The following is a 138,368-nucleotide window of genomic DNA, read 5'->3' on the forward strand; positions in this document are numbered from 1 at the left end:
AGGGGACTCGGGGAAGACCTGCATGAACACTCGGCGAGGCCAGCTGTGGCCTGTCTCCCCTCAGCAGCTCTGCCAGGGGGTCTCCTGTGGCCATTCTCAGATGAGGAAAGTGAGGCTCGGATAACAGACCTGACCTACACTACGCATCCCCGCCTGCCCACACCCCAGGAAGGAAGGACCTCTGGTCTCGCTGGCCGGGGAAGGGAAGGGCAGTGTAGCAGAGTGGTGGAGTTGGGACCAGCTGGGGGCACTTGGGCAAGTCCCTCCACCTCTGCAGCCTCGGTTTACCCATCTGTAAAATGTAGCAGAGCCTTGCACAGAGGCAGCTCTGTATCAGTGCTCGTTAAAGACATCGGGACTTGCAGAATAAAGCCATGGTGGTAGACCAGTTCCTACCACTGGAATGGCAAGGACCAAAGAGGGGCGGTGAGTGCCAGGTGTGCCAGGTGTGGGTGGGGAGGTGGGGCAGCCGGAACCTGCCCCAAGACCGCTGGAAGTTCCCAGAGCTTGGGAGCCCTGTTCTGCAGCGGCCACTAAAGCTAAACACACGGCTAGCCTGGGACCCTGCCGGCACATGGGTCTAAACATGCACAAGGTCTCATCACAGCCCCCCGCAGCGTGCAGGCAAATGGGGGACCAGGGGCGCGATGTGGTGGAAACCTCTAGAAGTCAGGGGAACAGACTGCCTACCAGCAGCAGAACAGTGCTCCAGGCGGGGAAGCAGACGTGCTGCCATCCCATTTCTATCATGTCCCAAACGAAGCCGCGCAAAACAACATGGCCTTCTGGGAGACAGAGGTCAAAGGGTCTGCCCACAGCAGGACCGAGGTGTGAGCTGTGGCTGCCTCCGGGGAGAAAGGCGAGGGAACACCTCGGCCCTGCCCAAGGCCCTCGTCCCCCTCCCTTTCTTAACCCGATGACCTGGTCCACACACAGCAAATCCCGCACCCTCCAGCCTGCGGGTGGAGGTGCTGTCCCCACTCAGTGCCCCACTGTGTCACTGCAAGGTTTTCTGGTCCTCTCTGTTCCCTTTGTTAGGATCCCAGTGGCCTCACCTCACCTTGGCCCAGATGCCTTCCAGCAGGACGCCAGGCCCTCTGTGCCCCTGCTGTCACAGGGTGATGGGTATCTGCCCCACCCCCAACCGGGCTTGAGTGCTGAGTGCAGGGACAGCACCGGTCCCACTATGTCTGACCCCTGCCACCCCAGCCCCAGGCTCCGCACGCTTCCTGGCTTCGGTGCCTAGGGCCCCAGGCCACATTCTCCAGACAGCAGCGATTCCAGATTCCTGTGCTGCCACACCCCTGTCGCAGGACCCTGGGCCAGGGACTTTCCTCCGCCAGCACCGCCCAGCTTGGGGCCCGAAGGAGGTCCTGCGGCCCGGCCCGCAGAGGGCGCCCGCTGCTCATCCGTGCACGTGCCCGTCCCACCTCAGGAATGGGACACCTGCGGGGATAGAGGCACCCGGGCCAGGGCGATTGTCTCTTCGGGACAGATTTAGGGTTGCAGGGGATGGAGGCGGTGCTCCTAGACCGGACGCACAGAAGCCGAGGCCAGCTCCCTTGGAGTGCGGCCTCAGGTCAGCCTGCGCTGGAGCGGGGAGGGGTGGGGGGCACCGGGAGGCCTCACCATGCCCCCTTTGCTGAGCAAGGATTTAAGGCGGGCGGCACCATCGCCCTTTGAAGGCTTGCGGTGGGACCCGGTGTGTGCGCAGCGCGGGGCAGAGCGCCCCCTGGAGGCCGCTGCCGGCCCCGCCCCCTGCCCCGCCCCCGCCCGCCCCGCCTCCGGCCCCCAGCGGCGCATGCGCGCGGCGCAGCGCTCCGCGGGCGGCGAGAGCGAGGCCGGTCCGCAGCCGCGCGGCGCTCGGCGCCCCATTCATGCTGGGCAGCGGCAGCGCGGCCACGCAGCGGAGCCCGGGCGCGGCGGCGGCCTCGGCCTGGGCGGCCTGCGCGGCTTCGGCGGCCCCGCGGCGGGGCGGGCGGCGGCGGCGGCGCGGGCGGCGGAGCTCGGCGATGGCCGGCGGCGGGGCGCGCCCCGGGGCAGCCGGTGAGTAGGGGCGCAACTTTCCCCGCGGCGCTGCGCGGGGCGGTGGGCGGGGAGCCGGGCCAGGGCTAGCGGGGGTCACGGGGCCGGTCCGAGGTCCCTGGCCCGGGGGGCGCCCCGGCGGTGGGCGCTCGGCGCCGGTCGGGGGGTGGTCTCCGCGAGGGCGCCTCGGTGCGGCCGGGCTGGCAGGGGGTGTGCGCGGGGGACTGCGGCGCGCGTGTCCGCGCTCCGCGTGTCCCTGCGTCTCTGGCCCGGGCGCCCGCCTGTGTCCGGGCGCGGCCGCGGCCGCGGCCGCGGCGCCGGCGCTGAGCTGCCGCGTCCCCGCCCGGCCGGGATCGGACCGCGGCCCCAGGCCCAGAGCCGCCGGTCTCTCCTGGCCGGGCCCGGCCCGGCCCGGCCCGCAGGGCTCCGTGGGACATCTCCCCGGGGCGGCGCGGCGGGGGCGGGTGCTGCCCCCTCCTCAAAAGCAGAGAGAAAGTTTGCGGCGGCCCCGCCGGCAGGGCCCTGCGGGTGCCCAGGCCGAACCCGGCCGCCGGACCCCAGGCTCGGACCTCCGGCGGCCGGCTAGGACCGAGCTGGGCAGGCCCGGGCAGGGCTCGGCGGCCGCCTGGGCAGGGCCGCGGGAACCGGGAGGAGGTCTTGGGGGGGGTCTGTGCCCTGGGCTGGCCCCCGGGAGCTGGTGGGGGGGACTTGGAGCCGCCTCCCGGGGACCGCTGCCCGCCCCCGCCCCCTCTGGCCCGGGGCGCCCGGAGCTGGGCTCCGGGTCCAGCCCAGGGCCGCAGGGCCGCCGCCGGGCTGGGAGGGGGCGGTGCGGGTGCCGCCCGCAGGCCGCCCCGCTTGGGCCTCCTCGGCCTCCCCCTCGCAGGGCCTCCTCTCGGGGGTCAGACCTCTTCCCTCGGAGGCTTCCGATCGCTTCCTGGACAGTCCCGGGCCTGGCGAGCAACGTAGCCGGCTGCGGCGTTGGGCTGATCCCGGGCTGCTTGGGGAAGGGGCAGGGGAGACTCCAGGGAGGCCCCTCTGCCTGCTGGGCGACCCTAGGTGCAGCCTGGGAAGAGAGGGAGAGGGGTTCCGAGGGACTGCCTCCACCTGGGAGCAGCCCCAGGCTGGTCTGTGGGGTGCTGGGGCCACGCCCCTTGAAAGAAAGGGGTGTGCGTGGGGGGGAGGGGACTTGGTCGAGCCTCTGCCCCCTCAACCGCTGCTCCTGCGGCTTGGGCACCTCCTGGCCGGCTGCTCCCCCTGCTCCCGCGGGTGCAGGGGTGGGATCAGCCCTTGTTGCCTTGGTCCCTGGGCAGCACACCCCAGGTTCCTGGGGCTCTGCACCGGTTTGAGGTGTGCAGGAGAGGTGGGAATATGTATTGGGCTCCCCAGGAGTCTGCCCAGCCCTCGAGGAGCAAACCTGCAAAGCAGCGATGGCGCTTGCTTGCGGTCAGCCCAAGGGGGGCTCTGCCGGGCCCCGGAACGGTGTTTGTTGGGCAGCAGGGTCCGGACGTCTGGGTTTGTGCAGCAGGCTGGGGGCCCCGGAGGCCCCGTGTGTGCCTGAGGTGTGAGCTCTGAGAGCGGGGCATGAACAGGTTCCCGAGGACAAAGCAGACGGCTCTTTGCCGGACTCCTGGGCCCCCAGGTGGTCGTCCGCATGTTTTGTGTCCCTAGGACCATCCCTGCTGGAGCAGCTGTCCTGGCAGAGCCAAGCTGGCGCCCTGAGGCAGGCCCCGGGTGGTGCACACACTTTTGAGGAGCCAGTCTCCGTGGCCTCAGGCCTTGGTCCCAAAGGACCGGTGGACAGCGGTGCTTCGGCCACCTCCCGGCCTCCCGCTGGGGAAAGGTGGGAGTGTCTGGGGGCAGCCCTCTTCCCTGGTTGCTGGTGGAAACCACAGGGCAAGGGGGCAGGACCCCAACTCATGAGGACCCCTGGGGAAAATCCTGGGCCTGGGAGGTGGGCAGGTGGTCCTGCTGTGAAGAGGGCTGGGGGGGGGCCTTTGTGGCCAAGAGCGAGAAGGACCCCCTGTGTTGTCCAGGGCTGGGAGAGGGACGGGGCCGCTGCTCCGGGTCAGGTCCATCACACAGGGATGCCCTGCTGTCCCCCTCACCTGCCTGCAGCCTGCCTCTCCCCGTTTAGCATACTCAGCGCCAGCCCAGCTCCCCTTCCCCCCTGGGCTCAGCCCGGGCAGCCCAGCCCGCTGTCAGTGCCGGGAGCTGCGGCCGTCCTTGCTGCTCTTTGTGCGTCCAGCAGTCTCCCCCAGGCCCTTGCTCCTGCTGTTCTGCCACCCAGCGCGCTCCCCCACCCGTGCCCAGTGCGCCTGGTTCTTCCAGAACAGGTGGAAAGGCGCCTGGGGAGGCTCTGCAGGTCTCAGCGGACAGCGCTGCGCCCTTTACCCTGGAACTCAGCATCTGTCGGGGCACCCGGCCCGGGCCCCTGGCAGCCAGGCACAGCTTCCGGGTGAATGCATTTTTCTCCTGGACGGACGAGGCCCAGAGGAGCTGAGCCTGAACAGGTTGGCTGCTCCCTGTGGAAGCCTGGCAAGGGGTCCCTGCCCTGTTGGGACTAGCGGGGTGACCTTGGGTCTGTCTCAGCCCTGAGTCCTCCGTCACTAAGGTAGAGAGAGTGATCCAAGCATCGTCATTGGCTTTTGCTAGATGCTGGGCAGGAGGGACCCAGCTCAGAGCTCAGCACCTCCGCTTTCCTGGCCTTGGGCCCCTAGCCTGTCCCAGGGCCAGTCCCATCCTGGCAGCCTCCGTTGGGGGCAGGGGCGTGGGCTGAAGGCCAGGCCGGAGTTCGGATGGTGGCTTCTTCAGCCGGGTCCCTCCCGTTTAATATAAAAAGTGGGGCCCGTAATAGCATTAAGCTGGGTGTAATTATCCCAGAGGAGGGGCCGCCCAGCCCCTGGTAATTACAGGCCTGCTTTGGGCTGATAACCGGTGAGTGATTCATGTTTTCTTTGGAGTTCACATGTGCTCTGCCTTCAGCCCAGGCCCCGCTGCCACCTCTAGGAGCCTGTGCTCGGGCTCCGGGGTGGGGGGCAGGGGCGGAGCTTGGGGGATTCCTCTCCTGACCGTGTTTGGAGGCAGCTGACAGCCTGTAGGAGAGGGTCCCCCAAGGCCATGTGACCTCCTGCCTAAAGCTCCTCCCTTCTCATCTCCGACTCTTCCCTGGGCTGTGGCTGGGCAGGTTTGTGGGGAGGGAGGAGTGAGGGTCAGGTGCAGCTCTGCCCAGGAGTGGCCGGCCACTCCACGTGCCCATTTGTTCGTTCGTGTTTATGGAGTCCCAGGCTTAGCCTAGAAGACAGAGAGGCCAGCTGCGCAGAGCCAGCAGTGCCCACTGTCTCGCAGCCACCGTCCTGGTGGAGGAGATCTGGACGCAGTAGCAACAGAGACCATTAGCACATCCGGTAAAAAGGGAGAGCAGACACCTGATCAGAGGCTGGGGGTGGGGCCGGGCGCAGCAGCCTGCTGGCTGGGGTAGATCCGCAAGCAGAGGCCTACGGCACCATGGCCAGCAGCCAGTTCCTGCCTGGACCTGGCAGAAGGCTCTCTCTTCAGGCCTCAGCTTCTCCACCTGTGAAATGGGGGCTGCGTGGCCACAGGAGAGGCGTGGTCTGGAAGTACAGGGGAGAGTGTGGGCAGCCCCAGCTGGCTCCTGCCTGGCCTGGGATCAGCACTGCTCTGTCCGTCTCCAGGGCAGCATGTCGTGGGCACGCCGCGGCCTTCCTCTTGTCATCCGCGAGAGGAGCTGCCATCATCATCCTTGCAGACAGGGAAACCCAGACTAGGAAAAGAATCTGGCGTTAACCCTTCCCTTGGCCAACTGCAGCCAGTGGGGGGAGGGGGAGGTGACACTTTCCGCGGGCAGGTTTGGGGGCAGGTGACCTCGTGTGCAGGTCAGTGAAGTGGCCCACAGTGCTGTTGGAGACCTGACTGTGGGTTGCGGGGCCGGGGGGGTTGGAGTGTGGCCATGCCATGGCTTCCAGGGCAGGGGCTGGGGGAGCAGTTTAGGGTAGGAAGCTGTTTTGGGGGCATGGCTTTCCTGGGAGATGCCTGCCGCTGAGGTGTGGCCAGTGCTGGGGTGCGGGGGCCTCTGGGCCAAGGAGGCACACGGGTCTGGTCGGGCCTGAGGTCCCCATAGGGTGGAGATGCCAAGCCGGGAAAAGAGGGTAGCTGCTGAGGGCTGGGCTGGGGGCAGCTTTCACCCTCCACCCCGGGAGGGTTGTCTCCTAGGAGCTGGGGGTCGGGCCTGTGGCAGGAGGGGTGAGGTTGGGGGGGAGGCGGGGGGCTGGAGCTTGCGTGTCACCTGGGGGGTACTGTTAACTAGGGTGGTGTCGTGGGTAGGAGGTGCAAACTGTGGCTTTTGGACCATTGCTTGGGTCTGGAATCCCAGAGTGACTCAGACTGAGCCCAGCCTCGCAGAGAGCCGCCCCGCCCATCTGTGGCCTTGTTGGGACCCTCACCGAGGGAGTGTGGAGCCTGTCCTGGGGCTGTCCGGGGTGCACGGGGAGTGCTTGGGTGTGAGTAGGAGCTGGTGCTAGTGACAGAGGAGGGCCGAGCTCCCATGTGTACCCACGACTGTGTATGCCCACGTGCAGGCTAGCCTCCCGCCCAGGCTAGCCCCAGCCTTGAGTGGCAGGAGTGTGGGGGCAGTGGTGAGTGCTCAGTGCGTGGGGTGAGGGAGGTGGGTGTGCCCCCAGCAGCCCCGGGCATGAGGGGCTTGGAGGGTCTTGCTCCTAGGGCATGGATGATGCTCTCGAGGTCGAGATTTGCCCGGGGTCCCGGTCAAAACATCAGGCCGTTTCTACCCGTCTCCCTGATCTCAGAGCAGTCTGTCTGCAGTAGCCACGGCTTGGTCTTGGCAACACGCGGTGCTCCCTCGCCGATTGCAGGGCCAAGGAGTTGCCCTCTCTTCGCCTCTGGCTCCTCCCCTGGGTGAGGTCCCACCTCTGGAGGTGGAGCAGGGGTGGCTAACACAGGTGAGGCAGATGGTGGGTGTGTGCACCTGCATGGGCGTGGGGGCCGTGCCCGCACTCACTCACCCTGTCTGCCCCTTTCCTTCCCCAGGGCTCAGGCTCCCGGCCCCATGATGCCCGCCCCTGCAGGACTGGAGCGCCGAGGCCCGAGGCCCCTGCCCGCCATGCCGCTGCCACCTCTGAGCCCGTGCGTGCTCCCGGTGCTGCTGCTGCTGCCGCCGCTGCTCCTGGGGGCCGTGCAGGTGGCAGCGGGCACGCCCAGGCCGGGCGGGGGTCCACAGCCCGCCTTCCGCACCTTCGCGGCCAGTGATTGGGGCCTCACCCACCTGGTGGTCCACGAGCAGACGGGCGAGGTGTACGTGGGCGCGGTGAACCGCATCTACAAGCTGTCGGGGAACCTGACGCTGCTGCGGGCGCACGTGACGGGCCCCGTGGAGGACAACGAGAAGTGCTACCCGCCCCCCAGCGTGCAGTCGTGCCCGCACGGCCTGGGCAGCACCGACAACGTCAACAAGCTGCTGCTCTTGGATTACGCCGCCAACCGCCTGCTGGCCTGCGGCAGCGCCTCCCAGGGCATCTGCCAGTTCCTGCGGCTCGACGACCTCTTCAAGCTGGGCGAGCCGCACCACCGCAAGGAGCACTACCTGTCCAGCGTGCGCGAGGCGGGCAGCATGGCGGGCGTGCTCATCGCCGGGCCGCCGGGCCAGGGCCAGGCCAAGCTCTTTGTGGGCACGCCCATCGACGGCAAGTCCGAGTACTTCCCCACGCTGTCCAGCCGCCGCCTCATGGCCAACGAGGAGGACGCCGACATGTTCGGCTTCGTGTACCAGGACGAGTTCGTGTCCTCGCAGCTCAAGATCCCGTCGGACACGCTGTCCAAGTTCCCGGCCTTCGACATCTACTACGTGTACAGCTTCCGCAGCGAGCAGTTCGTGTACTACCTCACCCTGCAGCTGGACACGCAGCTCACCTCCCCCGACGCGGCCGGCGAGCACTTCTTCACCTCCAAGATCGTGCGCCTCTGCGTGGACGACCCCAAGTTCTACTCGTACGTGGAGTTCCCCATCGGCTGCGAGCAGGCGGGCGTCGAGTACCGCCTGGTGCAGGACGCCTACCTGAGCCGGCCCGGCCGCGCCCTGGCCCGCCAGCTGGGCCTGGCCGAGGACGAGGACGTGCTGTTCACTGTGTTCGCCCAGGGCCAGAAGAACCGCGTGAAGCCGCCCAAGGAGTCGGCGCTGTGCCTCTTCACGCTCCGAGCCATCAAGGAGAAGATCAAGGAGCGCATCCAGTCGTGCTACCGCGGCGAGGGCAAGCTCTCGCTACCCTGGCTGCTCAACAAGGAGCTGGGCTGCATCAACTCGGTGAGCCTCGCCGGCCGCGGGCCGCGCGCCCAGGCGCACCTGTCGTGTGCCAGGCCCTGCTCCCGCCATGGCTCCGCGACACGGGGCGGCTCCTCCTCTGCCTCCCTCAAAGCAGGCTCGGCTGGGTGCCTGTCGCTTCAGCCTTTTTAGTTTTTGTTTTTTGTTTTGGTAAAGATTTATTTATTTGAAAGGCAGCATTGCAGAGAGAGAGAGAAGCAGAAAGAGAGATATTGTCCATCTGCTGGTTCACTCCCCAAAAGGCTGCAAAGCCCGGGCTGTGCCAGGCCACAGCCAGGAGCCAGCAGCTTCATCCGGGTCTCCCACGTGGGTGCAGGGGCCCAAGCGCTGGGGCCATCTTCTGCTGCTTTCCCGTGCGTGTTAGCAGGGAGCTGGGTCTGAATGAGCAGTGGGGACTCACGGGGGATGCTGGCGTTGCAGGCAGAGCTAAACTCGCTGCGCCACCGGTCCACCCATTCTGGCTTGTCTCTAGTCTACAACATAGAGAGGTGGGGGGCTTGCCTAGGGTCACGCAGCCAGTAGGTGCAGACCTGGGACCAGACCCTATTGGGCAGGCCCCAGACACCATCTCTGTCGCACTGGTTCCTTCCTCGGGTTTCCTTGGGCTCCGCCGCCCTTGTAGCACTGAGAGTCGCTGACAGGCGTGTGCAGGCTGTGGTCTGTGCCCTTCACAGACGGCGGCCCCAACACTGGGGCTGCCGAGCCACAGCCACAGCCACCCGCCCCCTGTCTCCAGGTGCCGCCCAAGGGTGGGTCTGGTACCAGCCACTGCGGGGGGAGGGTCTCTTCTACCCTCCCGGGCAGCAGGAACCACTGTCTTCCCAAGGAAGACCCCAGGCTCCGAGGGGGCGCGGGCCTTGCTCAGGATCCAAAGTGAGCCCCCCAAGGCCAGGCCTGGGCCCTCCGTGGCTGCAGCCGTCCCTTCTCTGAGCCAGCCTCTGTGGGGCGAGGAGCGAGCTCACAGCCTACCCCGACTCGAGGCTGTTCCTTCCTGTCCGATTGTCACTGTGGGTGTCAGGGTCCCTAGTGCAGTGGGCCTGGCTCCTCCTCCCATCGTCCCCCCAGGTCCCATGGTTTGGGGGCCGATCGCTCCCCAAGCTGTGTTCCACAGAGGGCCAGATTGGGTGGGTGGGAGCAGAAGAGACGGGCCCCGGCCTGGGGCTGCTTGCCTGAGCCTTGGTTTCTCCGTGTGTCACGTGGGCCCAGGAATCCGTGTTCCGCTGAACTGCGCTGGCTGTGGCTGCGGCTGCGTGCTTGCCTCTCCGCCAGCTGGTGGAGTTGGCCTGGTGCGTTGGGAGGCCCCGGTCCTGGGGGAGGTGTTTGCGGTGTAGTTGTGACGCTCACCCTGTGTCCGCTCCCAGCCCCTGCAGATTGATGACGACTTCTGCGGGCAGGACTTCAACCAGCCGCTGGGGGGCACGGTCACCATCGAGGGCACACCCCTGTTCGTGGACAAGGAGGACGGCCTGACTGCCGTGGCTGCCTACGACTACCGCGGCCGCACCGTGGTGTTTGCCGGGACTCGCAGTGGCCGCATCCGCAAGGTCAGGCCCAGGCGGGCTTGCGGTGCGTCGTGGGGGTGGGTGGGGCTCCCCAGGTGGAGGGGCAGCCTCGCTCTGTGACCTGGGAAGCCAGAGTCTGGGGAGGGCGCGAGGTCTGGCCAGTGCCCGGGGCTGGGCCCAGGGACCTCCAGGGGCTCGGCTCACCAGGGTCTTGCAGGAGCCAAGCCTCCCTGGGAGGTGTCCTATGCCGTGTGCCACGTGCAGGGCCCTGAGACCGAGGGAGGCTTGGGCAGGCCTCCGTCCCATGAGCGAGAACCCTTCAGGGCCCTGGGGTCGGGGATGCCGAGGCCTCCAGAGTGCTCCGTGAGCTCCAGGGAGGCTGAGTGGGGGTGGGGGCAGGGCGGCCCGTGCAGTCCCCTCCCCTCGGGCCCCAGCTCCCGAGCCCTGGCGGATCCGGTGTCTGCTGAGGCAGCACTGCCCTGCAGGAGCCTATGCGCGCGCGAGGCGGCAAGGCCAAGGGCAGGGTAAGGGTATGCACCTGCCCCCACCCTGCCCCGGGCCGCTGCCAGGGGAGTGACGTAGCCAGGCCCTGGAGGGACCAAAGGCCCTGCTCAGGGCCCCTCAAGGCGAGGGGACTGGGGTGGCTTGTGTGTCTCCTTGAGTTCTCTCCCAGAGCGGCATGCCTGTGCTGAGCTGGGCCGAGGGCCGGGCCAGGAAGGCTTCCTGGAGGGCGTGGGCAGAGGGGAGCCGCCCGGGCCCCCTGGCGTGTGGTACCTGGTGGGGGCTCGGCTTTAGGGCAGGCCCAGCTGCTAGAGGAGGCTCCGCAGGGGGACGGAAGGGCGGGGGTGCTGGGCGCAGCAGGGCTCAGCGAGCAGGGCGGGCCCGGGGATGAAATAACAGCCGCTGAGGCTGGCGCTGACGCAGCTCGGCGTGCACCCGTGGGTGGGGCCGGGCCTGCCGCCAGCCAGGGCCTCCTGGCCGCTCCGCCTCTGCCGTGGAGGTCGCCCCGGGAGTCAGGTCCGCCGCTCTCTGGGAATTGAACCCCCCACCCCCACACCTAGTCTTCCAGTCTGTGAAATGAACCCAGATGTCCGTGATCTGGGCTGAGCGGCCAGGGGCTGGGGTCACCCTGGTGGGCTCAGCACTGTCCGGTGCCCTCAGCCGGGTCCCGTGTCTGTGGCGTGAGGGCCTTTCCCCGCTGTCCAGTGGGCACGCCCGCTTGGCACACAAGAGACACACACACACACAGGCTGCGGAGCCGCCCAGGGGCCTGTGGCTCCCCCGCCGTGCGTGTTGGTGCCTGGTGCCTGGTGCCTGGTGCCTGGTGCCTGGGGTAGAAGCTGGGGTGCTCTCAGCTTGGAGATGTTCCCACGGGCACCTCCACTCGGCTCCCAGCACTGGGAGCGTCCCCTTTGATGGTGGGTGGGCTGGCGGGGGAGGGGGGCAGACAGGCCCGGTGCCGCCCGCAGGCTCCCGGTGAGGCTGGGAGGACGGGTTCCTCCGGTCCTGACTCCCCTGTGCTCCTGTGCCCGGGCACACCTTTGCCTGGCAGCTTCGGCTGGAGGAGCCCCAGGACGCGGGGGTTCCCTAAATCCCTGCTCGCCGTTGTTCTGCTGCCTCCCCACCCCAGGCCCACAGGAGGGAAACTGAGGCCGGAACGAGGAACCGTGTATTGGTCATGAAGAGGTCCCTCCATGCTTCCCTCCCCCACTCTGCCCCCTTCCCCCTCCAGGCCCGAGGAGGGCCGTGGCCGGGCAGCTGGGGAGGGTCTGTCCTCTGCCCCTGCAGGCCTCTTGCTGACTTGTTTGGGCAGCTGCTGGGGAGTCCAGCTGGGGAGGTCAAGTGTGAGCTCCCCCGAGAGCCCGGCGTTGCTGGTTCAGGCTGCGTGACCCTGGTGGGCCCCTTCCCCACAAAGCCTGGTGCTTTCCGAGGCTCAAGTCCCGGTCCCTGCCGCCCAGGTCCCGGGCCTGGCGACAGCTTCTTCTACCCATAGACCCATGTGGGCTTGTGAGGGCTCAGCCCCCTTGGTGGGGTGCCCGGGCTGCTGGCAGGTGGAGGACGGTGGGCTCTGTGAGCACCATGTGTTTGCAGGCCCACCTCCAGGCCCTACTGCCTGCTCCCCTTTCCCCGGGGGGCCCCTGCTGCCGTTGTGAGGGTCTGTGGCGCTGTCGGGTAGCTGCCTCGTGTCTGTGGCAGATCTCGCCCAAGCTCTCCCCTCGCTGGCTTGCAACCTGTGGCACCGCGTGGCAGCCTCCCACCGACCCCTTCCCCGGCTTGACGGAGGAGGGAACCGTGGCCTGGGAGGACCTGGCAGTGCCCAGGGCCGCTGGCTCCAGGGTCCTCGCCGTCCCTCCCTCTGTGTAGGTCCTTGGAGGAAGGCGCTTGGGGTCTGGCAGAGCTCTCGGGGTGGGGGGGCACGCTTCCATGACCCCATCCCTCTCTGAGCGAGCCCAGGGTCTGGGGCAGCTGCTCCTCCGGGAGACCCTCCCCCATGCGCCCCCACCCCTGCTGACCTCTGGGGCCTGCCTTTCCCCTGCCTCAGGCCCTCGGCAGCTGCTGCCCTGGCGGGGGTCTGGCTGCCGCGGTGCAGGCCGCCCTGTGGTGCCCTCCGGGCCTCTCCCCCTCATTGGTTCCCACGCCTGCCCTGGCCCTGTAGCCTCCTGCAGGTGCCAACCTAGGCCCTGCCCTGCCCCCACAGCAAGGGACACTGCCCCGGGCAGCAGCACAGGCTGCCGCTTGGCTGGGGCCTGGCAGGAGATTCCGCCCTCTCCCGTCTGCCCTGTGTTGTCCTGACCAACCCAGTGGGCACGGGGTGACAGGAGGCCTGGACCCGTCCTGCTGTCCCTCCTGCTTCTCAATCTCTGGGTCTTGGGGAGGAGCCAGGCCTCCGGCTCTCCCCTCCCCCACCGCCTGCCCGCCCCGCCTGCCTAGCCCAGTGGGTGTGGACACCCCACCTTCTGCCGGCTCTCTGGGCTCCCTGGGAACCCCAGCCGCAGCCCGAGGGAGCGGGGCCTGCTGGACTGGCCGCTCCCCCTCTTTCCCGGCCTGCTCCTTCCCCGCTTTAAAAACCTCCTGGGGAGCTCCAGGGACTTGGCTGGCCCCCAGCCAGGCCCTGCCAAACGTGTTGTTGTGTAAAATTGTAGCCGATTAATTTAAGACCTGCCAACTTCAGCTGCTCGGGGCTGGCTGGGGGTGCCCCTGCCTCCCCCTCCCTTCCCGAGAGCCTTGCCTGCCACCTGCCCTGCCTCCACCGAGGCCGCCTCTCCTTCCCCGGCCTCTCCCAGCACCTCCGCCCCCCAGAGACCCAGCCCTGCCCCTCGTCCTCCAGGGACCCCAGCCTCAGCTTGAGTTCCCAGGGGCAGCCTCTGCTCTGAGCCTTTGGAGTCATCCCAGGTCTCTCGGAGCAAGAGAGCAGACCCCAGACTCCCGCAGGGTGAGTCCCCTCCCCCAGCCCTGCTGGAGCACAGGTGGGCAGAGGCCCTGCCCCAGGCCAGCCTCACACGAGTGTCCGCTGCCCCCGTGGCCCCCGCAGAGCCCAGCGGGGCCTGTTTGGTGGCTGTGCAGGGCAGGAGCCCAGGCCCGGCTGCCCCGGTGCCCAGTTTTGCAGTTCTGTGTTCTGGGAGAGTGTTTCAGGCCAACTCCAGCGTGCCTGTGGCCCCCGGCTTGTGGCTGGGACCTATCCCGTAGCATTTAGCAGCTGGGCACAGGACTCTCAGGGAGCCCAGCCTGAGGTGGGCCTGCCTGGGGGCTGCTGGGAGGCAGGGGTGGGTTGACTGCCCCTCCTCATACGGGCCTGTGACAAGCCATTGCTGCTGTGCTCTGACCCCGGCCGGGCTGCTGTCCCACGCACATGGGCCTTTGTGCTACAGGGTGGCACCTGGCCCCCAAGCTGCCCGCTGCGTACCCCGAGCCCGAGCCCCTGTGTCTCTGTGGCATCCTGAGGGCACTCAGGGAGGTGGGCCCTGTGATGTCTGCATCCTGAGGGCCCAGGAGCCCCATAGCATTAGTTGTGTTGTCCTCAGAATATTGGGGACCGTGGCTGGTGGCAGGCACAGCTCCACGGAGCACACGTGGGGCCTGGGGCTGGAGAAGTGAGGCTGCCGCCCAGCCCCGTGTCTGCAGCTCCCTCTGCCAGGGCCCTCCTGCACCCCACAGGCGGCTCTATCTGCTCCTCCTGCTCGTGTCCGCGGAGCACCTGCTGAGTGCTGCCCCAGGCCTGTGCTGGCCAGAACCTCGCGTGCTCCTCTGGGCGGTTCTGACCCACATGTGAGCGTGCACAGATGAGCGGGTGTTGCAGGGAACAGCTTGGGGCGCAGCCGCCAGCTCTGGGGCTGCTGTGTGTTTGTGACTTCCTGTAGGCCGAGTCCTCCTTGGCTCAGCCTCGCCCCTCGTGCTGTCGGTAGCTGTGATCTGCGCCTGTCCAGGGCGTCCCTCCACTCTGGACGGACATGGTGCCATTTCCTGCCACCATGTGCGTGGACCCCGGTGAAGGCAGGTGTGAATCCCTGATGGATTTCCACCTGGGTCTCCGTCACCCTTCTAGCCTGACCCCCTTGGAGGACTAGGGGAGGCCCTCTGGCCATGCCTGGCAGGTCTGTTTATGTCCACCCACTGTGGTCATTGATGGGAAGTGGCGGGGACCCCGCTGTCACTGTCCTGTGGGTGGGTGGGTGGGGCAGTCTGCTGGGTAGGGTTTTCTAACTCAGAGGTGCCTCAGTGCATGCTGGGAACCAAGCCATGCCCTGGCTGGGGTGTGGAGGCCTTGGGTGCTGCTCTGGGCACCTGGTCTGTGTGTGGTGGGTCAGTTTGCTGGCGACCCCATGGTGGTCTGCCTGGTGGCGGCTGGGAGCCAGAGAGCGTGGATGGAGCTTCTGTCTGCCGTGAGTGACGCTGAGGGTCAGTGCTGCGGGGCCTTGAAGTCACAGGAGAGAGGTGGGTGGGAGGGCCAGCGGTGCTGGCTCAGCAGCCCCCACTGGGACCCCGAGCTGGTTGAATCCTGGGTTGCCGTGGGGACCCCAGCAAGTCCTAGGTTAGGACAAAGTCTCAGTGATGTGGGTGGAAGCTGTGCCAACCGCCCCGGCTCGTGGCCTCTGCTACAGCAGGTGCAGCCCTGTCTCCAAGCAGTTCTGCCTCCCAGCTCCCGAGTTCTCCCCCAGACCTGTGCCGCAGAGGAGGGTCCTGCTGGAGCCGTGCGCAGCCCGTCTGGCAGCCTGGCTCCTGCCACCTGCAGGACCCTGACCTCGATGCCTCCAGCTCTCCTTTGTGTGCTGGGGGTTGGGGATAGGAACGACGGGATTCCTGGGACACCCCCCCCCCCCCCTTGCCAGGTGTGTCTGGCCCAATTACAGCCATCAGGCCTCCTGCAAATCACGTTTTAATTACCCAATTACTGCGAGAGGAAATCACTAATTGCTTTTCCAGTATCAAATTCCTCCTGGCCTTTCTGAAAATGGGGGTGGGTGGGGGGACCCAGGAAGGGGGCCTGGAACCGGCCCCAGCCTGGGGAGGGGGAAGCTCATTGAAGGGGAGAGGGGAGGAAGGGCTCAGGAACCACCGTGGGCTGGGGGCGGCTCGGCAGTTGCATTTACACAAAGGGCCAGGAGGGCCGTGAGACCCCAGCTGCTGCCTGCCTGTCCCTCCACCCCCGGAGACAGAATCAGCTCGGGCAGTGCACCCCACTTCATGGCATGGCGGGGAGGGGTGGGGGTGCATCGTGGGCCAAGCTCCCTGGCTGCCATCAAGGAGTGGGCAGAGCAGAGGGCTTCTCCCTCCTAGGTCGGGGCCAAGCTGGGCAGCCCCCTGCCTCCGGGCGGCTAGGGCGCGTGCCGACCTTGGCACTCAGCCTGGACGGCCCAGACATCCTCCTCGGCGCCCCCGCCTGCCCTCAGCCCAGAGAATGGGCCCTTTGTTGGCTCTGGACTGGATGGACAGCTGACCTGGCCAGGCCGTCAGCTGCCCGCTGCCTGCAGCAGTTGGCCAGGACCGTGGCAGTGATGGGTGCTGGGCAGCCGGCAGGACCAGCCTGGGACTTCGGTCCCCAGGACCAGGGCCTCCCTTGACCAGTAGCTGCTTCCCTTTAGCCCCGGGTGGGGAACGGCCCCCACATGGGGACAGGTGCTCAGTTCAGGCTAAGCTCATTGCCTGGGCTGGCACTGTCCCTGAGAAGTCAGTGGGGCCTGGCTGCTGCCTGGAGAGGCTGGTTGCCCTTGACCCTCAGCTCAGAATCCAGGGTCAAGTCCCCAGTGTAGAGATGGGACAGAGGGACCCAAGGGCTGGAAGAGCCAGGCAGAGACCCTGAGCTGAAGGGGGATGGGTGCCCAGGGCCAGCACGGGCTGCTGGGCATCCCCAGGGAGGCTGGGGGCTCCGTGGACGCCATCTGTGAGAAGGGCGGATCATCAGCAGGCCACGGCTCAGGGAGCAGGACTCTGTGAACAAGGCCAAGTCCCCCCATCCAAGGGTGCTGTGTGAGAGGGGGCAGAGGGCTGTTGGGGCCACCAGTCTGGGCGATTTGCAGACCCAGGAGGCGGCAGACAGCTGGGGGCGGGCAGGGTACCTGGGCGTGGCCCAGCCTGGCTTGAAGCTTGCGCCCCTCACTTGCTCTGCCAGCTGCCCAGCTGCTCCAGGGAGAAGCCTGCTGGACCCAGCTGCTTCGAGGGTGGGCTGCACCCAGGTGGGTGGCCCTAGAATGGACAGCTGGGGACTGGGGGTGTGGACGTCGGCACGCACGCTCCCAGCCAGCCGGCGTGTGCCCTGCTGGCCCTGTGCCTGCCCTGCGCTGCCTCTCTCCTGGAATGCCCTCCTGGCAGGGTGTTGGCTCTCCTCCCGCTTCTGGCATAGACTCTGCCCACCAGGTGCAGCTGTGGGAGCCTTGGTTTACTTCCTGGCCCTGTAGCCGGGACACGGCGAGCTTGTCCAGTCACACCCTCCCCATATGGTGTGTACACAGGGCCTCCGTAACGAGTGTGTGCACACAGACAGCCCGGACGGTGGCTGCTCGGCACGGTGCATGGGGCACACGCACCCTCCAGGCCAGCAGGCTGCTTCCCCGATGCCTGCCTGCTCTGTGCCCCAGAAATGCCCTGTGGCCATCAGTGGCCCCTCCCCAAGAGTTGGCCCCTGCTGGGGTCCTGTCTGCCTTTGCCTCTGTAGGGGTGGGGGTGGTGTAGTGCAAGGCAGGTGGGCGGACAGATGGGTGTGCGGCGACGGACAGCTGGATGCGCGTGCCCCCAGCTGCAGCTGTCGGGTGCCACCTGTCCCAGTCGGCACTCTGCCTGGGGAGGGGGGCATTCCGGAGCCAGGGCTCAAGTTGCGTCTTCCTTCTCCTGTAGGCTGGGGGAGGAAGCCTGCTCGTCACCCAGCCCCACCCACCCTCTAGGCCTTGGCGCTGCTCTGCCCTGACCTTGCGCTTCTCTACTGCGTTCTCTCTATCCCCTGCTGCATGGGGGTGCCCCTCGGAGTGACCTGTGGGCCCCCAGCCCTGGACGAGGAGAGGGCTAACAGGCTGGGCAGTGCTTGGGCCAGCATCACATGGCCGCTGGTGGTGGGCAGGGTGGCAGGAAGTTGATAGCTCTTACACTGTGCCACTTTTGGGGTGCCTCCCGGGGTCCGGTCACACATGCTGGGGGAGGGGTGAGGCTTGGGATGGGTGCTGAGTGAGACGGGTCAGGCTTGGGCCGCTGTGGGGGGCATCTGCAGGATCGGGGAGACGGGGTAAGAGGGGGGAGGTCCCAGAGGCTTCTGGATTGGAAACTGGGTCTCCATGCCCTGCCCCTTGCCCAGGCTGTGTCCTGCTCTCACCTCCAGCTCCTCCGGGGTGTGTGACGGCTGTGGGGCCCTGGGGCCCTGTGTGCCGCCCTCCCTCTTCCCCTCCTGTGACTCAGAACTGCCCTCCCCCAGGAAGGGGTGTCCATCATCCCCATCCACAGCTAGGGAAACAGAGTCAGGGAGAGGCTCAGCGCCCCGCCTGGGTCCCACTGCTGGAGTCATGGGGGTCTCGGTGCTCGCTGCGTCTGACCCAGCTCCTGTGAGCAGTGCCTGTCACAGCTGCGGGGTAGGGGTCTGTGGAGCTGACCCCCTCAGCGCCTTTGCCGTGGTCACGGAGGATCGGCCACACAGCCGGCAGGCCGGGGTGGACGCGGGCGGGGTGGGTGGGCCGGGTGCGGGGCTGGCCCCCGTGCCGCCTCCCAGTGGTCCCAGAGGCCGCAGGCTGAGGTAACCTGGCAACTGTGGCCCAGCCCCTGCAGGCGTCCCAGCCTGGCCGGCCTGGGGCCTCCTCCCCTGCCCTGCTCTGGGCTCCCTCTTCCGGGTCTGGTTTGACTTAAGTCTGCTTGGTGGGGAGGCAGCTGAGCGGATGTGGGGGGTGGCCCTGAGCTCTCAGGAATGCGGCCCTCCCCCTCTCCCACAGCCCAAAGCCTCTGGCCCGGAGACACAGCGCCCCACCCTGGCTGGCCGCCCTCGGCCCGGCCCAGGCTGAGCCGGCTCTGGCCCTGACACCAGCAGACCTGCCCTGTCCTGTCACTGCGGGGGCTTCCAGGAGGGGTCCTGTGCCCTGTGCGAGGTGGCGACAGTGGAGGTGGAGGAGAGGGGGGCCGGGCGGTGACACCGGAGGCGGGCGCAGGCCTCAGGCCTGGTGCCGGGGAGAGCCTGCCCTGCCTGGGACCAGTGAAGCAGAGCCAGACCCAGAGCCAGAGCCGGAGCCGGGCCGCCGCGCCCCGGGAGCCCCATCTCTGGAAAGCCCCCTGGGTCTCTCTGTTAATTAAATACATTTGTTTGGTAAAAGCAACTAAAAATACTTGCAGCCTAGCAGGCTGCAGCGGAGAAGGCTGGCCAATTAACGCCCAGTCTGTTTGGGATCAGGAATATATTTCCATGCCAATAAGACGCCTGCCCTCCGCCTACCCCTGGGGGCTGTCCCCACCTCCGGCACAGCCTGGAGCCCCCCCCCCCCATTCCCAGCAGGCCCCGGCCTCTGCTGTGCCCCACCCCAAGTGTCCCTCCTCTGGAAGCCCAGCTGGGCCCCAGGAAAGGTGGGGTACCCGCTTGGGGCTCCTGCAGCCTTTGCCCTCAAACGGCCACGTGGCTCCGTGGTGGGGGCTGACCCCCACCCCGCGGAGGCCCCTGCCCTAGGTTCTGGCCTCTGCAGACTGTTAAAAGCCTGGGGCTGGTGTTGGGCCAATGAATGTAGCGCAGGAGGGGCTCCAACGCAGGCCCCCGCGGGGGTGGGGCCGGGGCAGCAAAGACAGTGACCTAGTGCCACTCAGGACCCCTGCCGCCACAGATCCTGGTGGACCTCTCGAACCCTGGCGGCCGGCCGGCTCTGGCCTACGAGAGTGTGGTGGCCCAGGAGGGCAGCCCCATCCTGCGCGACCTGGTCCTCAGCCCCAACCGGCAGTACCTCTACGCCATGACAGAGAAGCAGGTGGGTGCCACCGTGGCCACGGCGTGTGGCCACTGGGGAGCTGGGGGAGGGGTGGGCCCTGGGTCGTGACTGACTTCTCTCAAAGGGTGCCCACTGCGGCTTGGCAGAACTGGTTGGTGTGGGTCTCCGTGTGCACTAGGGCAGTGTGAGGGCTCCAGGGTCAGCGACAGCCTGGGCTCCGCGGGCCTGTCCTGGGGGAGCGGCGTGGGTGAGATGCCCCGTCCCTGATGCTGCCTCCAGATCCGCCTGGCCCAGGCTCCCGACAGTGGAGACCATAGCGCTTCCAAGCGTGGCGGTCCTGCAAGGTTTGGGCCGTGGACCCAGGGCCCCCAGGTTCTTAGGCCTGGAGCCAGGATGCTGGGGCTAAGGCCCGGGCTCTTTGTCCAGTGGGAGCCGTGGCCGTGGCCTTAGGGACTGGCCCATGTGGAGCCACCTCTGCCCTCTGCTGTGCCGTGTGGAGGGTGGGTCAGCACAGGCACCAGTCCAGGCAGTGCCAGGCCTGCCTCCCCTTTTAGCCACACTTGCTTCTCTCTGACTTGTCCTGAGCTCAGGGGGCTCTGCTGTCCCCCGGCCTCCCCGGTGCTCCCTGGGCCTCTGTGGATGCTGGGAAGCCAAGCTGAGCAAGCGCGATCCAATGCCCGGAGCCCAGCCTGCCTGGGCCCACCTTAGCGCTCAGGGCTCGCCTGTACTTGTTCGGGGCAGGGTCCTGGAGCACGCAGAACACGGGGAGAGGGGGGGTGGCCTGGAGAGGCCTGACCCTGTGGCCCCTGCTCCAGGTGACTCGGGTGCCCGTGGAGAGCTGCGTGCAGTACACGTCCTGCGAGCTGTGCCTGGGGTCGCGGGACCCCCACTGCGGCTGGTGTGTCCTGCACAGCGTGTGAGTAGGGGTGGGCAGGCTGCGGGGAGGGGGGCCACAGCTGTGCCCCCCAGGTGGTCGCGGCTCCCTCTGAGTACTTCTGGGTCTCAGCCAGACCAGAAGTAGGGACGTCACGGCGGGGAGGGGTGCTGCGGGCATGGCACCATCCTTGCCACCCCGGCCTGGGGTCTCCCCTCGGCCCCAGCCTCAGCACCCTGTGCCCGCAGCTGCTCGAGGCAGGACGCCTGTGAGCGGGCCGACGAGCCCCAGCGCTTCGCCTCGGACCTGCTGCAGTGCGTGCAGCTGACCGTGCAGCCACGCAATGTGTCCGTCACCATGTCCCAGGTCCCGGTGAGCCCCGCTGCCCCCGGCGACTGGGAGGGTGGGGGTGGGGTGGGCCGGGAGCGCCCTGCTCACCCACACTTCCTGCCCGTGGGGCGCAGCTCGTGCTGCAGGCCTGGAACGTGCCCGACCTCTCTGCCGGCGTCAACTGCTCCTTCGAGGACTTCACCGAGTCCGAGGGCCTCCTGGAGGACGGCCGCATCCACTGCCGCTCGCCCTCTGCCCGGGAGGTGGCGCCCATCACGCGGGGCCAGGGTGAGCACCCTGTCCGTGCCCGGACAGCCTTGGGGTGGGAGGGAGGATTCGGTCACTCCTGACACGCCGAGCACCCGCCCGTCTGATCCCAAGCACATGTTTTATGCAAACTGTGACACCCGTTGTCTGAGGGGCTTGTTGTTCCTCTTGGAGCTGATGAGGCTCCCATGCCATAGGTGGACGGTCCTTGGGGGACAGTGGATGGGTGTCGTGTCATGAGCCTGTGCGAGAGATGGGCTGGCGGAGCACAGGACCCCTCCCAAATAGCCTGGGGGTTGGGAGCCACACTATCCCCACCTCTTCCTGCCACTGAGCAGGAAGCCAGCACAGGGTCAGTGAGGCAGCGGGGCAAGTCCCGTCCCCGTCCCCCCCCCCCCCGGTCATGAGAAATCTCGGCCGTGGCGACCCTGGCCCTGCTGCTTCTGCAGGAGACCAGCGCGTGGTGAAGCTGTACCTGAAGTCCAAGGAGACGGGGAAGAAGTTCGCATCCGTGGACTTCGTCTTCTACAACTGCAGCGTCCACCAGTCGTGAGTGTCCCCGGGCCCCCTGCCCTGCCCCAGGGGTCACGTTGCCCTCCTGTGGCTGGTGTCTGTGTCCAGGGCTCCTGCAGCCAGGTGGTCAGGGAGGGAGGAGGGGCTGCTGTGGGAGCAGCCTGCCTGGTGGGAGCACCAGCAAGCGCAGGGCTGCGGGGGCTGGGGAGGTGGGGGCTAAGGCTGGGGTACGCGTGTCCACGGCAGAGCCACCCCCTAGGAGCGGCGGGTGTGCCCTCGGGCATGGGCGTGGGCTCTGGGTGGCTCTGGAGCCCTGGGCAGGAGCGTGACGTGCACCCACTCACACGTGTGACGTCTCGTGGGCCAGGGCTGGTGCAGGGGCCCAGGCACAGCCGCCAAGTGTCTGGTGCTCCTGGGCCCAGTGCCAGCTGCTGGACAGCAGCGTCCCCGGGTCTCCTGCGTTCATGCTGGCCTGTCTCAGGGCCCCTGGCTGCGGCCTGTGGACCAGGGTTGGGCCTCGGCTGTGGTTTGGCTGGGAACACCCCTACTCCCAGCGGAAGACCGGAGAGGCCGTGGGCCTACTGAGGGCCCCACTGTGAGCCAGGCAGTGGGTCTGCCTCGGGCCTGGGGTGAGGCGGGCGGGTGGCGGGGAGCCCCCAGCAGGCAGGGGGTTGGAGGTGGGAGCTGCCTGGTTTCTCAGCCTTGCCTTTTACTGTTGACTGTCAGAGAGATGCCTGCAGAGCTCTGGACAGAGCCCCTGCTGGGTCAAGGCAGGACTTTCATCTCCAGGGTGCAGCTTCTCTGGTCCTGGGTGGTGAGGAGACCACCAGGGGCCGGAGACTGCACTGGCAGAGGACTGCAGGGGCGTGGAAGGAGGAGAGGGGCAGGGCGGCCGGAGCAGCTGGGAAATCCTGGGGGCCAGGTGGCGGCAGCGTCCTGGAGGCTGAGTTGTGGTCGGCCCAGTGGGCTGAGGACCTCATGGCCGGGCCAGAGGGCAGTAGAGAGCTCGTGGCCTGGGAGGAGACACGTACCACGGCCCTGCTGCTTGGGGCTGGGGAGCCCTTTGCTGCCGCGCCCAGATCTCAATTCTGTAGGAGAGGAAACCCAGTGCAGCGCCTTTGTCACCCAGATGCATCTGTGGTGCTAATAGCCACATGTGGCTCCGTGGCAGGCAGAGCTGGGAGAGGACGTCCCGTGGTCGCAAAGACCCCACAGGAGAGAGCGGCCAAGAGGGGGCAGCACTGGACAGGGGTGCTCTGCGGAGGCCTGGGTGCAGCAGTGTGCAAGTTGAAGGGAGGAGCGCTGCGGGCCTGGAGCGGACAGTGCAAAGGCCCTGAGGTGGCCACGGGGCAGCACGGGCCGGCTCCCCAGGCCTCACCCCCTGCCCCATTCCCCCGCAGCTGCCTGTCGTGTGTCAACGGCTCCTTCCCCTGTCACTGGTGTAAATACCGCCATGTGTGCACGCACAACGCTGCTGACTGCGCCTTCCTGGAGGGCCGTGTCAACATGTCCGAGGTAAGGCCAGCCGCGGCTGGGGCTCGGGGCTTTGGAGGGGGACTGCCCTGCATGGGTGTGGACTGAGGACTGGGCTGTGACGTCAGCACGTTGTCCACATCTCTCAAGGAGCGGCCGGGCCGGTCACTATGGGAGGAGGCTGCACTCTGGGCCCGACGGTGCTGGGGGTCAGAGATGTTACCCTGAACAGTCAGTGGTCCCCAAGTTCTTCTGTGGCCCTTGGGAGTCTGAGCCCCCCTCATCTGGGGGGCTGCAGGATAAAGGGCGACCTGGAGGGGGCTGTGAGGAAGGCGCTTGTCCAAGACCCAGAGCCCGCGCAGGCGCGAGGGGCCTGACCAGGTTAACGTGTGGGCGCCTGTGGGCTGCTGGAGCCGTGAGGAGTGCTATGTGGCAAGTGCCTGTGATTATGCAGTGATCACCCTGGAACCCGGCGAGGCGCTGGCCTGACCTCGGAGCAGCAGGCAGTTCCTTCTGGAACCTGCCGTCTCAGAACCAGCAATGGGGCAGCCTGGGGCTTGCCAGGCGCGCCGCGGTGGGAGGTTGAGGCCCCGGTCTGTGAGGCCCCTGTCCAGCTTCTGGGTGTAGAGCAGGGGCTGGACAGGGGAGGGGGACGGGTCCCAGGTCCCACCCTCGCGGGGCACCTGGAGTTGCAGCTGATCTGAGTTCCCCAGAGGGCCTGGAGCGAGGGAGTGAGAGTGAGTTCCAGGCCGGCAGGGGGACTGGTGTGCGTGTGGTCCCCTTCGTCCCCGGGATCCCCTCCTCACAGAGGCCTCGCCTGGCCACCCCCGCTGTCCCTCTCTGCTGGGTGCTTCTGCTCCCCGGCGTGTTGCCGTGTTAGGGGACGAGATGGCAGCAGAGGGAGGCCTGGCAGCTGGCCGAGTGGGGACGCTGGGACGCTGGTGCTCATGCCAGCAGGTGGCGGGGAACGCCAGGACACTTGGGAGTGCAGCCCGTCCGCAGAGCCTGAGCAAGGCATGCTGGGGGCAGGTAGGGGCCTGAGCGGCTGGTGATGAGTGGGCGTGAAGTCACTGAGGGTGTGGCTGGTCCTGGATGGAGCCCCGGGCAGCAGAGTGGCCTAGTGAGGCAGGGCCAGCGGGGGTGTCTGGACGCCAGGGTGGCCCTGCTCCTCAGTGACAGCTGTCCCTGACCCCGGCCCTGTCCAGGCCACCAGCTCAGCGCCCTCAGAACAGGAGGAAGTGGCCCCTGGGGACCTTGGAGGGCTGGGAAGGGGGGCCAGGAGCAGAACCCCTCCGAGTCTGCGTGTGCGGGGGTGCGGGATTATATGGATGAATTCCTTCCACACAAACTCCCACTTCTCTTTAGTGTAGTCCGGGGTTTTCGTGTGTGACACGGATACAAACGGCGACACAGCCGGGTGACGCCGAGGACGCCTCCGCTGCATAATGTGGGCCCCTGCTCCTCAAGCCCCCTCCTCCCTGGAGGCTCCCGGGGGCTCCTGGCTGACCTCTCACGGAAGCCCGCCTGGGCCTGCTCCGTGGTTTCCTTGCCCAGCCTCTGTTGAAACCGTTGAGGTCCAGTGCCCTGTGCCCTCGGCAGAGCCAGGGAGGTCGGCCCTGTGCCTACTCCCGCAGTGGCCCTGTCCCCAGTGCCAGGCCTGGGACCTCGGGTTTGGGGCGATGAGAGTTTCTAGCAGTGCTCGTGGGCGGATTGAGGTCGGGAGTCCTTACCTAATCGGTCGGTCCTAGGACTCCGGCTGTTTTACTCCCCCAGGACCCCTCACCTGGTCCCCTTGAGGAAGACCCCTGGTGCCGGGCCCCACACGCACACCAGTCCCCCTGCCCGCCTTCCCTGGAGCCACTGGCTTCTTACTGGGGTCTCTGTGCCACCTTGGGGGAAGGAGGCACAGCTTTGGGAACTGCTGGGCACAGGCCCTGCGCTGACTCGCTGGCCCCGTGGCCCTGTGGCCGCAGGAGCTGGGAGGGGAGGCGCTCTTGAGAGAGAGTGCGAGCTGCCCTCCCCCTCACAGCAGTGCCCCCGCCGGCCTGTCCGTGCTTGCTTCCCGAGTCCTGGAATGCACAACTGGAAGATAACGCTGTGCAGGGTGCCAGGGAGGAGGCGAAGACCCGGGTGGTGGGAACAAGACAGGAGGGGCAGCGGCAGGGCCCAGGTGGGACTGCCGCCCAAGCGTGGTGGTCAGCCTGGGGGCTGGCCGTGGTGAGGGACAGACCTGGGCAGGAGGCAGGCAGCTCCGTGTTGGCTGGGCTCCAGCTGGGCGTGTCTGCCCTTAGCTGCTGCGTTTGCACCTGGAGGTGGGGGGTGATGTGGGCGGGGGGCCAGGTTCCTGGGCTGAGCCCTGGCTGGGACCTCCTGCCGGGTGAGCCCGCACTGGGTCTCCTGCCTCCAGCCCAGAGGTTTCTTGGACTCTTGGACACTAAGGAGAGCCAGGCCTTGCCACAGTCACCCTCTGGCTTCCTGCAGGATGGGCCACCTGGGGTCGTCAGTGTTCCCTGGCTAGAATGGGCAGTAGCAGCAGCTCAGCTGCTCCTGGGGGCTCCGGGGGAAGCCTGGGCCTCAACCAGAAAGGAATCCGTGACCCAAGGTCCTCAGGTGCAGGGTAGGCCCTGTCACGGGAGACTCCAGCCTGCGTCTCACTGGGTGCCCTGCAGTCTGGGGCCCTGTCCTTGCTGCTGTATCCTTGCTACGGCTGCTGCATGTGCAGCCCCGGGTTGGAGCCAGGGGCCATGGGACACCGAGCATCGCTGCCCACCAGCAGTGGTGCTCAGCTGGGCCGGGCTAGCTCTGCTCCCCTAGAGCCCCTGAGAAGCCGATGCGGAGTCACACCCCTCCTGGGGCCACCGCAGTCGCTGCAGAGCTGGTCCCCGGCGCGCACCGCCCTGGGAGCTGCTGGACGGCTGGGGACTGCAGGCTGTTTTCAGCGTCCCTATTTAAAGCACGGCTCCGGCACTCCGGCTCCCGAGGGGCCGGCTCTCCCGCGGCTGCCACAGCCGTGCTGCAAGGAAGCCGGGCCATTGCATCAGTTATTGTTGCCGAAACACCGGCCCCGGGGGCCCAGCTGTTTTTCTGCCGGGCTCCGGCTATTTTTACATGCCCTGGGGCCCTCAGTGGAGAGCCTGTGGCCCCACTGCCCCACTCCTGGCTGCTTTCGCCTCCAGGGCCTTGCCAGCTGTGGGCCAGCTGGGGCCTGTCGGTCAGTAGGATGGTGGTGGGTCCCAGAGCATGGGTCAAGCACCCTGGGGCCGGAGGAAAGAGGGCCTGCCCTGGCCGGTCAGTGGGCAGCTGCAGCCTGCCGGGGAGCAGAAGCTGGGCCTCCTGCCCCTGCCCTCCCGACCGTGTGCCCCTCAGGTTGCCCGTGGGTAAATAGGTAGTGGGCTCTGTGCAGACTGCAGTCCCGGACGCAGTAGGGTCTGTCCAGCCCGGGCTCAGCCGCACTCTCTTGCCTGCAGGACTGCCCGCAGATCCTGCCCTCCACCCAGATCTACGTGCCCGTGGGCGTGGTGAAGCCCATCACCCTGGCTGCCCGGAACCTGCCGCAGCCACAGTCAGGCCAGCGTGGCTACGAGTGCCTCTTCCACATCCCGGGCAGCCCGGCCCGTGTCACTGCCCTGCGCTTCAACAGCTCCAGCCTGCAGTGCCAGAACTCCTCGGTGAGGCGGGTGGGAGCAGGCGGGGGCAGGTGGGGGCCTGCACGCGCCGGAACGGGCCGGGGCACAGGGGCAGGTGTGCTTGGATGAGAGAAGGCACTGCCTCCGGTGTGCCTGGGCTGGGCAGGTGAGGGGCTGCCCGGTTCCTTGTGGCTGTCGAGAGCCCCCTGGCATTTGGTCCCTGGAGGAGAGGGCAAGTGTAGCGAGCCCTGATGGGATCGCCTGGCTCTTCCATGGACCACGGGTCACTCTGTGCAGAAGCGACCGGGTGCCTGCCAGCCATTGTCACCCGACTCCAGGAGAGCCGAGGTCAGGGTGCCAGAGCCCATCCACTCCCATGTGCTGTGGCCAAATGCAGGAACTGCTCGCGTCAGTCTGCATTTGTCTGTTAGCGGATGGGCGTTGCCCAGGCACCAAGGACACGCCACACTCGGGGCTTCCAATGCAATACGGTGACGCTAGGAACGCTCTGAGTGTCGTGATGGATGATCCACAGGGCTGTGCCCTCTCCTGTGGGGCGCAGGGGGTGGAGGCCGGCGCCGAGACTGCCAGCTGGCCTCACTGTCCCCACCAGTGCAGGAAGGCTGCAGTCAGGAGAGAGGATCTCCTGGGGTTTTCTTGGGCCCTGATTGGCGGGGTGGCTGGCCGTGTGCTGTCACGCTGGTCCCTGAGTTGTCGGCAGGGCCTTGCTCGTCCCCCACCCTGTGGAGTCCCAGGGGTGGGATCCCGATGAGGTCAGAGGGCGGACTCCTGCGGCCTCGCAGCTGACTCTGGTCCATCCTAGAGGGGTGGGGTGGGATCTGGGGGGTGGCGCCGGCTTCCTGGGGTCAGGGTGGGCTGAGGGTCATCTCTGCCCCTGTCCTGGAGCTCCCCCCGCCTCTCCGATCCCAGGCTTTCTCTGTCACCTCTCTTCTCTGCTCGCTCCGTCTCCATGGCCCCCTCTTCCCCGCGTGTCTTGCCGGCTGCCTGTCTCTGCCCCCCCCCCCCCCGTGGCTCCCCAGCCGGCACCTCTGCTGCCCCCTCCCCCTTCCTTCCAGCTTCACATTTGTCTTTCCGTCAGCCGCAGTTAAAGGGAAGAGGGAGTATCGGGGACTTTGATGGGATCCAATTAAATGCCTGCGATAAACCCAGGATGAATTGCCAGCCTGGCCCTTGGAGAGGCTGGGCTCCCTGCCTCGGCCCCAGGCAGGGGCGCCGCTGAGGTCCTCACCTGCGCAAAGTGGAGCACAGCGGGGGTGCCTGGGGAGGGGCCGGGAGGTGGGGCTGCCCTGGCCTATTCAGGAGCTGGAGGTACAGAGGTTCACGGAGCACCCCGATCTGTTCCCCAGGAGCCCAGCGGGGAGCCCTGGTTCCTAGGGGGGCTGCCTGCAGGTAATTGTGGGACAGCACTCCTGGTGGTTAGAGGGGGTCCCCAAGGAGCCCACCTTGGGAAGCAGGGAAGTCGTGGCTGCTGGAGACATGCCGGCTGCGGGTTGGGGCGCCGTGGGACCCAAAGAGACGGGGCCAGGCGCAGGGGGCTGCCGTGGGAGTTGGGCTCTCAGCAGGAAACGCCAGTCTCGCCGGCAGCCTGGGTGCTGGGCCCTCCTGAGCCTCCCAGCCCCAGCGTCGCTGACCCCCTGCCGCAGCCGGGAGCGGGCAGTCGCGGCCCCAGCCTGACCTGCCGCGTGCTTGCTGCCCACAGTACTCCTACGAGGGCAACGACATCAGCGACCTGCCTGTGAACCTGTCTGTCGTGTGGAACGGCAACTTCGTCATCGACAACCCTCAGAACATCCAGGGTGAGCAGGGGCCGGCCGGCCCTGCTGCGGTGGGGGTGGGGTGGTGGGCCGGGCCGGGCTGACCGCACCCCGCTCCCCACTCCCCGCAGCCCACCTGTACAAGTGCCCGGCCCTGCGCGAGAGCTGTGGCCTCTGCCTCAAGGCCGACCCCCGCTTCGAGTGCGGCTGGTGCGTGGCCGAGCGCCGCTGCTCCCTGCGCCACCACTGCCCGGCTGACTCGCCTGCCGCCTGGATGCACGCCCGCCACGGCAGCAGCCGCTGCATGGACCCCAAGATCCTCAAGGTAGGCCCTGCCCGCAGCGGGACCCCCGCTGGACTCGAGCCCCGCCCGGTCCCTGCCCCGCTCAGCCCGCCTGCTCTGCCTCGCCGCAGCTGTCCCCAGAGACGGGCCCGAGGCAGGGAGGGACGCGGCTCACCATCACCGGGGAGAACCTGGGCCTGCGGTTCGAGGATGTGCGTCTGGGCGTGCGCGTGGGCAAGGTGCTGTGCAGCCCCGTGGAGAGCGAGTACATCAGCGCCGAGCAGTGAGTACCCGGGGGGGGGGGGGCAGGGGGGGCAGGGAGCCAGCTGGGCTTGCCCTGCGCAGTCACTGAGGTCGCCCCCTGCCTGCAGGATCGTCTGCGAGATTGGGGATGCCAGCACGGTGCGGTCCCACGATGCCCTGGTGGAGGTGTGTGTGCGGGACTGCTCTCCCCACTACCGGGCCCTGTCGCCCAAGCGCTTCACCTTTGTGGTAAGTCTACTGACGGCCGCTCAGGGCTGGCCTGGGGTCCCCACGTCCAGGCATGGTGGGCTCTTCCGCAGTCTGCACTGTGCCTATTCCAGGGCTACCCCCCGCCCCGCCCTCCCTTCCCCACCGCACCGGGCCCTGGAGCATGTGGGCAGCTCCTGGTCTGGCGACACAGAGGGCAGTGCAGGCGGGCAGAGCAGGCCTGACCGCTGTGGCCCGGGAGCGCCGACAAGCCCCTCTTCCTGCAGACACCAACCTTCTACCGCGTGAGCCCCTCCCGCGGGCCTCTGTCGGGGGGCACCTGGATTGGCATCGAGGGCAGCCATCTGAATGCGGGCAGTGACGTGGCCGTGTCTGTCGGCGGCCGGCCCTGCTCCTTCTCCTGGTACGGAATGCGGGTGGGAGTGGGGGGCTGGGGCACTGCTTGCCCTCTGCTGCTGGTGGTTGGGGGCCAGGGCTGTACCTCCTGGTTCAGATGGCTGTGCGCCCCCTCCCGTTGCCTGGGAAACAGGGGTATGGAGTGCTGGCTGGGGTGATCGCTATGGAAACCCAGAGGCGGGAGAAGGTTACCATGGAGACAGAGGCTACCTCCACAGTGGGAAGAGGGAAGGAGGGAGGGGGCAGTGGGTGGGCGGGGCCTGGCTTCCCAGAGGCGGGCGCTACCTGGCTGCCACCACCCTGGGCCTTCCCTGGGAGCCGGGGATTCCCTTGGGAACAAAATAAGCCGTGTTTAAGAAAAAATTTTAAGAGAGAAAACAGAAATCTTAACAAAAGCCCTGAGGCTTGAAGTGGATAATTTTAGATTAGGGATGATGATGGCGCGGCCCTGCGGTAATCACCCGTTATCAGGCTCATCACTGGCGTTTGCAGCCAGGGGGCCTGGTGGCTGTGGGGCTTCCCCACTGTGGGGAAGGAGCCGAGGGGACCCTGAGTGAGCCTCACTGCCCAGGGGGTGACCGGTGACGGGTGACCATCGCCCCAGGAGGCTCGCTTGTCCCCTGGCGGTCCAGGGACTTGGGGAGGAAGACGAGGCACAGGGAGGGAAGTCCCAGCCAGATGTGGGAGTTGGCCCTGAACTCTGAGGCCTCTGGAGCCGCAGGCAGTTCCTGAACAGGTGCGAGAGGTCGGGGCCACGACCTTGGTCTCTGGCCCTGCTCAGTGATGGTGGAGGCTGTGCGCCCACTTCCCGGCAGGATGGGTGGGTTTGCTGCCCGAAGTTGCGGAGGGGGCATAGGCCCCGCGGGTGTGGAGCTGGGCCCCCGTGGCCGGGGTGGGTGCAGAGGACAGGGCCCGCCCCGCTGGGCATGGAGGCCCTTGAGTTAAGCAGGCCTGCAGGTCAGAGGCCCAGCAGACACCCAGTGGCTAGACCGGGCCCCAGGGCAGGACCGGAACGCATGTTGCTTGGAGGGTAAAGGCACGGCTGCAGGAATGGCCACCCGGAGGCAGGCCTGCTGTCTGCCCGTGGTCGTGACCGCACTGGAGCCTGGTGCTCAGCTCTCCCTGCCGGCGAGCTCCGCCCGGTGCTCTGATTGCCACCTCACCATCCACCTCGGGCCCCCCAGGAGGAACTCCCGGGAGATCCGCTGCCTGACGCCCCCCGGGCAGAACCCCGGTAGCGCCCCCATCGTCATCAACATCAACCGCGCGCAGCTCAGCAACCCCGAGGTGAAGTACAACTACACCGAGGACCCCACCATCCTGAGGATTGACCCCGAGTGGAGCATCAACAGGTGGGGGCGGCGCCCAGGCCCCCCGCTGAGCCGGAGCTTCCTCCGTGCGCTGTGGTGGTCCCACCAGGAAGCACCCTGTGCTGGGAGCGCTGCACATGTTGGCCGCCGCCAAGGGGAGGGGCCCTGGGTCTGCCCCCCCCCCCAGCATTGTCTGACAGTTCCCCATCCTGCATTTTCTAGTGGTGGGACCCTCCTAACGGTCACAGGCACCAATCTGGCCACGGTGCGCGAACCTCGAATCCGAGCCAAGTACGGCGGCGTTGAGAGGGAGAATGTAAGTCCCTGCCCCCTGTTAGCTCCGCCCAGTTCCTACCATCCCTGCCGCCCCACCCCCCCAGCTTGGGCCATCCTTGGCTGTTTTGGGAGACCCTGGGGAAGGGATGTGAGCTTGCCTGGTGGGTGGGAGGGGTCCTGGCTTTGGACCCTCCAGGGTGGGTGCTCCAAGGAGCCTTGGTGCGTGGGGCGTTTGGCCCATGGGATGTGGTGGCCCAGCCTCCCGGTGCCCCGCGTCCCCAGAGCTGCATGGTGTACAACGACACCACCATGGTGTGCCGGGCGCCGTCCGTGGACAACCCGACGCGCAGCCCGCCTGAGCTGGGAGAGCGGCCGGACGAGCTGGGCTTCATCATGGACAACGTGCGTGCCCTGCTAGTGCTCAACTCCTCGTCTTTCGTCTACTACCCCGACCCCGTGCTGGAGCCGCTCAGCCCCACCGGCCTGCTGGAGCTCAAGCCCAGCTCCCCCCTCATCCTCAAGGTGGGTCATGGCTGCCGGCACGGGGTGGGGGTGGAGTTCAGGGAACCCCCCCCGCCCCGAGCCCCCCGGCTCACCTCTCCCCCGTGCAGGGCCGGAACCTCCTGCCCCCTGCGCCTGGCAATTCCCGGCTCAACTACACGGTGCTCATTGGCTCCACACCCTGCATCCTCACCGTGTCGGAGACGCAGCTGTTGTGCGAGTCGCCCAACCTGACCGGGCAGCACAAGGTCACGGTGCGTGCCCCGGCTGGCCCATCCACTTGGGAGGAGGAACCTAGGAGAGCTATGCCCCGGCCCCAGCCCTGGTCTCCTGGCCCCAGCCCGGGTCTCCTGGGCCCCAGGCAGCAGGGCCATCCCCGCTCCATGAGCCAGCTCGAGACTTGTCCCCAGATCACTGAGAGACCCTTGCCAACTGTGCAGGCTCCGCCCCCACCACCACCCTGAGGCTGCTTCTACCTAATCGAGTCCCCCACCTGCCCCCTGTCCAAAGCCCTTGCCGTGCCCCGGTGCTGATCCCCGCCCCACCCCACCCCCAGATCATCAGTGGAGCGCCACCCTCAGGCAGTGTGTGGGGGTCCCATGGCCACCAGGCAGGAGGGGTGGGAGCGCCCCTCGAGTGGCTCTCCTCCTGGCCGACAGGTGCGAGCGGGTGGCTTCGAGTTCTCGCCAGGCACGCTGCAGGTGTACTCAGACAGCCTGCTGACACTGCCCGCCATCGTGGGCATCGGCGGCGGCGGGGGCCTGCTGCTGCTCGTCATCGTGGCCGTGCTCATCGCGTACAAGCGCAAGTCTCGCGACGCCGACCGCACCCTCAAGCGGCTGCAGCTGCAGATGGACAACCTGGAGTCCCGCGTGGCCCTGGAGTGCAAGGAAGGTGTGCTGCGGGGGGGGCTCGGGGCCTGCTGGCACAGCTGCTGTCTCTGAGCCAGTGCCATCCTACCTGCTGACGGTGGCTCCGCTTGCAGTGTTGCTACGGCCTTGGCTTGGCCCTGGACAGGTGCCTGGCCCGGGTGTCTGGCTGGGGCTTCTGGGCTGCTGGAGCAGATACTGCTTCTGGGGGCTGCTGCTGGAGAAACTGCCACACTAGGAATGGGCCCCTCTCCTCTTGTGCCTCTGTCCCCTCATCTGCAGAATGGGCACAGTAACAGCACCTGCTTGGCTGGGCAGGGCTGCGATGGGTGCTCCCGTCTTTGGGAACAACACAACCGCAGTGGACGAGTCAGCTGTCCAAAGGGTCTCAAGGGCCAGCCATAGAGCCTGTCCCTGGTGGCCATACTGGGCCTCGGGCTCTGCCTTGCTTGGCCTGCACCCCCTGAAGCCCCTAAGACCAGGTGGGGTAGATTCTGGGCAGGCAGCGGCTGCGGATGGGCTGGCTGGGACCGGGAGGGAGGTGGGTGAGCAGCAGCTGTGAGCATCAGTGGGAAGGGCGGGACCGTGTCCCAGCCAGAACAGAGACCTCCCCTGGTGTGCCGCGGGGTCCGGGGCTGCCGGCCCTGCCCACACGTCTCAGAGCGACCCTGCCCAGGGTCACCGGCTCATCCCTTGCCGAGCCGGCCCTGACCCTACAGGTGTTTGCAGATCCCCTGCACCTGCACTGAGCCCTGGGCTGTGAGTCACTGCATGGGGGTGGGGAGAGTTCAGTGCTGGAAGCAAGGAGGTGGGCGCCAAGGCCGGGGCCCGGAAGGAGCCCTCGTGGTCTGGGACAGAGGCCCTGGGCCGTGTGGAGGCCACCTGGCGGGGGTGGGGCCGGCTGCTGGGTTTGACCTTCAGCCCTGGCCCTGGGTAGCTGACTTGGAACCGGCCGTTTTCTCAGGCTGAGTGGCCAGCGGTGCCTCTGGGGACTCCCCAGGCCACCGGCCAGCCTGGTGCAGCTCCACCTTCCCGGGGCTCCAGGCCTGCCGTGAGCCTGTCGGAGACTCCGTGTGGTCCTCCGCGCGGGCGTGTGGCGGGAGCGGCCTTGCTAGTAGCTGGCATTGGCGGCTAGTTTCTCAAGTGCCAGGCGTGGTGCAGAGCCTGGGGCAGTCCCGTGGCAGGGCCGGGCGCCGAAGCCGCTCTGGCTCGAGGTGGGGTGGTTGCTAAATCCGCAGGGGCTCTGATGTCGTACATAGAAAGTCCCGCGTCCCAGTGGCCCCCAGACCCCCGTAAACCTAATGCCTGGGGTCTGCTGGGGCTCACCCGGAGGGCAGGCTTGGTGGACAGGAAGCGGGTGGCCTGGGTCTCCCTGGGGATGGCCTGTGGAACGTGGTGGCGGTGACAGCTCTGTGGCCGGCCAGGTGCAGGTGAGCCTGACAGCGGGCCCAGGACGTGAAGGCCCCGCCTCTTCACCAAACCCACCAGACGCAGCCCCCTGCCCCGCTCTTCACTAAACCTGCCAGACACAGCCCCCTGCCCAGCCCCAGCCCGCCTGGCGCTCCTCTGGCTCACGATCAGATAGCGCATCCCTCAGGCAGCTGCAGCGGACACCTCACAGCTCTGGAATGTTCTGTGGGGCCGCTGCACTGCCCTGCCTGCCTTTGTTCCTGACGGAGGCAGAGCTGGCCGGGAGGGGGGTCGGGCTGCGCTGAGGGCCCCTGTGTGCCTGAGGTATGCGTGGGGAGTTGGCGGAGGGCGGGCGTGGGGGTTGGGGCACAGCGTGCAGCCAGTTGGCCCTGGGCCTCTGCTGCCCCCCACCTCCCATACTTGGGTACCCCATCCCTTCCTGGGTGGTGGAAGGAGGCTCCACCCCCGTTGTCAGCATCTGCGACCCTGGGGCCCTGCCCAGCCCAGCCCTGGTGCCGCAGCCATCTCTGCTGTCATCTGGGTTAATCCTGTGGCAGTCGGGAGGGAGAGGAGTTGGGTCCCTGGTAGGGCTAGGGAGCCAGGCACCTGGAGACACAGTGGTCGCAAAGCCCTGGGGTGACAGGGCTAGGATGGGCAGTGGGAGGGCGGGGCCGGCAGGAGGTGCCCCCGCTGATGACGTGTCCTGCCTCACACAGCCTTCGCAGAGCTGCAGACCGACATCCACGAGCTGACCAACGACCTGGACGGAGCCGGCATCCCGTTCCTGGACTACCGCACGTACGCCATGCGCGTGTTGTTCCCTGGGATTGAGGACCACCCCGTGCTCAAGGAGATGGAGGTAGGAGCACCAGCCTCGCGGCCGGCAAGCAGAGGCCGCTGCCACGCTGCCTGCAAGGCCCCTGGGTGTGGGGCAGGCCGGATGACCTCAGCAGCCGGGAGTCCTCGGGGCAGCCCAGTCCTGCTGGGCTCAGGACCCAGGCAGATCCGAGAGTGGGCCAGGCAGTGAGCCCCATGTCCAGGCTGGGCCAGGGCACTGGCCAGGGTGGCTCTGGAGGGCGGGAAGGAGAGGGCCCAGGAGCGTGGGGGAGGCCGGGCCTCCTCCCAGCACACTGCCCCTGTGCCTGCGTGCTCGGCCCTGTCTCGGGGGCTGCCTCCAAGGGGCCTGCTGGCCGCCTGCTCACCTGCAAACCCGGGTGGTTCCCGGCGGCTCTGCTCATGGCCTCCCACCCCAGGCTGCTGCCATGTCGAAGCTCCCCATAGGACCCCTCCGGCTGTCATCTGTCCGACTGTCTCTCAGCTGGGACTGTGCGTGTTCTGCCCAGTGCCTGTTGTTTGCCTGGACGAGGAGCCAGGTGTCCCTGGTGACCTCGGGGCACAGCCTGGTGGGAAACCTGCCGTGACAAGCCTCGGAGCCCTGGAGCCGGCCGTGCCTACACTGCACCTCCTCCCCACCTCCGTGCTGCGTGATCCCAGTCGGGCCTCCTCCTTTCTCTGGACTTGGGTGTCCTTGTTCATGAGGCGGGGACAGTGCTGGGTTCGCATTGCTTATCTGAAGGCAGAATGAGACCAGGTCGCGTGCCCCACCCCCTGCGGATGACGCCAGAGCACTGGGCTTCCTCCGAGCTCATTCGTGCCAGGCGAGGGGAGATCCGGTCCGAGGGCCTGGCCACGCAGGGGTGGCAGGAGCTGCCTCCCCCACCCAGAGTCTGCACTGCCGGCAGCACCAGCGGTGCCCGTGTCCTGTCCCTGCCTGCAGTGGGCTTCCCGGGCCGCGCAGCAGGGGACCTGTGCCAAAGACTGCTGATGGCGTTGGGCCGTGGTGGCAGCTTCCAGGTCATATCCTTTCTGCCCAGAAGGCTGGTCGAGGCTGGGGGGTCAGCGTGACATGCCAACCCGGGTGTGCCCACAGGTGCAGGCCAACGTGGAGAAGTCGCTGACGCTGTTTGGGCAGCTGCTGACCAAGAAGCACTTCCTGCTCACCTTCATCCGCACGCTGGAGGCCCAGCGCAGCTTCTCCATGCGCGACCGCGGCAACGTGGCCTCGCTCATCATGACGGCCCTGCAGGGCGAGATGGAGTACGCCACGGGCGTGCTCAAGCAGCTGCTGTCCGACCTCATCGAGAAGAACCTGGAGAGCAAGAACCACCCCAAGCTGCTGCTGCGGCGGTGAGCCCCGGGCGGGGCGGGGGCGATCACCGGACCCCCGAGCCTCAGCCTCCCCTGTCCAGGCACCGACAGCAAGGCCCCAGGCGTGCCGGCACGTGTGGGGCCGCCAGCACCAGGCCCGAATTGGCTCCAGGGCCTGGGCTCTCCGTGGCCGACCTCCCAGCCACCTGGTGCCCTGTGGAGGGGGTGTCTCCGGGAGGCCTGGGGGGGGGCTGCAGGGCCCGTGCTGGTGCCCGGTGGCTGTGACGCCAGCTGGCCTTGTCCTGCTGTTCTCCCTCCGCTCCCTAGGACTGAGTCGGTGGCTGAGAAGATGCTGACCAACTGGTTCACCTTCCTCTTGTACAAGTTCCTCAAGGTAGGCTGGAGACGGGCGTTCGGCCAGAGCCACGGCGGCAGGGGCGGGCCGAGGGGCTGGGGGCCGCGGCGCAGAGAAAAGGCAGAGGAAGCCAGCTCGGGGCACGGGGACCCAGCCTCAGGTCCTGGGCACACACAGCCCTTGGCCCCTTGCCTGCCTCCCTTCCTCTCAGTTGCCTGGCCCTTGCTTAGCCCACACGGTAGCTGTGGGTGTCCCAGCTGGGCAGCGAGCGGCTGAGCTGCCTCTGGACGCAGGCCCAGACTCCACGCTGCCAGTGTCCGGAGCACGGAAGGTGGAGACGGGAGCTGGCCGTGGCCCCCTGAGCCTGTGTTATGGCTGTAGTTTGTGGAGTCAGTTGCCTGCGCTGCAGGTGTGGAGCCGTCATATGGATCGGGTGCCACCTGGCTGGCAGTGTGGTGCACGTTGTCACAGGCTGGGAGCCCAGGATCCCCGTGTCGAGCCATGTGTGTGTGTGTGCATTAAGCGTGTGCCCTGCGTGCTGTCCACGTGCCGGTGACCAGCTCTGTGGCCTAGCAGTCGAGGGCGGGGGCTGGTGCCGACCGACTGCCCGGATTCAAAGCCTCGTTTTCATGGAATCCTGGGATGGCCTGTGCCCCCGCCTGCTCAGCTGTCACTCAGCAGGATGCTGCTCTGCCCAGCTCAGCTCAGAGGTGTTGGTGCCCAGAGCGGAGTCTGCACCGCGGCTCAGGACACTCAGGAGGCAGGATGGGGGGTGGGTGCTGGGGGTTGAGACAGGGCAGGGGCAGGGGTCTGAGGTCCCCACACTGAAGGCAGACAGCCCGCAGGGAGGGAGCAGTGAGGCAGTGAGAGAGAAAGGACCCAGGACGGCGAAGGGGTGGGCCTCGTGGCCGTCGCTGGAGGTGACAGGTTCCTGTGCGCACAGCAGTGCCCAACCTAATCATATCGTCATTGCGTGCAGAAGTGGCGACAGCTAACACAGAGTCGGGCATTTCCTGCAAAAGTGCCGTCCTGTTACATCTGCCATTGGTTTTCATGCTCACGGAGTTGAGCTCCGTCCACCCAGAGCCGCGGCTCAGAGCAGGTGCACCTGCAGGCAGCTCTCACGCCCAGACAGGCAGGCTTAGCAGGACGAGCCCCGCCTGAGAACCTGGGTCGGCTGTGGATTCTGTTTCCTGCGGGGCTGGCCACAGGGCTGGAACACCGTGCATTTTTGCAGGAGCACTGCACAGTGCAAGGCCTGCAGGGCTACGTCCGGGAGGAAAGGCTGCGTCTCGGGGTGGTGGACGGCCAGGGAGGCTAGGAGGGGAGGTGGGAGCAGGCGAGGGGAGCATCATGGGCCATGCTGACCCCAAGCCCTCCCTCATCTGCAGTGTGGTCCCAGCAAAGGGGTGCAGCGGGTGAGGGAGCTCTCAAAGCTGCTGGGCCCCTTGCGGTGCAGAGAGGGAGACTGATGCTGGATACGGACGATGGCCCACGGCCAGGACCTGGCTTCTCCAGGAAGGGGGCGAGTCCCCGCCCCAGGAGAGAGGCCTGAGGCTGACTGTGTCTGTGCCGCTGGCCACTGGCTACTTTCGACGCTGGCCACTGGCTACTTTCAACAGCTTTGGGTTTTGTTGTATGTTATTTTAAGATAAACTTGATTGTTCATCCGAGAGGCAGAGAGACAGAGACATAGATAGTGGCAGAGAGTCCTGTCCGTTAGTTCACTCTCCAGATGCCCTCAACCGCTGGGCCCGGGCGGCCCGAAGCCGAGAGCTGGGAACCCAACTCCTAGAGCCACGAGGGCCTCCCAGGGCTGCCTTAGCGTAAAGCTGGGGACCCGAGACAGAGCCACTACGTGGGGTCCCCTGGGCCACACCCTGACCTCGAGCAGCCCCGGGCTTGCAGTGCAATAGGGTGCCGAGACGGCCCCACACGCAGCCCAGCCCCAACACGGTCCCTCCTCTTGGGCTGTTTCACATGTACGGCACAGCAGCCAAGTTTCAAACTTGAGTTTTGTGCTTTTCCTGGGCCTTTGACATGGGTTCTGACCCTCTCTGACCACGGTGGGCAGCGCCCGTGGCAGTAGCTCCCGGGGAGCCCCACGGCCACACCACAGCCCGCGATGTAGTGCACTGCGTTGCCCATGTCTTTTGTTTGGACGCGAGCTGCTGGTTACCGGCGAGGCCCTGGGCGTTCTCAGCATTGGGGGGGGCTGGGCAGGACAGCAGTGCGGTAGGAAGAGGGCACTGAAGTGCGCTATGGACTTAGAGGGCGTTCCTTCTCCCAGGGGTTCAGCGGGATGGGCTCCCATCCTCAATCGAGGGGCGTCCACACTGCCTGCCCGGCCCAGGCACCGCCACCACCACCCAGATGAACACTTGTCGCAATCCCTGCCCTCCGCGGCTGTCACTGCCCACGGTGACGTCCCCGGGAGACGCCGGGTTCACCTTTGGCATCGCACGCCCTGTCGGCTTTGATCAGCGTGCACTGTCGTGTGTGCCCTGTTGCAGCGTCCTACAGAGTGGCGTTCCGTGCCCTGCCTGTCCACCCCTTCCTCTCCTGACCCCCGGGAACTCCGACCTTCCTGTCATCCCCCTGGGTTTGCCTTTTCCAAATGTCATCGAGTCGGAATTGTACCGTGTGCAGCCTCACCTGATTGCTATATTTCACCTGGTCACGTGCATTTGAGGTGCCCGCGTGTCTTTCCGTGGCTTGGCAGCTCATTCCTTTTGGGCACGCCACAGATTCCTCTCACCGTTCTGACTGGTAAAATACACGCGGCGTGAAACCTGCCCTCGGACCGTTCTGCAGGGTGCAGGTTCGGCGGCATCAGAGACAGCGGCCCCTCGGCGTCCATGAGGGACAGTGCACAGACGCTCCAGTCCCTTCTGTGAGGTGGTGCGGGGTTCGCACAGAACAAGCCTGCCCTGCCCCCACGCCCACTCACTCTGGACGGCCAGGGACCCCTCACACGGGGGAGCCCTGTGCAAACAGCTGCCCTCCTGCGTGCAGCAGCGATGATGAGCGAGAGTCTACACTCAGCCCCCACCCGGTGTTTTCCTTCTGCTTCCACGGACGTGGATAGCCGACTGCACGCTGATAATGTGGCCCAGCCGTCACCCCCGCCCGTGCCCAGCAGTGCCTTCTCCCAAGCTGGGACCCCTCCCCACTTCTCTCACCCCTGGCCCCAGCAGCCCCTGTTCTGCTCTGTCTCTGCGGTCCCTGGTATCAGCACAGTCCGAGTATCTGTCCTTTTGTGGTTGGAGGCTTTCACTGAAGTAGCGTGCAAGCGACCACGTGTCCATCAGCGGAGGAGTGGCTACGCAAGGTGTGGGTACGGCACCCCCTTCCCCAGGGCTTCCCCTCCCTGGGTCCCCCGTGATCTGAAAACCCCCCTGAGAAGCTGCAGAAGTGAGCGACCCCTCGGTTTTAAGTTGCGTTCTGGCACCTCGTGCCGCCCCCTCCGTCCTGCCCGGACAGGAACCCCCCCGCTGTCCGGCGTGTCCGCGCCATCCCTTAGCGGTTTCTGTGGGGCGGCAGCGCTTGAGGGCAGGGACCGTCCAGCCCGCTTCACCGCAGCCTGACCTCAGGAGGCGTGCTGCTGGCCGTAGCAGGCAGGGAGCGCTTCCTGGCAGGGCGGCGAGCGGGTGAGCGTTCTCAGGAGGCAAGGGGAGGGGCGTGCTGCGGGTGCTGCAGCCGCGGCGAGAGCAGTCCCGCGTCCGTGGCCCGGGAACGAAGGGAGGTCCTGCTCGGTCCACAGCCGTACCTCAGACCGCAGAGGGCGTGACTGGTGCGTGGCGAGTGCTTACTCAGATGGGGACGGCATGGTGTCTGTGGGTGGAAGGTGCGGCGGAAGGCGCGTCCCGGGGCAGGAAGCCCAGCGCTGAGCCTACACAGAGACTGGGAATAGAACACGGCGTGTGTAGGATTCTGTCGCATCTGAGGTTCCGGGCATCCACCTAGCGTCCTAGAGGAAAGAGGGACTGTCCACACGGTGGAGTACCACGCAGCCCTAAAGAGGGAAACCCTAGCACGTGTGACACGCAGATGGACTTGGAGAGAACACATGGTTTTTAAAGAACCCAGATCCTTTTCATCCCTTGCTGTCTTTAGAAACGAAACCTTTAAAAAAAGATGTATATATTTACTTGGAAGTTGAAGTTACAGAGAGACAGAGGGATCTTCCCACCTGCTGGTTTGCTCCCTGGATGGTCAGAATGGTCAGGGCTGAGCCAGGCCGAAACCAGAAGCTGGGAGCTTCATCCTCATGTCCCACATGGGTGGCTGGGGCCCAAGCACTTGGGCCAGCTTGAGCTGCTTTTCCCAGGCCATTAGCAGGGAGCTGGATCAGAAGTAGAGCAGCCAGGACATAAACTGGTGCCCATACGGGATGCCGGCATCGCAGGCAGCAGCTTAAACCCACTGCGCCACAGTGCCAGTCCCTAGAAACAAGTAGAAAGCCGTCTGGGCTCGTGAGCGCATGGACGTGAGTAGGAAGGGGTGCGCGCCGGCCCTCTGATGTTCTGAGGGCGATGTCGTCCGTGTTTTGCTGCCTGTCTTCTTCCCAGGCTGGCTTTTGAACTGAAGCAAATACCTGTAATAGAGGGTGCTTTTCACACTAAGAAGAAATCCTATGGGTGGACCCTTCTCCTCGTTGGGAAGTTTTCTTCTTTTGAGTGGTGGCACTCATGTCGCCTGCACGCACTGCACTTCTCTTCCCTCTCCCCCCACCGCGGGCAGTGTGCGCGGCCCACCTTTGCAGGTAGGGACAGAGGTGTTAGCCCTCTTCTGCGTTACCGACTGCGTGATGTCCCACAGTGTGGCTCCTGCGCCCTTCATTGCATGTTCACTGCCGAAGCGTGTAGGAGCATTTGGCTCCTCGGCCGCCGTGCGTGGCTGGTAGCGCCTTTGCCTTGGTTGGCTGAGTGGATTTCCAGCAGAGTGAGTGTAGGCGATCGGGCGCACTCGGTTTTAATCGTCAGAAATGCTGCCACGTTGTCCTGTAAAAAGCCACGCCGGTGCCTTGTCTGAGGCTCCTCCCCTGGGGGAACACCGGGCTTAGCAGTCTGGTCGCCGCCGGTTTGCCAAGTGTACACTGAGACCTGGTCCCTTAGTTGGCATTCCTCTCGCAAGCTGAGCGCCGTGTCTGTGTTTGATCCGCCACTTTTAACTTTTCTTTGAAGCCAAGTTTGCAAATGTCTGTTTGTAGCCTTTGGTCATTTTTGTAGAATTATTCTTTTCGGAGGCGACAGGAATTTTTAAAAGCACGGTCATCGTTTGGAGCTGCCGTGTTGCACTGAGATACAACTCTTGTTGGTGTGTGGTGTGAGGTCGGGGTGCAGCTTGACCCCACCCCCACCCCCAGATGGAGAAGCATCTGCCTCCTGCCTTTACCAGGCTGCCCGGGTCGGCTTTCGCTATGAAGGTGCCGCTTCTCGCTGGGCGGTTTCTCCACATTCGTGGCTGGGGCTGAGTCTGGGGCCTTCGATTCTGGACTTTGCTCTCTCCCAGCTTCTTACCGCTCTGATTCCTCCTTTGCGCCGTCTGGGCAGACTCTGAAGGAAGTGGTCAGGGCCGGCGAGGGCAGGCTGCTGCCTGGGTCGGAGGGAGAGGCGTGGCCCGGCCTGAGCCTTCTCCGAGGATACCTGGTTTTTAAAGAGCAGGTGCTTGGGGCCCACGGGGTCTGGGTTTGAATCCTGGATTCTCCAGCTGTTTGCTGTGTGACCTCAGGTTGATAAGTTCTTGCTCTGACCTCCAGAGGCTGTAGCTGTGCTGCGTTCACCCTCTGCGAGGGCCTGGGCCTGGGGAACCCTGGGCGGCCCCTCCTATCAGGTGGCATTTCCAGGAAGAGAGGCAGCTGTCAGCGGCCCCTGGTCCAGCCCTGTTCCCCTTCCCAGCCCACTTAATGAAGCCAAGTTTGCAAATGAAACATAATTTCAAAGACAGGCGTGTTGTCGCAAGGTCTCAGGATGATCCAGGCTTGCGGCTGCTCCTTAGCAGCTGTCTCTTTAATTACCGCAGATGCTAACGAGGTGCCCGGAGCATCTGGTTACTGGGTAGAGCCACTGTTTGTTTGCCAAGGGCCCGTTTGGGGGCTGCCCGAGCCTGCTGCCCGCCAGGGGCACACTCAGACCTTCTGAACCCCGTCAGATGGCTGCGACTGCAGCGGACCCTGAACCTAGGCCCTGGTGTCCAGTCAGTGGTTTCACTTTGCCATGGCAACGTGAACCTTTACCCTAGACGCAGTTTCATTGGTTCAGCTCCTGCCCCAGGTGCCGGCAGCCCCTCCCAGACTGTGCACTGGGTGCCGGGGATAGGATGTGAGTGAGGCAGACATGCCCGGGCCCTCGGGCAGCCCCCACCCCCAGCGGGAGCGAGGTCACTTCCGCAGGTGACGCAGGGAGGGGCTGCATCGTTGGGGGTGGGGTGGGGAGCCCTTGTGGGAAGGGGGTGCTGGGTAGAGTCCAGAGCACCTGTGAAGGCCGGGAGAGAGTTCTGGCTGTGGGGACAGCAGCCGCAGAGGCTGCGAGGCGGGGGCAGGAGGCAGCCCTCGAGGCCGCCGTGTGGGGGCCCAGGAGCGGACATTTGCCCGGCCAGACTGCAGCCCTGCTGGCCCGGGGCTGCGGAGCCTCTGCGGGGCGAGTTCTTGGGAACAGGTAGCGTCAATGCTCAGTCGCTTAGAGCGCGCGTTGTGGACTCCACCCTGGCCCCGGCCACCACAGTCAGGTTCAGTGCGTGGGGGAGGACGCCAGGCTGGAATCAGCCAGCCTCGGTCTGTCTCGGCCTAAATCCCGCTGGGCCACACCGCCATGCCCTCCCTCCCTGCTCAGGTATCACAAGGGTGCCAGGGGCGTGGCTTCTGTATCTCCCAGCACGTCCTCCTTGGACTTCGGGCCAGGGACAGAGCAGCCTCCTAGAAAGAGCTTGGCAGCCATGCTGGCCCGGGAGCAGCGTGGCTGGCACTGGAAGGACCGAGGGGCGGGGCGGGTGCGCGGAGCCCGGGGGTCCTGGGCGCAGCCTCATTCCCCGCCCGGCCGCAGGAGTGTGCGGGGGAGCCGTTGTTCATGCTGTACTGCGCCATCAAGCAGCAGATGGAGAAGGGGCCCATCGACGCCATCACGGGCGAGGCGCGCTACTCCCTGAGCGAGGACAAGCTCATCCGGCAGCAGATCGACTACAAGACGCTGGTGAGCACAGCCGCCGTCGCGCCCCTGCTGCCCCGCCCCGTACCCCCACCCCGCACCCTCCGTCACACAGCCCCCCACTCCCCGCAGACGCTGAACTGTGTGATCCCCGAGAACGAGAACGCGCCCGAGGTGCCGGTGAAGGGGCTGAACTGCGACACGGTGACGCAGGTCAAGGAGAAGCTGCTGGACGCCGTGTACAAGGGCGTCCCCTACTCCCAGCGGCCCAAGGCCGGGGACATGGACCTGGGTGAGGGGCTGGGGTGGGCTGGGCCCTGGGCAAAGGAGCAGGGTTGGGGGGTAGTCAACATGGGCCCCCCCTGCTGACTGGAAACCAGAGGGGCAGAAGTGGAGGCAGAGCAGGGCCGAGACGAGTGGGTGAGAGGCCAGAGCTGGGCCTGTGGAGCCAGGGGCTGTGCCTTGTGGGATGGGCAGGTGTGGGGCAGGGCTCTGGGATCTGCAGCAGGTGTGGCGGGACCCTGAGCCCAGGAAGGCAAGGGGAAGACCCCTGGGGCTAGGTCCCTACAGCAGGTACAGGGGCTGCAGTGGAGAACAGGCCCCTCCTCCCCTGTGCCAGTGGGAGGAGCTGCCTGGACAGAGGGCGGGGCCTGGCCCTCCTTACTTGGCTCTCAAGGCCCTTCACACATGCCCCGCGCACCCTGCCCCGGACATGGGTAAATAGGAGGCGGGAATCGGCAGGGAGGGCGGCCCCACGGCCCCCCCTCAGCGCCCTGCTCCCCGCAGAGTGGCGCCAGGGCCGCATGGCGCGCATCATCCTGCAGGACGAAGATGTCACCACCAAGATCGACAACGACTGGAAGAGGCTGAACACGCTGGCTCACTACCAGGTGCGCCCCGGCCCTGCGCTCTGGCCGCAGTGCGAGTCTCGCCTCCGCCGGGGGCTTGGCAGCAGTCCATGCTGGGGTCCGGAACCTAGAGGACAGCCAGGACGGTGGCAGGCTGTGGCCTTTGGGAGGAAAGGGGGCAGAGGCCTTGGGACCACCCAGTTCCCACGCTGGCCCCTGGCACTGTCCCCGCAGCCCTGGAGCTGCCCCACACAGAGCACTGAGGCCCAGAGTGGGGAGGCACTCCCGGCGCAGACGCCGTGGGGTGGCCCAGGCCCCTGACGGGGTGGGCGGGCAGTCGGCACTGTGGTGGCATCAAGGGGCATCATGGAGTCCCTGGCCCTCTGCACACAGGTGACGGACGGGTCGTCGGTGGCGCTGGTGCCCAAGCAGACGTCAGCCTACAACATCTCCAACTCCTCCACCTTCACCAAGTCCCTCAGCAGATACGGTGAGGGTCGGGCCAGCACGCCTGTCACCGATGCTGCAGGCCGTGCCTCTCCCGATAGTGTGCTTCCCAGCTCACTCACACCCCGCCCTGCCGGTGGCCCGGGCTGTCCCCAGCAACCCAGGGAGGCTTGGGCAGGGGTTCTGCGTGCTCAGAGGTGGGGGTGGGGGCGCAGGGCCCCTGCCCACTGACGGCCTGGTGCCTGCAGAGAGCATGCTACGCACGGCCAGCAGCCCCGACAGCCTGCGCTCACGCACGCCCATGATCACACCGGACCTGGAGAGCGGCACCAAGCTGTGGCACCTGGTGAAGAACCACGACCACCTGGACCAGCGCGAGGGCGACCGGGGCAGCAAGATGGTCTCGGAGATCTACCTGACGCGGCTGCTGGCCACCAAGGTGGGGCCCTTGCCTGGGGGGTGCAGGGGTGACGGCCAAGTTCAGAAGCAGCAGGCGGCTCGCAGGGGCAGCCTGGCAGGGCCGTGCAGCTCCGTGTCCTCGGCCACCCGCAGGGCACGCTGCAGAAGTTCGTGGACGACCTGTTTGAGACCATCTTCAGCACGGCGCACCGGGGCTCGGCCCTGCCGCTGGCCATCAAGTACATGTTCGACTTCCTGGACGAGCAGGCCGACAAGCACCAGATCCACGACGCCGACGTGCGGCACACGTGGAAGAGCAACTGGTAACCACGCGCTGGGGTGCTCCGGGGCGTCCTGCCGAGGGCAGGCGCGGCCGGGGGCGCCAGGAGCCCGAGCCAGGCGGCCCGGGTCTGGGGCTGAGCTCCTGCAGGCTGTGGTGGGGCCGTCACCATTTGTCCATCCCACTGCCTCCCTGACCCTGGGTTTGCACACATCCTCCTCCCTCCACCTTCAGGAGGCCCCCAGGGCCGTGGGAGCTGTGTGCATGGGGGGTGTGTGGGGATCCTGATCCTCCATGCTGTGCGGAGACATGCCCGTGTGGGCCGCCATATGCGAGAAGGGGCTGATGGCAGTGACAAAGGCCCAGTGCAGGCTCCGGGTACTCCCTGGAGTGAGGGCTTGCAGCTGAGGCCGGGCCGGAGACAGCTCCCGGGCACAGAGCCGTGTCATTGCCAAGGCCGCGGTGCACAGCCACACGGGTCGCAGCTGCGGCTCTGCCAGGCCTGGCCCGGTGGGGAGGGGGCTGTGCAGAAGGGGAGCCGGCTGACCGTGTGCCTGGTCCGCTCGCCTGCAGCCTGCCGCTGCGCTTCTGGGTGAACGTGATCAAGAACCCGCAGTTCGTGTTCGACATCCACAAGAACAGCATCACGGACGCCTGCCTGTCGGTGGTGGCCCAGACCTTCATGGACTCCTGCTCCACGTCGGAGCACAAGCTGGGCAAGGACTCGCCCTCCAACAAGCTGCTCTACGCCAAGGACATCCCCAACTACAAGAGCTGGGTGGAGAGGTGGGTGGCCAGAGGCGAGGAGAGGGGACGGGCGGCCAGGAGGCCTGGGCTCCCGCTCACACACCCACCCCTGGCCGCCCGCCGACAGGTACTACGCCGACATCGCCAAGATGCCCGCCATCAGCGACCAGGACATGAGCGCCTACCTGGCCGAGCAGTCCCGGCTGCACCTGAGCCAGTTCAACAGCATGAGCGCCTTGCACGAGATCTACTCCTACATCACCAAGTACAAGGACGAGGTGGGCATGGCCAGTCGCCGTGTGCAGTGACAGAGGGGTCCCTGGCCTCCACCGGAGCCCCCGCCCTGCCTGCTCCCTGGTCAGCCCCGAGCCAGCCCTTGCTGCCCCCCGCCCCCACCCCAGCAGGCATCTCAAGGCCGCCTGGGTCCCTGCCCTTGGTCCTGTGCAGCTGACGGCCGCCTAGGTCCTGGGGCAGGGAGGGGAGCCTGCCGGGCTGGGCAGCTGGCTGGGCCCACGGTGACCAGGGCGGTCTTGCTTAGGGTGGGGTGAGGGGACTGTTTTTTGCACAGTGGCGATCAGGGTGGGGTTGTGACTGTCCCCTGAGGGACCTGTTACAGGGTCATTGACCTGGGTGGACATCCCCGGGGCTGGGCACACAGAGCTGGGACTGCGTGCGTGTGCAGCAGGGAGGGCTCAGTCCTGCCCAACTGTGACAGGCTGCGTGATCCTGATCCTTGGGGGCAGGATGGGTGTGGCCAGTGCCAAGGTGCCCAGGGCTGCAGCAGGGCCGTCCTGGGGAGGAGGGTGCAGGCTGCGGGCGGCTTCCCTCAGTGAGACGGGGGTGTGGGAGGTCACAACAAGAAAGCTGGGCTGACTGTGGGCTCTGGGTGTGTGTGGGGGAAGCGGGGCTGACTGTGGGTTCTGGATGTGGGGGGGGGAGCGGGGGCTGACTGGGCTCTGGGTGTGCAGGGGGGGGAGCGGGGGCTGACTGTGGGTTCTGGGTGTGCAGGGGTGAAGCGGGGGCTGACTGTGGGTTCTGGGTGTGCAGGGGGGGGAAGCGGGGGCTGACTGGGCTCTGGGTGTGCGGGGGTGGGGAGCGGGGACTGACTGTGGGCTCTGGGTGTGCGGGGGCTGACTGTGGGCTCTGGGTGTGTGTGGGGGAAGCGGGGGCTGACTGTGGGTTCTGGGTGTGCAGGGGGGAAGCGGGGGCTGACTGTGGGTTCTGGGTGTGTGTGGGGGGAAGCGGGGGCTGGGTATGTGTGGGGGGGAAGCGGGGCTGACTGTGGGTTCTGGGTGTGCAGGGGGGAAGCGGGGGCTGACTGTGGGCTCTGGGTATGTGTGGGGGGGAAGCGGGGCTGACTGTGGGCTCTGGGTATGTGGGGGGGAAGCGGGACTGACTGTGAGCTCTGGGTGTGTGGGGGGGAAGCGGGGCTGACTGAGCTCTGGGTGTGCAGGGGGGGAAGCGGGGGCTGACTGGGCTCTGGGTGTGCGGGGGGGAAGCGGGGGCTGACTGTGGGCTCTGGGTGTGCGGGGTGGGGAAGTGGGGGCTGACTGGGCTCTGGGTGGGCGGGGGGGGAGCGGGGGCTGACTGTGGGCTCTGGGTGTGTGGGGGGGAAGCGGGGGCTGACTGTGGTCTCTAGGTGTGCGGGGGGGAAGCGGGGGCTGACTGTGGGCTCTGGGTGTGCGGGGTGGGGAAGTGGGGGCTGACTGGGCTCTGGGTGGGCGGGGGGGGAGCGGGGGCTGACTGTGGGCTCTGGGTGTGCAGGGGGGAAGCAGGGCTGACTGGGCTCTGGGTGTGCGGGGGGAAGCGGGGGCTGACTGGGCTCTGGGTGGGCGGTGGGGGAAGCAGGGACTGACTGTGGGTTCTGGGTGGGCGGGGGGGAAGCGGGGGCTGACTGTGGGTTCTGGGTGTGCGTGCAGAGGACGCACTTGCCCCTGACTGGAGGTGGGGCAAGCCACCAGGGTCACAGGCCTGGGGTCAGGAGCCCAGCTTTGCCCTCTCGTGGAGGCCTGGGTGCCAGCGACGCATGCCTGTGGGCAGCTGAGGCGAGAGGCAGCGGGCAGGCAGGGCCAGAGCACAGAGCAGAGGCCAAGGAGGGAGCTGGGTCCCTGGGCAGGTGCCCTGGAACAGGAAGAAGGAGCAGTGGGGTGGCTGACGGCAGTGGGTCAGAGGGGTGGGGTAAAAGCCACGGCCCAGGGCTTGGTGGGAGTGGGCAGGGGAGTGAGGTCATCTGGGGGACTATCAAGGGGCACAGAAATGCTGGGGAGGGTGAGGGGTGGGAGAGGTGGCCTGCCGTGGGCAGAGGGGAGATGGGCGGGGTGGGGCAGGGGGACTGCTGTGGACAGAGGGGCCAAGGAACCTAAGCCCACAGGCGTGGGGGCTGGGTGGGGGAAATGACCCAGGATGATCCTGGCCCAAATTCCTGGGGCTTCGGCCTCAAAACTCAAGTTGCTGAGCTGGAAACAGAAGGAGTCAGCCCTGGGCATCTGCGCCACAGTCCCCGCTAGGTGCGGCCAGGCCATAGGCAGCGCATGGGGTGGGCCCCCCTCGCAGGGCCCCGTGAGCCATGCGGAGGCTGTGACCCGTCCGCGCAAGTGGGCAGCAGGCCTGGCTCACGGCGCCCCCTCCCCGGCCCTGCAGATCCTGGCTGCCCTGGAGAAGGATGAGCAGGCCCGGCGGCAGCGGCTGCGGAGCAAGCTGGAGCAGGTGGTGGACACGATGGCCCTGAGCAGCTGAGCCCCGGCCGGTGACCGCCCAGTGGGAGGTGGAGCCAGAGGGCAGCCCCGCCCCAGCTGTGCAGAGTGCCCGGGCGGCGCTCGGGGCCGGGCGTGAGGTCCAGCGTCCTCTGGGCCTTCCCTTCCCCTCCCACCCGGCGGGGGTCCGGGTTTCTGTTGGCGTGGATGCGATGGTGCCTGCTGCACCGCTCTGTGCCCAGACTGGCCCAGGACCTTTGCTGTGGCCTGGTGGCCTTCATGGGAGAATGGGGCAGCCTCCGAGGAGCAGAGGGGTGAGGCTGGGCCCCTCCAGAGCGAGGGGCAGCCAGCCTGGTCAGTGTCGTTGAGGCCAGGACGAGGAGCCGGGGCGCAGTTCCCAGCTTCCCGAGCTGCGCATCCACGGAGCCCGAGGCGCGGGCTGGCGGCCGGAGGGAGAGGCAGGAGGACCAGGGCCGTCCGAGACGAAGCGGAGGCCGGGCCGAGCGCCGCCCATCTTCCCCGTCCAGCATCCTCACGCTCGCCGCACCGCCATCCTCAGATTCACCGCGTGCTCTGCGCGGCCAAGGCCACCGGAGAGAGGCCCCACCCCTCCTATGGAGGGGCGGCGGACGGCACTGCCCACAGCTCCCGAGGGACTCCCGACGGACCAGGCAGCTCCTCTCTGTCCTCAGGGCTGTGCCTGTTGGAGCCCAGTGGGCTGGGGCTCCGGGTCACAGAGCACGCGTCTGTTATTTATTCTCCCTCCACGCACGGCTCTCGGCAGCTGCCCGCAAGGGTGGGCCAAGCTCTGCCCACCACGGAGCTGATGCGGGCAGCCCCGGCCACCACCACCCCTGCCCGTCTCCCCTGACCCCAGCATCCCCCCAGTGGCTTCCAGTTTGGCATCTCAGCAGCGTCCCGGCCCCTCCAGAGCAGACGGCTGGGGACTGGTGTTCTTTGCAAAGGGGAACAAGCGATTGGGCTGCAGGCTGGGTGGTGGGGCTGTGACCGGGCCCCCGCAGCCACCCCCGGCCTGGACCTTTGGGGCCGCGAGCGACGGGCGGCTGTCCCCTTGCCCTCCCGAGCGAGAGAGAACACGTTTTTAATAGAAACACACCTGTACATATATATATATGTGTGTGTGCATATAAGTGTGGCTCTGGCCTCGGTCTCCAGCCCCAGTGGGGTGCTGTACAAGTGACTGAAGGAGAAGGAATTTTAAATAAGATTCAGCATACGGAGAAGCAGGCGGCGGGAACGCGCTACCAGAGGGCCCGGGGGACGTCGACCCGCGGCCCACAACCGTGGGGTCGGCTCCTGCCGCACCCCCCAGCGCTGCCAGGGTGCCCAGGGCCCGTGGATTATGCATGATCGTGCTAGCGTTGAGTCTGAGTTGATCTTTTTAAAACTGCAAGTGTTGAATAGTAGAGGTTGTTAGACCCCTTTTTTTATGTTTTTTAATTAATCAGTCACTTGTAAAAGCAAACAAGCGGCCTGGCCCCTTTTCAAGTTCACTTTTTCGATGGTACTAAAGGATTCTCATGGACGTTAAGGGACAGCTAACTGCGGCCAGCCCCGGCCTCAGTGCCCTGGGCCCTGCCCCCCGCCGGCCCTGGCGTCCCTTCCTCCCCAGGCAGCCTGAGCCAGAGTGGACGCCGCACAGGTGGACACCGCGGAGGTCAGATGAGGAGCCCCTGCACTGCGCTGGGGGGCGGGGTGGGGGGATGGGTGTGAAATCGGTGAACTCTGACTCAGGGAGCTCTCGGCCCCACGGCACTGCAGCAGGGCCGGGGCAGAGCCAGCACCTGGCAGTGTCGTTTGTGATGACTTGGTCGCTCCCAGTGTTGGCCGGGGTTCCCACCCCCGAGCCGGCCCCACCCCCGTCTCTCCTGCTGCTGCCCGCCCGTGCCTGGGTGGGAGCCTGTCGCCCCTGAAGTCTTCCCTGGCCTCTGGCTTCACATTGAAGCCCCCAGTTCTTCCAGTCCTTCCTGGCCCGGCAGGGGCTCCGCATCCCCTCTGCCGCCTTTGCCAGAATCCACCTCCAACTGCTGCCCGTCTGTAGGCCTCCTCCTGGCCCCAACAGAGAGCTGGGCCCACCAGGCTGCCCTGTCCACTCGCGTGGTCCAGTTGGTCTTGGGGACGGGCAGCGGCAGGAGGGCGTGCCCGTCTGGAGTGACAGCCGCAGAGCCCACGGTGTCCAGCCGCAAGCACTTTAGCAGTATCTGTTTACATACGCGTTGGTCAAGCCGATTCTAAGCGCACTGCACCCAGGACAGCAGGACTGAGCGTCCCCGCTGGGCCCCAGGTCATGGAGTTAGGCTCCGACTTGTCCTTACCACTAGTTCCCACGGTCCTCCCGACTCTGCAGTGCCCTAAGAGCTGGGCCCCTCTGTCACTCCCCAGTGTCCTGCGGTGGGGACCGTGACTCCAAGCCCTGGCGCTGGTCTGGAGGCAGGGCCCCCAGTGGAGCAGGGATGGGTGGTGAAGGCGCTCCCAGGCCCTGCCCCTGCAGTCCCAGAGTCCCCACAGTGACACTCCGCTGGCCCAGACACTGCTGCCGCCACCCTGCTCTGGCCACCTGCTTCCCACAGCGTTGCTCTCCCTGCCCCACACCTGAGCTCAAGGGTGCTCGGGCCGATTCCCTCCTGGGCCTGGGAGCCTGGCTTCTTGATATACCTCAAGCTGGCCCTGCACTCCCAGCCCAGGGCTGCTGGACCCCAGGCCTGCCTCTCCCTGGGCCTGCGGGGCCGGGGGCTATGGGAGAGGGGGGCCCAGGAACCCAGACCAGACGTGTGCCCCGCCCTTCCGGTTGATCTTGCCGAGAGCCTCCACCCTGGGTCCACCCCAGCTCCGGACGTGACGGCTGCCGCCGTTGGTGCTACATGAGCTAGAGTAGATGTATTTAGAGAGAAAGATATTTTTAAGACGAAGCCCACAATTAGCTGTCCTTTAATGTCCTTTAATGCCCCCACCCAAAAGAAGAGCGACCACTTGGACGGTCTGAGCTGACCTTGGCCGTGGCTTCTCGCGGAAGCCGTGGAGCCGCCCGGCGCTCGGACCGCAGATGTGTAAATATACGGCTATTTCCTATTTTACTGTTCTTCAGATTTAGTACTTGTAAATAAACACACACATTAAGGAGAGATTAAACATTTTTGCTAAAAGCTCCTGGCTCTGGGTTTTCTTGCTGGCAGGTGTGTGGGGCTGGGGCCTGGTGGCCGGGAGGCAGGGGAGCAAGTGCGGTGTCTCCCAGGGGAGTTGAGGGGACCCTGCCCCCGAGACTGCTCGGTGCCTCAGCAGTGATCGCAGTGTGAGAGGTGCAGTCCCGGCCGCCTCTGTCTGGCTGGCCCCTAAGTGATCTGAAGCACCCCAGGCAGAGACTGTGTGCCCTGGCTCTGGGGACAACCCAGCCTGAGCCTGAGCCTGGGGCTGCAGCACTGGTGCTTTGTAGGTGCTCCCCAGAGGGCTGGCCCGGGTGCCCCCGGCTCAGAGCACACTGAGCCGCAATTCTGCACAGGTGTGCCGCGGTGTTCCTGCACCTGCCGGCGCACCCAGGCGGTACGGGCCAGGGCTAATGACGTGGCTGGTGACCTTCAGCCACTGCCAAGGCATCCCGGCTGACCCCACCCAGAGGGGTCGGGGTTATCCCCAAGTGGCAAGCAAGGGTGCCCGCCCGAGCCGTGTGGCAAGGCATGCCCAGGGTCACGTGGTGACACGCAGCAGAGCCAGGCTGAAAGGCCAGGAGGCACCAGGAGGGGTCGCAGCCCCAGAGGGCCCAGGCGGTGCCCCCGCCTGCCGCACTGTGTCCCTGCGAGGGCTCTGACAGTGGCCCATAAATCATCATCAGTAGCTCGCGCTCCCAGCAGGCCCATTCCTGACAGCCGGGGCTGCAGCGCGTCGAGCTCGGCGCCGGCCCAATTACCAAAAAGAAATCAGCGTAATCACCATGAAATTGCATCGGAAACAAATTTAGCAAACGCGATCCCGTTTAGGGTGTGACGTTGCCCGTTCTCACGCCTCAGTCCCCTTCAGCTTCCCGGCACAATCAGCCCTGCCTCTATTACCCTTGTTAGGCCTCCGAGAGCTCCAGCCCCACCAGCCCGAAATCAGGCGGCCGTCTCGGGGCAATCAGCGCTCCCTGCGCCGAGGTGATGAAGCCTAATTATGCGGGAGGCAGGCGCCTTCTGATTGCCGTGCACGTCGGCTCGGCGAGGGCATCGAGAGCATCGGCTATCGATACTCCGAGCACAGCCTGGGGGGGCGGGGGCGGGGTCTGCAGGGCTGGGTCGGCTGTGCACCGATCAATCGAACGTCTCACCTGGTTCCAGAGCAGGCACCGCACAGGGCAGAGGACGAAGCAGCCCGGGGACAGGAGGAGGATGAGAGTCCAGGCTGCATCAACACCAGGGTGGGTTAAGCTGCTGCCTGTGACACCAGCAGCACAGCACAGGTTCAAGTCCTAGAGGCTCCGCTTCCAATCCAGCTCCCTGCTGGGAAAGTTGTGGAAGATGGCCTGAGTGCAAGGGTCCCTGCCTTCCACGTGGGAGACCCTGATGGAGTTCCAGGCTCCTGGTTTTGGCCTGGCTCAGCCCTGGTAGTTGCGACCACTTGGGGAGGGAACCAGCAGATGGAAGACTCTCTCTCTCTTCCTACCTCTCCTCCCCACCCCCACCCCTGGTCTCTCTCCTCTCTACCTCTACGATCACTCTGCCTTCCAAGTAAAATCTTTTTACAATAATAATTATAATACCCACATGCCCAGGCAAGTGCAGATGGGTGCAGGTGCCAGGGAAGAAACACTCACAGCACATGAGGGCAGTGCTGCGAGCCAGTGCCCACCCCAGCCAGGTTGACAGGGGAGGGCTAGAGGGCTGGAGCCCCGAGCAGCCAGTGCTGCGAGCCAGCCGCGGTGACAGCCGAGGAAAAGCACCCTGGACTCAGCAGGAACGGCCAAAAGTGCACTGGGGGGACAGGAAGGGGCCAGAAGCAGGTGCTGACCAAGTGGAACCCCCCGAAGCTCCTGCCCCACGAGGCTGCCCCCTCAGGCTCCCTGGACACTGTGCTGTGTGTGGCCTCCGTCCCAGCTGAGCCAGGGCTGCACGCAAGCCCTGCCCAGGGCCAGCTCCACATTCCTCCACCACTCCACTCAGGCCAGGCCAGAGAAGGCTCTCGGGAAGTTCTCGTCCACCAGCCCCAGAGAGCACGAGTCTGTCGGTGGCACCTGCGACCCCAGGGCATCCCCTTTCCTCTCCAAGCCCCTGCCCTGTGTCTCGGGCTCTGCCTTCCAAACCTCTCCCACAGGTGGAGCGCTGTGCGCCCCGCTGCACCTCTCAGGGGCACTCCGCACCTCCTGGGCGTCTGAGGCCGGCTGTGCCTTGGACTGGTCCCTCTGCCAACTCAGCAGGGCAGGTGTGGGACATTCCTGTCGTTCTCCACATATCTGCAGGGCCTGAGCCCAGGAGGGGCACCTGCTCAGACGGCTTTCAGCCCAGGAAAGAGCCAGAAGTCCTCTTGGCTCTCACCGGAACAGTTTATTTTCAAAATAGTTTTCAAGCCAGAAATTCCTCTGGAAACACACGTTGGGGGGGAGGTGCAGGCGGTGCTGGCGGGAACCCTGGCCTGGCGCGGGCTGCTGGGGTTTGGAGCAGCCTCCGAGGGAAGGAGGAGAGCACGTTGAACCAACAGCCCCTGCCGGGCCCTGCAGGAGGGAGACGGGTGTGCAGGGTCCAGGTGACGGGGCCTCGTCATGTGGACCCCTGCAGCAAAGAACCTCCTTCGCGGCACAGCGAGCTGAGTTTCAGCCCAGGTGCCTTTACAAGGGTCTTGGGGGTGGGGCTTATAGTTCCCAGGCAGTGCAGGGTGGGGTGGGGCCTGTGTCCCACACCAGGTGTTTCCAGTTCCTGCCTCCTCTTGCTCCTACCAAGCTCCCAGCAGGACCAGAGTATATGGGGGAGGCAAAGACCCCTCCCTGCCTTTAGGCCCGCCTTGGAGCCTGGGCACCCGGCTGGGTCAGGGCGCTCTCTGCTGGCGATCAGAACCAGGGCATGGGGTGACGTCAGGAAGTGCCATGGTCGCAGCCTCTGGCCCACTTCTCCACCGGGACTCACAAGCTGACCGGACTCCTCGCTGCCTTCATCAAAGCAGGGGCTCGTTTGCAACAGTTTTCAAGGTCATGTTCGCTGGTGGGAGCCACCGGTGGTCTGCAGCCCTGGACACTGTGCCTGGGCCCCTGGCACTTGCACCCAGGGCTGCCACGGTCCCCAGCAGGTAAGAGATTGGAGAATTCTTAGCACCCCTGCTGGGCAGTCGAGACTGCGGCTTTCACTCCCACCCCCGGGGGTGGGGGGGGCTCTCTTGGCCAGCTAGACACAGGGCCCAAGCCGTGGCTCGCGCCTCGTGGCGAGGTAATCCTGGATTAGGAAGCGGCAACAGCTGCAGAACCACTCGAGTCCCGGGGCGAGTTCCCAGCACGCCCGAGAAAGGCCCATTAAGTCTCCCAGGTGGAGGCCCTTGAGGGTGGATAGGCGGGCGTTCTTGACTTTGGAATGCCTACCAACTGAGAAGCTCCCCATAGCAACTGCCTCTCAAAATGCCTGGTGCACACACGCACGCAGGGGCAGGGTGCGTCGGAGTTCGTCCGAGTTTGGAGAAGGAATCCCTTCCTGTTCTGCTCAGGGAGTGCCGGCGGTTTGCCGGGCCTGGCCAGGTGCGAGGAGTGGGTGCTCAGAAATCCTGGGGGGGGGGGTCCCAGGTAGGACCACCGGGTTCCAGAAGCTGCTGAAACCGCAGGCCTAGCAGTTCCGGGGTTTGCTGCTCTGACGTCTTCCTCTGATGACTGCAGTGAGCCCCATTCGAGATGGCCGTTCCTGTGACAGTCCACGGCTCTCGGTTCCGCCCGAGTTTCCTCCGTGGCAGTGGGCGTGGCCCTGCTGATCTCCTGTCCTGACTTGGGAGGGCTAGGGTCTTCTCTGTTTAGGTCCCGGCTGCATCTGCTGCCCCTGGAACAGGGCCTGACACACCGTAGGTCCTCCATAAGGACCCCTGGCCAGGCAGGTGTGTGACGCTGTCACCATCATCCTCCAGCCGTGGACAGCCTTGCCTAGCAGGATAAGCTAGTCCCAGGACCCTGCGATTGGTTAGAATCAGTAACTCCTCCCATCCCAACCAGAAGGCCTGTGCCTGGCCAAGCGTCATTTCACCCCGTGTCTATGGCCTCGGCTCTGCTCTGCCCATGTGGAGCATGGTGGGCTCCGGCCCCTGGCTCTGGGGCAGACTGATCGCCAAACTTGTCCCTGCTCCGTGTGATGCTGCCCCTCCCACGCAGACACAGGGTCTGCTGTCTGCCCTGTGTTGAGCCATAGGGGGTGGCGGAAGTATTGGGGAGGAGCCCTGAGGCCTGGCCCACGGAGGCCCTGCAGCACTCACTTTCCCTTGGATCACGAGGGACCACGTGGAGCAGAGGTCAAGGGCATTGGCCGAGCTCCTCTGAGCCCTGCCTGACCCCAAGCGTGAGACAGAGCCTTGGCCAGAGAACCAAGTGGCTGACCCAGGGACTTGGGGCAGTCAGAGACAGGCTTCCAGATTAAACACAGAACACTGCAAACCATCTGGGAAAAAATGAAAAGATAAGTTTATTTGAGTCCTAAAAATGCTTGAAATCATGCAGTTTTTTTTCCCAGAAAATGCATTTTCAACAAGCTATTTCAAAGTATCCTCCTACAAGATGCCTCAGATAAATTCAATTTTCAGATAAAGTAAAAAAAAAAATTATGTTCTGCTGATGTCCTGTGCGAAGCCCAGTTAAACAGCAGTAGCCAAGTGACCGACAGGGTTGCCCTCAGTCCCCGCCCAGCTGTGCTGTTCCATTTGGGAGAAGCAGAGCCTACTCGCCACCTGCCACCCCTCCTCCCGGGTCCCCCACAGTCAGGGCTGGGCTGGGGCTGGCAGAAGGGGGTGTCTGCCTTTGTCAGTCCCTGCCAGTAGACAGCGCTGTGCCGCCCCCGGCCCTGCCCTGCCAAGCCAGCTCCAAGCTGGTTCACTCCTGTTGAGCTGATGTTCAAAAGCCTCGTCTCCTTGTCTGCCTGCATCTGGCTTCCCAGAGAGAGCCTGGGGAGGAGAGAACTCCCAGGGGCTCCCAACGGCTACAGGGCCCTCCTGCCCGGTGGGGTCACCGGGCGCAGGGGCAGATGGGCAGGAACGAAGGGCTGCTGGCGGCTCAGGTTCCCTGTCAGCCCTGGGGTCTGTCCCAGGGCCAAGGGCCTGGCGCTCTTCCCGCGCCTGCTGCTGTCCCTCGGGACCTGCAGTGCGCAGGACTCCTCTCCTGGCTGCCTGGGATCTGAACGCCTCCCTTGCATCCCCAGGTTCTGAGTTTCTGTTCGAGAGCTGGAAAGGTCCGGCCTCCTCCACAGGCAGGATGCCATCCAGGGCCCACAGTGCGACTCTACTGAGGGCCACACGTTTTGGGGGCTCCTCGCTCGTGCTGTGGCTGTGCCACGGCAGCGCCCATGACCCTGGCAGCCTGCACTTGCAGCCTTGCCTTGGCTGTGAGCCTGCCTGCGGCTCCCTGGAGAGCCCCCTCGCCAGCCCTGAGCACGCACCCTTGTAGTTGCTGTCATGCACAGTTAAGTCCCTTGGTGGTTTCAAGGTCGCATGTCGGCCAGGGCCCTGTGGTCAGACTGAGGCCTGGCCAGCTGGCTGTCCCTAGGCCACGGGAGGCATCATCTCTGTTGTTGGATGAGGCGCGGCCAGGAGTAGAGGAGCAGTCGCACACATTCCCAGATGGGAAAACAATGGCTCCCACGTTTGTCCCCATCTACTGCCTGCCCGGTTCCCCTCCAAGCACGTTGTCCCCTGGCTGTGCCCCTCCAGCCCCACCGCCCTGGCCTGCGGCTCCCAAGATGGCTCAGCTGCGCCAGCAACATACCCTGTCCCATTGCTCTCCTCCTTGCCTGCACTTGCCCACCTGGAAACCCGCAGTCTTTGCATCTGGTCCCAACCCAGCTCCTGAGCCCCAACCAACGTGGGGACCGGAATCCTGTCACATGTGCCCATCCAGACGGTCCCTGGTCCCTCGAGTTGCATCCACACTGGGGCGTGCGATGCTTGGGAGTGTGTGCCTGATGTCAGTCTTTCTTCCTCTGGAACACTTAGTGCTGGCTAATGAGGAGTGGCTACTTTGAAGTCGCCATCTGAGTGGCCGACAGCCTGTCACTCACGTGGGCCCCGCCCCCGCCATGAAGCCGCTGGCCCAGGCAGGTCTTGGGTTGCCCCTCTTCCACTCCCCACGCTGGCCCTGGGCGGGGCTCTGCTCACAGAGAGGACAGCCGGAAAGGCCACCCGGGGTTGTGTGGCGGTTCTTGTGGTGCTTTGAGCTGGATGCTGAATTCAGTCTTTGTCGCTGCTTCTTGTTTATTAATATGAATGTTGAAGGCTATGAATTTTCCTCTGGGGAACGTGAACTCCCAGCATGGGAGCATTTTCACCGTTTCCGGATCTTTCCAGGTTGGAGTTGGATTTCTTCTTTGATACAAATGTTGCCCAAGAGGGAGCTTGCGCGCGCGTCCAGGACCAGAGCCTCTCCAGTGGTTTCCCCTCGCTCTGGCCTCGTGAATTCAGCACCTGTGCGTCTGGCGTTGGTTCTGCAGCCCGTATTCCCTTGTGTTTTCTGTTAGATCTTTCTGGGCCTCCTGTCAGTCAGTGAGGGGCCATCGGACTAATTTCACCCCCCCACTCCCACCCCCACCCCCGTCATGTTCAGCATCTCCTTCCCCTTCCTTTGTGATTTCTAGTCGGGCTCTGCAACTTTACTTCCTGAGAGCTCCTTATTCAGGCAGATTTTGAAAAATCAGCCGTTGCATTTTTATATTTTCAATTCAACTTTTCGGAGATAATTCTGTGCACATGCAGCTGAAATAAATAGTACAGGGATCCATGTACTCTAATCCATTTCCCCACCGTTGAACAACTAAAGTACAAGGTTACAACCAGGATGTTAGCACTGATGCACCCTGGATGTAGCAGTCTCTACCACTACATCGTATCCTCCTGCACCCTACCCCCTGTTGCCCTCTCATAGCCACACCCACCTCTCCCCAGCTCCCTCTTTCCCTGAGCTCTGGCGAGCCTGTTACCTGTTCTTCAGTTCTTTTGTTCTGGCATTTCCACGTGCTGCATAGATGGAATCATTCGGTATCTAATCTTTGGGGATTTGTTTTTTCACTCCATCCAATCTCTGGAGATAGAACACTCCATGGCAGCCTTCCTGCAGCTGGTTCGCCTTTCCCCTCTGGCAGGATATCCGGGTTGTTTGCAGATTTGGGCTGTTGCGAAGCAGGCTGATGGGGTTCTTGCGTCCAGGCTGCTGCAGGAATGTACACTTTCATTGCTTGGGGTAACCGCTCCGGAATGCAATTGTTGGGCTCTTTGGTGGTTGTGTGTTTGATTTTGTAAGAAACCGCCCAACTGTTTTCCAAACCAGTTGTACCATTTGACGTTCCTTTCAGCAACATATGTGCAACCCTGAGTGGCTTCTCGCCAGCATTTGGTGCTACCACTTTTTAGTTTGGATATGACATGAATTTCCTGTCTGGAGGTCCGTAGGGCACAGCTTTTTACATGTTTGTTTTCCATCTCTGTGTTTTCTTTGGTGAAGTATCCATTCATGTCTTGCCCACTTCCTAATTGGATTGATCATTTCTTTACTGCCAGGTTTTCCATTTTTAAAAAATTTTTTTATTTTATTTGAAAGTCAGAATTACACACAGAGAGAAGGCAAGACGGGGGGGGGGGGTCTTCCATCTGCTGGTTCACTCCCCAGTTGACTGCAATGGCCAGAGCTGTGCCTATCGGAAGCCAGGAGCTTCTTTTGGGTTTCCCAAGTGGGTGCAGGGACCCAACCACTTGGGCCGTCTTCTGCTGCTTTCCCAGGCCATAGCAGAGAGCTGGATGGGAAGAGGAGCAGTTGGGACTCGAACTGGCACCCACAGGGGATGCTGGCACTGCTGGTGGCGGCTTTACCAGCTGCGCCAGAGCGCCAGCCCTTCCATGATCTTTATATTCTGGATGCTAGTGCTTTTTTGCCTCTGTGGATCCCAAATATTTCTCCTAGGTTGTAGCTTGTCTTTTCATCTGTTTATAGATCTTTTGCAAGCAAGCTTTAAATTTTGATGAAGTTTATTTTTCCTGGCGTGTATCATACTTTTGATGTCAAGTCAAAGAACTCCGCTCAGCCCTAGATCCTGAAGATTTTTCTTGCATTTTTTCCCCCTGAAAGTTTGTAATGCAGCAGGCAGGTCTGAGCCCGGCCAAAGGCAGGAGCCAAGAACTCCACCTGCGTCTCCCACATCGGTGGCAGGGGCCCAGGTATTTGGGCCGTCAATTGTGCCTTCCCTGGTGCATTTGCTGGGAGCTGGATCAGGAGTGGAGCAGCCAGGACTCAAACAGGTGCTCCAATATGGGATGGCAGCTTTGCAAGAAGTGGCTTCCCCCCATGTGCCACAATGCCAGCCTCTAACAACCAGTTAGTAGACTGTATCTGAGAACAGTTTTCGATTTACAGAATTAAGCAGCTCATAGAGAGTCCTCATCTGACCCCTGAACTTCCACATAGCTTCGCATATGGTTGGTGTCTTGGATTCCTGAGGTACTCTGGGGACAAGGAATGAGCCAGTTGATACATTGTAGCGAAAATCCATAGTTGTCATTATGTACCCACAGTTCCATGGGCTTGACAGCTGTGTAGTGTGCACGCTTCAATGTAGCACCATACACAATCTTCCCTGCTTAAAAATGGCCTGTGCTTTAGCAACTGTTGATCTTTTCACTGTGTTGATAATTTGCCTTTCGCAGAATGCCATGGAGTTGGGATCACAGAGCGTGCAGCCTTCTCACACCGGCTGCTTCCACGTAATCGTATGCATTTAACATTCCACCATGCGTTTTTGTGGCGTGATTGATCGCTTTTTTTTTTCCCCAGCACTGAATAATCTTCTGTGGTATGGACGAGCTGACTTGTTTATCCGATCACCTGCTGACACCTCCCTTGCCTCCGGTTTCGGGCGACTGTGAATGAAGATGCTATAAACACAGCAGTAGATGTTGTTTGTGTGGACGTAAGTTTTCAGCTCATTGGGTAAATACCTAGCAGTGTGATTGCTGGGTCAGATGGCGAACCTATGTTTAGCTTTGTCAAAAACTGCCAGCTCTCCAGTCACTGTGCCATTTTGCATTCCCACGAGCAACGGATGTGTTTCTTTTGCTCCACACCCTTGCCAGCATTGAGTGCGCTGTTTCTTCATTAGCACAGTGTTGAGTTGTAGCTCTAGCATGTCTTTCATCGCCATAAGAATACCAGTTAGCATTTTTGGTAAAGTTTCCTTCCTTCCTTAGGGCTTCGTCCGTTTCCGTCAGTGTTTATTTTTGCCGGTGGTCTCACGTTTTCTGCCTCTGTGTGGCCATCCGTGGCTCTTCATTCACAAAGGGAGAGCTGGGCGGGTGCCCTTGTTTTTGGTCGATCGTGGGCAAGGGTGGCTACTTTACCGGAGTGAGCGCCAGAAGGGGCCAGTCGGTCTGCAGCCCCTTCCTGCCGATGTTGTCTGCGGGGCTGAGGAAGGGCGCTGGGTTGCATCCCCGAGTCTCCCCCATCTCTCACGTCCCATCTCTTACAGAATTCGTCGGTGGTGTCCTGCTGGGCGTGGGGCTGGGCGTGGCGTTGAGGCGTGGGCGGGGCAAGCACGACCTGTTCTGCATCTTCATCCCTGTCCTTGCTGGCAGGAGCAGGAGCCAAGCCGCCTGGGTTGCTGCAGGGAGAAGGCGCTCACTTCTCACCAGCGCCTCCCTCTGCTCACCTGCACGCGGGGGCTCCCCTGACCTGTGCGGTCACTGTGTCTCTGTTCCATCTGTGTCTCCTGTGCCTCTGTGGGTTTGTAATCTTTAAATATCTTAGTTCATGTAGACCAGCCTTAGGTAGGAGCAGAGAGAACCTCATGCTCAGTCCATCACCTTCAACTCAACCCTTCATTGTGGTACAGCTTGTGACACCAGCACCCCCTACCGGAGCACCAGCGCAAGTCCTGCTGCTCCCCTTCCCATGCGGCTCCCTGCTAATGCGCCTGGGAAGGCAGCAGAAGATGGCCCAAGTGCTTGGGCCCCCACACCCACGTGGGAGACCCGGATGGAGTTTCTGCCTCCTGGCTTTGGCCAGGACTAGCTCTGGACATTGCAGCCATTTGGGGGGAGTGAACTAGTGAGCAGGACATTCTCTGTCACTCTGCCTTTTATTTTTGTATTTAATATGTGTTTCTTCTTTATTTGAAAGAGTGAGAGAGAGAGAGAGAGGGAGAGAGGGAGAGAGCGAGAGAGCTTCCATCTGCTGGTTCACTCCCCAGTGGCCACAACAGTCAGAGCTGGGCCAGGTCGAAGCCAGAAGCCAGGAGCTCCATCCAGGTCTCCCAGAGGAGTGCAGGGACCCAAGCACTTGGGCCATCTTCTGCTTTCTCAGGCACATTAGCAGGGAGCTGGATCAGAAGTGCAGCAGCCAGGACCTGAACCAGTGCCCATATGGGATGCCAGCATGACAAGTGGCGGCTTTACCCACTACACCACTGTGCCATTCCCAACTCTGCCTTTTAAATAAATAAACAAATTTTTAAAAAAACAATATAGGAGCATGTAAGATAAATAAACACAAGTGACAATTTCCCACCATCTTCTGCCACTTTTCTGTCCGTCCCCCAGAGATCACCGTGTTAACTGTCAGATGCATCTCCCTTCAAGTATCTGTGTATGCTGGACTCTCACAGTGCGCGGCAGCCTGGGAGCCATGCTCCTCACAGGGAGGAGGGGAGGGCCCTGCCCGCTGCTCCCCCGCTGAGGGGTGTGGCCAGTGGGCCACGCCCAGGCCAGGTCCCCTAGCCTTGGGTTTACCTCTGGTTCTTTTTTTTTTTTTGACAGGCAGAGTGGACAGTGAGAGAGAGAGAGAGGAAGGTCTTCCTTTTGCCGTTGGTTCACCCTCCAATGGCCGCCACGGCCGGTGTGCTGGGCTGGCGCACTGCGCTGATCCGATGGCAGGAGCCAGGTACTTCTCCTGGTCTCCCATGGGGTGCAGGGCCCAAGCACTTGGGCCACCCTCCACTACCTTCCCAGGCCACAGCAGAGGGCTGGCCTGGAAGAGGGGCAACCGGGACAGAATCCGGCGCCCCGACTGGGACTAGAACCCGGTGTGCCGGCGCTGCAAGGCGGAGGATTAGCCTAGTGAGCCGCGGCGCCGGCCACCTCTGGTTCTAAGACAAGGTCTAGGTTTTTTGGGGGCAGCCCCAGCAGTAATGGAGCAAAAGGATGGCTCTGGACCTGCCCACTCCTGGGGGACTCCTGCCCCTTTCTTTCTTGGGTTATGGCCGCCTCCCAATGGCCGTGGCCCTGCTCCCAGCAGGCGCCCACTTCTGATCCTGATTGGCTTCAGTTACCATTTGCCAGGGGCACCTTCCTAGGTCAGCACACAATGCCTGTTGCCCTTCGAAACAGCCGTGTAGTGTTTCATAGCCAGGAAGCCTCCTCATGTCTGTGACCATGCTCCTGTTAATCAACCCTTGGAGGGTCTCTAATTTTTACTGTTAGTATGTGTGTGATGATTACATCCTCTTATGTATTAGCATTATATATAATATGAATCATGTATGATGTAACATGTAGGATGTATGTATTACATATCATATATAGGTAATACTTATATATTTTCATTGCAGATCATATATGTATACATATGTACTACCTATTAAATATGTGTTTGCATAAATATTTCAATGCACTCGATGATTTTTAACACAATTGTACCTGGCTTGGTTTTCCCTGCACTTCTCAACCTGTTCTCTCTTGGCCCCTCTCACGCAGCCCTGAGTGCACAGCAGATCCCAGAAGAGTTCCTCACCCTCCGAGCCTCATCTTCCAAAAAGGGCACATAGCATGGACATCTGCAGTGGGCGCTGGAGGCAGCTGGGCTGCCCGTGGCCATGGAAGGGCTGTGTGTACACAAGTGATGACAAGGTAATGCCTGCACGTTGCTGCCCTGTTGCTCAGGCCCGCCCCAGCCAGGCCTCTGTCTGAACTTCTTAGGTCTGTCTGAATTTCCGTGTGAACCAGAGAATTAACAAATGGAAACCTTGCCCTCTTTCCGTGACTGGATAGGGTTTTGTCTTTCTTGCACTGGGGTTCTTTTTTTTTTTTTTTAAAGATTTTTTTATTTATTTATTTGACAGGTAGAGTTACAGTGAGAGAGAGAGAGAGAAAGGTCTTCCTTCCGTTGGTTCACTCTCCAAATGGCCACCATGGCTGGAGTATTGCTGATCTGAGGCCAGGAGCCAGGTGCGCTTTCTCCTGGTTTCCCATGCGGGTGCAGGGCCCAAGCACTTGGGCCATCCTCCACTGCACTCCCGGGCCACAGCAGAGAGCTGGACTGGAAGAGGGGTGACCGGGAAAGAATCCGGCACCCATATGGGATGCCAGTGCTGCAGGTGGAGGGTTGCACTGGGTTCTTAAAGCTACTTTGCTTCCTGTTTGGGTCCTGTCATTTATAAACGGATCATCTTGGGCTCTCCTCCCTGCCTCCTGGGACCCTCAAGGGCTTGGACCCACCTTCTCCATGTCCCCTGGGGGTCTTCTTTCTCAACCCGTCCCTGGCAGCTGGCTCTGTTCCCTGGGACTGCAAAGGCTCTCCCCTTCCTCGCCAGACTCGCTGAGGGTGTTGGACATTTTATTCAGCACCCCGTGCCCCAGCCCCGTTTCCCTACACTGGGGCTGCATTGTCTACAGGACGCAGCCTGCTTCCCCAGGCTCAACCACTGGGGGCTTGTGGGCTACTTGAGATGCCCAAAGCACACAGATTACTAAACACACACACAGCAAGAGGTGAAGGACAAGGGATGGGGGTGATGGCCCTAGGAGAGGTGCAGGGGCAGAGGCCCGTATGCCATGAGCACTGCAGCGTAATGCCCAGGCTGGCTCCCCCTGCCTGGTGCCTCCCTTGGGTGGACCGGGCACCCCAGAGACAGAGCTCCAGTGCCTGGGACTTTTTCTGCAGGTAATTCTCCCCCTCCCCCCATAGCAGCTGGCCAGTCACAGGTGCTGTCTGGAAGAGGTAAGAGGGACCCAATAGATGTCACCAGCGAGTAACCAGCTTAAGACCTCACAAAGATTAAGAGCCTCTTGTATCATAAATATTCAGAGTTGCACTTGACTTATGCATATTTAGCATGTCATGAATATTTAGTGCCTCCTTGATCCTTTTGTCCCTTTTGATCTATGTTTAGCATATATATACTCTCCAAGGCTTGCTTTTTTTTTTTAAAGAAAAAATTTTTTATTTATTTGATAGAGTTATAGCAAGAGAGAGGGAAAGGCAGAGAGATCTTCCATCTGCTGGTTCACTCCCCAAATGGCTGCAGCAGCCAGGGCAAGGCCAGCTCGTAGTTAGGAGCCTGGAACTTCATCTGGGTCTCCCATATGGGTGCAGGCACTCAAGTACTAGGGCTCCCTTTCCCAGGGAGCTGCATCGAGAGTGGGGCAGCTGGGACTGGAACAGGTGCCCATATGGGATGCCGGCATTGCACGGGGCTTAACCCTCCACGCCACAGCGCCGGCTCCTCCCCGAGGCTTCCTAACATGTCTCGTGTGTCTTCCTCATCTGCTTGTCACTCCTGACTTTCACCGGCCTATTTGCTTCCTTTTTCTAGCAGAGTTGAGAACGTGCATTTTTGGGTCATTGGAAAATATTGCTTCTCAAAAACTATATAGAAAAGCACCTGACAGTCTTCCTTAAAATAATTTTATAAAATCATGAAATGCGTTCCACTCATCAAAGTGCATGTAGGACGTGTGTGTATAAATGCGCTTCTAGAAAGGTATCAAACACCTGTGTGGCGGTCTCAGGGTAACGGAGGTGATGCGATCATCTCTCAGATGGCGCTGGGTGTCTGGCTTGCCCCAAGGGGACCCCTCTGCTGTCATCTGGGCCAGACGTCTCTTGGCTGTCATCAGTGCTTTATCCCTCGGCACCCTCTTGCTTTGTCCTACGCGTTGCTGCGTTGGTGTAGATGGGACCTGGCTTTGGCTCGTTTTCTGGGATTTGCTTCATGGCAGGTTCTGAAATTGGTGGACACTGCTGTCTGTGGCTGCGGTTCCTGTAGCAACTGCTCATACTTGCCTGGGGTTGAAGGGTTTCCCAGGACATGGGGTGCTCACTGCTGAACCCCAGGAAGTCTAGGGGAATGGCTGTGCATGGAGTTGCTGCACTGTGTCCTGCCATGTGACACGGGGCCTGGTGTTCCAAGGCAGGGCTGGGAGCAGGCTTCGGAGGCCATGGGGAAAGCAGTCTGTGGTCTCCCTTAGGGAACACGGGGGACAGGATGCAGAAGTGGCCCACGGAGGCCATTCTTGCCGCTCTGTGGCACAGGCTGGAGAGGGCTTCAGTGACGGTGGGCGCCAGACCAATGCCGCCGCACCAGCAGTGGCAGGCTGGCCTGCTGACTCTTCTGCGCGTAGTCCCATCCTTCCCTTTGGGGGTTCCTGTGGCCTTTTGCAGAGACACACTCATATGCTTGTATACCGTGGTGCCATCAGCCTGCCCGCCTCCCCGGTATGCCTCTGGCTTTTTCTGGTGGAGCACACGCCGTGCCTCAGGGCCTCTGCCCCTGCTGGCCCCCTGTCCCCCATCTGCCTGGCGTTCTGCTCCCTCACTTCTTTTTGGTCTTTCCTCAAAGTTCCCTCTTTGAGCGTGACCGTCTCTGACCACTCTATTTAGAAGTGCAGTCCCCACCCTCAGACCGCTGCCTCGTCCTCTTGCTGTCTTCATCGCTCTCCACTCAACCTTAGTCACCTGACACACACCACAGAGCACCCTCCGACCTCAGCGCCTGGCCTGCAGGAGGCGCTCAACAGAGATCCATCCATGGGTGAATGATAAATGAGTGACAGACCGCTGGGGCCCAAGACCCCACACAGGGGAGAGCAGAACGTAGATGCTGAGAGCGCTGAGTGAAACTGCAACGGCAATGCCAGGCCCAAGCTGTTCTCTTGTTGTAATTCGGGGAAACCCCCTCAGGGTCCTGCATTTATGCAACCATTGATTCTAGAAGCATCTCGCTCACCTTTGTTCCCATCCTGGATTCCCTGCAACCTTGCAAAGAAGACAGCTCAGGTGTGATCCCAGTTTGACAGATGCACAGAATGTGACTTTCTCAAGGCCCCACAGTTGGTCAGTGGGCCAACCAGGCTCCCTGACACCCAGCACGGCCAGGACAGGGTCATCCTGCACGTAGGCCTGGGCTCAGCACGTGCTGACCTATATATTCCCTCATCCCAAACCAAGGGGCATCCACCACATGCTTTGAAGGTCTCCTTCTGAAGAGCTGTTGCCTGGCAATAGTTGCTAGGCAGGATTCATCATTGATGAAGAGTCAGGGCTCTTCTTGATCGGAGGCCCTCGGGATTGCTGAGGCGTGCACGGGCTGCAGTGGGCAGGATTCCGAGTGGGCAGGCCATCCTGTGAGTGGATGCAGGGCCGGTGAAGATGATGGGATGGCCACTCCCTGGATTAGCTACAGTCTGTGGTAGGCCAAGGTGGTGGGGTATTCCTGCCTGTGAATGAGTGATCTTTCATGAGACTTCATCCCAGCTGCCCAGGGAGTGAGTCTCCTCCCGCTCCAAGGAAGTGAGCCGCCATGTTGCGTGAGGGCCATGTGGTCAGAACATGGCGGCAGCCACTAGAAGCTGAGTGACTGCCCCCTCAACCCCAGACCACCAGTAAGAAACAGGGGACGGCAGTCCTGCAACCACAATGAACTGAATTGTGCCAGTGAGCAGAGAGCTTGCTCCCAGCTCTGGCTGACAGTTGGATTTCAACCCGGAGGGACCCTGAGCACAGGAGCCAGTTCAGCTGTGCTGGACACCTGACCTGCAGGAACTGTCAGAAAATAACTGGGTGACGCTTTGGTCACCAAACTTGTGCTCATTTGCTAGGAGCACAGAAAACTATAACCCATGCCAGAGGGCTGCCCTGGTGTTGAGGTTGGCTCTAGGAGTGAGGAGAAGGAGGGAACCCACACAGGGTTTGCCATGACCCTATTCTTGGAGTCTTAAACACAAGCTCTCGGACAGTCCCTGCAGAGTGTGGGTTCCAGCCCCATTCACAGATGGGGAAATGAGGCTCACGAAGGCCAAGACTTGCTCAAGGTCAAACCCCCAGGAGGAAGCAAGGGTGGTACCCAAACCCAAGTGGTCTCCACTCTGGAGACTCAGAGCTTCCTATGCCCCCACTTCCATCCCACCACGGCTGGCTAAACGAGGCTTCCAGACTATCCCAGTGGAAGCTTCCTCACGGGAAGTGTTGAGTCTTCCTGATTCTTGTGTCACACGAACCCTCCATTAGGGAAAAGGATTTCCCATTCTTCTATTGGTTTTTCTGGCAATTTAGGGCTCCAACTGGGTTCTGGGTTTCTTAGGCATAAGTCTTGGGCTGGAAGGCTTGGGAGCCATTTGCTGGCTTTGCCCACCATCTATTCCTTTCTCTTGAGGTTTCTATTTGGGGACTTTTCAACCAAGACAGGTTCATGACCAAGCTGGGTTTGGACAAATTCTCTGGAATGAGAATCTTGATCAGAGGGCCACAGTGTTATGTAGGAACATTTATCCTCCACTGTTGTGGTTTCCATGGGGAGAACATTGTCTACAGTTAACACCCAGAACTTCCTGCTCCGCCCCTGTTATCCCCGCCTCCTGGAGGAGACTGAGGCCCCTGATTGGTGGGCATTAGTGAACCTTCTGCCTTACTTGGGCTGGGTGGGCCGTCCGCCTTTTTTGCCCCTGCTGTTCCAGAGGCAAGAGGAGGTGTCCTTTCTGGGTAGGTGGATCCTTTTACAGGATCCGCCTCCCCTTGAGGCGGCCGTCTCAAGGTCGAGACTGGAAAGGAGCGTTTGTGTGTGCCGTCTGTGCTGGCGTGGGTCTCGCCAGCCTGTCTGACATGGGAGGAAGCTGAGAGCACAGGAAAACCAAGCAACTTGCCCGCGATCACGCAGCCAGGCATGGTGGCGCCTGCTTAGACCTGGCCCTGGGTTCCGTGCCGGAACTCTGTCCCCATGGTGCACCCTGCTCTCGCGGCCGCATGTCCCTGTCCCCTGCCTCTCCACCTGCAGACTGGGCCCTGTCCCGCGCAGACTCAGTGTGCCACAGGCTCTGATTGGCCCAGGGACATCCAGCGTGGAGTTGGATGTCCCGCCCACTCGCCCAAGCTCACCGCAGAGGACGCCCGAACGCCGTGGCCAGAGCAGCAGGGCGCAGGGCGCAGGGCAGGCAGCCATGCGGGAGGAAGATGCCAGTATTAGCGGCTGGGGAGGACTGGGGGTGTGGCTCCGAGAGTGGCAATGGATGCTGCAGACTGACCCCCACCCTTAGATTTGGGTTGTGGCCCCCTGGGCAGGTGTGATGAGATTGCTCTAGGAAGTTAGCTTGCTTCTGAAACTCCCCACTGCTTTCTCGGCCAAGGTGCTTTTACCCCCCAAACCCTGCAGGCTCTGAGGAGCTGCGCAGGAGATGCAGCCGCTGACAACTGCACCCCGACCCCGAGCCCGCTTCCCATTCTCGCCGGTCCGAGAACGTCAGCGCCCTTTCGGGTGGAAGTGTGCCTGCGTCAAGGGTGTGGGGGCAGAGCCAGCATGGGCCACTGCGCCCCTGCAGGTGGTTGGCTCACAAGCAGGTGTGGCCGGGCTTGGCGGTTGGGCCCTGGTGCTGGAACATGCCCCTGTAGGAAGGGGTGGTTGTCCAGGGCCTCACCTTGACCAAGGTCCCTGCTTGTTTGTCTTAGGGGCTTGGCGCATGTCTCTGTCAGGACTACGTTGTTGCAATATCCGGAAGGGGTCGGATTTCCAGTCACTTCCATCCAAGAATTCTGACTCATCCCAGGCCCCGGCTTCCTGCCAGGTGAGCGGGGGCCACGTGTGAAGGGGCTGCCTCACAGGGAGCCTGAGAAACTGTTTGGAAGACCTGGTCTTTGACATCTCATTTAAAATCAAAAGTTAAATTGCACGTAATAGTGTGTAGATGCTCGTTGTAGGGTGTGCAGGATAAAACCGGGACAGGCACTTGGTGCAGAGGTCGAGACGCTGCCTCCCATGCAGAGTGCCTGGGTTGAGTCCCCGCTCAGCTTCCACCTCCAGCTTCCTGCTAACGTGCGCCTGGCAGGCAGCACGTACTGCGTCCAAGACCCGGATGGAGTTGCAGGTTCCTCCCTTGGGCCCGGCCCAGCCCTGGTCCTTGTGGGCATTTGGAGAGTGAACCAGTGAAGGGAGGATCTCTCCTGCCCTCCCTCCCTCCCTCCTTCTGCCTCCCTTTCCTCTCCCTCTCTTTCTCTCTCCCTTTCAAATAAAGCACAAATAAGTAAATGAGAATAAAGCACAGGAATGCCCTCTTCTCGACTTGCCCAGAGATGCAAGTGTTCCTAGCTTGGTGTGACTCTGCACACACACACACACACGCACACACACACACACCCCGATTTCCTCCTCTTTTTTACATAAATGGGTCACACCATATAATCACTGTTGTACACCTTGTTGTCCTGTGCATCTGAGCTGTGTCTCCACAGGAAACAGATGAGCAGCCTCACTGTGGCATCCTTTGGGAAGAATCTACCTTGTGATGGAATTCAACTCCTCTTCTTTCTTTTTATTTATTTATTTATTTATTTATTTGGAAGAGTTACACAGAGACAAGGAGAGACAGAGAGTCTTCCATCCACTGGTTCACTCCCCAAATGACTGTGATGGCCAGGGCTGGGCGAGGCTGAAGCCAGGAGCCAGCAGGAGCTTCTTCTGGGTCTCCCACATGGGTGGCGGGGACCCAAGAACTTGGGCCATCCTCTAATGCTTTCCCATGTGCATTAGCAGGGAGCTGGATCAGGAGTGGAGCAGCCGGGACTCAAACCTGTGCCCACATGGGATGCCGGTGGTGCAGACAGCAGCTTAACCCGCTCTGCCGCAGTGCTGTTTCCTGCTCCCCTCCTTTCTATTTCATTGTTCTGAACACTTTGAATATGAAGGCCAGGGATGTTTTGTTTGGAGAAAATCTTGCTCTGAGCCTTTGAAGGAAGAGCCAGGTGCAGGTCGGGGCTGCTGGTGGTAGTTGGCGTCGCTGTGGGCAGCGGCCCCTGTCCATGTGGGGTCAGCAGGTTCACCGCCCCTGGCTGCTGCCCCACAGTGCCCTCTGAAGGCCAGGCTCTCATCCACGAGTGCCAGGATAGCTGCTCCCATGTGCGCTCCAGGTGTGACACGGGGGACTTCCTCCTGGAGACGGTGTCCTGGGTGGGTGAGCCCAGCACAGCTCCCAAAGCTGCAGGTGTGCAAAGCCCTGTGGACAGGCATGCAAGGGAAGGAGCAGCGAGATGCAGATGAGGGGAACTTGTACAGGGAAGCTCAGCCAAGGTTCAGAGGGGAAGTCGGGCAGAACAGCGAAAGGATTAATACTTGCGTATGACGCAAGGCTTAGAAATGAGACGTAAAGGGACCCATCAAAGAGGACTTTCGATTGTAAGGGGAAATGGCACAGTAAAAAGTCGGAAATGAGGCTAAGGGTCTAGCAGTGAGCTGCCGAGCAGAAGGCTGGGGCACGGGACAAGGGAGAAGCTGACGTCCAGGGGCAGGGCGTGGCGTGGACGAAGCAGGGGCTGAAAGTGAGAATGAGGGGCTGAGGAGTTAGGAGTAAAGGTGGAGGGGGAAGCCGAGAAGAGACAGCAGTTGAAGAGAGGCGCTAAGCCACCCGTCCCCACCGGAGAAGTCGGGGATATGGACGGGAAATGTGAAAGGTGATAGCTTAAAGAACAGTTACGTGGCGCGAATCAGTAAAGGGGCATGAAGGTAGTAAGCTAAAAAGGCCTAAATAAAATCCCATCTCCCCTCTTCCAAAATCACAAATCCCAGCCCCCACGGTGGACCTTCCAGAAACCATCAGACCCTTCCAGGCATCTGGGCCTTGGAACCTGTGTCTGTCCACCCATGTGGGGTTAGTGTGCCCTGTGCCCAGAACTGGCTGTTGGCTACCTTGTCAACAGGCCAGTCTCCAGCCCATCTGCCCAGGTCCCATGTGCCACCATCCATCTCTCGGTCCCATCCCCCAGCCTGCTGTACGCTGTCCTGCCCACTGCACCTGCCACTCCAGCCTCCCTGGGCTCTGAATCCTGCAGCTCCCGACTCTGCCCTGGTTACAGGATGGGCAGGCAGGTGGTCAGGGGGGCAGAGGCTCACTGGGATCTGGCATCAGGATCACCCAGAGGTGTGGAAAGCCTTGCTCCACTGCAGGGACCTGGCGAGGCCAGGCTGGGCTCTGACAAATCACAGGTGACATGGACGTGGCTGGCCTGGCCCACACTTTGAGAGTACTGGGGGTTGCTACTCAGGAAAGGGGGTGTTGAAGCCAGCGTCCAGGTGAGACTGCCCGCACCCTGCTTTGCCATGAAGCCAACGCCCTTCCTGCTTCTTCCATGCTGTGGGCCCCTCACCCTTTGCCTGAGCAACCCCTCAGCTGAGCCTAGGGCTCCCATTTACCCTGTCCTGTCCTAGGACCGAGAGAGAGAGAGAGAGTCAGGAGTGTGGACTCCTGGCTCACAGCGTGCCCTGTCTGTGGGAAAGCTGGGCATGGCCTTAAAAGATCCAGCGGATGGTTTGCTGAAGCCAAAGATCTGTCCTGGCCTTGCTCCTGCACAGGTCGGGCCTGCCCTCCAGGGGCTCCAGGTGCAGCCAGGAGGCGTGGGAATGTGTGGCTCCACCCTAACTCAGTGCATCACAGTGAACCCCTTTGTTGAACCCACAGACTGTGTGGGCAGGATTTGGGAAGGGCTCAGTAGGTGCTGGCTTTGTCTGGGATGACTGGGGAAGCCAGGAGTGGGGCTTACTTTCGTGTTTATGTGGTGCCAGGGCTGGCAGTTAGGCAGTGAGTGGCCCCTCCACGTGGCCTGGGCTGCCTCACAGCAGGGTGGCCTAATGGGTGGGACTTCTTGTGTGGAGCCTCAGGGCCTTGGAGGATACAGGGGTCACCCAGGGAATGCGCTGGGGGAAGGTGCTTCCGGCAGACAGAGCAGCAAGCTAAAGTGTGGGACCCAGGTGGCTGACGGTGACCAATTGTGGGAGGGTCAGCAGGGCAGATCCTGTGGCCTGGTGGGGTGACGGGGAGGGCAAGGGGGCACGCGGAGGTGATCTGGTCTGCAGCAGAACATGTTGCTCTACACAGTAGCCCAGGAAGGACATCCCGGAGTCCTTGAACTGAGCAGAGAGAAGATGGGGACTGGGCAGAGAGAGGAGTGGGTGAACCCAGAGGACTGGGGCTGGGTGGGGGGATGCCCAGATGTGGTGGGGGCAGAGTGCCACTCAGAACCCAGAGCCAGAGTCCCCAGCATGCATCTCTGTCATGCCAGAGGGTGTGGGTGTCAGCCAGACTCCCTAGGGGTCCAGGGGCAGCCACACAGAACCCGAGTTCATGTCTGTCCTTTGGGTGGTGTCTGGTGTTAGACAGGCCTGGGTTTCAACCCCAGCTCTGTTCTTCTAGCTGGGAGATGTGGGCAAGTCGCTGTGACCCCCTTGGGCCTCAGTTTCCCCATCTGTAAAGACAGGAGAGCGTGCAGGACTAACCTGTGCCATGGCATGGCCCGACCCAGAAGTGTTTGCCCAGTGACACGTGCAAGGCTGCCAGCACCCGTTTGCCACCCAGCTTGGGCTTAGCAAGCCCCTGGTGGGAGGGCATGGATGGGGGTGGGGCCAGGGAGACAGCCAGGGGCAGGTGGTAGAATGGGGGGAGTGGTCTCTGTGGGTGGGGCCGGGGCCGGGCTGTCCCCCTGTCCTTTCCACTCACTGTGCCTTCCCAGGGACACCAGGAGCCGCGGCAGGTTCTCAGTGGGGGAGGCAGTGACACTGACCTGACATGTTCAGGGAGGGTGGAACAGCTGACATCAGAGCTGTGTCTGTCACCTCTGCTCTGGGCTTACAGCTGCCCAGCAGGCTGGAGGTGCCAGAGAGAGATGCTATGGGTGTCCCATGAGCCTCTAGGGTCCCCTGCAGCCACCCTCAATGGCAACCTGTTTACAGCCTGCCCAGCCCTTTTCATTTTTCCACTGCCTTCCTTGGCAAAGCCCCCCTGCACACCCCCCAGACACACTTGGATTCTTGTCTAACCTGCAGAAGCCCAGTCTGGGACACTGGGCAGGTGTGAGGAGCTGGGTCCCTGCCATGTAGCCCACTGTGCCCCTGAGCCAGTAGGGGCTCCTCTGGCCTCACATGCTCCAGTGGTGCAGAGTGCCCCAAGAAGCCAGGGCCCCAGCCTGGGACTGGGGACCCCTCCTCCTGTTGGATCACTTATCTGTTTATGGGCCTCCATCATGCCCCAGAGACTCTCAGAGCACAGAGGCAAGGAGTGATGAGCACGGGCCTCTCTCAAGCTGGCGAAGACAGTGGAGGAAGAGTGGACAGAGGGAGTCCTGAGCATCTTGGTGGCCAGGGTCACCTCACTTGGGCAGACTCACCAGGTGGGTGTACTGTCCCCTTCCCAGCCAGAGAAATGGAGGCTCAGCCAGGCGGGCACCCATGTGGCCAGGGAGGGCAGAGCCTGACCCCACCAGCCTGCCAGGACCTGGCGATGTGGGAGCTGACCCTGTGTCCATTTTCTAATGTTGGGACCACTGAAGGGGCAGGGGTTGAACAAGTCTCCTGCTGCCTTCCCAGGCTTGTTCACCCCATGTGGAGTGTTGGGGGCTGGGGCCTGCTGCTCTGCCTTGACTGATGCGAGCCCCCCGCCCTTCCCCGGCCTCAGGGCTCAGACCTGGCATGCAGGCGTCCGGGGAGCTTCCCTCTCCACGCCTGACTCCTCCACACTGGCCTCCTGAAAGATGCATGGAGTCTGAAAATTTCATCAAAGCCGCCTGCCTGCTTGGCTCACAGGCGCTGGGAGCCCAGGGGTGCGGGCCACCCTGCTCCTTTGCAGCCTCAGACACGGCTCTGGGTGGTGGCAGGGCCGAGGGTGAGGAGGGGGTGGGAGGCTGGTGGCACCCCTCTGTTGCAGACAGAGAAGGTGAAGGGTCAGCTTCTCAGGGCAGGGAGATGGTGACCCCCACAGGAAGGACAGGCAGGCGTCAGGGGTGCAGCAGGTGGGGTGGGACCCCCCCCCCCGGCTCTGGGACCCCCTCCACCACCCTGGCAACCATGATTGTCCTGTTGCTCAGCCAGCAATGTCATTCACTTTGTCTCCGCAGCTTTGTCACTGCTCTTTTTGGATAACAGGCACTGCATTCGCACGGGCAAATGGCCTGGCCACGGCTGTCCTAGCGCTGTGGTGTGTCTCTCCTGGCCTGGAGCCACTTTGCACCTGGGCGTGGTGGGGGTGCCTCTGCAGGGGGACATTCTGCAGGGGGACTGCGAGGCTGCAGGGAGAAGTCTGGGTCATTTTGTAGGCCCTTGCCCCATTGCGTCTGTGGAGGGCGCTCCACGGGACCCTCCCTATGGCAAGAAAGGAGCCCTGGCTTCCCCATGGTCTTGCCGGCACAGCACACTGGAAACACCTGGAGCTCGGCCAGTCTGATGGTGAAATCGCCTTCTGGCTTCCTTTGTCCTCTCTGACTTTCTCAGTCAACAATTGCAGGCTAAGCTGTCCTTGACCAGAGTTAATTGTGTGTGCATGTGTGCAGGCATGTAAAAGTGTGCATCGCGCAGATGTGCACACGTATGTGCGTGCACACACATGTACACATGCATGCGTGTGGTCTATGTGCGTGTACACATAAGTATGTGAAAATGCGTGCACATGTGTGTTTGCGTGCATGTGTATGTGTGTGAGCCTGTCTTATTCGATGCCTCTGACCATTGCTGGATCCGCAGAACCAGTCCCTGGGAAGGAGGTAGCTCCGTCTGAGCCCAGAGCCCAGTGCCTTCTGGGAGGGGGATGCATCCTCTGGGCCCTGTTCTCCGGACCTGACACTAGGGAGACCTGGCTGGTGGGCGTGAGGACAGGAGGTTAGCGCGAGCAGTGAGCCCACTGCGACTGCTAGTCAGCGGAGCTGGGGTGCACGGGTTCCACTGAGCCTGGGGGTTCTGGGTCGGCTTTGCTCGGGTGCAGGGGCTGGTGCTTCTAAGTGTGCTGAGGCCTTGGGGGTTGAAGGCAGAGCCCACTATAGCCCACTATAGCTGCGCAGAGAGCTGCACCACTCAGGGAGGTGTGCTGTTGCCCCGGGCCATCTTCCAGCCACCTCTAAACCCAGTATCAAACCGTACTGCTAAGGATCGGCAAACTGCCCTGGTGGTCTCGGTCGTGCTCCTCTGTCCAGGCTGAGCTCGCATGTCCGGGGCGCCTGGGCTGGGCCAGAGGAGCTCAGCTGGTCTGGGCTGTGCTTGCTCAGGGACTAGGAGTCCTTATCGGGTCCCTGGGGCTGGCTGGTCTAGGATGGCCTCTGTGGCAACCACCTGGTGGTGTTCCGTGGGTTCTCCTGTTCTGCAGTACCAGGCTGGGGAGTGTGACCAGACCCAGGCAGGGTGCTGAGGGAGAGTCAGGTGCAGGCTTGGAGTGGGGTTTCAAGGGAGAATAGGAGTTTTCTGGTGGGCACTGGGGCAGGGCAGGGGTCCTACCACCTCCTGGCCTGAAGATCGGAGGCCAAGGAGCCCCAGTCCCAGAGGGAGGTGCGAGGGGAGCCAGGCAATCCTGCTGCAGGTGCGCGTGTGCCCAGGGCCTTGCACAGGCCGCCCCTGCCTGGGCAGCCCAAGGATTAAACAGACTTTGTTGGGATTACGGCTGCCAATCAAGTTCAAGTACATTTTTAAGAGCTTAATTTGAGGCCCTAGGTTCCGAATAAAATCATCAAGTCCAGTCGATTAAACTCATTAAGGCGGGTGGACGGGCTGGCGTTCTCATTGCCATCAGATTCGGAGAATTAATTAGGGGCCTGTAATCCTTTGTCGGGATTAGCCGAGCCAGCCCAGAGGCCCGGAGTTTCTTCTGAAAGACAGGCCCGTAATCTCTTTAGTGCAGGCCCTGGGAGGCCGAGTTCTGGGCGGCCGCTGTGGAGCAGGAAGCTCCACATGGGTGTCTGGTTGTGCAGTGTGCAGGCCCGTGAGCACCGGCATGGGGTACAGGTGGCTCCCGGGCTCAGCTGTCATGTGGGTAGCAGGGTTGGCTGGCGAGGAGGGCACCTCAGGTTGCAGGTACCCCACACACCATCTGCGAGCTCTCTTCCTGCGTCCCGCAACAACCAGGAGCGGCTCTTCACCGCAGCCGGCTTGTCCATCAGGTCATGAGAACAGGCTGGCCTTGCAGAGCGTCCTACTCCCTAGGGGGATGCTGATCGGCAGATGCGTGGACAGGTAACCCCAGGGGAGCCTGTCAGCGAGCCCAGGGTGAAAGCTTAAGCCAGAAGCGGCCAGGCCAGGGGGCCAAATGCAAGCCCACCTTGAGAGGCTGGAGAGAGGGAGACGGGCTCCGACACCCCTGGCGGGAGGCAGCACAGCCACACCGACGCTTACCCTGCGCTTCTCGCATCCGAGCCAGGCTGGGCCTCTGCCACTTGTCCCCAAGGGACAGTTGAGCCCAGAGGCAGCTCTCCTGCCCTCCTGAACAGTGGGTCTGGGAAGGAACTGCAAGGGTGTTTTCTGTTCCCTCCCATTTTACATATGGGGAAACTGAGGCCCAGAGAGGGGAGGGAGCTGGCCTAAGGCTGGTGTGCTTGTTAAGGGCTTCTGGTCCCCTAGTGTCTACCCTCCACCCCCCCACCCCCACCCCAGGAGAGTCTGGCCTGGCCAGTGTCAGGTGGGGTTCACCAGGTGTCCTTGGCAGAGGTTGAGGGTGGCCAGAGTGCATGTGGGGTGAGCTGGGGACCTCTCCTGGGGGAGAGGGGACAGCAGGAAACCCAGCAGTGCCTTCCACACACACCCTGGGCTGCTGAGAGCTAACCCAGCACAGGACCCAGGCTGGCATCACCTGGTGGTGTTTTGTTTTGTTGAATTTAAATTATTTCAGATTCAAGAAATGAAACCCATGGGTCCTCAGCCCTATTGGCTACTCCACGAGTGCTCAGCAGTCACTTTTTTTTTAAAAAAGTTTTTTTTTTATGTATTTTTATTGAGAGGCAAAGTTAGAGACAAGGAGAGGGAGAAACAGAGAGAGAGGTCTTCCATCCATTGGCTCACTCCCCAGATGGCTGCAACAGCTGGAGCTGAGCTGATGCAAAGATCCTCTTGGTCTCGCACATGGGTGCAGGGGCCTGAGCACTTGGGCCATCCTCTGCCGCTTTCCCAGGCTACAAGCAGGGAGCCGGATCAGGAACTGGTGCCCACATGAGATGCAGGTGCTGCAGGCGGAGGCCTAACCTCCTGCGCCGCAGTGCCGGCCCCCGGCAGTTACCTCTAGTAGGTGCAGAGGTCTGGAGGCCGAGCTCCTGCCCACGTGGCTCTGCGTAGATCCCCTCCACGTTGCTCACCTGTCGTCTCCCCTCGCTCCTTCCAGACTGTGACCTCTTCCCACCCAGAGTACAGTACCTGACCCGCAGGAGACGCAAGGCAGTTGCTTGTGAAGATGGTGAGACCGAATCTCAAGCCACACCTTCCCTGTGAATGCCCGGCCCAGGTTTACAGAGGAGGCCCAGGCTCAGAGAGGTGCAGTCCCCACCCAAGGTCACACAGCTGGATGGGCGGGGCAGGACTGAGATGGGCGTGTCTGATGCAGAACCCAGCTCTGCTTCCCCAGACCCCTGAAGGAGCTTCTGGCCTCTCAGAGGGGATGGAGGAGATGGACACGCAAGGAGACCCCCTTAGCGGGCGGAGGATACCTTTGGCATGGGTGTGTCTGGGAGAGCACCGGGGATGAATTCCACCAGGCCGTTGGGGAAGGCGCCACAAGGCTAGGACAGTTGTCCCCTGCTGCCGCATCAGGCAGACCCTGTGGCTCCGGTGACGGGGACAGTGCATCACACAGATTGGCCCAAGCAGATGAAGCATTTCTGGCCTCTCGTGGCAGAAAGAGGTGGGCCTAACAGTGCCTGGACCCAGTGCCTCCAGGATGGCTCCCGGCCCTGTTTCTGCTCCGGGCTCTGTCTCCCTCTGTGCTGCTTCTGTCCCTAGGCGGCTCGCTGTGTGCCATGACAGCTCCAGCCTGGGGCCTTGCTTCAGTCACCCTTGCAAAAAGAGGGGAGAGGAGAGAGCGAGAGATGGTTCTCTTTCCAGCAGCTGCTGCAAAGACCACAGGACTGTGCCTGGGGCTCGGTGGCTGTCACAGGCCAGAGGAACTGCAGTGACTGGCTCAGCCAGGTCACGAGGCTTCCCTGGGCTGGGGATGGAGGAGGCGGAGACTGGGGCTCCAGGCTGTGTCGTGACCAGTGGGCCACTCCTGTGCATGCCAGGCAGGCAAAGACCACAGCGCACGGACAGGAGAGCAGCCTGCAAACCATACCATGCTCCTGCAGCCCGCGGTTGGACAGCTTCCTGGGGAAGGGGCACGGGGACACCCTCGAGTGGGGAGGCCGCCCCAGGGTCAGCCCTCTCTGCCCGACACCTGCTGGGCCTGCTCTCTGGGCACAGACGCGACTCCAGTCGTGAGTTGGAACGTGAGGTCTTCTGGCCGCAGTGACCAGCTCAGAGATGGGCAGCAGAATTCAGGGAGGGGGTGGGGACCAGCGGCTGAGACGCGGCTCGAGTGCCCTCGTCCCTTATGGGAGTGCCTGGGGCGGAGTCCCAGCTCTACTCCCCGTTGCAGCTTCCTGCTAACGTACACCCTGCCCTGGGAGGCAGCAGGTGATGGTTCAAGCACCTGGGTCCCTGCCACCACATGGGAGACCTGGATTGAGCTCTGAGCTTCCGGCTTTGACCTGGCCCAACCCTGAGTGTTAGGAGCATTTGGGCAGTAGACCAGAGGATGGAAGCTCTCTCTCTCTTTGTCTCTCTGCCTTTCAAATAAAAGTAAGAACAAACTAATTAACATTAAGGGTGAAATACGTAAACGAAGAGTTCTAAGAAGGGGGCAGCAGGTGCACTGTTCCTGTGAGCGCTGCTGGCAGACAGTGGGCCTGGGGACGGTTAGTGGCCATCTTGGTGGCCGTGAGAAGCTGGGGTGGAGGCTGAGGCTGACAGACAGGAGGGCGGTTGACATGGGAAGTGAGGTCCTGGCAAGGCCACGGAGCCACTGCTGAGGCTGATGTGCCCTGGGCTGTCTGCCGTGCGGGGTCAGCGTGGTGGAGCAGGAGTCCAAGTAGTGGGATGTGCCCTGGGCTGTCCGCTGTGCGGGGTCAGCGTGGTGGAGCAGGAGGAGCTTTGAGCCTGGGGCGGGGGGGTGTCTGTCTCCCGCTTCACCTGTGGTAGACTGGGCCAGGCCCCCAGCTTCATGAGCTGTCATGCAAGTGTGGGCTCGTGTTTCGCCTTGCTGGGCCTGGGTTATGTTCCTGCCCTTCCTTCTTCCAGTCAGCTTCCCACGGGGTCTGCCTGCATCATGGGCCAGCACTTTCATTCACTCCCTCATCTCTAAAGTGGGGATGCTAACCCCTCCTGCATAGGTTTTGTGGGGACTGCATGTACAGACGCCACATACAGGAACACACATGTGTGTTGTGCATGCCATGCATACATGTTGTATGTGTTTGTGTGTTGTGCATGCAGTACATGCCTGTGCATGTGTGTGCATAGGTTGCGTTACTCACTTGGACTCGACATGTCCATCACAAGGAGGTGTCGATGACCCTGCAGCTCCCGCGTCCTTAGCACCGCGCCTGGGTGCAGCGAGGGCTTGGAAGGGACCCTGGTGACATCACTGCTTGAAGCCCTTTCCTGGTCCTTCAGTCCTCACTGCATCCAGCAAGGGGTGTGAGGACACAGGGGCCCCCGGAGGCGCAGTCTCTCCCCAGCGTCACGCGTCAGTAAGAGGCTGGCTCGGGGGCCACCCTGAATGCCAGCTCTGCCCCACGCTGGCCACAGCTGCTGTTGCCCCATGGGGCAGCCTGCCCTGCTGGTTGGGCAAGGACGTCCTCGTGCCCCTTCCTCCTCTTCCCCTTGCTTCTCTCTGGGGCCCTCTCTGAGCTGATCCCAAGCCCCTTGAGCAGACTGTACTAGAAATTCTTAGCCAATGTGTCCTTAGCGACGGGCCCGTGGCGGCTGTCCTCGGCCAGTCTGTCCTCCCATCTGATGCTCAGATCGGGGCCCATCCTGTCCAGCATCTCCCGTGCCCAGCTGGGGCCTGCAGGGACCTCATGTTTTCCTGGCCAAGTGGGTGATGCTGATGGAACTTCCCGGGGAGGGGGGGCGGGCAGCACAGCCACGGCCAGAGCAGGACCTTGGTAAAGGAGACCCAGACAGGACAGAGCCAGAGAGAGAGTGAGAGTGAGCTTGGGTTGTGAGGCCTGGGATGGGTGTGTATGGTGCTTGTTGGCCAGAGAGGACCAGCTTTGGAAGGCCAGGACTGGAGAGAGTCCCAATGTGTGACCATTGATGAGCCTGGACACTGGGCAGCCAGAACAGGTGTGGCGGCCAACAGCTGGGGAGTGGGCGCTCTCACTATCCCCTGGAGAGGGAGGAGGCACACTCAGGGCGTGGGGCCCTGGCTCTGAGCCCCAGTCCTGCCGCAAGTCTGAGCCTGAACCAGAAGGGCCTGAGGGTCCCTGGAGAGCTGGCGGCAAAGACGGACCCTGTGCTTCTGCAGGAGACCCCAGCAGGGTATGTGGAAGCGAGGACAGGCGTCGCCCATGGCTCGGGGTGCTGAACACCTGGGAACCCCAGAGTGGCACTTCCATGTCTGGGGGACACTGTCCAGGCACCCCAACCCTAAAAGGCAAGAGAAATACACAGGGCTGAGCCCCAGACCCTCCTCCACTGAAGGGTAGGTTACCCCCCTGCCCCCCACCAAGGAGCAGCCCCTGTGCTGTGACTGCCCCACGCAGGCTCTGTGATGCCAGCCACTGTTCCACATGGAACAGCTCCGAGACTCCTGGAGCCCCAGACCCCAGGGGTCACCTGGCTGTCCTGGCATTCCCCTCTGCCCTCTCCTGCCCCCTTACCCTGCCACAGGCCTGGGCCAGGCCCTCCCGGTGAGCCCCTGCCAGCTCCGCCCCCAGCACCCACGGCCTCCCTCCCAACAGCTCCTGGGCCCCGGGCTCTGAACTCTCCTCACCGCTGCCCCTCCTGGCTTCTCAGCTTGCACGCTCCTGACCGGGGTGGTGCATTCTTCCATGCTGATGGCTTCTGTACGCACAACTGGGATGCCTCCCACCCGCAGGGGCCGCCAGGCAGAGCCCCAGGCTGTGCAGGTTGGGGGCCTCTTCACTGCCCACCTCCACACCCCGCCTCCTCCTGCCAGGCCTCCCTTCCTCCCTGCAGGGCCTCCTCTCGGGGCTGCTCCCTCCTTGCTGCTACCATGCTTGCTGGAGAGGAATCGGGACAGGCGCTGACCCGGCTCCGGACAGCCTGGCCTGGGGAAGATGGCGGGGCTTCGGGGAGGACACAGCGGCCTGCTGGGTGTGGGGAGCTGGGAGTCACAACCTCCCCTGATAGTTCCCCTCCTTGAGCAAACATCAGGAACCAGAGTCTGCCCAGGAGAGTGGGTGTGAGCCACGGATACGCTCTGCCTGGCGGGCACGCGAGCTGCTGAGGCTTTCTGGGGATTGGGTGAAGGAACTGACACCTCGGGGCCCAAGTTCCCATGTCTGGGGTCAGTGACAAGGTGATACTTTTCTTTTTAAAAAAATATGTATGTATTTGTTTGAAAGGCAGAGGCAGAGAGACAGCGAGAGAGGTCTTCCACCCACCGGTTCACTCCCCAGGTGGCCACAATTGCCAGAGCTGCGCCAATCCGAAGCCAGGAGCCAGGAGCTTCTTCCGGGTCTCCCACGTGAGTGCAGGGGCCCAAGCACTTGGGCCATTCTCTACTGCTTTCCCAGGCCACAGCAGAGAGCTGGATCGGAAGTGGAGCAGCTGGGACTCAAACCAGCACCCATATGGGATACTGGCACTGCTGGTGGCAGCTTTACCCACTATGACACAGCGCCAGCCTCATAATAATTTTCTAACACCAAAAAGTTCATTCATCATGCCAGAGCCTGCTCATTCTTGCTGTGGAGAGACCATTTATTGCTAAATATTCAGGAAAATTTGCCTGACAGTGGCTAAATTCTTGGTAGCTTGCACGACCACAGCGGGATTATTTATACAGAAATCAGCAAAGGGTGCAACCTGGAGCCTCTGCTCCTTTTTTCCAGAGAGCAGGAGTAGCCGCCAGCATGGTCACCGTGGTCCCCTCGGATGAGAGCGGGCGTAGCCACTCACCATGGTCACTGTGGTCCCCTCGGATGAGAGTGGGCGTAGCCACTCACCATGGTCACTGTGGTCCCCTCAGATGAGAGCGGGCGTAGCCACTCACCATGGTCACCGTGGTCCCCTTGGATGAGAGCGGGCGTAGCCACTCACCATGGTCACCATGGTCCCCTTGGATGAGAGCGGGCGTAGCCACTCACCATGGTCACCATGGTCCCCTTGGATGAGAGCGGGCGTAGCCACTCACCATGGTCACCATGGTCCCCTCGGATGAGAGCGGGCGTAGCCACTCACCATGGTCACCATGGTCCCCTCGGATGAGAGCGGGCGTAGCCACTCACCATGGTCACCATGGTCCCCTCGGATGAGAGCGGGCGTAGCCACTCACCATGGTCACCATGGTCCCCTCGGATGAGAGCGGGCGTAGCCACTCACCATGGTCACCATGGTCCCCTCGGATGAGAGCGGGCGTAGCCACTCACCATGGTCACTGTGGTCCCCTTGGATGAGAGTGGGCATAGCCACTCACCATGGTCACCGTGGTCCCCTCGGATGCAGTATCCTGTGGAGGAGGACCCGCCTGTGTGCACCTGTGCGGAGCACTCCCGGTGGGTGGGGGCAATGGGAACTGAACGAAGCAGGCTGCAGGCTGCCACTCATGGGGAGCGTGGCACGTGGGTCAGCACCCACGTGACTGTGTGAAGGTGCGAAGTCTCCTGGAGGAAACCCCAGTTCTGCTAATGACGCAGGGATCGGGAAGAGGGACTGACTGCTGCAGCCTGTTGTGTAATCTTTGTTGAAATATGTACCTTTGCATGCAAAGCTGCTACATACCCGTATTACTACTACCTGGTGTTACATGTAACGTGGTAACGCGCTGTCTCGTTCAGGAGCGTGGACAGTGAGGAGCAACATAGCTGTCCGTGGAGAGGGGGTGGTGGCGGGGAAGCACCAGAACTCACGTGGATGGGAGAAGTGACAGACCCTGGCCACGTGTCTCATTTTTCCTGATCTGTGGGTCCTGTGCCCCACGGAGTGGCCAGCCCAGAGCTGGGCCGAGGGCAAGGACTTGGGAAATCCAAGTTTTGCTTCCTGGAAGGGCAGTGAGGCGCTGGCCCAGGGGTGGCCTCGACACTCACTCGTGTCACCTGCGTGTTTGTCCTCCCGAGTCTGTGTGCTGAGCAGGAGCAGCTGCACCTCTGGGCCACAGCTCCCCTGGGCTTCTCGGAGCTCCTGGCCCCGCGATGATCAGGCCTGAGACGCAGGCCCTGGGGACGTGAGGCCCCCGCTTAGGACCCCCAGGATGGCCTTGCCCCCTGCTTCCTCAGCCTTCCTTCCACCCCGCTCCGCACTGCACAGAGCTCTGCACTGCTCCCCCAGACCCTGCCGGCCAGCACGCTCTGCCCAGGCTCCCTGGGCCTCCTGCAGCCCCACCCTGATGCCCCGTCTCTGCCCTTTGCCTGCTGCGGTCATCGTTTGCCCTCTGCTTCCGTCTCAGTCCCTTTACGCCTCTGCGAGTCCTGCCACCCGCATCCGTGCTGCGGCTTCTTTTCTGCTGAGATCTGGGGGCAGCGTCTGGCCAGGGGTCCGCTGGGACCTCTGACTCACTCTCCCTGTTCCCTGCCCTGTGCCAACGCTCCAGGTGGGGCTGGGGCCGCAGACTTCCACCCTTGTCCTCAAGGCAGTCCCAGCTCGCGGGGTGGAGCTGGGTGGGAGGATACACACACCTGCACACGTAATTAGAACTCAGGGGGATGGGGTCTTTGCTGCACGGTAGGAAGACCGGGGTTTATGGAGCACCAGGAAGCACCGGGCCCAGGATGCAGAGCCAGAAGGCTTCCCAGAGGAGGGGGTATCTGGGCGGGGTCTTGAAAGCTGTGCCTGGTAGGAGAGGGGTGAGATCCAGGAGTGGCACTGGCAGGTGCGCAGGTGATGCGTCCGGGGTGGGCGGGGAAGGTGTGAGCTGGGCCAAGGCTGGGCATGGCCCCGGGGGAGGCAGTCCCTTTTCCTATTTTCCTTTTTTTATTGTTGTTTTAAAGATTTATTTATTTGAAAGAGGGCTAATGAACAGGAGGACATGCATGGGCGGCGCTTCTGGGCGAGCGAGGCTTTGTGTGGTTTCTAGGAGTCTTGGCAAACTCCCTGCCCAAATGCTTATACCTGGATGCCTGACATTCCATCGCTGGTACTCCAGTTCTGTTCTTGAAGGTCAGAGTCCCGTTCAGAATGTCCCATCCCAACAGAAGTCTTCCGGTCAGCCCTAGTCAAGACCGCGCTGTGACGGTGCCCACACGCACCCCCAGCAGCCGCCACCACTGGCTCTCGGCCTGGGACCCAAACTCCAGCCTCTCCCCCCTCCCGTGCTCCTCTCCTCTCCATAGCTCACCCTGTGCTCCTCACCATCCACGCCTTGGCTTTGCTGGGTCCTTCCGGCCACGATCCTGCCCCTTTCTCTACCTGAGACGTCTCCCCAGGGACCCCTGCTCCCTCCAGGCAGCTCCCCACCTTCTGCTCAGACCTCTCCCACCTGTCTCCACCGGCCCCCAGAGTAGGTGCTCCCTGGAGGCAGAGTGCTGTGTAAGCACCCACGCGGTGCCAGGTGCTAGGCCAAGACTGGGGCGTGGCAGTGAGCAGCCCCACCAAAGCCCCACCCTGGGGGGCTCACATGGAGGTCTGGACGTCTCGAGGGTTGGCCCTGCCACAGTGGTGAGCAGCCAGGGCCGCTGAGTGTCCTGAGTTCAGATCACACCCCGGGGCAGTGCACGTGGTAGATTCTGGGTGTTCCCAGAGGGTCTCTCTTCAAGCCTGTGGTTAGAACTCTTGCACAGCCCCTCTGTCCAGGTTCCCCGTGTCCATGCAGGTCACACAGGCGTGCTCACGGGGGTGGGAATGACACTTGAAGAACAGAAGCTAGTGTACCCCACCCTGCCCCTGCAGCTGTGTGTCCCAGGGCTGTGGCTTCCTCGTGTGTACGCTGAGGCGCTCAGTGAGCAGGTGTAGGCGCGGTGTGAAGTCGGCCCCAGCACAGGGCTTACGTTACCACCGATTGTCCCTCACACTCCCTGTGGTCAGGGATTCAGATGGACAGAGGACGGTCTCTGGGCCACAGTGCCTGGGACCTCGGCTGGGACACGTGATAGGCGGCTGCAGGTCAAGGGCTGGGCCACGGCTGGGGCTGGCCACTGGAGCTCCTGCAGGTGCCTTCCCTGTCTGGCCCAGGCCTCCATGGAGCAGAGTGGCTGGCCCCAAGGGTGAGCACCTGAAGACTGGCTGTGGAAGACCCTCCTTTGTCCATCACTCTGCACAGTCCGCACCTCAGTGGTTCCAGGAAGGTGCCTGCCGAGTCTTGGCCTGAGCTGGGCTCACTGGAGGGCCAAGCTTTGGAAGACGCAGTCTGACCCGGTGATGTGTCCTCCTTACAGTGTCTCTGGAAACAGCTAATCACTTCAGAGACCTTCATCACGAGCTTGATGCCTGCTATGCGGCAAGTACTTAATAAGTGGTTGCTATTATTGTTATTATTTATTAGTGCGTGCAGAAAAAAGTGATTTCAGATCCTGTCAGATTACTAAGGGGGATGCTGGACTTAGGGAAGAATGATCAAGGAAGATTTCCTTAAAGAAGTGACGATTTTAGCAGAGATCTGAGGCTACATGTCAGGAGAATGTGGGGAGCAATTCGGACTATACTGTTACTGGAATTAAGATTTATTCTATGCATCTGCTCTCCCACAATATGGCGCTGGGAGAGAAGTAATCAGCTTCTACCCAGCTGCCTCTCACCAACTTGACAAGCTGCAGGAGCTGCTCCTGATTGGAGGAGAGCGGCGTGCTCGGCGTGTGGGCAGCCGAGTTGGGATTGGTGGAGAGGACTATATAGGAGGAGAGAGACGGCATGGTGGGGTGGGTTGGTTGGAGAGTGCGTTGGAGAGTTCGCGGGGAAGTTCGTTACTTCGTTCTTTCTCATTTCTCTCTACTCATTCTTGCTTTGGGAGTTTGCTGTTTACTTATTCTTACTTTACTATAGAAAGGACTTGTAAAAAAAGGGAACAACAAGCGCCCGGTCCGGTGCGGCTCCTCCGCGTGCGGAGGAGCAGCAAGTGGTGCCGTGACTCGGATAGGAAACCTAGGAGGGAAAGACCGGGAAGAAGTGGGAAATTACTGGAGAGAGAGACTAGCAAAGAGCCTAGGGGAAGGCCGGACGGAAAGAGTGCCGGTGAAAAGCTAGTCAGAACCTAGGAAAAAAGCCGCGGGGGAAGAAAATTAGAAGCTAGGAAGGAGGTATTAACTGGGAACGTCTGGGAGACTCAGTCTTCCATTACGCTCACTGCTCCAACATGTCACAGACGGTACAGACAATGGAGTTCTTTGGCTACTCTTTGCCCACTGGCTACCTCTTCCTCCTCCTGGGCACCATCCTCTGTTTCTCCCTAAAGATCATCTATGGGCTAAATATGGTTTCTCTCTCTCTCTCTTCCTACTCCCCACCTCGTCGCAGCTTTTCCTCTAAGCAAGGGAAACGAGGGGGGAGGAAAATTCATGCATTCGTAAGAGCAATCGTAGAGACGTCCCCCTGGTTTCCACAGCAGTGGAGGCAGGTGGGACGGAAAATGCGCGAGGCTGGGGAACCGATAGAAGTGCTGAAGCTGTGGCAACTCGTTGATCAGGTGCTTCAGAACCCCACGGAAGGGATCGAGTTGTTGCTTAATGAGGGGAGTGAAATGCAGGAAGAATTATGGCAGGGCAGCCAGGCGAGCAACTATTGTAACGAACAAGTGAGAAGAAAATCAAAGAAGGATTTAGAGAGCCAGGAAGCTTATGGGGGGGAGAAGGAAGCTGAGGAGGGAACCTCGCCCCCGAGAGAAATGCCTGGCCATACAAGGCTGGCAAATTCAACCATAAAGGATGAATCACCACCCCGGTATCGCCCATTGGTACTACCAAAGTTTCCTCCTGTAAAGAAAAGCCCCTTTTTTCCCCATGAGATTGAAGAAGAGTGGGAGGAAGAAGGAGTGATGGAGGGAGTAGGTATGCAGGAGGAGCTAGAAAGGCCAAGAACCGAAAACAAGCAAAGGGGAGCTGTTTATAGAAAACCTGCTTGGGAGCAGTACCAGGAACCAGGCCAGGTGTTTCCTGTAATTCAGGATCCACAGGGAAACAGGGGATGGACGCCTCTTGACCATAAATTACTTAAAGAGTTGCAGCAATCAGTACAATTGTATGGGCCCCATGCAAGTTACACTCAGGCAATCCTTGATAACATCGGGCAGCAAGGCCTAATACCTGAGGATTGGAGAAACTTAGTAAAGGCGGTATTAGGCGGGGGTGACTTCCTCTTGTGGCTAGCTGCCTATAAAGAATTTGCGCGAGAATATTCAAAGCAGAACTATCAAACAGGGAATCAAGCATGGGATGAGGAAATGTTAAATGGAGAAGGGCGATTTGCCTGTCCCGATGAGCAGGCCCGATTACCAACAGCTGTCCTCTTACAGGTGAGAGAGATAGCAAGAAGAGCCTGGAAGGTGATACCCAGAAAAGGAGAAGTAAGACACAGCCTAACTAAGATAGTACAGGGCCCTACCGAACCTTACGCTGATTTCGTGAACCGATTAATGGAAGCAGCAGGAAACATTTTCGAAACCGTGGAAGAAGCAATGCCCTTAGTCAAAAGATTGGCGTATGAACAGGCCAATAAAACATGTCGGGAAGCTCTTAGACCATGGCAGCATAAGGACATCCCTACCTTTTTGAAAATCTGTAGGGATGTCATGGATGATGTAGTTTCTGGATCACATGCTGCAGTAGCAGTAACCCGACAATTTAGACAGAACATGAGGGGACGTATATGCTTTAGATGTGGTCGAGAAGGGCATCTAATGAGGGAATGTAGGGCCAGATTTCCAGCCCGAGATCGGCAGGGCGTAGAGAACTCGAGAAGACCAGGCCTCTGCCCACGCTGTAGAAGAGGAAATCATTGGGTCAGTGAATGTTACTTTAAAATAAACAGCGCAGGCAATCCCCAGAGGATGCCAAATGAGCCGGGCCCCATAAGAAGATCAGGTGTATATGGTCAACAGCAAAAAAACGGAATGTGGGCCCCTGCACCCCGGGGCCAAAACAATCGGTGGGTGCCACGGTCCCAAAACCAAATATTTACCGCGCAGAGTTACGAGCCACCGAATATTCGGTACTGACACCTCAAATGGGGCCACAAGCCATAGAGGTGAGGGCAGAAACAATTTCAGCGGAGCATAACGGACTTGGAATAATCGTAGGAAAAGAAACAAATGCTTTGAGAGGCCTAATGGTCATCACCGGAGTCATTCAATTACCTTTTGATAAGCTAAAAGTGCTAATACAATCTACAAAGGGTATTATTCAAATCAAACCAGAAGAACCTGTGGCTCAAATACTGATCATGATTGGAGCGCAGGATGTTAATGGACCCCAAGGGGAGAAATTTGCAGCCTTGTCCCTATCTCTAGCAGATCGACCTCTGTGGACCTTAACCATTAGAGGAAAGTCAATTCAGGGCCTGCTAGACACAGGTGCGGATGTAAGTATAATTTCGGAAAATGATTGGCCGAAGTCATGGCCCCTTCAGCCAGGAGATAATACTTTAGTAGGCCTAGGTGCGGCCATGACACCATCAAGGAGTGCTCAGGTGCTTCATTGGCAGGATCAAGAAGGGAACAAGGGAAATGTGCAACCTTATGTTAGTGCACTCCCCATCACATTATGGGGAAGAGACATTTTAGAACAATTGGGACTGACGTTAACAAATGAGGATCAATTGGAGAGTTCTACAGGACGGCGTATTATGTATAAAAAGGGATATCAGGAGAGAGGATTAGGCTCCAGAGAAGGCAGAAGGGACCTAGCCCAGCCCATAGGCGATTTTAAAAGACAGGACACGGGTTTTTCGTGGGGGCCACTGAGATGCAGCCGCTGCCATTGTCATGGCTGGACAACAAGCCAAAGTGGATACCACAGTGGCCCCTTACCCAGGAAAAGTTGGCTGCGGTAAATGATATAGTATCACAACAATTAGAGGCAGGCCATTTGCAACCATCAACCTCCCCATGGAATACGCCAATATTCGTGATAAAGAAAAAATCAGGGAAATACCGGTTGTTGCATGATTTACGGGCTGTTAATCAGCAGATGCAACCCATGGGGGCATTGCAACCCGGACTCCCGGTTCCTACTATGATCCCAAAGCATTGGCCACTAATAGTACTCGATCTGAAGGACTGCTTTTTTAGCATACCTCTACATGAACAAGACACTCAGAGGTTTGCTTTCACCGTACCTTCCATTAATCATCAAGGTCCCGACAAAAGATATGAATGGAAGGTGCTTCCCCAAGGAATGACCAACAGTCCTGCCATATGCCAGCTATATGTTGACCAGGCAGTAGAGCCGGTTCGACAACAGTGCCCAAAGGTACAAATTTTACACTACATGGATGACTTGTTAATAACGACTGAAAGTGAAAGTCACCTAATGGAAGCATATAAGCTGCTGCTATTATATTTGGAAAAAGTTGGGTTACAAGTAGCGCCAGAGAAAATACAAAAAGGGGAAGTAGTACAGTACTTAGGACTTAAAGTAACTTCTGAAAAGGTAACCCCATTAGAATTTGAAATTGCAATAGATGGGTTACAGACCCTTAATGACTTCCAAAAATTATGTGGCAATTTAAATTGGTTGAGGCCCTATTGTAAATTAACTACCGAAGATATGATGCCATTATTCAATATTTTAGAAGGAGATGCCCAGCTTGATTCCCCTCGTAGATTGACAATAGAAGCCCGCTTGGCGTTACAGAAAATTGAAAAACAAATTAAAGCAATGCAGATGGAAAGATGTGATCCACAACAAGCCCTAGAAATATTAATTTTTATGGAACAGCTGTATCCCTTCGCAGTCATTTGGCAAGGAGGACCCTTGTTGTTTGTATACCCACATTCACATGCACCGCGTGTACTATACACCCAAGGCATTGCGGTGGCTGATTTAATATTAACAGCAATAAAAAAGGCGACAGAAATGGCGGGGAAGACTCCAAAGCGATGTGTAGTTCCCTTTGCTCAAGAGGCAGTAGAAGCCTTTACAAGGGAATGCTGGCAATGGGCATACATAGTTCTCATTCTACAAATAGAGATTGACAATCACTACCCTCGCCATCCATTTGTTAACTTCTGCACACAGGTTTCAATAAAACGGGTGCAGAAGGTGCGAAGGGATCCAATTCAAGGGGCAGTTACCGTATTTACGGATGGAGCTAAAGGCGGAACAGGAGCAGCTATATTTAACAATCAACGATATTTTGTTTTAACAGCATCCCCTTCTCCACAACATGCAGAATTGGCTATTATCGCAACAGTATTACGCAGAGAGAGCGCACCTATGAATATTTTGTCTGATAGTGCATATGTGGTGAATGCAGTTCAGATGCTCGCTACACAGTGCCTTATTCTTAAATCCTCCTCAGTCTATTCTTATCTAAGTGAAATTCAGGGGTTATTAAATCAAAGAGAGCATGCTATTTACATAGGCCACATAAGAGCTCATTCTAATTTACCTGGCCCACTCACTCGAGGAAACATGATGGCAGATCACTATTCAAGATTCTTGCTTGCATGCACCGCTTTGGAACAAGCTAAAGAATATCACTCTAAATGGCATGTTAACACCCACACTTTAAGTTTTAAATTTAATATTCCCCGCAAGCAAGCAGAAGATATCATTAGATCCTGTGAAAAGTGCGTTGTTACCATAGTTCCAAAGATTCCTGCGGGAGCCAATCCCCGTGGCCTTAAACCAGGACATATCTGGCAGATGGACGTTACACATATCCCCTCTTTCGGGCGACAAAGCTGTGTTCACGTCACTGTAGATACATACTCAGGTGTAATTATGGCCACAGCCATGAATAAAGAAGGAGTACAACAAGTAATCCAACACTGCTTGCAGGCTTTTGCAGCCTGGGGAGTTCCTCATGTGATCAAAACGGATAACGGCCCAGCGTATACATCAAAGCGTTTTGCTGCATTTTTGAAAGAACTCGGAATCTCCCATATTACCGGTATTCCATACAATCCACAAGGGCAAGCTGTGGTAGAACGCGCTCACTTATATTTAAAAAATTTAATAATTAAACAAAAAGGGGGAATAGGGGAAATGGCCACATCCAACAAGGATGTCTTGGCCCTAGCTCTTTATACAATTAACTTTTTGAACAAGAAAAAGAACGGTAAAACACCTGCAGAAATGCATACTCAATCAGTTGATAAGGAATCAATACAGTGGGTAATGTGGAAGGATTTACAGGACAACCAATGGAAAGGCCCGTTCCCCTTACTCAGAAGAGTACGAGGCGCCGTTTGTTTTTTTCCACAGGGTGCGGCACAACCAATATGGACCCCTGAGAGAAGAATTCGGTTGATAAACCTGCCAGCAGAAGATCTAGAAGAAGAAAACTCCATTTGAGGAAGAAAACAATGAATAACCAATCCCTGGGATCTTTGGAATACGGGACATTTTTCAACAAACTCTGAAGTAGCACGACAAACAAGAGTCAATAGCATGAAGATCACACTGAACTTTACACAGGCGCGTATCAACGCCAAAAAATAAAAAGAAAGGGGGATCTGTGGGGAGCAATTCGGACTATACTGTTACTGGAATTAAGATTTATTCTATGCATCTGCTCTCCCACAATATGGCGCTGGGAGAGAAGTAATCAGCTTCTACCCAGCTGCCTCTCACCAACTTGACAAGCTGCAGGAGCTGCTCCTGATTGGAGGAGAGCGGCGTGCTCGGCGTGTGGGCAGCCGAGTTGGGATTGGTGGAGAGGACTATATAGGAGGAGAGAGACGGCATGGTGGGGTGGGTTGGTTGGAGAGTGCGTTGGAGAGTTCGCGGGGAAGTTCGTTACTTCGTTCTTTCTCATTTCTCTCTACTCATTCTTGCTTTGGGAGTTTGCTGTTTACTTATTCTTACTTTACTATAGAAAGGACTTGTAAAAAAAGGGAACAACAAGCGCCCGGTCCGGTGCGGCTCCTCCGCGTGCGGAGGAGCAGCAGAGAAAGAGTTCCACGCAGAGATGCAGAGATACTGACTGCGCAAAGGCCCTGGGGCCAACAGCGTGTGTGTGTGTGTGTGTGTGTGTGTGTGTATGTGTATGTAGAATGAACTGAAAAAAAATCTGTGTTCAAGGGCTGGGCTTCTCAGGACAAAAGGAAGGCAGGAAGTCTTGTCCTAGCTGGGGCTGCAGGACAGGAACTTGGGGTTGGCCAGCGGAATCATGGGGGGAGCTGTGGTCCCAGTCTCAGGGGTTCCGCCTCCACCGGACTGAGGAGGCACAGCTGCAGGGTGAGGCTAAGGGGTCCTCGCTGAAGGGGCTTGCTAGGCACGACAGCGACCACCCGCCGTAAGCACTTGAGGATGAAGCTGAGGGCTGTGGGTCCCTCGTGCCCTTTGAGCAGACCTCGGCCCCCAGCCCAGCTGACGGCCCTCTGCAGTGGCCACTCACCGCCCCTCCTTAGCCCAAGGCTGTGGCTAAGTCAGCCTCTGTGTTAGTCTGAGCTCTGGGTCAGACGGGGCCATGGAACGGTCTGACCCTTGCCACCCCCAGGGGCCAGCAGCTGCTGGACAAGGCTGGCCCTTCTGGCGCCTGCAGGCCCTCACGCCACTGCCGGCTCTGGACAAGCCAAGGACCCTTCCTCGGCTGCTCTGTGGCTCTCGCTGGTTTCACAGAGCCTGGAGGGGCAGCAGGACAAAGACTGAATTGCAGCCTGGCCCAGAGCCTCCCACGCCGGCCCCCTCCCCAGCCCCAGCCCAGGGTTGGCACGCTTTAATTAAAGACCGGGAGCTGCTGGGAGGAGGCTGCGCTCAGCTGTCTGCCTCCTGCGGTGAGCAGAGCTGTGCTGGCCGGGCCGCCACGTGCCACGTGGTCGCCCGCTGCCCTCCGCGGGTGGCCCACGCGCCTCTGCAGCAGTCAGCTGGACCGTTCTCAGCTTCGCACTGCAGACAGGCAGACTGGAGCTCCAGAAGCCAGGGACTCCACCTCCTCTTTGTCTGGCCCAGAGCCGTGCCAGCAAGGCCCCACCGGGAGACTGAGGCCCCAGTGATGCCAGAAGCCTGGGTGGGTGGGGGAAGAACCCCGGGCCCTTTGCCCTAAAGCCTGAGTCCTCTCCCCCAGGCTGTAGCGTGCAGAAGCAGGGAGAGCAGACCTGGAGCCAGCATCTGGGTGCACGGCCTGGGGTATGACTGCCTGACCCTGGGCCCAAGCCCCGGCTCCTGCTGACGGGCACCCTGGCAGGCAACGTGTGGTGGCTTAAGGACTTGGGTTCATGCCACCCACGTGGGAGGCCTGGACGGAGTTGCAGGCTCCTGGCTTTGGCCTGGCCGAGCCCCAGCTGTCGCAGGCATGTGAACCTGAGAGAGTGAACCAGCAGAGGGAAGATTCTCTCTCTCTCTCTCTCTCTCTCTCTCTCATCTTTTCTATTGTGTACAAACATCTGTGCACAGACAATTCCTGCTTGCTTGCCTCTGGCTGATCTCAGTGAAGGGTCTGGTCAGATGGGAGTCGGATTTTGGATTTTCGGAGAAACCACCGCACCGTTTCCCATGGTGGTGAAACCACGTCACTTCCCTGCCGACCGTGCACGAGGGCTCCAGGGTGTCTGCGTTCTCCCCAGCGTGTATGACTTTCTGGCCATCCTAATGGTGGTGTAGCGGTGTTTCGTGGTGGTTTTGAGTTCCAGTTCTTTACTAACGAGTGATGTGGAGCTTCTCTCTCTATGCTTTGCGGACATCTGTATGTCTCCTTGGGAGAGCTGTTTATTTCTCTGCCTATTTCTAGATAGGGTCATTTGCTCTTTTTGCACTAGTAAGGGCTCTTCATATATCATGGCTATTAACCCCTAACAAGATATGCGGTTTGCTAATATTTTTTTGCCTTGCATAGGTTGCCTTCTCATTCTGCTGCTTTGGGGCATGACTGTTTACAGCTTAATGGAGTCCAGTTCGTCTATTTTTATTTGCTCTTTCTTAGCCTCTACTTTTGAGGTCCCATCTGAGAAGTCATTGCCAAGTCCGACATCGTGAAACTTCGCCCCTGTGCTTTCTCCTCCTCGGGAGAGTTACAGTTCCAGCTCTCCAGTTCAGCTCTTTCGTCTCTGGGCAGTTACTTGTTGGGCGTGGTGTAAACTGAGGGCCCCAGCTCAATCTTCGGCAAGTGGAGCTAGCAGCATTTGGTGAAAAGATTGGCTTGGCACCACCAAGTGGCCTTGGCACCCTTGTTGAAAAGCCTTTGCCCATATAGCCGAGGGTTTGTTCACACGGTGGGCGTGGCCCCACAGAATCCTAGGGGATGCCCTGTGGGAACCTTGTGAACACAGTTTGCCATTTTTTTTTTTTTGACAGGCAGAGTGGACAGTGAGAGAGAGAGACAAAGAGAAAGGTCTTCCTTTTCCGTTGGTTCACCCCCCAGTGGCTGCTGTGGCCGGCGTGCTGTGGCGGCGCACCGCACTGATCCAAAGCCAGGAGCCAGGTGCTTCTCCTGGTCTCCCATGTGGGTGCAGGGCCCAAGGACCTGGGCCATCCTCCACTGCACTCCCAGGCCACAGCAGAGAGCTGGACTGGAAGAGGAGCAACCAGGACAGAATCTGGTGCCCCGACCGGGTTAGAACCCGGGGTGCCGGCGCCACAGGCAGAGGATTAGCCTAGTGAGCCACAGCACCAGCCCGGCCCGCTCTTCTTACCTTTCCCGCCTCCCTCCTTGGATCTTTTCCCAACAAAATGGCGAGTCCTTGTCTGGGGGTCTGCTTTTGACACCTGGTACCAAGTAAGTGTTTGGGACTGGCTTGTTTTATTCTTTTGATAATAGCGATCGCTGGTGTTTTTAAAGAAGCTGGCAGGCCCTAAGACCTCAGAATTAGCTGCCGTACAGATCCGTAGCCGTTGGTCAGCACGACTGCCCTCCCAAGACCTTGTTACATCCCTGCCTGCTGGAAGGGAGGAGACGGAGTCACGGGGGTTGAGTGCCTGTCCCGGATCGTGGCTGTCGGTAGCCCTACTGGGATCGGACCCAGGACCACCTGGTGCCAAGTCCCTGCCCCAGGCCCCACAAAGCACTTGTGGAGGCAGCTTCGAGCCAGGCCTGGGCTGCTGGCCCAGCCCATCAGGAGCTGGGCAGGTGCCTGCCCTTTGAGCACTTCTGCATCCAAGCAGGCGGACCCAGCCTTCTTCTGGGGGCCACTGCAGGGTCAGCCTGGCCCAGGATGTCAGCTGGACGCCCCCTGCAGGCCAGTGGTGTCTGGAGAGCGTTTGGGAGCCCGAGCACGCATGTGCTCTACAGCAACCACAGAGCCTGTGCTGCTCGCCTCTCTGTCACTCTCTGCCCTGCCCCGAGCCCCAGGGTCCACAGAGCTGCCCCAAATAGATGTGGCGCACGCCTGCTGCTCTGGGCTTCTGCCTGAGCCTCACTGCCTTCCCCCTCCCCGCTACTGCGTGGGCTGTGGCGGTTCTGCCTCCTCGCGTGGCTGACAGCCCAGGTGGTTTTTGTGCACATGCTTCCGCAGGTCAGTGTGAGAAGGCACAGACAGGGTGCATGTGTGTGTGTGTGTGTGTGCATGTGTGTGTGATCCCTGGCCTGCTGCAGGGAGTGGGGCTCCTGGGACAGTGAACAAGCACTCTGCCCCGCATAGGAGAATGCAAACGGTGGCTCCAGGTGAGGGCCCCTGGACTCTGGGCTCAGGGGGTGTGGAGGCACTGAGGAGCCCCTGAGCTCCATGACAGCTGTGCAGTGGTTTGTCTGCTGCCACAGGTGCAGCTGGAAGGACACAGTGAGCTCACAAGGACCCCGCTGGTTACTTCCACAACAGCACAGGCAAGACCAGCCTGGTGTCAGCCCTGTGTCCCCAGTCCGCCAGCAGGACGCGGAAGGCTGGCAACAGTGGGGAGGGACTCTCAACCACAGCCAGGCAGTTCTGTCATCTGATGCTGAACCCGTGGGAAGGGGCCCCAGGGTCTCCATGGCCAGAAATGGGGGTGGCTTGGGGGGATGAAAAGAGGCCTTGGTGGCTCCCCCCAGTGCCAGCTGGCTTCCCATGTTCCCAGGGGCTTTCTGCAGGGCTGGGGTCTTGTTGAGGTCGTTCGTGCCTTGCCTGTGTGGAGACCTGCAAGGTGGGCCAGGGTGCTGTGGGGAGGGGTCCCGTCGCCGTGAGGTGGGGGACAGACTTTGTGTCCTCAGTGCCAGGCCAGTGTGCCCGGAGGAGTCTGCGACAGGTGCTTCGTCTGCTCAGAGCTGCGTCCACAGGGTGCTGGCTTGGGTGTGGCTGTCCGGGGCTGCCTAGAGGGGTGTGACATTGACTGCCCAGGCGGATGCCCGAGTGAGGATGGGGTGGGACAGGTGCAGCACGGCAGCCGTTGGCATGGCTGCCCTCACTTTATGGGGATGGGACACCCACCTGGACGGTGCCTGTGAACCAGCATCCCCTCTCCCCGGGCTCTCCCCTTGGCTCAGGGCAACGGGTGCTGGTCCATTGCCTTCTCTGGTTGCTGGAGGAGACAGACAGCAGCTGGTGTGGGATAGGCCACCTCTAGCCACAGCGTCTCCAGACGACAGTCTTGAGAGTTGGGGGTTGGGAATCGGGGCAGGTGCGGTGGAGAGGTTCCTCGTTTTCTTGTGCCGGGGACGCGGGTGGCGTGGACTGCAGGTGGCGGCTGAATGCTCCCTAGAGCCTGGCCTATTTTCCCTGTGGGGCAGGGCCTGACAGGGACAGCAGCAGAGCCTGTGTCACTGGTTCTGTGCAAGGCACGGGCCGCGTGGGGCCCAGTCATGGGACTTGGGCATCCTGACCGGTACCGTCTCATGTAGAGTACGAACTCCTGGAGGGCAACGTGGAGGCTCTAGATCTGTGGAGGGACGGGGGTCCCCACTGGTGGCCGCTGCCAGCCCAGCGGGCCTGGGGGCCAGCACAGACCCGGGTAGGGGAGCCAGACTCCCCGGCAGCAGCCAGAGGGCAGAGACTTTGTACCTCAGACCGAGAGTCGCCCACAAGTCACCAGGCCTCTCATTTATCCCATCCGCGTGTTGTCTGCAAAAAATCCCCACTTTGTGATCAAAGGTTCAGCTTTGCTAACTCACCGTGCCACACCGAGCCTTGTCCGAGGTCACCCAAACTTTGTTGTAAATCCTGTTTTGATTATAGGAGGCGGGTGTCAGCTCCCAGCAGCTAAGCCGCCTGCTCTTCTCTTTGATGGTGGGGACGAGGTCTTGCTTTGCTCTGCTTCCTGGGGTGCGCCTCCCCACAAGAAGCGCTGTCTCGCCCCAGCCTCCTCCCATCCTGGCTGTCACCCTCGGGCCCACCTCTGGCCGTGGTTCCCGTCTGCGTGGGCATGTTCTTGTGCTGGTTCCCCGGGCTGGGACCCCCTTTCCTTGGTGCTTTTTATAATGCTCTCCTTATCGGCGCTGGAGCCAGGCCATGCCTGTGTCCCGGAGCCTCCTGTGGTGCTAACGGCTGCATCCTCAGGGACTTGAGACAGCCACGAGTGACAGGTGTCCATCACACATGACAGTGATGTCCAGGTTCCGATTCCTGCTCTGTGGAGCACAGAGAGGGGAAATCACTTGTCCAAGGTCACACAGCTGCCCTGAGGTGCAGTGGAGGTTCCTGGTCAGTACATCTGCCTGCAACCCCGAGGCTCTGGTGGGAGCTGGGAGGTTGGCTGTGCCTGGAGCCCGGTTGTGTGGTCTGCGTCCCCGATGGAGCGGGCAGCAGGGGCAGCTTCGGCACGTTCTGACCTCAGCCATGCAGACCTCAGCCAGCAGGTGGGGCTGACCTGTTTCACCAGTCGGCCAAACCCGAATGCTGCTGTGGAGAGGAGAGGTTTCACTGAAACAGGGGCACACCTGTTCGCTTAGGTGCCCTTGGTAGCAGCGTTCACACCACAGCTGTGGAGTGGGGCACTTGGGGCGGAGGCTGCCTGGCCTGTGATCCTGGATAGTCACTCCCTGGCCCTCCGCGAAGCAAGCTTGCCAGGCCTGGTCCAGGCCAGGGGACAACTCTGCCGTTCGCTGGATGCCTTGGGCCGTGAACGCGTGTCAGGGTCGTCCCCTGCAAGAGTTTCTCTCACTGTGATGCGATGGTCCTGCAGAGTCACTGAGGCCAGGGCACAGCCGGCTGTGGATGGGTCAGGACCAGCTTCTAGGGCGGCTGCATTTTCCAGAACTATTTCGATCACAACAGAATTCCAACTCAAGTGAAACTGGGAATCTGTTGGCTCAGGGAACTAGAAGTCCAGGATGGTGTCTGGCTTCAGGCATGGCTGAATCCAGGTGCTGCCGTGATGTCTCTGCAGTCCTCGGCTCTGGTTTCCTCAAGCAGACTTTGGCCTGAGGCCACTGATGACTGCAGGCTGATAGCCTCCTGCTAGAAAGAAATTGTCCTGTCCCCAGGAGCTGTGGGGGAGCTCGAGAAACCATCCGTCTACCGCCATCCGTCTACCGCCGTGGTCAGGACGGGGGGCAGCCAGACCGGCCTGGCCCAGATCAGGAAATGGCACTGGCTGTGCTGCACCTGGCACGATCACTGAGCGTGGGGGTGGGCAGCTTCCCCAGAGGAAGCCCCTGTTTGTGGGAGGAGACCTGGCAGGCACAGACGGCAGTGTCCCCTGCAGGCCCGTCCAGCCTACTGCTGGCCTCAGCCCGGTCCTGCCCTCCCTGTGGCTGCCCTGCTGTACCCTTGCCATGGAGTCTGCCCTTCCTGCTGGGCTCCGCTCCTCTGCTCACCTGCCTCCCTGAGCCCTTGCCTCCCCAGTGCCGGCTGAGCCCTGAGCCCCCTGTGCAGCCCCGGCAGCTGCTGTCAGGCTGTGGGAAGTCAGAGGGGGCCAAGGGCAGTGAAGGACACGGCACCGGCCAGGCTGCTGGGAAGGCCCGAGCAGGTGTGCGGGTGAGCATTTACCTGGCAGGAGGGGATGGGTGCAGGCCAAGCCTGTCCGAACCAGGTGGCAGATGGCTGTTTCAGCCAGAATTTTCGCTGGCAGCCGAGGGTGATGGGGACGGGGAGCAGGTGGAGTCCGCAGGGGGCTGTGGAGGGCCAGGAGGGAGGCCAAGGCCAGCACTGGGGGTAGAATTTAGGATCACGTAAGAGGCCTCGGGTTGGCCCCTGGAGTCACAGAGAAATTAGAGAGCTGCCCTGCAGGGGCCCCGCCAGGCTGAGGAAGCCAGGTGATGACCTGTTCCCAGGTGACCGCCTTGAGAGAGTGACCCCTGAGTGACCGCCATGCAGGGCAGTCCAGTGCAGTGGGTTTCAAATGTGCTGTCCTGACCGGTTCTTCCAGTCACTGCGATTCCTAGCTGGGGGTGGGGGTGTGTGGGAACCAGCCAGGCTGCTCCTGTCTTTTTTTTTTTTTTTTTGTTTGTTTCTTTTTTTTTTTTTTATTGCATTAGGGATTTTATTTTTTTTTAATCTTTTATTTAATGAATATAAATTTCCAAAGTACGACTCATGTGTTACAATGGCTTCCCCCCCATACCGTCCCTCCCACCCACAACCCTCCCTTTTCCCACTCCCTCTCCCCTTCCATTCACATCAAGATTCATTTTCGATTATCTTAATATACAGAAGATCAGCTTAGTATACCTTAAGTAAGTATTTCAACAGTTTGCTCCCACACAGAAACATAAAGTGAAAAATAATAGATGATTTTTTTTAAATGATGATGAAATCAGATCAGACCTATTGTCATGTTTAATCCCAGTGAGAGTCAAGTTGGGAATTGATAATTTCTTTCTTTTTTTTTTTTTTTTTTTTTTTACAGAAGATCAGTTTAGTGTACATTAAGTAAAGATTTCAGTCGTTTGCACCCCCATAGAAACACAAAGTGAAATATACTGTTTGAGTACTCGTTATAGCATTAAGCCTCAGTGTACAGCACGTTAAGGACAGAGATCCTACATGAGGAGTAAGTGCACAGTGACTCCTGTTGTTGACTTTACCAATTGACACTCCTGTTTATGGCATCAGTAATCTCCCTATGCACCAGTTATGAGTTTCCAAGGCTATGGAAGCCCCTTGAGTTCTCCGACTCTTATCTTGTTTAGACACGGTCATAGTCAAAGTGGAGGTTCTCTCCTCCCTTCAGAGAAAGGCACCTCCCTCTTTGAAGACCTGTTCTTTCCACTGGGATCTCACTCACAGAGATCTTTTTGCCAGAGTGTCTTGGCTTTCCATGCCTGAAATACTCTCATGGGCTTTTCAGCCAGATCCGAGTGCCTTTAGGGCTGATTCTGAGGCCAGAGTGCTATTTAGGACATCCGCCATTCTATGAGTCTGCTGAGTATCTCACTTCCCATGTTGGATCACTCTCCCCTTTATTTATTCTATCGGTTGGTGTTAGCAGATACTAGACTTGTTTATGTGCTCCCTTTGACTCTTAGTCCTTTCATTATGATCAATTGTGAACTGAAATTGATCACTTGCAGTAGTGAGATGGCATTGGCACATGCCACCTTGATGGGATTGAATTGGAATCCCCTGGTATGTTTCCAACTCTACCAATTGGGGCAAGTCAGCCCGAGCATTGCTCCTGTCTTTTTATATGCGAGGCCCAGAGAGGGGCAGTGACTCACTGGGAGCCGGGTGCTCGGGGAGGCAGAGGGCAGAGGCCCTGGTGTCATGGACCACACCGCCATGCTCGCCATGGTGCAGGCAGTGATGGGGGGAGCTGGTTTGAGCCTGTCAAGCGCAGGGCTTCCCTGGAGCTAAGCAGGACCTGTGGGAGCCCTCAGCAGCCCTGCTCCTCCTGGCAGTGTGGCAGGAGCTGGCCCGCAGCAAGCTGGAGCAAAGCCAGCCCTCGCAGAGGGGCCCAGCTGGGGACAGGCTCAGGGTCCTGGTGGCAGCTGCTGTCCTGGGCCCCATGGCTCCCCATCCTGCCTGTCCTTCTCACGAGACACCTGCACCTGGATTTTGCTAATAACTGTGCTTTTTGGTTCAAAATTATCCTTGTTTTGAAAAATTTTGACACGACATGCCAAACGTGCTGTTTACTGTCTTTGGCTGTTTTTAAACACCAGGCTCAGTGGCAGTGTGCACACTGGCGGTGCTGTGCAGCTGTCACCACGCCCACCTTAGAACCTCGTCACCTTCCCACACAGGACTTCTCTCCCCAGGAAACGCGGACACCCTGCCCGTAGCCCTGGACACGCAGCCTTCTGCTCTCTGCCCCGGTGGGTCTGACCACTCCAGGGACCTCCCCCAGTGGAATCAGACCACGCTGGCCCTTTTGTGCCTGGCCGAGTGTACTCAGCGTAATGTTCTCCAGTGAATAACGATCCTTTTTCCCCAATCAAGTTCAAGTGGAGATTTTGTCACTTGCAAACAAGATGACACCAATCACTTGGATCGCCATGGCTTTTGTGTTTGGGCAACTTGGACTGGGACATAGAACAGCGTTGAAACACATGCATGCATCTAAGCGCAAGAAAAGACCCTTTCTCCCCTTGAAGCTCAGCTGGCCATCACTGCCTGGTGGGCGGGGTTGCCATTTGTTCCTTCACCTTGGTGGGGGCGTGGCTTTGCCGTGGACCTCTGGACAGCAGCCAGATCTGCACAGGCATCTCCCTGTGGATGCGTGGGGGACAGGGGACTGTGCTCGCCACCAGGTCACAGTGTCATCGGCCACGTGCTCTCAGGCAGGTTGGAGCCGCCCTGCCCTCCCTTAGCAACTCTCAGTGCCAGGGAACCCCTTGCTGGACCTCCGCGGCCGTCTCAGGTCTCCCCCTGGCTTTCTGCTGACATATTCTGTCCCCAGCCAGTGCCACAGGGGCCCCTGTGTAACCACTGGTCCCATCACTGCAGTGACTGCTGACCAGTGGAGGCCAGCTGCCAGTCTCAGGTTCTTTTGCATGGAATAGTCTGGGTGTTCCACGTGTCCCAAGTCAGGACAGGGTCAAGGTCACCTCTGGATTGTGTGGGGGACGGAGGCAGACAAAGGACAGGTCCAGGGAGAGGTGCAGCTGCTGGGGTCACCTGGTGGGGGCGCCACTTAGCATCAGGCAAGGAGGCAGTTTGCAGGCACTGAATTCACTGAGTTGGCACTGAACTCAGAGCAGCTCCCTTTGCAGGAGGCTGGCCCTGGGCCTAGGGATGGCAGCCTTCGCCTCTCCACAGCCCGATGGCCCGTAACGCAGGTGGCCCTCGTGGGAGGAGCATCCCTGGGCTGTGTCTCCTCCAGCAGAGACAGCAGCTCCCTCAGGGGCGGCTCCTGCCCCCACCGGGTTTCCCCTGAGAGCCCTCCCCTGGTAGGTGTGTGCCCCTGAGTCTGCCGTCAGGGCCCACTTGCAGGAAACCCTGGGGGGGTTGGGCTGGGGAAGGGAGTAGGCAGCAGGCAGGGGGCCATGTTAGGAGCTCTGGGTTCCAGAGGAGCTGGGTAGAACTGGAAAGGCGTTCAGTTTGGTGAACGAGGCCTGAAGCTGGGCCAAGTGGGACTGGCGGGGAGGTGACATCGCCCTCCAAGAAGAGTGGGCCCCAGGGTCCTCTGTCTCACAACTGGGAGCCCCCCGCCCTGCTGCTGGCTGCTCATAGCACTGGGGGCATCCCAGCAGCAGGTGCACAGGGCGTGGTTTCCAGGCGAGGAGCAGGAGCATCTCCCATCCCAGGAGAGACAGCTTTAGGGTCACAGACGTCGGTCACCAAGGCGCGCACACCGTGGTTAGGACCTCCGGGCGTTCATTCCCAAGGACGTCTCCAGGTGAATGGAGAGGAAGAGTGAGGAGCCCTGCTGTGTGAGCGGGGCTGGAGGACAGAGCCTGAGGAACGCAGGTTGCGCACATGGAGTTCCGGCTGTGGAGAGGGCTTCAGGGTCAGGGCCTGGAGCTCAGCATCCCCATCTGCGAGTGGGTGAACTGGCCTGGCCTTTGTGGCTGACCCTCCGTCCCGTGAGGATGCTGCTGCATCCGGGCACAAGTCCCTTGTCCTTGAGCTCGGCTGCAGGCAGTCTCCCAGGGCTGGGCCTTGCCTCGGGCCCGAGCCCCAGGCCTGAGCTCCTGCACCCAGCCTGCCTCTCGCCTCAGTGTCAATCCTGGAGGCCTTGCTCTCTTGACACTGAGGTTTAGAAATGAAAGACCAGGGTGCCCAGGATTCTGGGGCCCTTGCGCAGCCACCCCATAAATCCCTGTCCTTTTACCAGAACACAGTGCTGCCATCATTTCAAGTGTTCAGAACGAGGAACTCTGATCGCCCCTTTATGAAAAAGGAACAGCTCCTGTCAGCTCAAGGCAGAGCGTGGAAGCTGAAAGCTAGGTGGGCGCGCAGCCCAAGCTATGCACCTGTTGTGTGTGTGTGTGGGGGGGCATTCCTGGGGGAAAAGGGTGAGCAAAAGCCACCCGTCAAAGACAGTGCCAGATCCCAGTGTCTCGGATGGAGCAGGTACAGTCCTGGAGGAGTGAGTGTCACAGCAGGGAAGCCACAGAGAACGTTAGCAAAGGAGGGAGGAGCCCTCTTCACTGAGCGCCCACTATGTCTCCACTGGAGCAGGCCCCAGCCAGTTCACCTGCTCCTCCTAGCACCTCCTAGAAGTGGGGAGCCCCTCCAGGACCTGCTGGATGTGGGATGGGATCTGGCTCTGCCACCAGCCATGCGTGGCAAGCATCTGAGTGGTGGAAACGCGGGCAGCGAGAGCTGGGACGTGCTGAATGTTCAGAGCACACGGGGTCTCCAAGACAGAGTCCGACAAGAGGAATGTCAAGTATCTCATTGATAGTTCCTGTGCCGACTGCAGCAGGAACTGATGCTGTTTCAGATGTAGTCAGGGAGGTAAAATGCTACGAGAGGGGACTCTCGTTTCTGCTTTCAGCTTTTTGAAAGTACACCTAGCGGCACACCTTAAATTATGCACGCGGCTCTCCTTACATTTCTGTGGGGCTGCGTGAGTCAGGTGATCGGTGCTTACATGAATGAAGGCACAAAGGAGGGAAGGAATTCATCTCCTGAGCAAAGTCAAGGCCGTGGTCTGGCGCCCTCAGGGGCCACGTGGCCTGGGGGTCATGGAGCAGCCCCCAGGTGGGCCCGTGTGTGCTGCGTTGGGGAAGCAGGTGCCCCTTTCTCAGAGGTGCCGTTCTCATATCTTTTAATAGAGACCATGGCCGTGCCTGACCCTTGGGTGAGCAGGGCCTATTTATCGGAGAACTTGGCCCCAGCTCGGTGAGAGGAGAGGTGAGAGGCATTTGTTGAATGATGGCTGTCAGCCCAAGTCTTCTGCAAGAAGCCTCATTTCATCTCCCCCACTCCCCCAGCCGTGTGCAGCAGAGGTAGAGAGGAGTGAGGGGCGGGATAGGTGGGAAACCCTCCTTCCCCTGCTCGGGAACGACCTTGGCCTTGGGACTTAGAGGTGGGTGAAGGTGTTCCCAAGAGACGCAGCTGAGCGGGGCAAGTGGACTGAGAGCCCTGGGCCATCCCCGGCTCCGGAGCCTTTTCTGGGTGCCTTTGATCCAGAATTCTGGGCTCAGACTTTCCCTCTGCGACTGGCACCTTTGCTCATACCTCATTTTGCTCCACCCAGATCGGTGCGTGCTTCTCAGTGGGAAAAGAGGCATTTCCCGGAGGGGGCTTGAAGTGCGGAGCAGGCACACGCAGAGCCACAAGGTGCCTCCTTCCTCTGATTCCAGAAGGAAGCGGCGTCTCACACGCCCACAGGGCTGAGACACAGCTGTGAAGCTGGTTCCCAGGGAGCAGTGGGCGCTGGGCAGCAAGGAGAGCGGGCCCCGCCGGAAGCGCCTGTGCATCGTGGGGAAAGGCGCTCTCAGTTTTCCAGCTGGACACCAGACTTGTGGGTTTAACTTCCAAATGTCACTGACCGTCCCCTGATGGCGATGGCGATGGTGGTGATGGTGATGGTGATGGTGATGGTGATGGTGTGGGTTGGTTCCATTTGGGATTTTGAAGTATGGATTCTGACCTCTGGATATTGTTAATGAAGCTGCTAGGAACTGAGCCCTTGAGACTTTGCACCCACGACAGGCCAGGAGGGTCGAGTGGAAGGGGCTCCTGTATGGTCTATTCTCATCTGTTCTGGTCTAACTGGTTGGATGTTGCCTTGTCTGTTCTAGTCTGGTTGAGTGCAGTCTTGTCTGTTCTGGACTGATCTGGTCTGATGTGAGCTTGTGTGTTCTGGTCTAGTCTGTTCTGATGTGGTCTCATCTGGCGTCTTCTACTCTCCGTTCACTGATCATTTCCCCCAACAGGACCTCTGCTGGACCACGGCTAACACTGAAGGGCCCGGCATTCCCAGCCTGGGGGAGTGATGGAACTGAGACTTCAAAACCATAGAACCTGGAGAGATAGAGAGAGGGAGGGGGAGGGGGAGGAAGAGAGGGGGAGAGGGAGAGGGAGGGGGAGGGAAGGGGGAGGGAGAGAGGGGGAGAGGGAGAGGGAGGGGGAGGGGAGGGGGAGGGAGGGGGAGGGGGAGGGAGGGGGAGGGGGAGGGGAGGGGGAGGGGGAGGGGGAGGGGAGGGGGAGGGAGAGAGGGGGAGAGGGAGGGGGAGGGAGAGAGGGGGAGAGGGAGGGGGAGGGAGAGAGAGGGAGAGGGAGGGAGAGAGGGGGAGAGGGAGGGGGAGGGGGAGGGGGAGGGAGGGGGAGGGGGAGGGAGAGAGGGGGAGAGGGAGGGGGAGGGGGAGGGAGAGAGGGGGAGAGGGAGAGGGAGGGGGAGGGAGGGGGGAGGGGGAGGGGGAAGGAGAGGGAGGGGGAGGGGGAGGGGGAGGGGAGGGGGAGGGAGAGAGGGGGAGAGGGAGAGGGAGGGGGAGGGGGAGGGGGAGGGCTCTGTGCTGGATGCGCTGGGCCATGTTATCTTGTTTTTCCTGTCCAGGATGAGTCTTTTCTCCTTCTTGGTCATGGCATCTTGATTTTCCTAGAGTCACCTGCTCTTACCTGTCGGTCCTTGTGGTACAGTTGGGGCAGTCTCTACCCTGCCAGTGTAGATCATCACATGGAATGAGCCAATCAGAATGCTCCCGTCCCCCCGTTCCCATGGTGATGGGCTCAAGGATGGAAGCAGGACTTAGGCTAGGCCCAAGGGGTACAGCTCTGGGACGTTTGTTGGAAACATCAGGAGAGAGAAGTTCTCTGTTCATTGTGGGAACGTGGGGCTGGGGAGACCACACCTGTCAGCTCTCAGTGGAGAGCTTGCCTGAGTGTGCCGCCAACTCAGAAGAGGGACTGTGAATTCTCTGTGATGTTCTAACACCCGGATGAAGCCAGGCCCGGAGTTTTCAGTTTCTTGGACCAATACATTCCTTGTTTGGCTGCAGCTGGTTTGAGCCAAGGTTTTGTTGCTGACACCGTAAAGGATCCCGTTGAACGCTAGTGCCGTGGGGGTGGGGTGGGGGTGCTTTCCTCGAGCGTGAGGCCCAGAAGAGACCTGTCAGGAAGGGTGGCATTGGAGCAGGAAGACAGGCAATGTTGTGGTAGCCAGTGGAAAGAAGGAGAATGTTCCAAGTGGAACGGATTGTGTTTCGTGAGCCAAGGCTTAGAGGCAGAAAAACAGGAAGACGTTTGGATAGCAGAGCGAGACTTAACTTGGATCAAGTGTCGCGTTCCTGCAGGGTCTGCGTGGCAGAACGTGGGGAATAAACACACAGGGATTGGCTGGAACCAGAGCCTGGGCCCGGGGTGGGGCTTGTACACCAGGCTCAGGAGAGGCGGCCAGTGTGCGAGGCGGAGGGGGGGGGGGACCCTTTGCCGCGGCGGCAGGAGCTGTGCTTCCCGTAGGAAGGCAGGGAGCCGGGAAGGTGGCGCTCTGAGAGGCGGTTCCTGGTTCACAGCAGAGTCGGATGTTGGCAGCTGTGGGTCCGTATTCCATGGTCTTACATCCACAGAGATCTGTGAGGGAAGAAGGAGGGGGGATGACAGCAGCTGCCCGTTTTGAACTGCACTTTGGTGTCTAGTGTGAGGGCGACAAGTGCATCTCTCAGACTGCTAACTGCTGTGTCCCATGCCATGCAGCCAGTAATTTCCTCTTCTCTGGAATCCAGCTGTCACCTTTAGCATATGGTAGATTGTACTTAACAAGGGCCCCTTCCAGGTTTTCATCTTGTTCCTTTGACTTTTCTGTCTTTATAGATGCCACGTTCTTCAATGCCATTTATTTATTCTAAAAAGTAAACTTGAGAATCGCTTTATTTTAAAGCATCATATTGATTAAAAACAGATTTAATCTGTAAATTAATCTGTGGGAAACTGGCACCTGTAGAATCTATTATCCCTTCCATTCTGGGGTATTGAGTGCTATCTTTTATATGCTCATTGCGGATCTGTGAGTTTTTCTCATATGGTTCATGTACAGTTCCTGAGAAGATTATTCCTTGAGATTTTGTAGTTTAGGGACTATTTTCAAATATAGTTTCTAACTTTATTATGTGTTTGTTTTGTATGACTATCTTAGTAAAATACACAACAGTACTTATTAAGTTGATTTTATTAAAAAAAATTCGGTCATTTACCATTGTCAAGACTTATTTTCCTTGTCTTGCTGCATAGACTAGAGCTTCCAGAGACATTTAAAAGAAAATTATCAGTGGCTGATATCTTTGTCTCACTTCCAAATTCAGTGCAAATGCCTCTAGTAGTGTTTCTACATTAAGATTGACTTGCTTTTAATTTCAGATGGGTAATTCTTAGTCTTATCACTTAAAAATGAAGCGTTTGCCTTATTTCTAGCTTGTCCACGGCTCTGTTGGGAGTGGATATTGGATTTCATTGTGTTTGTTTAAAGATTTTATTTATTTATTTGAGAGGTAGAGTTACAGATAGTGAGAGGAGAGACAGAGAAATGTCTTCCATCTGCTGGTTCACTCCCCAGATGGCCACAACGGCCAGGGCTCTGCAGATCCGAAGTCAGGAGCCAGGTGCTTCTTCCCGATCTCCCACATAGGTGTAGGGGCCCAAGGACTTGGGCCATCTTCGGCTTTCCCAGGCCATAGCAGAGAGCCAGATTGGAAGAGGAGCAGCCGGGACTAGAACCGGTGCCCATATGGGATGCCAGCGCCTCAGCCAGAGAATTAACCTACTGCACAATGGCGCGGACCTCTCGGATTTTAGATGTGCCTTTTGCATATCTATCTAGATCAGGAGTTGACAAAACGGGCTAACCCAGGTATTCTGTTCCATACTACCTGTAAATTAAAGTGATTCTTTCAAAGAATTTGTTTTATTTATTTATTTAATTTGAGAGGGAGGGAGAGAGAGATGCAGATACATAGAGAGAGCTCTAATCCGCTGGTTTACCGTCCAAATGCCCATAACAACTTAGATCAGCTTGAAGCCAGGAGCTAGGAATTCAGTCTGAACCTCGCATGTGGGTGGCATGAACTTAACTACTTGAACCGTCACTGCTGCCTTCCAGGGTGTGCATGAGATGCAGGCGTCCCAAGCAGTATCTGAATCATAGACGGAACACCTGCCCCTAGAAGGGATTCTTATACTCCCAAAGAATTGTTTTGCAAAAACTCACAGAATGCAACAAATGTTGTATATGCCCCATAAAGCCTAAAATATTTATTATCATCAAGCTCTTTATAGAGCAAATTTCCCAACCCTTTATCTAGATAAGTGTGTGAATTTTATATTCTCTGAATTATTCATGTGATATTGTTAATTTTAATACGGAAGCATCCTGAATTCCTGGACCAAAGTTGAATTTTAGCCAAAATTCTGCTTGGATCTGCATGAAGCAGGTGCACACTTTGGAAAGTGAGGTTCACAGGACTCTGGGGCCCTAGTGTGAGAGCCCGAGAAAGACAGGAAGGTCTGGGCAGGACCTTTCAGGAGAGGTGTTTTGGTGTTGGATTTTGTGGTTGCTTCCTGGTGGTTTTCACCTGGAGGAAAACAGTAGCAGTAACCATTTCTGACACTGAGAGTGAGGTGAGGGGCGCTGGTGTCTCTGTCCCAGGTCTCTCACTGGTTTCCTGGGGAGGAGGGAGCAGCCAGTAGCAGGACTTGGCCACTGGGGTGTGTCTGGACCTTCCCTTTCTAGAACTTCCTCTGTAGTCAGCCCTTGTGCCTGTGTCCTAGTGTCTGAGTTAGAAGGTTGTCACAGTTCTTGTTTTTGTTTTTGTTTTTAAAGACTTATTTATTTGAAAGGTGGGGAGAGAGAGAGATCTTCCATCTGCTGTTCATTCTCCAAATGGCTGCAAAAGCCAGGGCTGGGCCAGGCCAAAACCAGGAGCCAGGAGCTAGGAAGTCCATCCCATGTGGGTGCAGGGGCCCAGGGACTTGGGCCGTCTTCTGCTGCCTTCCCAGGAGCATTAGCAGGGAGCTGGATTGAAGCAGAGCAGTGGGGACTCAAGTCAGGGCTCTGATAGGGGATGCTGGTTCTCCAAGCTGTCACAATTCTTGCTGCAAAGAGTCATCCGTGGGGGCTGGCACTGTGGCAGTGGGTTAAAGCCCCAGCCTGTAGCCCGCCATCCCATATGGGTGCCGGTTCGAGTCTCAGCTGCTCCACTTCTAATCCAGCTTCCTGCTATGGCCTGAGAAGGCAGTAGAGGATGGCCCTGTGCTTGCATGAGAGACCCAGAAGAAGCTCCTGGCTCCTGGCTTTAGATCTGCCAAGCTCCAGCCGTTGCAGCCATTTGGGGAGTAAACCAGCAGATGGAAGGACTCTCTCTCTCTCTTTCTCTCTCTGCCTCTGCCACTGCCTCTCTGTAACTCTGCCTTTCAAATAAAAATAAAAATATTTTTGTAAAAAAGAGTCATCAATGAAACCAAGACATTTCTCCCTCGAATACAGAGGATTGTTGAGCTAAAGGTCAGCTTCCTCATGTCAGGATTCACACTGGTAAAAGATCTTTCTAATCCCTCTCCCAGCCTATAACCAGCAGGAGAAGCCCCTGTGGGAGCCAGCCTGTTAGCAGCCCAGGGGGGACACCTGCAGATCCCCCAAACCTCCTGCCCTCCCGTAGTTTGCCCTCTCGTGAAGCCTGAACCTTCTTGCTCCTTTGTGTTGTCACTCTAAGACATACTGCTCTGGACACACAGCAGACTCACAGAATGACAAACACCCTAAACAGCACTCTGGCCTCAGAATCAGCCCTTCTGGCATTCAGATCTGGCTAAAAAGCCCTTGAGAGCATTTCAGGCATGGAAAACCAAGACACTGTGGAAAAAAATGGGCTACATGAAAGATCTCTGTGAGTGAGATCCTGGTGGAGAGAAGGGGCCATCAGAGAAAGACATACCTTTCTCTAAAGGGAGGAGAGAACGTCCACTTTGATTATGGCCCTGTCTAAATAATGACAGAGTTTGTGTTCTCAAGAGGCTTCCATAGCCTTGGCAGCTCATGACAAGAGCCTCGGGAGATCACTGCTGTCATAAATAAGAGTGTCAATCGTTAAATCAACAACAGAAGTTTCTGTGCACTTGCTTCCCATGTAGGACCTCTGTCCTTGATGAGTTTTACTATGAGAATTAATGGTAAAACTAGTCTTCAAACAGTGCTTTCCACTTTGTGTGTCTGTGTGGGTGCAAACTTTTGAAATCTTCACTTAGTATAGAGTTGCTCTTCTATATATAAAGATAATTAAAAATGAATCTTAATGATGAATGGTCTGGGAGAGGGAGTAAGAGGTGGGATACTTTGGGGGTGGGAGGGCGGGTTTTGGGGAAAGAACCACTATAATTCAAAAGTTATGAAATTTATATTTATTAAATAAAAACTTTCATAAAAAAAAGAAAGAAAAAAGCCATACTGCTCTTTGCTAAAATCCTGTTCACCTGTGGCTTCTTAACCACTCAGCTGAGACGGTGTGGCTCTTGCCCATGTGATGTGTACTGTACAGGCAATAAACTTGCTTTTCTTTTTCTCTTGTTCATCTGCCTTTTGTTAACAGGTATCTGCCCTGCTAAGAATTTAGAGAGCTAGAACAGGAATTATATTTTCTTTCCTTCCATCAAGAGACAGTGTCGAAGTCTGAGGCAGACCCCTGGACGCTGGCAGAGTTGAATGGAAGTGGAAACAGATAAACGTTGGGAACAGTGACCACCCGCTCTGTCCTTTCTAGACCAGGGATGTCCAATAGTTAGTGTGAAATCGCCTGCCTCGCTGTGATACGGATAATCACCCTCTACTCCCTTGAATTCAGCACAGTACACGTAATAAACGTGTCACCTACGTTTACAGGATTCTCTGTGTTTGAGCTTCCTGGTCAGCTCATGTTTGGGCAGAGACTCTTGAAGTTCCTGGAAGCAACAGGCGTTCTCCCCGTCTTTGCGGGTGTGTGGGAGGCGTCCCTTCAGTGTTCCATCAGGTGGCTCACTACCCTGCCTTAGTCTTCTCTGGGCACGGTGCTGAGCCTCCAAGCCAGAGGGGAGCACAGGCCCTTGCGGGTCTCCCCTGGGCGTGCACCCAGCCCACACACCTGCACGACCTTGCGGGTTTCCAGGAATACGGCAGTCAGCGGGCACGTCCCCATGGAGGGCTCCTGTCCCGGACTTCTACTTTTATGCTTTTCTAGTTAACCTGTTGTTTGCCTCAGCCGTTATCGACTGCCTCGGGCACCTGCAATGTTTAACCGCTGCGGCTGATGGTTTTTGACAAGCAGTTCGGGCAGGAGACAGGCGGTTTGCATTGAGTGAGCACGGAGTCAGTTCAAATAAAGACAGTGTTGCATGTGTGGGTGGGGGTGGGTGGGGTCTTTCAGGGAAAAGCCAGACAGGAGAAAGACTGACAGTTCTCTGGGAAGGGGTTTTGCGGGAGCTCTAACCCCAGCCCGACGGCCAGATTCCTGGTTTTCCGCGTGCCTGTTGAATTTTGAGGTACGTGGAGCTGCGGTGGGGGGGGGGGGGGGATAGGATATGTTAAAATGCCACGGAGCTGGCTCTTCTTGCTGACAATCAGCCTTTTTTCTTGATTAAGCATTTCAGATTGCTGCAAGCCTTTGGTTAATTTCCAGAGTTCTGAAATGTTGATTCTGACAATTTTTGCCAGGGTTCTCAGTGCTTTTATGGAGGAGAGAATTTCTGGAGGTCCTTACTCAGCCATTTTTGCTGATGTCACCTCCCCGACTGATTCTGACTCTTCCTCTACATACAGCCATGTGTGCTTCAGTTCTCCGTGCACGGGGCTGAGCCGCAGCCAGCTGGAAGGAGAGCGCGGGGGCACCCCCACAGCTCCTCCTCGCCACCTCTCTGGGGCCCGAACACCCATGTCAGGTCCGGATGGGACTCCAGCGGCACTGGGCGGGCGTTTCTGTACCTGCTGCAGTTAACGAGGCCCGTCTTCTGCCCACCCCTCCAGGTCTGAGGAGTCTGGGGCCATGGCAATTAGCCGGCTCGGCTTCCTGTCCCTGCTGGCGAGGCCTCACCGCAGAGCGCCCTGTTTCTCCCTGTCAGCTTCCCGCCCTGCACAGCTGGGTGGCAGAATAATGACTTTATTAAGCGCATCCTGCTCTTGGTTCCCTAAGGATATCAGTCCATTAGGAAAGACTGAATTTGCCACCAGCAGCCACGCAGCTGGCCCAGGCTCATCTGTCCCGACCTGGTGCGGGCCCTGGAAGGGTGCCAGCTTGCCCGGTGCTGGGAGTGCTGGGTGCTGAATCTAGAGGGAAACCCGCCTCCTCACATGCAGAGACCGAGGCGGGGGTGGGGCTCTGCCTCCAGGTTCCACTTCCCCCACCTGGGAGGCGGGGGCGCTGCCTGTGGGACAGGTGGGGTCTGGGAAGTACCCCTGTGCCCCGAGGCTGCCCTGTGAGAGCCGTGGGGGTCTGAGTGCACCCCTGAGTGCTCCCCTTCAGGAGGACGCTGGGAGGAGGGGGAAGTCAGAGTCAGCGATGGGCAGGTCAGAGGTGACACAGAGGCGGAGCCTGGAGGGGAAGTCTCAGAAGATCAAGCTGGATGGGAGTAAAGCTGCTGTCACCGCCCAGCCTGAATCTGAGTGTTAACTCTGGGCCTTAACTTTCTCTGCCTTCCAGTGGGGAGGGTCTGGAGCCCAAGGTCAGGGGGAAATAATTCCCTGGGGGCCAGTGCTGTGGCGCTGTGGGTTAATCCAGAGCCCATGATGTCAGTATCCCATATAGGAGTCAGTTTGAGTCCTGGCTGCTCCACTTCTGATCCAGCTCCTGCTAATGTACCTGGGAAAGCAGCAGAAAAAGGCCCACGTTCTTAGACCCCTGCACCCATGTGGGAGACCTGGAAGAAGCTCCTGGCTGCTGGCTTCAGTCTGGCCCAGCCCTAGCTATTGCGTCCGTTTGGGAAGTGAACTAGTGGTTGGGAGATGTCTCTCTCTCTGTCTGTGTCTCTCCCTTTCTTTCTGTAATTCTGACTTTCAAACAAGTTAATAAATAAATCTTTATAAAGGCATTAGCCCTGATACACAGGGCGTGGGTCAAGGGTCAACTTCAAAGGCATTGTATTAAGTGAAAGAGCTGGAAAACATAGAGTACATAGTGTGTGCTTCCACTTACACAGCATTTTGGAAAATTCAAGCTAAAGCAGCTCAATGACAGATCAACGATCCATGATCGATGACTGAAATCGAAGTTTTGGTCCACCCTGCCCCTGCACCATCTTCCTTCCGCCTCTTCCACGTTCCCCAGGCAGTGTGAAAGCACACACCGTGTCCTCTGTTTTTGTGTGGCTCTTCCCTTTACTGCGATGACTTGGAGGCTGAGGCATGTCCTGGGTCTCTGGGGTTAATGCCTCTTGATGGCTGGCTGTTTCCTGGAGTGTCTACCCAGTCACCTGCTGATGGTGTCTGGGTTTGCTGAGAGTGTTTGTACACAAGTCAGAATGGCGAAGGGCAAGCCTGCAAACCTGACAGCTCCGGTTTGTGATCGCCAGCTTCCAAGTACTCCTACACACGCAGAAGGCTCGGGGCTGGGCGTCTGGGAATTGTGAGGCCACGCCTGCACTGTCCTGAAGGAAGTGGGCTCTGAGTTAAAGCTTTGGAAAAGACTCCTTTTCTTGGAGGGTCATCTTCTATAGGAAAGGCTCTGCGATGTCCTGCAGGAAGGAAAGTCCCGCGTCTGATGACCCCATGTGGTCGTATGACCTCCGCTCCCTTTTGTCCTAGTGGTGACTCAGTCTCCCAGTCGGATGGACCCAGTGCAGAGGCAGGTGCTCTGACACGCCCTGCCGGTGCCCAGCACTCTACCTGTGAGGTCTCCTACGCACTCAGAGCAACTTACTGCGTTAAACGTTATAAAATATTGCAAGCGTACAGGAAAGTGTTGGGAATAAAATGGGAGACATGTAAATAACACACAGCTTTGTCAGCGTTTTGCCTGTGTGTGTGTGTGTGTGAGTGAGAGTTATTTTTGTGTATGTCATGTAAGAAAGAAAAACATCACCGATATCACTAATGTTCCCCGTCCTACAACCTCTCCCTCCTTCTTAGCAGAAACTGCTGTCAGGAATTTGGTATTTCTCATTTCCATACATATTTTTATTCTTTTACTATGGTGTGTTTTTGTTTCCCTAAATAACATATAGTATTGTCTTGCATGCTTTGAAATTTCATAATGATAATATACTATATGCAAAATTCTGCAACTCGCTTTTTTCACTCACCATGTTTTTCAGATTTAATTACGGTTCATTCATTGTACGTTCTGCATGATATTCCATTGAGTGAGCAGACCACAATTTGTGCTCTGTTGTCTTGTTGATGGATGTTTAGATTGCTTCTCGGTTTCCTCTTTTGTAAACAAAGCTACACTGGCAATTTTGGTGCACGTTTCCCTGTGGCTTATGTGGGAGTTAGGAGTAGGATTGTTGGGTCGCGGGGCAGGTGTGACAACCACCCGACTGACCTACCTGCTGCCAAAATCCATCTTCTGATCTGCAGTATAGGGGTTCCAATCTCTCTGCCTCATCACTGACACTGGAGCTTCCCAGACTTTGGAATGGCAGAAAACTGCCTGATCCATATAGGTACTGATCAAGTTCGCACTGAGTGAAATCCAGTGTTTCTCCCCATCTCCTACCAGGGATGCAGCGCACCTCTCTGCATGTTAACAAGCCCTCCCCCTCCTCTCCTCGGGACTGCATCTGTATCCCGCCCCCCACCCCCTTGGTTGAGTTGCAGGCACTCCATTCGTTCTTGTTGTTCTTGTTCTTTACATATTCTGAATAATAATCTTTTGTCAGTTATGTGCATGGCAAATCTCTTTCCCAGTTTGCAGCTTGTTGTTTTCATTTGACTGTTGTGTCTTTTGTCTTACAGAAGTTTTAAATTTTAATGTATTCATTGTTCAGTCTCTTCCTTTATAGGTTCTGATTTTGTGTCTTACTCAATAAATCATTTCCCACCTGAAGACGAAAAGAGGTTTCTGGGTTTTTTTCTATATGTCTTATGGTTTTTCTTGACCATTTAATTCTATAATGTACCTGGCTTTTTTTTAAATATTGTATGATATGAATTAAGGATTTTATTTTATTTTTTTCTGCAGGGATAAACATTTTTGTTTTCCCTCCCAACTCCCTACTGATCCAAAGTGCTAGTTCTTTCTTTTGGTGTCTGAGTCAGCATCTGGCTTCTTTGTCCCTTTGGTTTATTTTCTTAGTGTGCCAACACCTCACTGCTTCAGTTCCTGAAGCTCTGTTGTTGGTCTTGGTGGCCATTTTGTGCGGGTCCTCCCTCCATTTTGTTCAGAAGAGCTGCAGTTTTCCTGAGCCCTTCATTCCTCCACATGTATTTTAGAATTAATTTATCAGGTTCTTTAAAGTTTCCTATAGGGATTTATTAAATTTGATTTATAGATAAATTTGAGAAAATTGCCATTTTTATGATATTGAGCCTCTTCCTGTATGAACATGGCTTATCTGTCTCCTTTTATGGTTTTTAATAGTCAGAATTTTCTGTGCAAAGATTATACACATCTTTTGTTAGACGCCTCCCCAATCCTATAAATTTGTTGCTAGTATTATTATTATTGTTATCTTTTTTAAGATTTTATTTATTTACTTGAGAGGTAGAGTTACAGACAGAGGGAGAGAGGGAGAGAGGGAGAGAGAGAGAGAGAGAGAGGTCTTCCATCTGATGGTTCACTCCCCAATTGGCCACAACAGCTGGAGCTGCGCTGATCCAAAGCCAGGAGCCAGCAGCTTCTTCCACGTCTCCCACGTGGGTGCAGGGGCCCAAGGCCCAAGGACTTGGGCCATCTTCTACTGTTTTCCCAGGTCATAGCAGAGAGTTGGATTGGAAGAGGAGCAGCTGGGACTAGAACTGGTGCCCATATGGGATGCCAGCGCCGCAGGTGGAGGATTAACCCACTGCCACAGTGCTGGCCCCTTATTGGCATCTTTTTGAAAGTAAAATTCTGATGATCTGTTGCTGTAGTCGAGAAACACACCTTTTTTTTTGTATCCTGATCTGCTGTCCTGCACATTTGTTCAGCTCTTGAATTGGTTGCATTTGATTATTTACAGATTGTCAAACATTTTCAGTGTGAAATCTCATAATTTGTGGGTAAAGAACTTTTTTTCCTTTTTTTCCAGTTCATATGTATTGAATTTCTTTTCCTTCCCTTACTGCACAAGCTAAGACTTTTTGTATGGCGTGAGACAGATGTGGTGATGGTTGGTGTCCTTGTTGTGTTTCTGACCTTTAGCAGAATACTTCCTGTATTTTCATCACTAGCCATGACTTGGTAGTAGGTATCTCGTTCACAGTTTGTATTATGCTAAGGAGTTCTGCTTTATTCCTGTTTTGTTAAGAGTTTTTGTCACAAATGGACCTTCAATCATACTAAGTGATTATTCTGAGTTTATTTAGACTATCTTATGGATTTTCCTTCAGCTTATTCTATTGAGGAAAAATATGTCAATAGCTGTTTCTAAGATAAACAGCTTTGCATTCCTGGAAGACTGATTTTGATCACATATTTGGAGATAAATATCTGGGGTTGGGCCAGCCTCTGTGGAGGGTTTTCTTCTATGGAGGTGAAGAGCAACCCGGGAAGAAGCAAGACTGTGTGGAGCTGGCCGTGGCAGGGAGCCAGCACTGGTGCTTGCAAGGCTGATGGAGATTCAGAGGCAGGCGGAGCCGGGGGAGCTTCCCAGGGACTCCAGGTGTGCCCTGCTTGGAGCCTGCAGCTTAGGGAAGCTGGAGCGGCTACCTGGAAACAGGTACCCTACGGGGTGGGTTAGGTGCATATCTGGATTTCTTTGGCTAGTCCAAAGCTGGACATCGGGACAGAAATTAGGAAAGCTGTCAGTGAGTCACCAAGTCACGGCCGTTTGGGGATGATGGTGATTACAGGGCTTCCTGGACTGGTTGCTGGAGAACTTGCTGTCCAAGTGTGGCTTGCAGAGAGCTGCCAGTGTCCCTGGCTGGTGACTGTAGGTGATGAGTGGCTTCTTGGGATGGCTGCTGGTGGTCGTGGGTCCAAGCTCTGCTTCTTTTACCCTCTGGCCATCGTCCATTTCTAGATTCAGCCTCTCGCCTGACGGGGGTCTTGCTCTCCAAGGTGTTGTACAGGACCAAGGTTTTTGCCCTGAGCCTCCAAACCTCCAAACCTGCCCTTCCGTGCCTGCCTGTGTCTTTGCAGGGTCTGCTCCTTTGTCATGCGGGTTTGCTGTTTTCCTTTGGTTTCTAGATCTTGACACTCCCCCTCATTTTTTTTTTTAATCAGTTCCCTGCCTTTAAAGCAATATTTGTTATATTTTATCTTCTGTTCTGTGTGTTTGCAGCGAGGGATTTTCAGGTTATCTACTCCGCCAAGTTGCTGGTACCAGAAGTCTCCAAGCGTCTTTTAAATTGGGAAGCACTTTTATTCATTCTCCCCTCAAAAACATTCATTAACTGTGTCTTGCAGAGGGCTCGAGCTGGCAGCCCTGAGCGCGATCTGGCCCTCAGTCATGTTTTTGTTCAAGATGAAACTGAACGCGGTTTGTTAAAGTTCTGATGCAAATGCTTTGTGTGGAGCACGTCCTCTGTGTTCATCAGGTATTTAGCATTTGCAGTAGATTACCTGCAGAAGTATCCGCAGTTACTCCCACTCCCACATCCTGACACCTCTGCTGGGCCACACGGCACCTCCTCTCAAGGGCCGGGTCCCTGTCCCAACCCTCTGGCTCTGGGCCGACCCGTGACCTGCTTTGGCCAGTGGAACATGCTGGCTCCCAGCCTAGGCCTCCAGAGGACTTGCTTATCTCCACTCTCGCTCTTGGAACTGCCCAGCTGCTATGAGAACAAGACTGGGGGGCCTGCCCGTTAGAGGGTAAGGGACATGTGGAACAGAGACAGATTGCAGCACCGAGGTCATGCGGAGTCACACTGCTCTCGGCTGACTGCAGAAGCATGAGTAAATGCGACCAAAGCCAGCTGAGCCCAGCCCGATCCAAGAATCCCCAGTGAGCTTAGCCCAAACTGCTGACTTAGGAGCTAAATACACAGTCCCTGTTTGGAGCCAGTAAGTGTTGGACTGGGTTATTACACAGCGAAGATAACCAACTGGGGGTCCCTGCCTGTCTGGTCACTGCCTCCGAGGCAACTAAGTTTGCAACCCACGGCCTCTTGTATCCCAGATCTGGTGCTGGGCCAGGTGCACCCTGGGGCCAGGTCTGACACAGAGCAGCTTAACCCCAGGTCGGTGCTGGGGTGCATGGAGGAGTTGTTGTGGGTGTGTGGATCTTCAGTGCGAGTTTTCGGGTGGCTACAGCAGAAAGGAGAGCCTTCGGCTCCAGGGGCAGGGGCTGGGTGTGGGGGATCATGAGGAACAGGGCTGGGAAACCTGGTGTGTGGGGAGGTGGAGTTGTGTGGGGTCAGACCCAGCTCTGGCCCCAGCTCTGACGCTCACTGGCTGTGTGACTTGGGAAGGCCCGTCTCCTCTCTTGGAGCCCAGCTGTTCTCATCTAACCATAAAGGGGTTTTGGATGAAATGCAGGCCCCCCATGTTCCTTGGGAGGCCCAGAAAGAGCAATGGCTAGAGGGGTGCCTGCCATGCTGGGGTCCTGTGTTTGGAGGTTCTGCCCAGCTTGGCCCAGCTCTGGGCTGGATTGGTCAGGAGCCCAGATACACTCTTCCTCCTTCATACCCTCTGCTCTGCTGGCCTCCTTGCTCCTCCCTAAGGCCTGGTCCCCCAAGCTTGCTTGCAGATGGCTGGCGGCAGCCAGTCCCTACCTGGAGCCCCTGGGCTGCAGGGATCTCCCCACCCAAAGGCCTGGCTGTTGACAGCCCAGGGATTTCTCCCCTTCTCCGAAGCATTCCGGGAAAACTGGAGGAATAGCATCCTCAGGGCCACGAGGACTGACGCTGACATTCTGGAATTTCTGTGCTGTCCCAGGATAACCACTTTGGAGTGATGGCAGTCCAACGCAGTGTGTGGCAAGTGACAGCAATCCAACTGAGAAGCACTTACGAAGAGAGATTTATTTTTTACTTGTTGGAGTTTCTTACAAAATCCAAGGGTAGATTGCATCAGACTTCAGGTTGCAAAACCGTCTTGGTGCTCAGATGTCTCTGGTCTTCTGGCTCCCACGACTCAGCTCTGCTCCTCCTCCCCGTGCCACAGCCAAGGTGGCTGCTGGCAGCGCCAGGCTCAGGCCAGGGCAGGAGTGCTTCTCCTGTGCCAGCCACTGAGGAGCGTTCTTGGAGGATGTACTTAGTCATGTACCCATCCTTAAGCCAAGTCTCATGACCACGAGGACAGAAGCAGCTGATTGGCTGGGCCTGGTCCCAGGGAATGTCAGCTCCACCTGAACCTCGGGGCTGACAGTGGGGAAGGGGATTCCCCAAGGGTCTGGTCCCAGCAGAAGGAGAATGCCAAGCATAACAGGTGTCCGTTTCTGGGCACCTGGACAACCTGATTTAGTCCTTGTGTTATGTCCCTGCCAGCTGAGGTGGGAAGACAGGCAGGCCAAGGTCTAGGCTGGTACCTGCAAGAGAACACTCAGGAGAAAGTTAGGGAGGACTCCCTAGGGAGGGAGCTGCATGGGATCTGGGGAACCAGGCTGTAGGTCTGTACCCCTTGCCTCCAGGGTGTCCCCAAGTCTGTCCCCTTGAAGAATCTCTCAGAAGCAAATATCTGAGCTCCCAGCTTAAATCTCTTTGGCAGCTGCCCATAACCACCACCTGCCTGCAGGATAAAGGTGAGCTGAGACCTGGCCAGGGCCCTACCTTTGGTCTCCTTGCTTATTAACCCCTCTACGAGAGGCTTCCCCCAGCCATGCACATCTCCACACTGGGCCCGTGTTTCCTTCCACCTGTACAAGCTGCTGGGCAGAAGAGAAGGGGAAGACCTTAGGGTGAGACCCATCCAGGTTCCAGTCTGACCTGGCCGCTGTGCACGGGGTAAGCAGCAGCAGTGACGGCCGCCAGCCCTGACACAGTGCACCCTGCGTGCAGGTGCAGTCCACACACCTCACAGGTCCAGGGTCCCCCTTATCTGTGGTTTCAGTGTCCTTGGTCAACCTTGGTCTGAAAATACGAGATGGGAAGTTCTAGAAATAAGCAGTTCAGAGCTTTGCAGTTGCATGCCGTTCTGAGTAGCATGAGGAAGTCCATGCCATCCTGCTCTGGGAATCGTCCCTTTGTCCCGTGTATCCGCCACCTTCCGGTTAGTCACTCAGCAGCTGGCACGGCCGCCAGGTCGAGTGCCTCAGCCTCACAGGGCTGTCGCAAGTAACCCTGGTTTTACCTAATAACGGCGCCCAAACACCCGAGGAGTGATGCCGGCGATTTGCAGATGCCAAAGAGGAGGCGTGAAGTGACTTACTAAGGAAAGGAAAATGAATGGAAAGGGAGAGGGAGCGGGAAAGGGGAGGGTTGCGGGTGGGAGGGAAGTTATGGGGGGGAAGCCGTTGTAATCCATAAGCTGTACTTTGGAAATTTATATTCATTAAATAAAAGTTAAAAAAAAAAAAAGAAAACCCTATGCTGGGATTGCTCAGGCCTGTGGTAGGGACGGATGGATCTTCTGTCTGTGGACCTGCAAGGAAGGAAAATGAAATGTGTGCTGGTTTTGCTCACCCGCCTCATACCGCAAAGTCACAGCTACCGTGTGTGATAAGTGCTTAGTCAAGATGGAAAAAAAAAAGCATTAGATGATGGGATTTGGGATTATCTTTGGGTTCAGGCGTTCCCTGGAGGTCTTGGCATGTACCCCTTTCAGATAAGGGAGGGCTGTTGGATCAACCCTATTAACATCAGCCCTCCAAGGCAAGGGCTAGATGGGGAAGTTGAGTGAGTTTCTGAAGGTTGCACAGACAACAAGAGGCAGACCTGCGCCTCACGCTGGAGCCTAAGTTCAGAGCCGCACTGCTGGGACTATTGAGGGTTTGTTGACAGCTCCGGGAGTCGGGGCCTTGGGGGAGCAGCAGCTTTCTCAGTTGTACGAAGAACAGCAAGGCTGGGGCCCAGCCCTCCAGTCCGAGCTTGCTCAGTGGCACCCTTAGTCCTGGGTGCTAGCAGCATTGGGTTCAGCCCATTCACAGGCCACAGACAGACACCTGTCTCAGCAGGAAATGGAGTGGTAAAGAGGACAGGTTTGGGGCCGGCGCCGCGGCTCACTAGGCTAATACTCCGCCTTGCAGCGCCGGCACACCGGGTTCTAGTCCGGTCGGGGCGCAGGATTCTTTCCCAGTTGCTCCTCTTCCAGGCCAGCTCTCTGCTGTGGCCCGGGAGTGCAGTGGAGGATGGCCCAAGTCCTTGGGCCCTGTACCCGCATGGGAGACCAGGAGAAGCACCTGGCTCCTGGCTTCGGATCAGCGCGATGTGCCGGCCGCAGCATGCTGGCCGCGGCGGCCACTGGAGAGTGAACCAATGGCAAAAGGAAGACTTTTCTCTCTCTCTCTCACTGTCCACTCTGCCTGTAAAAAAAAAAAAAAAAGAGGACAGGTTTGGGCTCTGCCCGCAGGGAGCCATCCTGGTGGGGAGCCAGCCTGTTACCCTGCACTTGGCTACCTAAGAAGCTGTGCCAGAGCAGGAAGCGCAGCGGAGACAGTGCAACAGAGCTGTGGCATAGGGCAGGTCAGGGATGCAAGTCAGGTGGCCAGGGCGGGAGGGCCCCGGGGCGGGGTCCCAGGTGGCAACAGCAGCCTGCTAGAGGAGGCCCTTGTGGCTGGAGAGCAGGGTGCAGGACAGGGAAAAGCCTGAGCATGGGGGCGGTGTAGACGTGCAGGGCTTTGAGACGGGGGTGATGGGCTCTGCTGGGTGTCTCACAGGCCCCTTCCTGGAGGAGGTACCTGCCCACAGCCCTGGTGGTGGCCACTTTCCAGCCAGGCTGGAAAGGTTACGATTGCTCAAGGGTCTTTCTTTCTGAGGTCCAGAAAAGCCAGGGAGGGGGCGGGCGCCTCCTCAGGGGCCGCACCAGGCCAAAGCCACACCCCCGTCTTCCTGGTGACCCAGGAGCTGGCACAAGGCCCAGCTGTCGCTTTCAGCAGGAAGGGCAGCAGACCAGACCTCTGTGCAGGCAGAGTAGCGACACAGCGACAGTAAATCCACTCCGCTCCCTGGTGCCGGCTCACCGGGCGGGAGGGCAGGGCAGGGATTATGGGGGCCGGGCTGGGAAGGCGAGGTGCAGAATCACCGTCGGTCTGAACTCCACGCCGGGCCCTTGCTCGCTGTGCCAAGTCAAGCAAGGAGATGTTTTAGAATAAACCCAAAGTCCTCTTAATCCCCCCTTCTGCCATTTTGAAATCTCCTCTCTGAGTTAATCTTTTTTTTTTTTTCAAAAAAAGATCTCTGTTTTTGTCCTGACCTTTTTTGAAATGCACATATATATACATACGTAATTGTAGTTTAAGAAATAGATGGGAGCACATTGTGCTGTCGTCCTATACTCTCATTTGTTTCAGTTGATAAGCTACTTCTAAAATCTTCATCTCAATTTATCTTGATCACATTCTTCTTAAAAACAGTCATTTCCTAAAAATTCCATAATTGATGGGGTCAATTTACTCTGGAGTCTTTTTTTGGTGATATATATATATATATATATATATATTTCTGTGTGTGTATTGTATGGGTTGTATGTGTGTGCATTTATGTGCCTCTGTATGTATGTATCTGTGTTGTGTGCATATATGTGTTATATTGTGCTTGTATCTGCATATGTATGCTGTGTGTATATGCACTTCATTGTGCACACGTGTTTGCACATGTTTGTCACATGCACTATATTGTGCACACACATGCACAGTGTGTGTCATGTACACACACGTGCAAATGGGTCCCATGTGCTGCACACACAAGCGCACACATGTGCACCATGCATACCTGTATCATGCACACGTGTGTGGTGTGCGGAACTGTACACATGTGTTGTATGTGCATGCACACTGTGTTGTGTGCATGTGCTGCATGTATGCATGTATGTACATGTGCATATGAGCATGCTCTGTGGCACCTGGGACCTGGCCTCAGAGGTGGTGGGCCCGTGACTTGAGCATGGCACAATGTACCACATCAGGGTGGACTTAGGAGGGTCATGAGGCCAGTCAGTCTCCTCTTAAATGGTCTTTCCCCAATCCCTGCCCCACGTCAGGAGGGACCATGCAGCTGCCCGTGGGCCTGTGTCAGCAGCAGAGGTGGGGGTGTGTCCAAAGGAGCCCTGTGTGCTTCCCAGTCCCTGCGTCCAGCTGCACTTGAGGCTGGCTCCTCTGTCCTCCAGGTCACGCAGGCACAGACGTTTTCTTCCCTCTGTAAGCTGGCTTAGGGTGGGGTTTATTTATGCAATAAATCTGCGTGTATGTAATGCCTACCATATACCTAGCACTATTTGAATCTGGACATCAGAGGCAGGGTCCTGGTTGTCATGGAACTTACAGTCAGTCGGAGTGGGGAAAGCAATTCATAAATAAGCAAATGAGTCATCGAGTAACCTTCAGATAATGCATGTGGTTTCCTGCCATAAATTTCCAACCGAAAGCAAAGCTTCGGAAACGAAATTGCTGTTGAGACTGGCCAGGCAGGGGAGTGCCGACTCAGGATTCTGCAGCTGACTGTGTGCTTCCAGCAGCACAGAGAGGTCTACAGAAAGAGCATGACCAACTCAGGCTTTGTACAATCTCATCTCAGGACCTGAGGCAAAGAATTAGCACTTTTATGACATCTTTAAAACAATCTCTTTGCCTTTGTAGCTACAGGGCTGATACAGCTAAAAATGAGACTGCAATTTGATCATGGGGTTGCAGAATGACAACCCAAATTGAATTCCTAGCCATGACAGATCTGTTGTATAAACACTGGGGCACTGATCAGAAGGCAGGGGAACCCTGAGAATTGGAGGAGGGTATTGTATTGAACTCGGGGGAGTCTGAAAACCAACTTTCTCTTCCCGCCCTCTCCCCTTTTAAAAAAATCCTGTAATGAGCTCACAGGAGTCGGTTTTGTAGGAGACGACTGCTTGTCAAGACTTCCCCCTCCAAGCCCTCACTGCCCTCCGAACCCCGTGTGCCCCAGGAAGCAAGTCTAAAATGCAACCTGGAAGGTAACTGATGGCTTTATGGGGTCTTCCCGTGACCAGGTGCAGGAAGCTACAGCTTGGTTCTGATTTATAAAGATTTCTGCGTGAGACGGTGGCACCCCCAGAACCGAGGGGCACAGCACTCCAGGGAAACTGTTCATCCGACTGGAGAGAGAGGTGGTGAGAAGTCTGGACCTGCACTTCCTCATGGGTGGCAGCTAGCGCTTTGGGACTTGGAAAGAAGACTCTAGGACTGGTGACAAGGAAGTTGGGGGAAGAGTTATGTGGGCAGGCTTCTCAGAACAGGCACAGAGTGTGGGGGGATATTTTTATATCCCATGTGGTTGTTCACTGAAAGGTGCCCACTAAAGAAGGGGATCCTTGTCATCAGGAACAGGGCCTATTCTGTGACTGTCAGCTGATCTCTTTCGGCAGACTCTGGGTCTTTCTCACCAAAGCCCTAGAGCAGGAAGCGATATGCGGGCCAAATAACAGACTTTGCCTCACTGATGCTGATCCGGCTATTGCTACTATTAAATGCTCAATCTGTCAACAGCAAAAAGCAGTGTTGAGGTCTGTGCAAGGGACTTGACTTTGTGCAAAACATGGGTAGCAATGGGCTTGCACCTATAGATTTTTCACCAGTCGGCTCACTACCTGCATTGTCAGCCTGCATCAGCTGAGACTGTAGGTAGATCAAGGGTCAGCAAAGTCATTAGCAAATCAAGCTGGGTCCACTTTCCCACGCACATCAGGAAGCCAAACACCAAACTGTGGTCTTTTTCGGAGAGAAAGGTTATTACATGGCAGCCAGGCAAGGAGTTGAGAAATGCTCAAAACTGATTCCCTGCACAGCTTTGACAAAACGTGTTGATCCGGAAGGGGGCAATAACAGAGCCTGGGAGCTAACCGGCTAACTGTGAAAGGGGAGTGCTTGGTGTGGGACAGTTATGAGCCTCTTCTCCATAGCATGTTAAAAAAGGGGTGGGGGGTCTTAGCATACTTGCCAGGAAGTAGGTGGGGAGAGACTTTGGCCCTAAAAGTCAAAAGTTCATCCAGCAACCAGCAGTGTATAATCCGTTTGTTTTCCAGTGGCTATGGCTGGTTTGAACCTGTTTTGCTTGGAATTCTCAACAAAGTAAATGTGGCTCTCCAAGATGAGCTTGGTTACTTCCCTGGTTCTTAAGCTTGTAGGGTTGCAGACTTTTTCTGGTGAGAGCTAGACAGTAAAAGTTAGCAATGCAGGTTCAATAGGCCACATAATCTATCGTATTCACTTCACTGTTGTAGGGTGAAAGCAGGCAGTGACAATGTGGAAATAAATGGGCTTCCTGTGTGTCAGTAAAACTGTATTTACAAAAACAGACAACAGAGCAGAATTGGCCCATGGGCCATTGCTTGCCAGCTCCTGATGTGGAGTTGGAATTGCCTGTTGAAGACTCTGTGGATCCAACGAGGGAAATACACCTTGCAAGGTCAGGTGTTGTCTGGTTGTGGTATGTGTTTTGAACCTGTGACTGACAAATGGGGACTTTTTTCCATCGCCAAGATTCATGGGTCCAGGAATCAAGGACAGAAGTGGGAGTAGCTCCTCTGTGCCTCTTGGTGCTTTGTAAAACCACTGCTCTCGTCCCCTGCAGCTTTAGGCAGGCTTAGACACCACTCTTTCCCAGGGGGAATTGCTTCCCACAGGGACCACAGCAGTAGACCCTTTGAACTTGAAATTGAGACCAGCGCTTGGCAACCAGGGGCTCTCTCTGCCTCTGAGTCAACAGGCAGAGAGGAGGATTTTCCTACCCATAGTGATCCTGTTTACCAAGGGGAAATAGATAAGCCTCTGCATATAAGGAAAGAGAAGATAGTGTTTGGGATCCAGAGAAGTCTCTGGGGGTCCTCTTTGCATTTCTATGTCCAGCCATGAGAGCTAATGGCAAACTAGAGCAAGCCTGTGAAGTGGGGACCCTGAGCGAGCAGCCCCTCCAGGAAGCCTGAGCTGCTTTATCAGTAAGGAGCTGCCGCTGAGGGCTGAAACGCAGACAAAGGAAACTTGAGATGGAGAGGTGCAGAAGAGAGACGTGAATTAACTCCGCCGCATGATCAGTACTGACTTGGGGACAGTCCTGTGATTTTCCCCTTGCTTGAAATCTGCTTGCTCACACATGTTTGTGAGTGCTTTCTCTGTACCCTGCCTGTTCATATAAGGAGTTTTCATGACGTTGAATGGTACAATTTGACCCCATGTCGAATTTAGGACTGGAACCGGTGTGGAAGGGGGTTAATATTTCTGGGATGGGTGTATGATCCTTTTTGGGAGAGACTAAGAAGGTCTTCATCTGTACACGGGAGAACTGTAAAGGTGATGGTGTTTTCTCATGGAAGTGTGAGACAGCGTGAAGAGGGAGATGGACACACTGCTAAGGGTATGGACTGTGCTGGGCACTTGGCCCTTATGAGGCTGGGAGGCTGGAAGCTTGCAAGCCACGTTTCCTGGGCCTCTTGTGAGCTGGCTCCTTGTTGGTTTCAGCAAATAGAACTTTCCAGAAGGAGAATGGAATGGAAGCAGCCGTGGACATCAGGGCAGCAGCTGGGTGGGTGGCACAAGGATGGTGTTGACCAAAGACATGGGCTTCTGGGCCGCAGCTAAGGCCAAACGATTCTGACACAGTGGCAGTGGGTTCTACAGTGACGGGCGTTACCATGGTAGCAACAGCAAGTCCAGGAGGTGCAGACTCCTTGCTCGGGGCCCTGACACCTAACTTCTTCCACTCCCCGCCCAGTCCTGGGGTGGCAGAAGCTTCCTGCCATTGAAAGGACTCAGGTGAACTTTGACTGTTTTGGGGAACAATCCTTGCAACCCCCTCCCAGCTGATTCCCAGTGTGCTGCACCATGGTGGTTTCACTGTGCTGCCCAGATGTCCACTTGCTGGAAACCTCATCCCCGAAGTCATGTTCCTGGGATGGGGGCTGAGGCCTTTGGGCAGTGATTGGGGTTGGATGAGGGCCTGAGGTTGGGGCCTGGTGGCATCTGTGGCTTTGTAGAAGCAGGAAGGGCCCCTCCAAGGTTATGTCGCAGAGTGGTGCTGTCTGTCACACTGGGACGCGGTGAGGAGGCTCTTGCTGGAAGCTGAGCAGATGCCAGCGACATGCTCTTGAGCTTTCCAGAGCCAAAGAGACTTCTATTCTTTAAACATTAGTCAGCGCCAGCATTGTGGCACAGAGGGTTAAGCCAACCCCTCCTGCGAGGCAGGCATCCTATATGGATACGGTGCCCTGGGAAAGCAGCAGAGGATGGCCCAAGTCCTTGGGTCCCTGCCACCCACATGGGAGAGTCTGAAGAAGCTCTTGGCTTCTGGCTTCAGCCTGGCCCAGCCCTGGCCATTGTGGGCATTTCAGGAGTGAACCAGCGGATGGAAACATCTTCCTGTCTCTCTCTCTGTCACTCTGTCTTTCAAATACATAAATCTTTTTCTTGAAAAATGATTCAGTCTTGGTTATTTTGTTACAGCAGCAGAAGACAGACTAGGACAGGTGTCTAGGTATCTCAAGTTTCCTGTTGGCTGCCAACTGCCAGACCATAACTCAGTGGGACTCCTTTAGCAGGATGGTGAGATTGGAGCAGGTGGAACAGGCGTATGCCAAGGTCTGGCTTTGGTGAGCATGCCTGCGCATGCCTCCTGTGTGCACGTGCAAGGAGGAAAGCTTCCTGGAAGTGGAACTGCCGAGCCAGAGGGAATGGAGATGCAGTATTTTAGCAGACGCTGCCAGAAACACCCTTTAGAGCCGCATAGCAATCTACAGTCCCATAAACAAAGCATGCAGCCTTCTGCACTGATTACCTATCTAGTTCTAAAGATTTTATTTATTTGAGAGAGTTACAGAGAGAGGGAAAGAGAAAAAGGCCTTCCATGTGTTGGTTCACTCCCCAAATGGCCACAACAGCCAGAGCTGCTCCGATCCAAAGCCAGGAATCAGGAGCTTCTGCTGGGTCTCGCGTGCAGGTGCAGGGACCCAAGCACTTGGGACATCTTCCACTGCCTTCCCAGGCCATCAGCAGGGAGCTGGATGGGAAGAGGAGCAGCTGGGACATGAACGGTGCCCATGTGGGATGCCAGCAGCACAGGTGTAGGCTTAGCCTATACACCACAGCACCGGCCCCAATTACCTATGTATTTCAAGGTGGCTTCTAAAGGACGGGCTTGCATGGTGTGGGGAGTTGGGGAGGGGGGCCAGCAGGGAGGAGGTGGAGGCGAGGGGGAGAACGCAGTCATGAAAAGTAGATTCCTTGCCCAGCAAGCTTCATCCGTGGGAAAGACAGGCCTGTGTCCTGTGTCCGCCTTGGCCACTGCTGCCTCTGCCTGCTGGACTCTGTCCTAAGGGGAAACACAGCTCAGAGACTTCCAGGCCCCCAGCCACACGGAGGAGAGCTTGGAAGGCCAGAGCAGGACTGATGGTTTCTTAGACATCACCAGCGCAGCCCACCTCTTTGCTTCTCCACCATTCATTCCCACCCTTTTAGCTTTATTAACACTTCCGTGTGAAAACAAAAATGACAGCACCACGTTTCCAACTTCCTGTGTTGCAACCATCTGTGTACAAATGGAGGTGTCCTGGTCTTCTCCCACATGACCGGAGCCTGCATGGAGGGCAGACTGAGGCAGGCTTCCTGGAAGAAGGGGGCAGTTGGGTCTTGAAGGGTGAGTGGGCCTCCAGCAGGCAGAGGAAGGGAAGAATATTTGCAACAGAGGCAGCGAGGCCTCTGAGTCTGAAGCCGCCGCTGGCCCTAGGCCAAGGCAGATGTGTCTCAGGAATGCTGGAGAATCCGCAGGGGCTGGAGATAACCAGTCTTCCCCCTGCAGCGGAGCTAGCTCGGGGCCTTTAGAATCCTTCCAAGTTGCTGGCTTTATCTGACCCTGGCGTACCCTGGGGTTTCTATCACCTGCAGTCTCCAGTCCTGCTTCTGGGGCATCGGCTGTGTGTGAGACTCAGATACTGGGACTCCAGCCTCCTGTGGTTAAGCAACATGGAAACTTGGAGTTTGTCACGAGGGGAAGCTGCAGGGCCAGAGTGGCTTGCGCCAGTTAGGACAGCACCCACTGGTGCACGGGGGCCTCAGGTCCTCCTTTGTATGCTCTTCCCACCCCCCAGGGGGACTGCTGGAGTTCTAGGCATTGTGTCCAGGCCACTTCTTACATCTGTGACTGTAGGAGAGAGCAGGGCTTCCAGCTCCCACAGTTTGCAAGTCCCGTTGGTCAGATCTGGGTCATGTTCCCTTCCAAGTCAGTCAGTGGCAAAGGAATGGGAATCATGGTTGGGTTCCATTGCTCGGCAGGGTGGAATAAATGGGAAGCCAGTCACTTCCTGTGTACCCCTGGCCTTCCATGCCCCCACAGCCTTGCTGGCGCCCCTGATCATGCCACCTTTTCCTCCCCGCACACCCTTTCTCACACCTCAGTCTCCTGGAGAACCCAACTCGTACTCCAGGCATCACCTCCTGCAAGTGTCCCTCACCCTCCCCTGTGCCTGAATCGGGGGCCTCCTCTATATGGGTGCTTCAGGAAGCTCCTGGAAAAGTGGAACTAATTATTTGCTACAAAAGGTTTTGAAAAACTTGTCGTCTCCTCATAAAATGCATTTTTCATGAACTTTCTGAAGACCCTTGTGTATTTTTGCAGCCCATCATCCTTATAGGTAGCTTTCGTTGTGAGCCTACGTACTTTGTATAACAAGTGCCAAGCACTTACATCACTAAATTGTTCACAACCAGTCCTAGAAATAGCATTATTATTCCCATTCCCATTTTACAGAGAAGGAGACTGATGTTCAAAGTCAGAGGCCTAAGTTGCCAGTGTGTTCAACCTCATACTCTGACTCCTTGCCCAGCTGTTGTGAGTATGCTAACTACCAATTCCACTTCCGAGATCTTTGTCCTCAGGAAATAGCTGCTCCCCACTCCTGCTTCCTGAACCCAGCAGCTCCATCGCAGGAGGATCCTGTCCCCAGGGGAACTGGCAGCGCCCGGGACGTTTCTGATGGTCACACCAGGCTGTGCAGGCGCTCCTGGCATTCCGTGGTGGAGCCCAGGATGCTGCTCCACGTTCTACACGCGCAGGGCAGCCCCACAGCAGAGAAGGTGGAGCCCCACAAGCCAGCAGCACTGAGCTGGGTGACCACGCTGAAACCTTCGTTTCCTCTTCCACTGCTTAAAGGACAGAACCTGCCTTTAGGCTAAGGCAGGCTCTGCCTCTGCCATCTGCCATCCTACCTACCACCCTTCATCCATCCATCCATCCGTCCTTCCATTTATCCATCCATCCATCCATCTATCCTTCTGTCAAGCCATCTATACATCCATCCATCTACTCATCCATCCTGCTATTCATCCATCCACCCACCCATCCATCCATCCACTCATCCATCCGTCCTTCCTTCCATCCATCCACACTTCTGTCAGACCATCTATCCACCCATCCATGCATCCCTCCTTCCACACTTACATTCACTCATCTATCCATTAATTTGTTCATACTTCTTCCAAACCATTTGTTTTATCATCCATCCATCCCTTCCTCCACCTCTCCTTCCAACCACCCATCCATCCAATCAACAAACGTGTTCAATGCTTAAGTGCCATTTACACTTGATCTTAGCCAAAAGGCCGAGAAGCGATTTAAGTGCCATTTACAGTGTTGGGCATTAAAGGATAAAGTGATAAGCAAAAAATGGATTTGGTGATCTTTACATTCAAAAGCCACTTGCTCCTATTCCTATACACAATCTAGGACAGAGACAAGTTGCAGGCCAGAGCTGAAAATGAAAAACCTAATGCAATAGGCTCAGTTCCAGGGAGACTCTGGGACAAGAAGAGAGAGCTTTCTTATGACAAACTGGGTAGATGGACTCTGGTAGCAGACTTTTCAACATGAGCATTGGGATCAGGTTGGGATGGGGGCAGGAGTTATTGTGCACTCTTGCCTCCTGTCCCATTCTGCTCCCAAATAGCTCATCTTGTTCAGCTCCCCCAAGCCAGGCATCTTCAAGTGATTCATGTTGCTTACCTCAGCAAAAATTGTTTTTTAAGCCTAGCACCCTCAAATATGTACATCCAAATCACATGCACGTGTTAAAGCCACTTCACAGAGTGAACACGGGCGATGCTTGATTGCTTTCTGATTTGTTAGATGGCATGAGTGTGTGTACCCAGATAGTCATTGTATCTGGCACTCACAGGAGGTACCACGGGCACTCAGATTACCAACAGGTTTGTCTTGGCTTCCCCACTCCTTGTGTTGTGTGTGATGCAGGATCTGGGGCATGAGGAGGAAGGGGTAGAGTGGCATGTGGGGCTCCACCTTCTCTGCTGTGGGGCTGCCCTGCGCGTGTAGAACGTGGAGCAGCATCCTGGGCTCCACCACGGAATGCCAGGAGCGCCTGCACAGCCTGGTGTGACCATCAGAAACGTCCCAGGCGCTGCCAGTTCCCCTGGGGACAGAATCCTCTTGAGCAGGAGCTGCTGGGTTCAGGAAGCAGGAGTGGGGAGCAGCTATTTCCTGAGGACAAAGATCTTGGAAGTGGAATTGTGGGATGCACGGGTGTGACCGCTTTCTTAAAAATGATGTACCGTCCAATTAGAAAATTAATGCATAAAGCTGCAGAAAACACGGACAATGCAGAAATACACAAAGGAGAGACATCACCCCATGGCACCCTCCGGAGATAACTGTTCCTAATACTTCATTTTATAATCTTCTTTTCTATGCATATAAATAGATATATTTTCTGTTTTTGAATAAAAAGAGATTATGGTGCACATACTGTTTAGTAATGTACTATTTTCATTTAATGATGTGTGATGACCATTTTTCCATATCAACAAATATAATTCTACAACACAAATTTTACTAGCTCTTGATTGTGATTTACTCAATCCCCGATCACTTTTTAAAACACTTATTTTTATTACACAATTGATGTAAGTTTATTGTAGATTTTTTTTTCAGGCAGAGTGACAGAGGCAGACAGGACTCTCCCATCTGCTGCTTCATTCCCCAAATGCCCTCAGTAGCCAGAGAGCTGAGCCAGGTCAAAGCCTGGATCTTAGAACCCAACCTGGGTTTCCTACATGAGTGGCAGGGATCAGAATACTTGCACTGCCTGCCAAGGTGCACACTAGCAGGAAGCTGGATTAGAAGCAGAGCTGGGACTAGAACCCAGGGCCTGCAGTGTGGGACGCAGGGATTCCCCCAAACAATATCTTAATCTGGGTGCCACACACTCACCCATCTAGAAAAATTTTAAATGAAAACAGTCAGAATGTAGGAAGTACAAATCATCCATGACCTCACCAGCCACAAATAATCAGTGTGAATATTTTAGTCTTTTCTTATTTTTATCACTTCTCTTTTCTCTTAACAATACACTGTTGATATACATATTTGTATAGCACTGTTGATGATGGCTGCAAAGAATGTCATTGCATGAGAACATTGGATTTATATATCCAGTGATTGCCCGTTAGTTGGCATTTAAGTTTCTTTCTTATTTTTTTGTCCCTACGAAAACCAAGGCAATAAACAGTCTTGAAGTTAATTCTTTTTTTAAAGACAAATTTGTACCAGAAGAATGAGTGGGCCAAAAGGTATGCAAGATGGAGATGGAAAATGGAATTGCCCTCTGAGAAGTGATTCCTCTTTATGTTTCCAACAAGGGAGAAAAAATGCCTGTCTTCTCATATTCCTGCTTGTGCTGTATGCAATAATCAAAATAAAGAGCCAGTTTTATAGGTGAAAAATGGTAGCTTGTCGCTTTAATTTGCGTGTACTTGAATACTGAGCATTTCTTTCAAATGCCTTTTGGTATTTGTATTTTTTCTATTGAAAATGGTCTTTTCAAGCAATTTGCTCCTGCTTCTATCTGTATGTTAATATTTCCTTGCCTGTTTGTGTGTTATGCATAGTAGCTCTTTACCTGGCTATGTATACTGCAATTATTTCCCCCAAATTCGTCGTCATCCTTTTCATTGTCTTTATTTCATCTGTTTAAACCTACAGATGTTGAAGATGTGGACCTGTCACATCTGTTGCTCTTTTCTTTTCTTTGTGTGGGTTTTGCTGTTGTTGTGGGCATAGGAAAGGCTTTTCCGTGCTGAGATTTCTGTACGCTCATCTATATTCTATAGGATGTATGCATATATCTGTCCTCTATAGGAGGGTGTTGTGGCACAGCCGGGTAAGCCGTCGCTGGGGTCACCTGCATCCCATATCCCACATCGGAGTGTCAGTTCGTCCTGGCTGCTCAGTGCTGCACTTCAGTCCACGTTCCTGCTGACGCGCCTGGGAGGCAGCAGCTGGCGACTCAAGTGCTTCCTGTCACCTACACCTGATGGAATTCCAGGCTCTTGGCTTCAACCTGGCTCGCCCCAAGCTGTCACAGGAATTTGGGGAGTGAATCAGTGGAAGATTCTCTCTCTCACTCTCTCTCTCTCTCTTTCTCTGAGTCAGTCTGGCTTTCAGATAAATAATTTTAAAATCATATATATATATATATATAAAACAGTTACATGCATTTTTTAAGTTTTTGTTTTTTTTTTTTTTTTTTGACAGGTAGAGTTATAGACAGAGAGAGAGAGACAGAAAGTCTTCCTTCCGTTGGTTCACTCCCCAAATGGCCACTATGGCGGGCGCTGTGCCCATCCGAAGCCAGGAGCCAGGTGCTTCTTCCTGGTCTCCCATGGGGTGCAGGGCCCAAGCACTTGGGCCATCCTCCACTGCCTTCCCGGGCCACAGCAGAGAGCTGGAATGGAAGAGGAGCAACCGGAACTAGAACCCGGCGCCCATATGGGATGCTGGTGCCGCAGGCGGAGGATTGACCAAGTGAGCCACGGCACTGGCATACATTTTTGTTTTAAGGTTAATTCCCTCCCCTGCCCCCGGGATTTATTTCCTTTTGATCAGATAATTTCATCAAACACAACCACCCTCCTCCTCATCATTTACTGTGCCCTCTTTTTTTTTTTTTTTTAAGATTTTATTTAATTATTTGAGAGAGAGAAATAAAACAAAGAGAAGAAAGGTCTTCCATGCACTGGTTCACTCTCAAGTGGCTGCAATGGTTGTAACTGGGTCGATCCAAAGCCAGGAGCCAGGAGCTTCTTCCAGGTCTCCCAAGGACTTGGACAATCTTCCACTGCTTTCCCAGGCCTTTAGCAAGATGCTGGATTGGAAGTGGAGCAGCCAGGACTCAAACAGGTGCCTGTATGGGATGCTGGCACCGCAGGTGGAGGCTTAGCCTACTACGCCACAGCACTGGCCCCTACTACACCCTCTTGACCCAGGAGGGTCCCTGTGTACTGAGTTCTGTTCCAGGGGTGGCCTGGTCATGTAGCCCTCAACAGCCATGGCAGTACCCGGTGGCTTCCTAACACACTTTAGGATCTGGGAGGGCAGGTGTCTCCTCAGTTGATGTCTTTTCAGTATCTCCCTGTCCATTCACAAACTAAACCTGCCTGCTCAGTTCTGCAGTATTTAACTCAGGTTGACATGACCTGGAAGTGAATCTCATCATCCTGGGAGGCTATTTTGGGCTGAATTCTTGTGAATATCATAATCAGATGACGTCTTGCCGGACTAGGGTAAGGCATCTGTCTCTGTTTATTCAAGTCGTCATCACACGTTTCTGAAAGATCTTTCTGGAAACTTTTGTAGATACAAATGAAAGCATTTCCTGCTCGTTTTTAGTTGAGTTACACTGAGGTCAGAAAATGTGGCACGTGCAATTCCTCTTTCTGCTTTTGTTTTTGTCGGTAGACTTTATCGAGATATTTTGACTATTTGACCTCTTTCTTCCAAGGATGTTGCAAAGGAAATTGTATTTTTTATTTGTAAATCTCAAGGTTTTATATATATATGGATATGGTTATATGGATATGTATGTGTATGCACACACATATCTCCTCTCTTTCTCCAGACTGACAGGCACATGTGCACACACACACACACACACAATTTTTAATAATATTTGTGTATTCAAAATCTTCATTGCCTTCTTGGTATATAAGAGTTTGAGAAATTATAGTCCTCAATTAGCGGAGTATTTTCACCCTGCTCTCTCATATTTCAAAGAGTTTTTTGCTTTCTATATTTAAATGCAGTGGAACTTGGTGCATAAAATTTCATGACGGTTCGGTTCTCCTTGCCCCATAAAATGCTTCTTGTCTTACGTGCAGCTGAATCTGAAATGAATGTTTGACCCGTGCTCTCCTTCTGATTTCATATCCTAGTATATTCTTATCTTTTATACCTTTGCCTTAGAAGTGTCTCTTATGAATGGTGTTTAGTTTGATTTGTTTTCCTCACTATGAAAAGGTTGACTTTTTAATAGGCCTTGCTTTATACTTACTGTAAAACAACAAGTTAAGCACTTATTGTTGAAATTAATAATTCCAGGCTCAGTTCTGGCATCTTCCTTTCTGGTTCCCACTCGTTTCCCGTTAACATTCTATTGCCATTTTATTGGCCTTTTATGTACTTCAAGGTTTTGGAAAGTCCATGTGTTTTGGAATTAACTTGACTAATCGCAGCTTTTCAGATAGATTCTTTAGGTCTTACTTTCCTAGCTGCCAGCCTCGAGAGCAAACCACTGCCTCTTTTGGAGTCCTCCTGTTGGAGACACCACTGCAGTGTTTTTGGTTGCAAGAGATGCAAATCCCAGCTGACACTGCCTTTGTTCCAAGGGGAGTGCGCTGGCTCCCTTAGTGCCAAATCCAGCATGTATCGGCTTCCAACAAGACAGGGTCCCCAAGTCTGGGACTGACATCCCGCTTCGGTGCTGAGCAGGTGTGACTTGGCCGTGACGTGCTTGGATGCCTGCCCCTCCCAGGCTGCTGGGCTTTCTGGGTGAGCCTGTGAGCAGTGCTCCGAGTCATTGGTAGGCGAGTGTTGGGTGACAGGAGATGAGCAGGTGCACAGACAGCCAGCATTTCTTGTATCCCACAGCAGCCTTGGCCAGCTCTGCCCCGCCCCCATGCACCATCACCAATCCCTCCATGTGGTCGCTCACCTCTCTCTTTCCTGGCCGGGTCTCCCACCGCCCTGCTAGGCCTTCCTGGACTGGCACTGTCACCCAGTGGGCTCTCAGCTCTCAGGTTGCTATATTGCTCAGATCAAAGCCAGACCCTCAGGGCAGCCGGTTCGCCTTTCTGACCTTATTCCTTTGCTCCTTCCTCCTCCCTCGCTGCACTCCCTCTGCCTGGAGGCCTCCGCCATGGCTCTGAATACCCTCATTGAAACGCAGCTCCCCCCCCCCCGGCCCCCCACCTGCCAGGCCTCCTCTCCCTTGGCCCTGCTATGGGTTTGTCTTACCCCAGGGTTTTGTTCCCTCCCAGTTCCCCATCCTCTTACAGGTTGGCACTCCCTGTTCCTCTTCCCCCTGCACACAAATCTCACGAGGCTCAGGCCTGCCTGTCCCAGGGGAGCACAGTCCTGGAATATGACAAGTGCTCAGCTGAACCAGTGATGAGAAAAGGGAGTGGCTGGGCCTCAGGGCAGTAGGTGCCTCCCAGGGGAAGGCTGCCCTGGCACAGCCTTGTCCTCCTGGAGGTCCAAGGAGGAGGATGGGCCCGCAGAGCTGGGCCTTAGCTCGGGTGGGGGTAGGGGGAAACTGGAGGGAGAGAGCTGGGGACGAGGGGATAGGAGCTGGCCCCCGGGAAGTGGGCCTGTGCTACTGTGGGGCTAAGCTTGCCCAGGCTGCATGTCTGAGCCGGGTGCACGCGTGTGCCTGCATGGACGTGCTCATGCAGAGGAGCCTCTGGTCGCTATGTGCATCGGTGTGTGAACGTGACCTTCCAGGAGCGTGTATCTGGGGGGAAGATTTATGTGCCTGTGTCTGCCCCTATATATTTAAGTGCCTATGTGAACATCCGCTGTGTGCATTTGACTATGAGTCTGTGGGCATACGCCTGTCTAGACATGAGTGT

The 138,368-nt window shown here is 58.9% G+C and overlaps 2 protein-coding genes across 2 annotated transcripts; both read left to right on the forward strand.

Moving 5' to 3' along the window:
• The first annotated feature begins 1,792 nt into the window (after nt 1-1,792).
• On the forward strand, nt 1,793-51,859 carry PLXNA1 (plexin A1). The gene is made up of 32 exons (XM_070050002.2): nt 1,793-2,046; nt 7,090-8,359; nt 9,739-9,921; nt 19,158-19,298; nt 20,075-20,175; nt 20,382-20,505; nt 20,598-20,751; nt 21,180-21,279; nt 22,644-22,758; nt 26,184-26,384; nt 28,063-28,159; nt 28,249-28,442; nt 28,532-28,683; nt 28,772-28,892; nt 29,138-29,274; nt 30,452-30,619; nt 30,800-30,893; nt 31,136-31,375; nt 31,465-31,608; nt 32,014-32,248; nt 34,350-34,492; nt 35,564-35,820; nt 36,109-36,175; nt 43,180-43,326; nt 43,414-43,573; nt 44,068-44,171; nt 44,523-44,619; nt 44,825-45,015; nt 45,129-45,298; nt 45,829-46,041; nt 46,130-46,280; nt 48,643-51,859. Exons 1-32 carry the CDS (start codon nt 1,802-1,804, stop codon nt 48,736-48,738), a joined length of 6,012 nt encoding a protein of 2,003 aa, XP_069906103.2. The 5' UTR covers nt 1,793-1,801; the 3' UTR covers nt 48,739-51,859.
• LOC149124416 (uncharacterized) lies at nt 48,903-115,280 on the forward strand. The gene is made up of 5 exons (XM_089304923.1): nt 48,903-49,009; nt 53,789-54,962; nt 60,670-60,805; nt 63,582-63,734; nt 114,459-115,280. The coding sequence occupies exons 1-2, from the start codon at nt 48,903-48,905 to the stop codon at nt 54,807-54,809; spliced, it is 1,128 nt and encodes a 375-aa protein (XP_089161049.1). The 3' UTR covers nt 54,810-54,962; nt 60,670-60,805; nt 63,582-63,734; nt 114,459-115,280.
• Nucleotides 115,281-138,368: the final 23,088 nt, after the last annotated feature.

This window comes from Oryctolagus cuniculus, chromosome 10 (genome assembly GCF_051225735.1).
Source record: "Oryctolagus cuniculus isolate XC-2025 breed Fujian yellow rabbit chromosome 10, ASM5122573v1, whole genome shotgun sequence".
NCBI lineage: Eukaryota > Metazoa > Chordata > Mammalia > Lagomorpha > Leporidae > Oryctolagus > Oryctolagus cuniculus.

Excerpts from the sequence above, each read along its gene's own strand:
- PLXNA1 (XM_070050002.2), top strand. The coding sequence starts at position 1,802 with ATGCGCGCGGCGCAGCGCTCCGCGGGCGGCGAGAGCGAGGCCGGTCCG. Across the intron at positions 20,752-21,179 it reads GCCCATCACGCGGGGCCAGG|GAGACCAGCGCGTGGTGAAG; the intron begins GTGAGCACCCTG and ends CTGCTTCTGCAG. Across the intron at positions 34,493-35,563 it reads CCGTGCTCAAGGAGATGGAG|GTGCAGGCCAACGTGGAGAA; the intron begins GTAGGAGCACCA and ends GTGTGCCCACAG.
- LOC149124416 (XM_089304923.1), top strand. The coding sequence starts at position 48,903 with ATGCGATGGTGCCTGCTGCACCGCTCTGTGCCCAGACTGGCCCAGGAC. Across the intron at positions 49,010-53,788 it reads AGCCTCCGAGGAGCAGAGGG|GGCTGCACGCAAGCCCTGCC; the intron begins GTGAGGCTGGGC and ends CAGCTGAGCCAG.